This window comes from Arachis hypogaea, chromosome 17 (assembly GCF_003086295.3).
Source record: "Arachis hypogaea cultivar Tifrunner chromosome 17, arahy.Tifrunner.gnm2.J5K5, whole genome shotgun sequence".
Taxonomy (NCBI): Eukaryota; Viridiplantae; Streptophyta; class Magnoliopsida; order Fabales; family Fabaceae; genus Arachis; species Arachis hypogaea.
Genome location: NC_092052.1, coordinates 8,342,634 through 8,486,812, shown reverse-complemented (window position 1 = coordinate 8,486,812; position 144,179 = coordinate 8,342,634). Strand labels below are relative to the sequence as shown.

General features: G+C 33.1%; 6 protein-coding genes, 3 long non-coding RNA genes, 2 other non-coding genes and 1 pseudogene across 23 annotated transcripts; 4 read left to right on the top strand and 8 right to left on the bottom strand.

Annotated features, from left to right (window-relative positions):
* Positions 1-8,245: 8,245 nt before the first annotated feature.
* Positions 8,246-11,359, bottom strand: LOC112765154 (uncharacterized). Its single transcript, XM_072223503.1, has 9 exons — positions 11,196-11,359; positions 11,023-11,055; positions 10,886-10,936; positions 10,734-10,769; positions 10,524-10,614; positions 9,002-9,239; positions 8,831-8,921; positions 8,702-8,749; positions 8,246-8,589 (listed from the first exon to the last, which is right to left on the bottom strand). Exons 1-6 carry the CDS (start codon positions 11,306-11,308, stop codon positions 9,006-9,008), a joined length of 558 nt encoding a protein of 185 aa, XP_072079604.1. The 5' UTR covers positions 11,309-11,359; the 3' UTR covers positions 8,246-8,589; positions 8,702-8,749; positions 8,831-8,921; positions 9,002-9,005.
* A 15,491-nt stretch (positions 11,360-26,850) lies between these two features.
* LOC112765153 (uncharacterized) lies at positions 26,851-32,799 on the top strand. 7 transcript variants are annotated; one of them, XM_072222278.1, is made up of 8 exons: positions 26,851-27,210; positions 28,360-28,576; positions 28,672-28,705; positions 28,786-29,076; positions 29,862-30,755; positions 31,494-31,607; positions 32,129-32,308; positions 32,438-32,799. In XM_072222278.1, exons 5-7 carry the CDS (start codon positions 29,914-29,916, stop codon positions 32,301-32,303), a joined length of 1,131 nt encoding a protein of 376 aa, XP_072078379.1. In that variant the 5' UTR covers positions 26,851-27,210; positions 28,360-28,576; positions 28,672-28,705; positions 28,786-29,076; positions 29,862-29,913; the 3' UTR covers positions 32,304-32,308; positions 32,438-32,799. The 7 variants fall into 7 exon arrangements, with proteins under 7 accessions (XP_072078379.1, XP_072078382.1, XP_025666819.1 ...); XM_072222281.1 differs by having other exon boundaries at positions 28,355-28,525; XM_072222279.1 differs by having other exon boundaries at positions 26,854-27,210; positions 28,355-28,576.
* Positions 32,800-41,157: 8,358 nt separating this feature from the next.
* On the bottom strand, positions 41,158-46,351 carry LOC112764164 (uncharacterized). Of its 4 annotated transcripts, XM_025809702.2 has the most exons (12): positions 45,996-46,351; positions 44,657-44,788; positions 44,449-44,475; positions 44,080-44,212; positions 43,905-43,937; positions 43,760-43,810; positions 43,606-43,641; positions 43,397-43,487; positions 41,892-42,129; positions 41,718-41,808; positions 41,587-41,634; positions 41,158-41,475 (listed from the first exon to the last, which is right to left on the bottom strand). In XM_025809702.2, the coding sequence occupies exons 4-12, from the start codon at positions 44,205-44,207 to the stop codon at positions 41,403-41,405; spliced, it is 789 nt and encodes a 262-aa protein (XP_025665487.1). In that variant the 5' UTR covers positions 44,208-44,212; positions 44,449-44,475; positions 44,657-44,788; positions 45,996-46,351; the 3' UTR covers positions 41,158-41,402. The 4 variants fall into 4 exon arrangements, with proteins under 4 accessions (XP_025665487.1, XP_025665489.1, XP_072079603.1 ...); XM_025809704.2 differs by lacking the exon at positions 45,996-46,351 and having other exon boundaries at positions 44,449-44,509; positions 44,657-44,792; XM_072223502.1 differs by lacking the exon at positions 44,449-44,475 and having other exon boundaries at positions 43,905-44,212; positions 45,996-46,349.
* LOC112762724 (L-type lectin-domain containing receptor kinase VII.1-like) lies at positions 46,102-49,422 on the top strand. The gene is made up of 3 exons (XM_072221663.1): positions 46,102-46,219; positions 47,349-47,760; positions 48,293-49,422. Exons 1-3 carry the CDS (start codon positions 46,102-46,104, stop codon positions 49,296-49,298), a joined length of 1,536 nt encoding a protein of 511 aa, XP_072077764.1. The 3' UTR covers positions 49,299-49,422.
* A 14,376-nt stretch (positions 49,423-63,798) lies between these two features.
* On the bottom strand, positions 63,799-68,463 carry LOC112764163 (uncharacterized). Of its 4 annotated transcripts, XM_029294410.2 has the most exons (11): positions 68,282-68,463; positions 67,974-68,045; positions 66,662-66,806; positions 66,489-66,521; positions 66,351-66,401; positions 66,201-66,236; positions 65,990-66,080; positions 64,484-64,721; positions 64,295-64,385; positions 64,164-64,213; positions 63,799-64,071 (listed from the first exon to the last, which is right to left on the bottom strand). In XM_029294410.2, the coding sequence occupies exons 1-11, from the start codon at positions 68,370-68,372 to the stop codon at positions 64,028-64,030; spliced, it is 942 nt and encodes a 313-aa protein (XP_029150243.1). In that variant the 5' UTR covers positions 68,373-68,463; the 3' UTR covers positions 63,799-64,027. The 4 variants fall into 4 exon arrangements, with proteins under 4 accessions (XP_029150243.1, XP_029150244.1, XP_072079600.1 ...); XM_029294411.2 differs by lacking the exon at positions 67,974-68,045 and having other exon boundaries at positions 68,282-68,462; XM_072223499.1 differs by lacking the exon at positions 64,164-64,213 and having other exon boundaries at positions 68,282-68,461.
* Positions 68,464-87,390: 18,927 nt separating this feature from the next.
* Positions 87,391-88,195, top strand: LOC140181092 (uncharacterized). The gene is made up of 2 exons (XR_011875750.1): positions 87,391-87,806; positions 88,024-88,195. It is a non-coding gene; the product is annotated as an uncharacterized lncRNA (long non-coding RNA).
* A 1,367-nt stretch (positions 88,196-89,562) lies between these two features.
* On the bottom strand, positions 89,563-94,840 carry LOC140180860 (uncharacterized). The gene is made up of 3 exons (XR_011874910.1): positions 94,341-94,840; positions 90,322-90,544; positions 89,563-90,232 (listed from the first exon to the last, which is right to left on the bottom strand). It is a non-coding gene; the product is annotated as an uncharacterized lncRNA (long non-coding RNA).
* Positions 94,841-99,751: 4,911 nt separating this feature from the next.
* Positions 99,752-100,120, bottom strand: LOC112762429 (uncharacterized). The gene has a single exon (XM_025808264.3). The coding sequence runs from the start codon at positions 100,118-100,120 to the stop codon at positions 99,752-99,754; it is 369 nt and encodes a 122-aa protein (XP_025664049.1).
* A 9,535-nt stretch (positions 100,121-109,655) lies between these two features.
* LOC140180859 (uncharacterized) lies at positions 109,656-110,895 on the bottom strand. Its single transcript, XR_011874909.1, has 2 exons — positions 110,663-110,895; positions 109,656-110,036 (listed from the first exon to the last, which is right to left on the bottom strand). It is a non-coding gene; the product is annotated as an uncharacterized lncRNA (long non-coding RNA).
* Positions 110,896-112,608: 1,713 nt separating this feature from the next.
* On the top strand, positions 112,609-123,276 carry LOC112762721 (probable pectinesterase 55; annotated as a pseudogene).
* Positions 123,277-130,705: 7,429 nt separating this feature from the next.
* Positions 130,706-131,884, bottom strand: LOC112767326 (uncharacterized). Its single transcript, XR_011874908.1, has 2 exons — positions 131,583-131,884; positions 130,706-131,020 (listed from the first exon to the last, which is right to left on the bottom strand). It is a non-coding gene; the product is annotated as an uncharacterized protein (transcript).
* Positions 131,885-143,080: 11,196 nt separating this feature from the next.
* On the bottom strand, positions 143,081-144,042 carry LOC112767325 (uncharacterized). Its single transcript, XR_011874907.1, has 2 exons — positions 143,903-144,042; positions 143,081-143,455 (listed from the first exon to the last, which is right to left on the bottom strand). It is a non-coding gene; the product is annotated as an uncharacterized protein (transcript).
* Positions 144,043-144,179: the final 137 nt, after the last annotated feature.

The following is a 144,179-nucleotide window of genomic DNA, read 5'->3' as shown; positions in this document are numbered from 1 at the left end:
CCTGGCTGGAAGCACCGGAAGCAGACATTTTGTCCGGCCAGGCACCTGCCCCTATGTTGCTTTCCACACGAGGCACATTCCTTGAGTTCGGTGGGAGGTTTCTGGCGGTTTGTGCCCTGTTGAGATTGCCTTCCTGTAGGTCTTCCAAGAAAGGCCTTCTTCTGCGACAGCTGCTGAGAAGATCCTTGATTTAGCTGCCTTTTCTTGAAAGCCTCGCTTCTTTCTGACGCTAGTTTCTTGGTGCATTCTTCGATCACCTGGCACTTGCTAACAAGGGAGGAGAACTCCCGGATTTCCAGTGGGGCTATTGCGGGTAGGATCTCTGCCCTGAGCCCTCCTTGATACTTCATACATTTCCACTTTTCATCTGGATTAGCCTTATACATTGCGGAAAATTTGCAGAGCCTCTCGAACCTCTCTGTGTATTCGGCAATACTCATCCTATCTTGCTTCAGCTGAAGGAACTCCATCTCCTTGGACTCTCGAACAGAAAGGGGGAAGTACTTCTTGTAGAAAGCTTCCTTGAAGGTGGCCCAGCTGATATCTGTTCCCGCATCCTCCAACAATCGTCTTGCTCCTTCCCACCAGAATTCGGCATCAGCTTTGAGCATGAAGGTAGCGTAATTCACTTGCTGCACCTCCGTGCATGGAAAAATTGTGAATACTTTCTCCATTTCTGTCAGCCATTCCTCTGCCTTATCAGGGTCGAGGGCCCCACGAAATTCAGGCGGACCAATCTTCTTGAAGTCAGCAAAAGTCGTACGGGTTTGTCCTTCCTCCAGTCTGGGAGTATTGGGGTCCCTGTCCCCAGTGGACAGTTGTTGAGCCATCAGAGTAGTGGCTTGGGCCTGCTCCTTCATTGCCTTGGCCATCTCCTTCATGTGCTTTGCTAGGGTTGAGGAGCTCGAGCTCGTTCCACGCGGGCGTCCACGACTTGCCATAGGTCCCCTGTTTATGGATAACCATAGGAAGAGGTTTCATTAGTCATACCTCCTAGGATCGACTTTGCTCTGATACCAATAATGTAACACCCTAAGTTCTTATACTATCGTGGGGGTTTTCAGAATAAGGGGCCACACTTGAATCAAAAAGGAATGACTTAATCGTTATGCAAGGAAGGAAGGAAGTACGCGTGAAGAGGAAAACAAGCAGTACTAAAACGGTAATAAACAATAAACTTATCCATGAGTATGGTTTAAAATAAAATGCTTAGAGGTAATTAAACAAAGGAAAGAAACTAATACGTCCTAACTAATTTCGTTGAAGAGGCTCCCCTACTTGCATCATATCCTATCCTCGGCCAGGAGTCTTTAGTTATTCGTGAATCGAGGTACCAGGGGTCTCCCTCCAACCCCCTTTCGCGCAGTGATGACCCGGTTTCGTTGCGTGGGATGGACCAAAACTCGACGGGGTGCCGAAGTGGGGGAATAGGGTACGTATTCCACCCTTGGACTTCCGCAAGGGTTCAACTCCTCCTCTGGATCCTCCTCCATGGTGTCTTCCTTCTGGCCAGGGTCGTCGGATTTCTCTTCCTCGGCTTCGGAGTCGGACTCGAGGTGTACCACCTTAGGTGACCGCTTTCTAGATGTTGAAGCATTCCTGTCTAGGAAGGTTATGACGGGCAGCTGGGATTCTTCTTCCACGGGATCTCGACCTAAGTAGATAGTCTGGAGCACGGTAGTAGTGGTCGCAACTACCCACGCGTGCTTTGAGGGGTCATACTCAGAAGTTACCCTCGGGGGGCACTGCGTCGTCTCTATCCGCTGTGCCATGTTCCTCTGGAGACAGTATGGGAAAAGAAAGGGAGTGAGAACCTAGCGTCTCAGTAGGAGTGCTATGCAACACCTCCATATCCATCTCCAGCCCACGTGCGGGATTTTAAAAAAAAAAAGCGTATAACATGGCATGTAATATGCATCTTCTTTTTTTTTTTGTAAAACATGTGTTTAAAAGAAAGGGAAAACATATAGGAAAATAGAAGGATAATCATCAACGTAATCATAATTAAATCTAAGGAAAACATGGAACTTAAGCTTTCATTCGTGTCTTCTTTCTTTCTTAATTTATAACTTATCTGGAGGGTATTGAGCTCAAACCGTTATAAGTGGGAGTCCCCTTCCCTTACCGAAGGTTCTTATCCCAAACGTTTTGGCGATCACCTTCCCTTACCGAAGGATCATCTCGATCGATCACCTTCCCTTACCGAAGGATCATATCGATATCTTGTCTTTGGGGGTCACCTTCCCTTACCGAAGGATCATTCCCTCAGTTTAATTTACACTCAAGGTTATTTAGACATACACAAGAAGAGAATCATATAAAAAGATATATTATTATATAAAATTGATGGGATAGTCCCCTTCCCTTACCGAAGGTTCTTATCCCAAATGTTTTTCGATCACCTTCCCTTACCGAAGGATCATATCGATATCTTGTCTTTGGGGGTCACCTTCCCTTACCGAAGGATCATTCCCTCAGTTCAATTTACATTTAGGTTGTTTTAAGCGCACACAAGGAAAAAATCATATAAGTGCACGTAATAGGAATATTAAATATTTTAAAGGAAAACATGTACTCTTGACTTTAAAGGGATAATGATAGAAAAGATCACATAGATGCACTTAGGATTAAATCCTTGAATAAAATATTTGGGAAAACATGTACTCTTGACTTTAAAGGAATAATGATAGAAAAGATTACATAGATGCACATAGGATTAAATCGTTAATTAAAATATTTGGGAAACCATGTACTCTTGACTTTAAAGGAATAATGATAGAAAAGATCACATAGATGCACATGGGATTAAATCTTTAATTAAAATATTTTGGGAAAGCATGTACTCTTGACTTTAAAGGAATAATGATGACATAATGGTATAATAGATTACATGGATGCATACGATGGAATAGGGTAATTTAAATAATTGAATTAAAATATTATAAATAATAATATAACCATGTAATAGATCACACATATACCTATATGTTGAACAAGACATAGAAAGCATATACTCTTGGCCCTAAGGGAATATCAATTTAATAGTATAGGATATTGAATAAGCATCTTAAGAGGGCATGTAATCTCGAAGGGAATATTAACAACGTAATTATATGAAAGAGCACAAAATAGGTAAAGTAAATAACATCATACGGAGACATATAATAACGATTCAAGAAGATGTGAATGGCATGGTGGGGAGACATGATCATCATGAATGAAAGGTGAGTGAGAAGGCATTAATGTCATGATAACATGGAAGAAAATAATAATAAGATAACGGTATCAAAGGTCATATAAGGGCACATAGTAAAATTAGGGAATGTTAAATGATTTAATAAAATATTATAAAGGGGCATGTACTCTCAACCTAAAATGAGTAGTAATTAAAGGGTCATGTAAATACACATAGAAAAGATATGGGATACATATTAATGGATTTCAAGAGGGTATAATTGACAAAATAGATAATCATGCTCAATGTAGATGCAAAGAATAATTCATGCCATAAAATACATGAAAGGTAATAGCCATGCATGGATGGAAGAAAACAAAGTAAAACATACTACATGCCAACATAAGTAAGAAAGGCATAATTCCCTACTCTTTTTTCTTAACGCTTCTTCGAGCCTGCCTCTTGTGTTTGCACACAGAATACTATTTCTTTGTAGAGAGAGAGAGAAGGGAGAGGATTGATATTGAGAGGAGTGATTTTCTACCTATGGGTGCTCCCCTATTTATATACGTCTGGGGATGGGGTGGTTGGGATATTTCAAATTTCAAACTAAGGGCGGTTACTAGGTTCCTATCCAAAATTTCAAAATTTTAATCTTATCTCCTAACCGATTTTCAAACTTTGAAATTTAAATTTTGTTTCTAGAAGGGGTGGTTGTTACAGATATATCCGATATCCGATCCGATCCTATCCACAAATATGCGGATCGGATCGGATCGGATCTAGCACTAAAAAGCGCGGATATCATATCCGATTCGATCCGATGAAAATTATGCGGATTGGATCGAATTTTCGGTCATATCTGATCCGATCCGATTCGCGGACACCCGACTAAAACCAAGCCTACTTATTTTCTCCGGTTAACAGTCAAAAAAGAAAAACCCAACAGACATAGGTCCACTACCATTCCCCTAAACCTCAATTAGATTTGGAAATGTTGCTACTCTTTCCAAGCATACTCACTTGCTACCATCTTACCTTAACTAACCCATCTAAATCTCAACTAGATTTCGGAATGTTACTGATCTTCCCTATCATACTCACTTGCCACAACAAAAGAGCATACGCTGCATTATTGTCTTCTACACCGAGAAGTATTAAAACTATGATTCATAATTAATATTTCCACATCGCAACCAAATATTAATAATTTTTTTTAGATTTTTATTTTAGAAGATACTTAACTTAGAATAATTAAAATTTTGATTCTTTCAGACTAATTTACCACTATTTGTCTCTTTTTTATCAAAGAAAAAATGTCTTGATTTTTTTTTCATTCTTGAATAAGTGATAATTTAGCAATTCTTATGCAAGAAATTTTTGGACATCAAAAGTTTTTTTTTTTTGAATCATTGTGGTTCTGGTATGATCGTATGAATGAGGTTTTCATTAATTGTTAACGGAGTCTTAAAAGAGAATTCTCAATATTAAAAATAAAGAAGACCACACTAAAAAAAGTCGAATGCTACATAAAAAAAAAATAAAGTAAAATAGAATATTCAAGAAGTCTAAGGCCGGTAGAGATCCAGATAAAAATGAGTGTGCCGTATTGAGATTTTGGCATTGTAACCCTGAAGTGCTGTCAAGATCGGACATTGGTCCTTAAAGTCTTCTAAGATAGGTTCAACGCCTTCTCCAAAATTCTGCTAATGCTTCTTTGATTTCTTTTTTAGGGGCATTAGGGTCCGAGTAACCACTACATAAAACATACAAAGACAAGCAACATAGTAAATCAAACACCATCCACCACATATTATATGCATAGGATAGATATGATAAAAAAGAATGAAACCATAAAATGATTCTCACTCCCAATAGTCTGAATCCAAATCTGATTCATATTTTCCATTAGCTTTAGCTTGCTTGCTTTAATGTCAAAATAAATAGAGAGCAGTCATTATAATGTCACACACGCACACATATTCACACGATTTAAAAGATAGTAATAAAATAAGACCTCAATTCTGATGATCTTGACTTGATAGCACGCCCATTTGCAAGACCACAAAATTTACAGCACAAGGAAACGACTCGGGTAATATAAAGAACTACAACATACTCCAAAAAAGTGAAAGTCAGAGGGTTTGATAATATCTGGAGGTAAAGTAAAAAAATTAGAAAAGATACCTTTCCATGGAGGTCCTTCTCCTTCAAAAGGCTCACAGTAATCTACATGAGTATTCTTTTTGGGTGCTTGATGGATTCGGGCATGTATTCAAAAGATTTTGGCACCCCCAAAAAGTGCAGTAGATGAAAATCACCAACTTTTTTGAAAGACGTCATAATCCCATCGCTAGTATCATAAACTTTGTAGTGTTCTTCCTGAAAAACAAATAATAGCAACGGAATATTTTAAAAATCAAAGTAACAACCAAAACTAAAGGAAATATTGTAATACACAGCATTGGAAAACTCCATTTTATCCCTTGTTTCTTTTAAATTTGCCTACGTGTCCTGTCTCTCCCTGCTCTCAATCCCAAATTAGTGAATGAATTACAGTATCAAACATCCATAATGATTATTTGCTTACTTCTCTGTGAACCATCGGTTTAAGAAGAGTAAAATTCTAGGATTATATAAAGCACATTTTGACCATTTCATATTGCATTTTGCATTCTGCAATTTTTAGCACGTCAATTTTTTTCGTTGGGTTTAACGGAGGCATTTGAATAGAGGGACTGATTCGTCCAAATTTTGTAAAGGTCAGAAATTTAAAAGTATTTTTCAATAGTTAGAGACGAAAATGTCCGACAAAAGATCAAGGACCTATTTATCTTTTTCTCTTAAATCAATTCTCACAAATACACAAGATCAACTCAATCCTTAAATAAAACAAAAGAAAATTTTCACTTTAGAGATATTTTCATGAGCTTCGTGACAATGTTAGAAAGCAAAGTAATCTCCTTCGTCAACCTCTTCTATATATAATAAGTAAAATATATAAAATTTAAAAACTAAGCATGGTTAGATCGAATTGAATTGGATTTAGTAAATTTCAAGAATATTTAACTTCAATCATTATTGTTCTAAGCAAATAATAATGACATAAAAACTATTTCTATTATATGTGAATTACAAAAAGTAATTGCCTCGAATTACAAAAAATCATACACGTGATACTTAGAATTTTAACAACTTTATTTTATCATAGTGCTAAGCAAATTTTATTAAATTGTAGAAATTTAATACTTTGAATAGCTAAAGCTTGGAAATCACTGTTTAAAATTTTAGCAAATACGAAATATAAGAATAGAACACAAGAAATAATGTTTCAGCTTCTTAGTTTTTTCTTGAATTATTGTTAGTTAAAAATACAGCTATCAAGGGCATTTTTTGTTGTGGGAAAGATGAAAGGGCATCTATTCCTAGTATTTTCTCGGTGGTAATAAAAATTTCATGCAAATTCAAATGGTGAAGCAACTTGACAACTGACAAGTGTGAGAAGTGAATCGAGTTTCTTATTTTGTGATAATAAAAAATATTATTTAGATTATTATGTTCTTTATATTTATTTTTGTATTAGAGCAAACCTCTTTATTTTTATTGAATATTCTTTGAAATAATAAACAATTTACTGTGAATATTAGAGATTGTATTTTCAAAAATTAAAATAAATTTCAAATCTAATAAATAATATTTTCTCTATTTTTAAATAATTATTATCAATTGTTAAAACTTTATTTTTTCACAAATAAGTTTCGTAAGTAAATTAATATGACAGATTACTTTTTTCACTATTATATATTTATTTTTATTAATTAATACTATTTTAATCATATTTGGAATAAGTGAGGAGAGAGAATAAATAAATTAATTAATTAGAAGAAAATTATTAGTATATTATATAGGGCTTGTTTAAGAAAAGATCTTTTTTCGAGTTATCTTTTTTTAAAAGATCTTATAGAGAAGTAAAAGTAATTTTATGTTTGGATATCTCATGTAAAAAAGTCTTTTTATCAATCAATTATGTTTGGGTATAACAATATAAAAGTACTTTTTTGTTTATTTATTACATGAAAAACATCTTTTTTTTAAGGAAAAAAGATCTTTTAAAATAAGATGTAAATTACAGCTTCTCAAAAAAAGATCTTTTTTTATTTTACTAGTGCTTTTACTTTTACTATTAGAAATTTGCCAAACACGTTAAAAAATAAAAAAAGATCTTTTTTTCATTGAAAAAAGATTTTTTTTTAACAAAATAATAACGCTCAAACATACACATAGGATGTTAGTCTTGGATTACTTTCTAGATGTATTTTTAATTTTGATAACTCCAATATATTTTAATCATTTTCTTAATACAAGCATATAACTTGAAGGTCTCACCGTCTCTAGTGGGATATGATTCCCATTATATAAATTTGTTTTGTTTCGTCTCATTATACCAAAAATAATTAGGTCAATTGAGTAAATTAATTAAATTAAACGGTTTTTGGGGGACATATATACCAAGATTTCATGCAATACCATATTGTTGTAAAGACGCAAAGTCCCTATAACTAAGCCTAATTGTTTTCTCCTGTTAATAATCAGAAAAGAAAAACGTAACAGACATAGGCCCACTACCATCTCCGCTTATTTACCTCCAAAACCTCAATTAGATTTGAAAATGATGCTAATCTTTCCTAACATACTCACTTGCTACCACCTTACTTTAGCTAACCCATCTAAATCTCAACTAAATTTCGGAATGTTACTAATCTTCCCTAGCATACTTACTTGGCACAATAAAAGAGCATACACTGCATTTCTGCAGATATTGTCTTCTACACCGACAAATATTAAAATTATGATTCATAATTAATATTTTCACATCGAAATCAAATATTAATAAATTTTTATTTTAGAAAATACACAAGTTAAAATAATTAAAAATTTGATACTTTCGGCCTAAATTACCACTATTTGTCTCTTTTTTATCAAAGAAAAAAATGTCTTGATTTCTTCTTTCATTCTTGAATAAGTGATAATTTAGTAATTCTTATGCAGAAAATTTTTGGACATCAAAAGTTTTTTTTTTGAATCATTGTGGTTCTGGTATGAATATGAAGGTTTTCATTAATTGTTCATGGAGTCTTAAAAGAGAATTCTCAATACTAAAAATAAAGAAGACCGCACTAAAAAAAGTCGAATTCTACATAAAAGAAAAAATATAATAGAATATTCAAGAAGTCTAAGGCCTGTAAAGATAAAGATGAGTGTGCCGACTTGAGATTTTGGCATTATAACCTGAAGTGCTTTCAAGATCGGACGTTGGTCCTTAAAGTCTTCTAAGGTAGGTTCAACGCCTTCTCCTAGATTCTGCTAATGCTCCTCTGATTTCTTTTTTAGGGGGATCAGGGTCCAAATAACCACTACACAAAACATACAAAGACAAGCAACATAGTAAATCAAACACCATCCACCACATATTATATGCATGGGATAGACATGATAAAAAAAAGGAAACCATAAAATGATTCTCACTCCGAGTAGTCTGAATCCGAATCTTCTCCATTAGCTTTAGCTTGCTCGCTTCAATGTCAAAATAAAAAGAGAGCAGTCATTATAATGTTACACACACACACGATTTAAAAGATAATAATAAAATAAGACCTCAATTCTAATGATCTTGACTTGATAGCACGCCCATTTGCAAGACCACAAAATTTACAGCACAAGGGAACGACTCGGGTAATATCAAGACCTACAATATACCCCCAAAAAGTGAAAGTCAGAGGGTTTGATAATTTCTATAGGTAAAGTAAAAAATATCAGAAAAAATACCTTTTCATGGAGGTCCTTCTCCTTCAAAAGGCTCACAGTAATCTACATGAGTATTCCTTTTGGGTGCTTGATGGATCCGGGCATAAAAGTGCTTAACAGGAACATCATCATCCAATGAGTTCTGCATGTATTCAAAAGATTTTGGCACCCCCAAAATGTGCAGTTGATGAAAAACACCAACTTTTTTGTAAGCCGACATAATCCCATCTCCACGATCATAAACTTTGTACTGTTCTTCCTGAAAAACAAATAATTGCAACAGAATTTTTAAAAATCAAAGTAACAAACAAAACTAAAGGAAATCTTGTAATAAACAGCATTGGAAAACTCCATTTTATCCCTTGTTTCTTTTAAATTTGCCTACGTCCCTGTCTCTCCCTACTCTCAATCCCAAATCAGTGAATGAATTACAGTATCAAACATTCATAATGATTATTTGCTTACTTCTGCGAACCATCGGTTCAAGAAGTGTAAAATTCTAGGATTATATAAAGCACATTTTGATGGCTTCATATTGCATATTGCATTCTGCAATTTTTAGCAATAGCAATAAACCCATAGTTGAAAACTTGCAAGGCCATAGAAACACTTTAAAACTATTAATATTACAATGACGATTATATACCTACTCTCTAAATTAGCCCTAATAACAACTTCAATCACCATTACTATTTGTTCATTCAGTTTTCCATTTTCATTACTCTTCGTTGCCTCTACTGCAATCACCGCCTTCTTCCTCAAAGGCACCTTCCCAGCATTGTCCTCAAGATCCACAATTCCCTCTATCTCCACAGTCCACAGCACTCTCCCGTTCATGTACCTCCTCAAAATCATAAACCTCACACTCCCCGTTACTATTAACCTCATTTTCCAAAACCTCACCTTTCAAAACCCCAACAACCTTCTTACACCAATCAAAATCAAATTCCAATTCCAATTCACCACCATCAACATCACCTTCAGGCAAACCCTCACTCCTACCCAAATCCCTAATTTTCTTCACAAAACCACACATGAATTTAACTCACAAAACCCTTACTAGAGCAACTACGTTGCAGATTTTCATACAGGTTCAACAACGAAAGTTCATGCAGATACACTTTCAGTTGACAGAGGAAAAAGGACAACAGATCCAACACAAATAATAGTGAGAGCTTAAAAAGATAAATCAGAAGTGGTGAACATGCAGTGGTGTAAGGCAGGGTTTTCGGGTAAGTGATGGTATTGTTCGGTGGGAGAGGGCAGAAGGGATGGGGGAGAACTGGGTTCGTGAAAGAAGAGATGAAAAAGGTTGACAACTGAAAAATTTAATATCACATTGAATAAGGATATATAGATATTTTAATCATTTTGAAAAGTTTTTATGGACTATTGGAAGTCCAAAACATCCTTGGACAAACGTAACATTAACCAACTTAGTATTGTTCTCCCTAAATAACAAATAACAGCAACGAATTTTTTCTGACATAAAAGTAACATAACTAAAGAAAACCAACAGACAATGACAGAGAAGTTAATTAACCTCTTTTAGCATTCTGTTGTAGTGTTGCATTGCCACAAATGGATAAGGCCGATACTTCTCCATAAAACGTAATCTACTTTGTCTCCGTTGTCTGTAGGAGTTCCGAATTTTTAGGAAAAAAAAATGAGGGGTAAATAACAAATTGTTATACTGCAAAACATATCATTTGTGAAACAAAAATAAATAAAAAGAGAGTTCAAGTGCACTTACTCTTTTCTAATCTTACAATGATGTGGCCTTTGATTTCTTCAAACAAAATAGATTTGCCAGGGACAAATTTATAAATGGATTTGTGAGAGAGAGAAATACATATAAACTGATATAAATTATTATTACAAAAAAAGAATTTAAGTTTGACTCACCCTAGTTCCTCATCAGTGCCTCTAAGTATTGAGGGTCCACAAGGCTTTTGTCTTTGGTGAATAAACAAGATTTATTTGCAAGAAAAAGTATTAATATTATCATAATTGGAAGAAAAAAGAGTTTCAAGTTTACTCACACTTTTTTAACGGAGGGCCTATAAGGCTTTTGACTTTGATTGCAAGCAAGATTGATTTGTAAAGGAAAAACATAAAGAAAAAAAACAATATATCACTAATTTGGCAGGAATGATAATTAAGTAAAGAAATAATAATTAGAAGAGAAAGCATGAAGCTTGTAATAAGTAACAACCATGAGTGGTGATGATTATAGACTGGAACTCCTTGGCGTAACCTCAAAAGGCGGTTGCCGATTATACGACCACGAGATCGCAGATTGTATTGCATTGATGGTGATGGTTCCATGCCACCTTCGAACTCCAATTTTTCTAGGGTTTCTGAAAACACAAAAGCTAAGAGTCTGATGTTAATCTACAAAAGCACTATAGCAACTACATCTAAATCTAAATCCTAAAAGAGAGAGGAGAGAACCTCTCCCTCAAAACTACATCTAAATCATAAATAGTAACTAATTGGAGAGTCTGATTATGAATGAATGGATTCTCCCACTTTATAGCCTCTAATCTGTATTTTTTGGGCCGCAAACTGGATCGAAAACAGCCCAGAAATCGCTGGAGAAGAAATCTGCCACGCTGATTTTTGTCACTGCGACGCGTCCGCGTGGAGCACGCATTCGCGTTGCCTAGCGTTAGGGCAACTATGGCATATTATATATCAAATCGAAGCCCCAGACGTTAGCTTTCCAACGCAACTAAAACCGCATTGTTTGGACCTCTGTAGCTAAAGTTATAGCCGTTTGAGTGCGAAGAGGTCAGGCTGGACAGCTTAGCAATTTCTCCAACTTCTTCTATTCCTTCCACTTTTGCATGCTTCCTTTCCCTCCTCTGAGCCATTCCTGCCCTGTAAACTCTGAAATCACTTAACACACATATCAAGGCATCTAATGGTAATAAGAGAGGATTAAACATAGGGAACTTAAGGTCAAAGAAGCATGTTTTTAATCAAAGCACATAATTAGGAAGGCAAATGTAAAACCATGCAAATAGTATGAATAAGTGGGTAAGAGTTGATAAAATCCACTCAATTGGGCACAAGATAAACCATAAAATAGTGGTTTATCAACCTCCCCACACTTAAACAGTAGCATGTCCTCATGCTAAGCTCAAGAGAAGCTATAAATGAGTGAAGAGGAATGGTAGAATGTACGAAATGCAACCTATCTTATATGAATGCAACTATATGCAGAATGTTTCTACCTACATGGTTAAAAGTAAATAAGCTCTTCAAGATAAACATAAATCAGATTTCAATAATTCAAATCATACAATAAAAAGCAAGTAAACTTGTAAGAAGATAGCTCATGAAAGCAGGAAACATAGAATTAAGCATTGAACCCTTACTGGTAGTGCATATCACTCTAATCCCTCAAGTATCTAGGGTTAATCACTCTACTCTTCCCTGATCCTGCTTTCTAAACTTTGTTCTTCATCTAACCAATCAACAAATATTTAGTACACCAATGCAAATATCATGAGGTCTTTTCAGGGTTGTAATGGGGCTGAGGTGAAGGTAAGGGTATGTGTATGGCCAAGTGAGCTTTATAAATTGAATCTTTAATTAACCTAAGCTTTTACCTAACATACATATACTCTATATAACTTTAGAATCATTCCTAGCTACCCATAATTCCCACTTTTATATGATTCCCATACTCATGTACCAAAATTTTGATATTTCTTTACTTTTATCACATGTGCATTGATCTTTTTATTAACTTAGCATTGGGGTAATTTTGTCCCCTTATTTATTTACTTATTTATTGAATATTTTTGGATTTTTCTCTTTTTTTTTTTTGTAGAGAAATAAACATAACTTATCAATGCACATGGATTTTCTATTATTTTTTCTATTTTGGTTTTTCATGAGTAGGTTCCCAAATTCTCAATATTCAAATAAATTAGAAACATAATACATTCCCTTATTAACCTATGTTCCCACAATTTTCCCACACTTAGTTGATGCACAATCTCTATCTTAAGCTAACCAAAGATTCAATTGGGGTTTTTAATTTGTTTTTCTGGTTAAGGCTAGTGATGTTGTAAAATATAGAATAAATGGAATTAAAAAGGCTCAAGGTGGCAAACAAAGGTAATTGAAAGGGTAGGCTTATTTGGGATAAGTGAGTAAAAATTAAATAATGGCCTCAATCATATGCAAGCATGTAAATACACTAAATATTGGACATATAGAATAGAACAAAGCAAAGGTTGCAATTATAGTAAAGAAAATACACAAGAATAAAAATTTATGGTTAAATAATGTAACCATGTAAATAAGCTCAAAATCTCACAGGTTGTGTGTTCTTTGGCTCAAAAACCATGTTCCAAATACAACTTCAAACAAGTTTTAACACAAAAAATTTTTCAATTTAAATTACTGAAATTTTTCAAAGATAGGGTCTTAAAAGAATTTTATTACTTTAACCAAGTAGTAACTAGATGCATAAAATCAAACAAATATGCAAATGCAACAACTAATTTAACAAAGAAAATTAAACATTGGTGCTAAAATATGAAGTGACTAACCCATGGAAGTTGGTATCGACCTCCCCACACTTAAAGATTGCACCGTCCTTGGTGCATGCTAAGATGTGCAGGTGGACGGGCTATTCCAACTGGCGCTTTTCTCCGAAGATTTTGTAGATGGACTTGTCTGTCTCCCCATGTAAACGTCTTCCGGTTCTCTTCCTAGTGGTCATCTTGAAAGAAAAAGGGAAGAAAGGTAACCCAATAATAAAGATAAGAAAATAAATGAAGTATGGTTGGGTTAATGCCAAATGATAAGGGTCTCATTTACATGGAAGCTTCAACATGTACGTGAGAAAATAATATAAGCACATGGCATACTAGTGGTGCAAAATTTGCAACAAAAGAGAGGAAAATGTGGGTAATGCAAGATAGTATAAGTTCATATCAATGCAAGAGAAGTACAAGTATCATAAAAGATTGGCATTGATTTAAATAATGTTACCCAATCAGAATAAAACAAGTCATAAGCACGAAGATAATACCAGAAAAGATATAACAGTTGAATAAGAATATTTGAACACCAATGGTAAAATAATAAATTTAGAAAATTAAAATATACAAAATTAAAATGCAATGAATGAAAGTATACAAATAAATAAAATAAAATAAAAGATAAGAAGAATGAGAAGGGAAAGAAATAAAGTAAGAAAGAAAGAAGAAAGAAGAAAAGATAGAAGAAATTAGGATTGGGGAAGAAAAGATAAGATAATTGGCTGATCTGGATAAGCTGTGCGGCGCAAGCGACGCGGACGCGTGGGGGACGCGGTCGCGCGACTTGCGCTTAAATTAATCGACGCGGACGCGTGACGCATTTTGTGCTACTGGCGCGAGGGTAGCCTCGCGCTCGCACAACTCTCTGTTCAAAATGCATTATTGCCAAATATCAGGGTGACGCGGTCGAGTGGTTGACGCGATCGCGTGAGTGGTCATGACAGGGATGTGACGCGGACGCGTAAGCCATGCGTCCGTGTGGTAAAGCTGGGCGTTCAGCACCAGTCCAGCACCACTCCAGCATAACTTTCGGCTATGCACCCTTTTCACGTCGATTTTCATGTCACGCGGCCGCGTGGGTGACGCGGTCGCGTGGGAGGCCAAAGTTTCCACATGACGCGGACGCGTCAGCGATGCAGTCGCATGGATCAATTTGTGCCAAAGGCACGCCTCCAGCCACGCTATCGCGTGACTCTCTGTTCGATTTTTTTCTTCCCAGTGCACTGGCGACGCGGACGCGTCAGTGACGCTGCCGCGTCGCGTGCGTGCTTCTTTTTTTTTTTAATAATGCAGTATGCAGAATGCAATGCTAATATGAATGTTATGCAAAACTCCAGGTTCAATACAATAAAATAAAATAAAACTCGAGAACAAATAAAACTAAATAAAAATGAAAAAGGAACGATCATACCACGGTCGGTTGTCTCCCACCTAGCACTTTTAGTTAAAGTCCTTAAGTTGGACATTTGGTGAGCTTCCTGTTATGGTGGCTTGTGCTTGAACTCATCCAGGAATCTCCACCAATGTTTGCAATTCCAATGGCCTCCGGGATCCCAAATCTTGTTTCTACACCCGTCTTCAAGTTGATTATCATAATTCCATACGGGTGGTTCAGCTTTAGAATTCTCAGTGAAGCGTCCAAACAACTTCCTAGACCCATTCAATTGAGCTCTATACCAACCTTTGCGTTTAAACTTAAAGCTTCCAACCATAATTAATCTTGCAGGACAATTCTTACCACTGACCGTCTTCCTCTTACTCTTAATGCCACAAAGAGCTCTAAGTTGACCATCCGTCTCCAGTAGCCCATATTCAAGTGGAATTAGAAAGCTAAGGGATATGAATTTTACCCACTTGAATGTTGTGAAGGATGATGGCAACTTAGGGGGAGGGGTTTCTAATGATCTTGCAAGCTCCACTCCTTTGTGTTCTTCTTTGACCACTTCCACCTCTTTGCAAACTTCTTTAATTTCAACCTCTTCCTCTTGGTAGCTTTCTTCCAATTCAATGTCTTCTTGATTACTTACCAAGGGCATGGGAAGTAGTTCTTTTTCTTCTTTAATCTCCATCTCCTGACCAATCTCTTCTAAGTCTTCAACTATGATATGCTTTGGAGGTTGTACACCCTCCTCAACATCAATTTCAATCGCCTTGGAAGGAGGTTCTATAACCTGACTTTCCCATGGAGGTTCAGCATCTCCTAAGTCTGCAACCACTTCTTCCTCTTCAATAATTATAGCTTCCTCCACTTGTTCCAGTACAAAGTCATGCTCCGTATTGTCCACTGGAGTTTCTAATGTCTTCTTCATGCTACGTTCTTTATTAGATTGTCCACATGAAGCCATGGGGGTTCCTTGAGTGTCCGAACATCGGGAAGGTAATCGATTTATCGCTTGATCCAGTTGGCGAAGGGTTGCTTGAAGTTTTGTACATGTTTCCGTGAGACGATCCCTTGATTCTTGTTGCGCTCGGCTATCATAAGTAGGATCATAGTGCTCTTGGATTGATGGATATGGAGATGGCAAATATTGAGGTGGTGGTTCTTGGGAGTAATTGGGTTGGAATTGGGGTGGTTCTATATATGGTTCATATGGCTCATAAGGTGGTTGGTGTGGTGGATACGGATTAGGGTTATATGGTGGTAAGGGACTTGTGAGTATGGTGGTCCAGAGTTGTGTTGAGGAGGTGGGTCATAGGTATATGATGGGGGTCCACCATATCTATTGTTTTGGCATGCATTGTAGGATGGTCTTTGTCTGTGGTATTGTGGAAGGTGTTGCTGCCGGAAGGGTTGATCAGATCCTCGTGGCTCCTTCCATCTCTGATTATTTTGACCTTGATGCATGTTCCTGTTATAATTTTCATTCCTTGCAACAACATTGGAACCAAACTCAAAGCGAGAGGGGTGAGAACTCATAATAGTGAATAAAAATTAAAAACGAAAATAAAAACAATTTTTAAATTAAAAGGTTATTTAAATTTTGAATTTGAAAATTAAATTTGAAAATTTGAAATTTGAAATTTGATTTTTGAAATAAGATAAGATAAGATAAAAATTTTAAAATAAAAATCTGAAAATTTTTTTAATAAAAACAAATAAACAAGCAAAAAGTAAATATTTACAATAACCAATAATAAGGTACACGTTTGCAATTCTCCGGCAACGGCGCCATTTTGAAAGAACTGAAGATTGATGGTTTAGAAGTTATAGTAAACTCAGGTTGCAAGTATAGTTACTAAACCAAGCAATCAACCTTTCTTACAAATGTTTTGGTTGTCACAAGTAACAAACCCCTTTAAAATTGATAACCGAGTATTTAAACATCGGGTCGTCTTCTCAAAGAATTGCAGGGAGGTATGTTCTTATTATTGGTTATGAGTTTTGTAAATTGGGGGTTTTGAAAGTAAGGAACTAGTATGTTAAATGACAAATAAAATAAATAAATAACTATAAAATAAACTTTTGGCAAGGTATGAGAAATTAGAAGTCCTATCCTAGTTATCCTTATCAATGATGATGAGATTGAATCTTAATTCCACTCAGTTAGTCTTTACTTAAAGTAAAGAAAAGTCAAGTGACTAATTAGTTAGATCCTCAAATCCTAGTTAATCCCTAAGGAAAGATTGGGATTATTGAAGTTCAATTCAATTAGCAAAGATAACAATTATCAATCATGTTTGAGTTTGATAACTCCTAAGTTACTGATTTCTTAACCAAGACCAAAAGGGAAAAGTAAATCTACCGGAATAAAAATGTCTTCAGATGGAAAGCAACAGCGATATAAATAAAAGAAATAATTGTAAACTGAAATACCTCAAATAACATTAATTCAAAAGAGTAATCTGTAACATAGAAGAATTCATAAATTAAATTGAAAAGATAAATAAAAAGGAATGTTGAACCTGATAGAAAGAGATAATCCTGAAAGCGAATAAAATCCTAAATCTAAATCCTAAAAGAGAGAGGAGAGAACCTCTCCCTCAAAACTACATCTAAATCATGAATAGTAACTAATTGGAGAGTCTGATTATGAATGAATGGATTCTCCCACTTTATAGCCTCTAATCTGTGTTTTCTGGGCCGCAAACTAGGTCGAAAACAGCCCAGAAATCGCTGGAGAAGAAATCTGCCACGCTAATTTTTGCCATTGCAATGTGTCCGCGTGGAGCACGTGTTCGCGTCGCCTAGCGTCAGGGAAACTATGGCATATTATATATCAAATCGAAACCCCGGATGTTAGCTTTCCAACGCAACTGAAACCGCGTCGTTTGGACCTCTGTAGCTAAAGTTATAGCTGTTTGAGTGCGAAGAGGTCAGGCTGGACAGCTTAGCAATTTCTCCAACTTCTTGTATTTCTTCCACTTTTGCATGCTTCCTTTCCCTCCTCTGAGCCATTCCTGCCCTGTAAACTCTGAAATCACTTAACACACATATCAAGTCATCTAATGGTAATAAGAGAGGATTAAACATAGGGAACTTAAGGTCAAAGAAGCATGTTTTCAATCAAAGCACATAATTAGGAAGGTAAATGTAAAACCATGCAAATAGTATGAATAAGTGGGTAAGAGTTGATAAAATCCACTCAATTGGGCACAAGATAAACCATAAAATAGTGGTTTATCAACTACCTTGTGTTTAAGGCTCAAGGATCTTCTTCTGTAACCATGGAGAGGAAGCATGAAAAGCTTCTCTCAATACAGAGTCAAGCAGAGCCCCCACATTCAAACTCTAAGTTTGGTGTTGGGAGGCCACCATCACGCTCTGAGTGTCTGTGAAGCTCTCTAAGAGCTCACTATCAAGCTATTGACATTAAAGAAGCGCTTATTGGGAGGCAATCTAATGTTATTTAATTATATTTATTTTTTATAGACATTTGTTTTTCATTGCCATGTTATGTTTTCTTTAGGTTGATGATCATGTGGAGTCACAAAAACAGCTGCAGAATTAAAACGGAATCAAACAAAAAAAAAACAGCATAAAAAATAGCACACCCTGGAGGATAGGCTTACTGTCGTTTGAACGCCAGTAAGGATAGCAGAATGGGCGTTTAACGCCCAGTCTGGCAGCATTATGTGCGTTAAACGCCAGAATTGGCAGACAGACTGGCGTTTAATGCTAAAAAAGGGTGTCTGGCTGGCGTTAAACGCCAAAAAGGGGCATCAGCCTGGCGTTTAACGCCAGAAAAGGCAGCAGAGCTGGCGTTAAATGCCAGAAAGGGCTATCCAGGGGCGGTTAAACGCCAGAAAAGTGCAGGGACCAGAATTCCTTGACACCTCAGGATCTGTGGACCCCACAGGATCCCCACCTACCCCAACTCACTCTCTCTCCTCTTCACACCTTTCCATAACACTCTTCCCCAATTACCCTTGACCAATCACATTAACACCTATTCCCCAAACACCATTCACCTATCAAGTCCTACCCTCTTCCCCATAATCTCTTCACCACTCACATCCATCTACTATTCCCCAAAAACCCATCATAAAACCCCACCTACCTCACCATTCAAATTCAAAACATTTCCCTCCCAAACCCAACCCCTTCTTACATGAATTCCCTCTCTCTCTTACACTATAAATACCCCTCCCTTGGCCGAATTTAAAACACCCATCTATCTCCTCCATTTCTTTTTCTTCTCCTCCTTTCTTTCTTCTTTTGCTCGAGGACGAGCAACCCTTTTAAGTTTGGTGTGGGAAAAAGCTCTGCTTTTTTTTCCATAACCATTAATGGCACCTAAGGCCAGAGAAACCTCTAGGAAGAGGAAAGGGAAGGCAGTTGCTTTCAACTCTGAGACATGGGAGATGGAGAGATTCATCTCAAAAGCCCATCACTAGAAAGAGGATGGAGCAAACAAGAGAGCCCACTCATGGACCTCAACAAGAGCATGAGGAAGTCCCTCATCAAGAAATCCCTGAGATGCCTCAAGGGATGCATTTCCCTCCACACAACTATTGGGAGCAACTCAACACCTCTTTAGGAGAATTGAGTTCCAACATGGAGCAACTAAGAGTGGAGCACCAAGAGCACTCCATCATCCTCCATGAAATCAGAGAGGACCAAAAGGCCATGAGAGAGGAGCAACAAAGGCAAGGAAGAGACATAGAGGAGCTCAAGAACTCCATTGGTTCTTCAAGAGGAAGAAGAAGCCACCATCACTAACGTGGACCCGTTCTTTAATCTCCTTGTTTATTTTCTTTTCTGTTTTTGGTTTTTATGCTTTATGTTTTGACTATGTTTGTGTCTTCATTACATGATCATTAGTGTTTAGTGTTTATGTCTTAAAGTTATGAATGTTCCATGAATCTTTCACCTTTCTTAAATAAAAAATATTTTCTGAAAAAGAAAAAGAAGTACATGAATTTTGAATTCTATCTTGAAAATAGTTTAATTATTTTGATGTGGTGGCAATACTTTTTGTTTTTGGAATGAATGCTTGAACAGTGCATATTTTTTATAGTAAAGTTTATGAATGTTAAAATTGTTGGCTCTTGAAAGAATAATGAAAAAAGAGAAATGTTATTGATAATCTGAAAAATCATAAAATTGATTCTTGAAGCAAGAAAAAGCAGTGAAAAACACAAAGCTTGCGAAAAAAAATGTCAAAAAATAAAGAAAAAGAAAAAGCAAGGAGAAAAAGCCAATAGCTCTTTAAACCAAAAGGCAAGAGCAAAAAGCCAATAACCCTTTAAACTAAAAGGCAAGGGTAAAAAGGATCGAAGGCTTTGAGCATTAATGGATAGGAGGACCCAAAGGAATAAAATCCTGGCCTAAGCGGCTAAATCAAGCTGTCCCTAACCATGTGCTTGTGTCATGAAGGTCCAAGTGAAAAGCTTGAGACTGAGTGGTAAAAGTCGTGATCCAAAGTAAAAAGAGTGTGCTTAAGAACTCTGGGCACCTCTAACTGGGGACTCTAGCAAAGCTGAGTCACAATCTGAAAAGGTTCACCCAGTTATGTGTCTGTGATATTTATGTATCTGGTGGTAATACTGGAAAACAAAATGCTAAGGGTCACAACCAAGACTCATAAAGTAGTTGTGTTCAAGAATCAACATACTAAACTAGGAGAATCAATAACACTATCTGAATTCTGAGTTCCTATGGATGCCAATCATTCTGAACTTCAAAGGATAAAGTGAGATGCCAAAACTGTTCAGAAGCAAAAAGCTACTAGTCCCGCTCATCTAATTGGAACTAATCTTCATTGATATTTTGAAATTTATTGTATTTTCTCTTCTTTTTATCCTATTTTATTTTTAGTTGCTTGGGGACAAGCAACAATTTAAGTTTGGAGTTGTGATGAGCGGATAATTTATACGCTTTTTTGCATTGTTTTTACATAGTTTTTAATATGTTTTAGTTACTTTTTAGTATATTTTTATATTTTTTATGCAAAAATCACATTTCTGAACTTTACTATAAGTTTGTGTATTTTTCTATAATTTCAGGTATTTTCTGACTGAAATTGAGGGACCTAAGCGAAAATCTGATTCAGAGGCTGAGAAAGGACTGCAGATGCCGTTGGATTCTGACCTCCCTACACTCAAACGCGTTTTTCTGGAGCTACAGAAGTCCAATTGGTGCATTCTCAATTGGGATGGAAAGCTAACATCTTGGGCTTTCCAGCAATGTATAATTATCCATACTTTGCCCGAGATTTAATGGCCCAAACTGGCGTTAAACGCCAGTCAGAGACCCTTTTCTGGCGTAAAACACCGGAGTTGGCACCAAAACTGGAGTTAAACGCCCAAACTGGCATCCAAGCTGGCATTTAACTCTAGAAAAGGCCTATGCACGTGTAAAGCTCAATGCTCATCCCAAGCACACACCAAGTGGGCCCCGGAAGTGGATTTTTGCACTATCTGCACTTAGTTACTTATTTTCTGTAATCCTTAGTAACTAGTTTAGTATAAATAGCACTTTTTACTATTGTAAAGGAGGGGGGTGAACCTCTTTTCACTTTTATGTTACATTTGGGAGGCTGGCCATTCGGCCATGCCTAGACCTTTTTCTCTTATGTATTTACTACGGTGGAGTTTCTACACCTTATAGATTAAGGTACAGAGCTCTGCTGTTCTTCATGAATTAATGCAAGTACTATTGTTTCTCTTTCAATTCACGCTTACTTCTTCTCCAAGATATACTCTCGTACTTAATTCAGTTAAGTCAGAATGAAGGGGTGACCTATGACAATCACCCACTATCTTCGTTACTCGCTTAGCTAAGATCCGTGTGCCTGACAATCACAAGCGGTCTACATGATGTTCAACGTAGTCATTGGACGACAGCCAGAGTATAATCTCATGGGTCTCTGATCCACGGATTTGACTTGCCTCTCCTGACAACAGAGCATTCGAATCCGTAAGATTAGAACTTTCGTGGTACAGGCTAGAACCAATTGGCAACATTCCTGAGATATGAAAAGTCTAAACCTTGTCTGTGGTATTCCGAGTAGGATCTGGGATGGGATGACTGTGACGAGCTTCAAACTCACGAATGTTGGGCGTAGTGACAGTGTGCAAAAGGATAGAGAGATCCTATTATGACACAAGTGAGAACCGACAGATGATTAGCCGTGCGGTAGCTGTGCCTGGTATTTTTCATCCGAGACGAGAGATCCGACAGTTGATTAGCCGTACAGAAACCGTACCTGGACCATTTTCACTGAGAGGACGGATGGTAGCCATTGACAACGTTGATCCACCAACATACAGCTTGCCATGGAAGGGAGCACGCATGATTGGATGAAGACAATAGGAAAGCAGAGGTTCAGAAGCAACAAAGCATCTCCAAACGCTTATCTGAAATTTCCACCAATGAATTACATAAGTATCTTTATTTTAATTTACGTTTTATTTATCTTTCAATTATCAAAACTCATAACCAATTGAATCCGCCTGACTAAGATTTACAAGATGACCATAGCTTTCTTCAAGCCAACAATCTCCGTGAGATCGACCCTTACTCGCGTAAGGTTTTATTACTTGGATGACCCAGTACACTTGCTGGTTAGTTGTACCGGAGTTGTGAAAAGTGTGATCATAATTCCGTGCACCAGCGACCAATTTTCTAGATCAGCAACATAATAAGCGTAAAAGTGTATCAAGCAATTAAACCTGCAAGAGAATCCAAGCATGCAGCTGTTACAAGGCACCCTTCCAAGTTTAGTAAGGAAAGCTTTTGCAACCCTGAAATGAACCAGGACATCATCGAAAATTAATGAAGCATAAATAATTATGAAATACTGAAACTCAAGAATTCTGTTCAAACAGGCAAGCTGAGATGCTAGTATTGTATATCGGTACTGTTTATAATTCAAACTGTAACATGTCTACTGACTAACATAAGCAATATCAACTACAGAAATTACAAGGACAAATGGAAAAACAAAGAGACTTTTCCAAGAATGATTTATACAACTGAAGTCTACATCAAAGAAATGAAGCCCAAGGAAGATTGGATATATAACTGAAATTTTTCCACAGAAAAGACAAACTAATTGGTTGATAGCTGCATTCAGAATTATAACCATATATTCACATAAAAAACAGAAAACAAAGAAAAATCCATGGAAGAAGATGAAAATGCTAGGTTGAACCTATAAAATAAAAAATCCTGATTGTTCTGAAACACCACAAAAATACAAGGAAACGGAAAGTACCTTTTAGAAAGTTGATGCTAAAATTAGTGACTTTACTCCAAGAAATCTCAAGACCCTCCAAACACGCCAACTCTAGAAGCAAATTGAATAAAATACATTGTTCTGTTAATCATTGAACCATGTGTTGACTAAGACAACAATGACTATACTTCCATATGTACACATCACACTGACAATTATACAGTAGTTAAGCACAATTGCAATGTGTTCTTTCTTAGAGAAATAAAAGTATTCACACACTTGAACTCATTAGCCTTCAGGAGCAAAGGTTTTGGTATCTTCAATGCCATACAAGATAACCATAAAACAGACCCTGGTTTATCTAATTTCTAAACCAGCCGACCTTGTAACCATTGAAACAGCACCACTAATTACTGATATTAGAGAAATTCTTAAATATTTTGGCAGCACCGCACCCGACCAGTAAAAGCATAACATACGGCAGACAACATGGTTACATACCATCAGATTAAATTCATAATATTATATTTAAAATGTTTAAACATGATTTGGATCTCAGAAGTGTTAATCTTTCTAACTACCTATCCTAAACATCGTAGTTTCTAGCCATTGAGATCAAGGTTCTCGCACCCTAAACATGACAAAACCTTATTGATCTTAGAATCTAGATCAATTATGTGAACCTACTTATTTAAAAAAATGTGACCAGCCATAAGTAACTAATTCAACTGAGTTAGCATTTCGATCAAACCAGTTTTGCTCAGCTTTCACCTAAAATAGCAAAGAGAAATAGAATTTGAAAACACAATTATCCATATCCACTCAGCACAATTATCCATATCCACTCGTTGTTTTGTTGACTTTTAATTCCACTTTCTACTTTTAATTCTACAATAGGGTTATTGACTTATTGGCCATAGACCGGGACAATAACCCTATGAAATAAAGGCAGAAAAATTCTACAATAGTTTCAATCAACCAAAACAGCAAAGACAAAAAGAAAAGCTGGTTTCACACATCTTACCAAACTTTATAGAAAACAACTAAAATGCTTCACATTAAAGATAAAAGACCAAGATGAACTGCAACATGTCTACTCACACACTAACCCATTATAAAACCTTAAACACCAAGCAAAATTCCAAGCCAAACACCACAAACAACATAAATCAAGCTCACCAAAAAAAAAAAGAATTTTTTTTCAAAATAATAATAATAATAATTTAAAGGGCTAGTTAATTACTTCAAGTCATTGTCATGGAATAATTGACAAAATCCAGTTTTAAAATTAAAGCAAACAGCAAAAAATGCCACTCAGAGAAAACATAGCAGCTCAGAGAATCACAGAGAAAGTTACAAACTTTGGTGAATTAACACACACCCGAAATACTGAAAACAAAATAAAATAAAGATTGAGGATCAAACCTGAAAAGGGTCACAAGACAGGGTTTGAGTGACTGTATGAAGAAGAGCAAGCTTAGTGTTGCAACGGTTTCATGGAGCAAAATTAAAGAGCGATGACAGAAGCAGCAGAGAGGAAAGTGTGTGTAAAAGTGAAGTGAGTGAGTGAAAACACAGAAACAGGGAAACAAAGACATTAACTACATAAGAAGATGAGTGAGAAGAAATGCAAAATTTAGAAATATATTATTATTATTATTATTATTATTATTATTATTATTATTATTATTATTATTATTATTATTATGAAGTCATGAAATAAAAATAAAAATAAAAATAAAAATAAAAAATAAGTGAAACATAGACGAGGACAAGAATCTAGCCCTTAAAATTGGCCAAATCCCTTAAACATATTTAGTACTATGATAGTGACTTCACTAGTTTTTTAAGGCACAAAAAATAACATTAGTTCTGTGCCATTAAAGAAATATTAAACCAAATAAAAGATTGATAATGACAATCAACAAAGAATTAAATAGCAAGTATTTCCTTCTTTTATCGCTGTCTTAGTTCCTTAAAACTCTCTGGTTTGCTCATCAATTTTACAGTGATAAACTAAAAGTCATTAAGAGAGATAAAAATATGTTTAGTCAAGAAGGTAAAAACAATACATATTTAAGCTAGATAAGTAACAAGAATCAAATTTTTTGTAACATTACATGCATATTTAAACCAAATGCCTATTTCTGCTATTGACTACTAGGAAAGAGTTAAAACAGTACTATTAATTTGGTTTCAACTTTCAATAGGCATGCAGCTTTTCAATTTTTTTCTGAGTTTTATAAAAATGATTTGTAGCATGCTCTATGAATTATAATTAGCCAAACTTCAAAGATTTAGAGTTGTATTACTAATTATGATATAAATGAAACACTTGTATATGAAATAACATCAAATAGCGTGCTATGGTGAATCATAATAGATGCAGTGAAAAATCAAGAATAAAAAATCAAAGAACAGAATCAACTCAAGTACAGAACAGAAAAAAATAGAAGCATTAAAAAATCATAACAAAAATCAAGAATCAAGAATAGCAACCAAGAGAATACTAGAGAACTGCAGAAAATATGCCAACCAAGAATCAAGAAATTTAAAAATCATAACTAAAATCAAGTACTAAAATACTTAGGAACAAACCAGAATTAACTCAAGAACAGAACAGAAAAATAAATAGAAGCAGTGAAAAATCAGACAAAAAAAAAATCAAGAACCAACCTGAGTCAAAAGCTCCATTCTTGATGATGCAGATAGAGAGTGGCAGAGTGCAGGGAGGAGTGGAGGAAGACACGGTGGCTACCAGAAAGGGAGAGGTGTTGGACGACGACGGCTGGATGGGGCTCGACGATGGAGGGCGAAGGGGCTCGATGATGGAGGACGAATGGGCATTCAAAGAACTTCCATAGAGGAGAAAGACGCAGCCTTTGCCCAGTTGAGTGGTTTAGCCTTCCTTCTCTTTTATGTTCTTTAAATTCCGTGGCTAGCTAGCTACTGAGATCAATGCAGTCAATTATTGCTAGGATTTTGCCGTTTTGGTGTGCTTCAGAGGGGAGGGGGCACGAATGATATTAGGAGAAGATGTAGAACAAATTGATTTTTTATTTTTTTTTATATGTTTTGCTTTGCTTTAGAGGAGGACACTAATGATTAGGAGAATTGGAGAAGATGAAGAAAGATTAATTTTTGGTTTTTTTTTAATATGTTTTTGTTTTGTTATTTAAATTATTTGAAACTATAAAATTAGGATTAATTGAATTCTAAAATTTGATTAATTTACAAGAGTATTTTTGTCTAATCAAATAAAGTAAAGATGTTTAAGACTTTTTATAAAATTAAATAAAAAATATTTTTTTTATTTAATTAAATGGGTATATTAGTAAAAATGATGATATAATATATATTTAAAAAAAAAATTAAATGCTTATGTGAAAAAAAAAATGTCACATGATTTATTATTATTTGTCCATATTTTAAACGTATCGATACTTATAAATTTATCATCGTACCGTAGCAATCACCAACAATTTAACATTTTCTTTCTTTTCAATTTTTTTTAATTTTTATTTTATGAAGTAATTAATATTTTGATTGGGTCAAAAAATTAAAAGTAAAATAATTATATAAATTTTAAAATTTGAAAACTCTGATATTTTGGGGCTTTGAAAGCAAGGAAATAAGGGGTGGGCCCCAGCAACAACGTTTTCTTCTTGTGCTTTCTTATTCCTTCTTCATAATCTCATTGACATTTTACACTCTGTCAGCTTTTTCCTTCTTCTTGTTGTTATTATTCTTTTTATTTTCTTCTTTCTTTTCTGTGTTCATTCATTGAACCTCTTTCAACAATTCTTCTATTCTTCGGATATCGCCTTTCTGATGCTTACCCATTTTAGTTTCCTCCGAAAAGTTTCGAACTTTTTATAGTTGGGCTGGTTTTGTGCAACTCTTCGTACACCGAATTCTTTGCTTATTTGAGAAAACAGTGGACTTTTTTTTTTTCCTTTTCCTGAAGAGGGTTTTTACCCGTTTTGCTTGGGAGCTGAGATTGATTTGGGGTCACATCCATGTATTTGTTCTTGGTTTTGCTTTGACGGTAAGGTCTACATTTCTTGTCATTTTTTCTTCTTTTTGTAAATTTCAAGTTATGGTTTATTGTTTTAAACCTTTATTGGAGCTGAAAATGGCACTTTTCTGGATGAATATTGGTCTAAGATGGAAAGATGTTGAAGGTCTTATTTGATTTTCTACCTGGAAAACTGAAGACTTGATTGGGTGCTTCATCTGATTTTTGTGGATCAGTTTTGTGCGGGTTTATCAATTTATTTTTTCTTTCTTTGTTAATGTATAATTTCTGGAATTTCTTTCCCCTCTTCGTTCAGCTCTGATCCATGTCAAGAGCTGTTGAGAGTGTTTGCTGTTTCATAGTTCTAATTCAAAATCACGGATTCTGAATTCTGATGTTGCCTGCATGACAGAATGTGCATCTGAAGTCACTTTTCCACTTTGGTTTTGGCCTTTTTGTTACATAATACTTGAATCTGCAGTTGTAGCACTTGGTCTAATATTTGATTTAGTCCTGTTATTTGTACTCATTCTTTTGATCTTGTATCTCTTGTTGGATTTTTGTTTGGAGATTGACAACCCCCAAGAAATTACCCATTGGTGGAGACTAAGTTTTCTGTTCCCCTAGCTTTGTTTGATTCAACTTGATGCAGATTTGTTCTGTATCTTTTCTATATCTGTTGCATCAATCTACTAAATAATACCAAATAAAAGCCTTTTCATTTTGTTTGGAGCTCCTCTTGATTGAATGTTTCTTTTGTGTTTGGTCTATGAAAGGTATCATATTATATTTCTTGTATCCCCTTCTCTCGTTGTAAAAATGTTGTTAAACCTTGAAAAAGCACAGCACTGGTAGCACTTGTTATTTTTGTATTCTATGAAAGAATTAGCATGATAAAGCAATTGTTTGATTCTATTATTATTCTTGATTAATGAGCATCTGTGTTTTACTATTTCATTCTTTATACGAACTCTTTTATGCCGACATTTTAATAGATAGTATTTGATAAGTATTAAATTACTCAGAAGGGAAGCAAACTGGAATTGAACTTAGGACATTTTAATGAAATAGGAATAGATGAATTTTATTGGTTCTTTTCATGAATTAGTTGAATGAAGGATATTTAGTATTGAAAGTAATTCAATACTAAGACATAGTTTATTTCTTGTGTCAGAGCAGGAATCAAGCTTTTCGCTTTATTATTGAATGTGTAGTATGTGCCATTATTGTGGTGCTGGTTTGATGGGATCAAATGTGGATGAGAAGAAACAGGATGATGAGAGTAGTTTGAAGTTGAATAGTAAAGTTCCCACAAAGCTAGAGCGCGAAAATATGAAATTGAATGGTACAAGTCCTTTTGCGACTCCACACATTAGTCCAACTTCATCCTTGTCAAGTAAATTTCTATGCTGCTGTCTTTATTTTTTTGAATCTTATATTTCCAAGAGATATTTGTGTAACCCAGTCTTTCTTCAATATGTGATCTTTCAGGTGATTTTTCTGTTGATATGAACTCATTCGACAGGTATAAAAAGTGCACACAGTGGTGTGAGTATAATGCTTAACTTAACTATTCTCAAACACTTATTTTGTTTTTTCTATTAGGATGAGTCGAATGGGGAATTGCAAAAAGGGATGGAAAACAATTCCCAAGAAAGCAGTAATGACAATGAGGACGCATCCTCTGCTGAAGAGATGGAATATTCTCTTCCTAATGATGAAGATGAAGATGAAGACGAGGATAACTGGGGTGATCCAGTTCCAAGGATGAAGTAAGTGGATGCAATAGGTTCAAAGAGGAAAAACAGAGAGCAATGGAAGAAGTAATGAATGGAAAATTCAACGCACTTGTGGGCCAGCTTCTTAAATCTGTTGGAGTTCCCTCTTCTGATGAAGGTGATAAGAGTTGGGTGGAAAATTCAAGGCAGGATTTAAATTAAAAAAAATATTTTTTTCATAATAATAAATAACACAATCAGAAATTCCATTACTAAAAAAAATCAATCCGCTTCTGTTTTTAAAATATTTTTAAAAAAGTCTCTAATATTTAATTTATTTTTGATGTTTTAATTATATTTTAAATATATTTTTTATTAATTTTTTAATAACAAACTATTAGTCACTATTATTTATTTTAATCCTGATCTTAAATTAAAAATTCCAATGAACCTATGAATTTTTCAATTTAGAATAAAAATTACGGTTAAAATTAAAAAAAAGGTTAAAAGTGAAAAAAAATATACTATTAAAAGAGTAACAAAAGAGTAGTTATTGTTGGGAATCAAATCCTAACAGTTATTTTTATTTTTTCCCTCTACATTTACACCACTTTCCATATACAATGAGTTTAAAGTTTAAACGGTTGGATTAATGATACATGGTTATTTAAAATAAAAGTTTAGTCTATTTAAACAAATTTTGTCGAGTCAACTCTTTTGTTTTTAATTTTTAATTTTGAAAACCAGTTTGTTTATAAATACTCTGTTTCTTTTATTGTTTATAGATAACTTTCAGAATCTTCATTATGTCGGTCCATCCATCCTAGAATAGGATTTGGAAAATAAAATAGAATTCAAAAATGAAACAGGATTTGAAAACGAAAACTTTCTATTTTTTCCATAATCTAATTTAAAGTGACACACTCTATCCGAAGCTTATATAAATGCTATATCTAAAAATAGGAAACCAAGCAAGAAGCTAATAAGAAGAAGAAGAAGAAGCAAGAAGCCAAGAATGAGTGAAGAGGAACTAGGTACTTTCTCAATGATGGATCCTTTGGATATGATAGATCCTTGGGATATGATAGACTTGGATGCGGATAGAAGGAATATGGTAGAGCAGTGTGCCATTGACGTGGGTGGCAATCAACCACCTCAGCTACAGCCTCCGCCTCAGTCTCAGCCCCAGCCCAAGCCGCAGCCGGATGTAGGGGAGATTACAGTAGCTCAGTTTTTCAGTGACACGTGTGGTTATCAACCACATCAGTCTCACCCTCAGTTCGATATGGTTGTTGCTGAGTGTTTGCCAGAAGCTCAGCCTCAGCCTCAGCCTCAGCCTCAGCCTCAGCCTCAGCCTCAGCCTCAGCAGTTTCTCACTGACATGTGTGGTTATCAACCACCTTGGTCTCAGCCTCAGCCTCAGCCTCAGTCCCACCCTCATCCTCAGCAGTTTCAGCAGTTTCTTGCTGACGTGTGTGGTTATCAACGACCTGAGTCTCAGCTTCAGCTCCAACCTATGCAACCTCAGGTCTGGACTTGGGAGGAGAACAAAGCCTTTGAGTCAGTTATTGCCAATTGTTTTCAGTATGCTCAACACAACATCGCTGCTCGTCTCCCTGGAAAGACCCCGGCGCAACTGCAAGAACGCTTCAAGAAGCTGATGAAGGACATCAATGTCATCCATAACGGTTATACTGCAAACACTCCTCTGAATGCTGCTGCATCTGAGAACATGACTATGACAATGGCTGCTCCTGCCACCACATTGGAACACAACCCTGTCTCCATCCCCATCATCAATGCAACAACAACAACCCCACCACCACCGCCTTATAACACTGATCATCATCATCACGGGTATGTACTCTACATATTTTTATTCTCTTTTTGTTTCTTTATTTATTTTTAGCCGATACATATTTTCATTCTCTCCTCCTCTTTCTTTCTTTTTTTCTTTTTAATTACTTATTCTATATTTCTTTTTTCTTACAAGTTTTAGGATAATTTACTTTAATAAACCAATTCTAATATAAAAGGCTACGTGAAAGTCCCAAATTGCATTTTATATAAATCGAATCGATAAAATTTGATTTAAGCTATTACGCACTAAATCGGATTCGAATTACATACATGCATGAATCAGCTACTAAAGACACGATTTCGTACCAGCTGACCACACTCATGGTAAAATGGTTTTGATAAATCGAATCCCATATCTTCGATTTACATGCAACATGGTTTTTTAAATTTTTAATACTTTTGAATTTTTATTATTATAAATTTTTGGTATATTTTGTACTCCTTGTTTTAGATATTTTTGATATTCTTATACTATTAATATTCATATTTTTAGTAAAAATATTATATATATATATAAAAAATTAAATACAAAATAATCTTATATCAAGAAAAGAAAAAATTAAACTGACAAATTTTGGGTACTTGTTAGTCAAATTATTTTATCGTTAAATAATTTGCAAGGTGTTAATAAATGACACAACATTTGTATCGTTCTTTTTTGGAAGAGAAAAAAAAAATATTGTTTATATGAAATTCATTGATTATCAAATATTTTGTTTATTTCTATCATGGCAGGGCGGAGCTAGTCGCGGCCGCAGCACCAATGGAGGCAGCAACAAGGGAACAAAACCAATCTGTCAACACCAACAATACAAAGAAATATTCTCGGTGGACTGAAGATGAGCATAGGTATTTATTATTATTATATGTTTCTTTTTTCCTCTTATTTATTTATTTATTTGTTTATCTATTATCTAGTTGAATATTGGTGTTTACACAAAAGAAGAAAGTGAAGCAACTAGTATTAGCATATAGGAGCACTTCTCCTGTTTTAGATATATCTCTACCTTGTTGTACATTGTCTACAATATATAAGTCTAACATTCCTCTTTTGTAAGACCGACTCTGCTTCACTTCATTGCTTTCTTCTTAATCCAAGCTTTCATATTAACTTGTGCATCAATAACTAGCAATTTGAAAGAGCTCTAAAGTAATTGCAAATGAGGCAATTGCAAATGAGGCATAGTTTTGTTGATTGCTAAATTTGTTTTGTTTTGACAATGGTTGAGTGGTTGACATAATAACATTTCTGGTTGGATTGAAAACCAAAAAAGAAAAAAATTGTTACTAATTAAATAGTTTATGTTTTTGTTTAAAAATTTTTTGTGTAAAATTTGTTAATACTTATTTCAAAAATCATGTTTTGGTAGATTATTTGTTAGAGGATATCAAGCAGAAGGTACAAATTGGTCAAGAATTTCAAAATATTATGTCAAAACAAAAACTTATCATCAAATTACCAGTCATGCTCAGAAATATTTTATACATAAAAAGGGATTAGCTAGAGGAGAAAAGTTAAGAAAAAGCATTTATGATGTAATTTGATCATTGTAAGTCATTTCTTTACTCTCAATTAGTTAATCTAATTCAATTTCTACTATTATAAAAAATATTGAATTGGCTATTTTAAACTCTATTATCCATGATAGTTACACTATTTTAATTGTTTTCCAATGTAGGAATTGTACCCTAATCCAAAGTTTTTAATAGATGGAGGATTTGCTTAAAGGAGGAAGAACATGTAAATGTACTAAAGATTTTTATTTAAGTTGAAAAATGAAAATATAGGAACAATGAGGTAGGAATACAAGACTTGTCTGTAAACAGGAACATTCTAGATATAATTGTAATTTATAATTTTTCTTATTAATAATATTTGATTCCTAGCTCTCCAGCCTTGATGGCAATGCCGAAGGGGACGGTGAGCTAGTTTCTATCCAGAGTCTCGATGGCTACGCCGAAAGGGCTTTGGATGGGGGATGTATCTTTTCAAAAAGTTATTAGTTTAAAATATATTAATTATAAGAACTTTTTGAAAGCATTTGATCCATAGAAACTAGTTACAAAATATTTTTATGTAATTTTTATACTATTATTAATGATTACTTTTTCATATTTTATTTGGTTGCCATTGGAAAGAGTTGAGAGTTAGTATAAAAAGAGCTTGACACAAATTAGATTATAAACGAAGGATTTGACACTAATTAACTTGTTAAGTATTTATACAATTAGTGAATTACTGTAATGTATTTACATGGTGTCACTAATAAAATTTTGTTTTATAAATGTTATTATTGCTTTTTTTCATGAATCAAAATAGTTTGTAATCATATTTTTGTTCTTACTTATCGTGAACTCTTGAATCATATGTAACCATGACAGCCTTAAATAGAAAAATGAAAGCAAGATGTAATAGAATGATCTCTTGCTCATAGAAGAAGAAAATGATTTTCATTCCACAAAAGAGAAAAGAAAAGACATTCATAGCACAAAAGTTATACTACTAGGTCACCCGGGCATTTGCATGGCCTTAATCATATTATTTTCTATTAAATTCAATCCTAATAGTTGTAAATGAAGCGGATAGAATGACTAAATTAGTGTTATGATTGATAATAATAATAATAAATATTTGCTTCATAAGGGTAGTCCTATATTAGGATACAAACCTTCTTTCAAAGCATTTGTTGAATCAAAAACCATATCTTTAATTAAAAAAAAAAAAACACACACACACACACAAAATATCCCTTTTAAAATAAAAGTAGATTTTGTAGTTGACTTTATAAGACAATAACTTGTACATTTTATTTCTATGTGAATTAAAAAATAATTTAATAAATCAATTTTAAGATAAAATTAATATAAATTCTAACCAAAAGGTTTTATCTTTTTAGTTTAATTTATTATGATTATCTTATCATATCTTTATTTTTTGTTGCATGTTTGTACCATTTAAAGATAAGAATTTTTATATATATACATACCACAAGAAAATTTATAATTTGCAACTATTTATCTTCTTTTTCTTCTGTCTCCTTCTTTAACAATACAAGTGACTCAGTTTTTTCTACATCTTTTTTTTTTAAACTATGGAATGCAATCAATGCATGGAGAATCAAGAAAATAGTGAAAATTATTTACCACAACTTCCTAGGTGATACGAAGAATTTTATAAATCATTCTATTAGAACAAGTTGATACTTTTTATGATGATGTGTCTCATGAACTAATCTTTACAAGTGAAAAGTTATTTGAAGATAATCAATATCCAATACTAGACGACTTTTATATTCCTCAAAGTATTACTGAATTTTTTCATTTATATCCACTGTATGCAAAAGCTTTTTTACCTTATTATATGTTTCAAGAACTATTTTCGAAAAGAATTTCATCAAAAGAGCTTAGTAATGTTCCTAATGATCCATCAACCAATGTTACTCCAAATAATAAAGTTTATACAATGCATAATTTATTTTATTATTTTTCACATAATCTGATCTATTTATTTTATTTTATTTTAAATCTCCCGAATTTCTTTCTTAAAATGCAATTTTTGTTTTATTAATAATTGAAATATTCATATTGAAACAAGCGGTGATGAACAAGTTAAAAGATACCAGCTTGGCCTAGTGGAACTTGAATTTCATAATTGCTTAGCTTGCTTTTTAGTTAAAAATTGTTTTTCTATTAGTGATAATAAATACGATTTTTTTAATGCAAAAATTAAAAAAAAAAGAAGTAAATTAATGGGCAAATTACTTAAATAAAATAAATGATAACTAAAATTATCTATATACAACTTTTATAAAAAAGTTACTCATATACACTTATTTTTTATAATTCTATGTAAACCGCTGTAGGGTGTAGTTGTTTCCGAAGAAGGTAAAGCAAGCATGAACTGCTCGAGGCAGCAGTTAATGTGTCTCTTTTGTATTGTTCTGGGCTTTTGGTTATATAAAATTTGTTTTGGTTTTTTATCTATCTTTAGTTTGGGTAAGCCAAGAACTAATCCATTGCAATATTCAATGAACTAACAACTAGACCAACCTAAATTAATTTGTGACATGAATTAAAATTAAGTTGTTTTATTGAATTTTTTTATAATTGACCTACTATTTTAAATAAAAATAAATGAGTACGAACTCGAATCCAAATAGTAAAAATTGTTATTCCACCTTCAATCCTTCATTTTACAGTCAAGTGTATGTATAATTATTAATTAGGGATGGTTTTAATATTTTTAGTCTAAATAAATAAATATATTATCCAATTCAATAGATAGATTTTTTTTATTTTTATTTTTTTTAACCCTCTTAATGTGCTTCTAGTTTTTTCACATTATTTATGAGATTGAGGATGAAAAAAAAAATTTAGTAATCAATAATAAAATAAAAAAAATTAATTTAATCTACAAAATAAATTATTTTATCTCTATATTATTTATTTAGTTTGTACTTTTTTTATTTTTTATTTAATTTAATTGTTAGGATTAATTTTTTTAATCCATATAGAAGATAAGAATTTTATTAATAGCATTGTCATATTTTTTAAGACTTTTTATTATAAAAAAAATTAATTAAACAACTTCATTTTAAGAGTTATTCTACGTGTATACTAAAATCAGCGACCAGTATAAAATGTTGGAATACAAATACACATTTTTTTTTACCAAAAATAGGAGACTCAAACCCGCAATCTCTTAATTGAGTATAGGGAGATTATGTCATTTGAGCTATAACTCATTGGCGAATACAAATACACATTGAAAATAAATTAAATCACACATGTATTTATACACAAATACAGGAAATGGATCCTCTCCAGTTTTTTTAATACTTGACAGAATACAGTGTGATCTCTCACCTTTGATTCTATAAGTGGAACTAGAAATAAATAAAAAAGAGAATAATGAATGGTTAGATTAAACACTGGACACCATCCAGTTTTTTTTCAATGGAGAGGATCTACTCCTCACAAATACATTAGTGGCTGATTTTAGTGTACCAATAACATTTTTGTAATTTTTAATTCATATCACAAATTAATTAAGTTAGATTGATTTAGTTGTTAGTTCATTAGTCATGGCGATGAATTATTTCTTGGTTTACTCGAATGAAAGATATAGTGAAAAACCAAAACAAATTCTATATACCTACAACAATACAAAAGTGTATGAAACTACTCTATTTTGTAGTGATTTCTAATAATTCAATCTTTCCATCTCCATCCCAATACCTCAAAATAAACGCTGGAATACTTTCACTAACATAGAAAGCTCAAAATAAACGCTAATGTTCGAGAAATATTTTCACTACCATAGAAAACTCCTTGTTTTAACACATGTACTTGAATCAAACTTTAGTTAGAAAGCTCAAAATAAACGCTAATGTCCTAGAAATACTTTCACTACCATAGAAAACTCCTTGTTTTAACACATGTACTTGAATCAAACTTTAGTTTGTGTAACTGAGAATTACTATAATGTTTGATTTTGTGTATGTTTGAGTACCATTATCTTAAAAAAAAGATATTTTTCAATAAAAAAAAAAGATATTTTTTTATCTTTTAACGTATTTGACAAATTCCTAATAGTAAAAATAAAAGTACTAAAAAAATAAAAAATATCTTTTGTCGAGAAGTTACAATTTACATCTTTTTAAAAAAATCTTTTTTTCTTAAAAAAAGATATTTTTATGTAATAAATAAATAAATAAATAAATACTTTTATATTATTATACCTAAATATAATTGATAAATAAAAAAATCTTTTTATCTGAAATATCCAAACATAAAATTACTTTTACTTTTCTATAAAATCTTTAAAAAAAAATAACTAAAAAAATCTGTTTTTAAAAACTCATCCAAGCTCTTTGTTCTTAGTTGAACTATAATTTTGGCACTCAAGTCATAAGTTCACTAACAATTCAGTCCTCCCTCACTTTAAGTATAGTTTAGTCATGCTCACGCGAAACTAATCTTCTAAGTACCCACAAACGGATTTTATCAAATATGTAACGGACCATTTGTCTATCAAATTGAACTTTCAGCTTCAGAACGTGAAAACAAAAAAGCAGAACACTAATGTTACAGGTAAATCAATCAACTATTTTCCTCTCATCAGTGCTAAATTAAACGGTGCCAACTCTAACACATGTAAAAAAATGTTAAATTCAAATTAAAACTGTAATGTTCCCAAAGATATGAAGGATGGAAAAACAAAAAGTGATATACAGCAGAACTATGATTAACAAAAAGTTGATGTGGGAACAACTCCTGCTACCATTTGCTTGAAAACTCTCTTTGTGTGATTGTGGCTCTCATCATCCTGCAGATATCATAAAAAATTGTTTAGAACATAAGTTGACACTATCTGTAGTGACTAGTGATTATAGACCTATTCTATTCATTTCAGCATAAGCAAAAGCAACACAAAAGAGTGAAGAACATACAAGTTACAATAAAGTTCACTGGTATAGTCAAAGACATTGCACCCTCTCTAGTATCTAGAAAGAAGAAAATTGATTTGTAAATCTACCACCCCCTCTCAATAATGAACTATGCACAGAACAATAACTCTGAAAGAACTTTATCTAAAGTAAATTTGCATAATTTCAAACCCTAATCTCAAGTAACAGTAAGAAAGCACAAAACCAACCACATTCTGAATACAATAAAACAACATTACAATTTCCCCTTTTTAAACTCCATTAGCTTTAGCTTGCTTGCTTCAATGTCAAAATAAATAGAGAGCAGTCATTATAATGTCACATACACACACAATTTAAAAGATAGTAATAAAATAAGACCTCAATTCTGATGATCTTGAATTGATAGCACGTCCATTTGCAAGACCACAAAATTTACAGCACAAGGAAACGACTCAAGTAATATCAAGACCTACAACATACTCCAAAAAGTGAAAGTCAGAGGGTTTGATAATTTCTGGAGGTAAAGTAAAAAAAATTAGAAAAGCTACCTTTCCATGGAGGTCCTTCTCCTTCAAAAGGCTCACAGTAATCTACATGAGTATTCTTTTTGGGTGCTTGACATCATCATCCGAAGAGTTCTGCATGTATTCAAAAGATTTTGGCACTCCCAAAAAGTGCAGTAGATGAAAATCACTAACTTTTTTGAAAGATGTCATAATTCCATCGCTAGTATCATAAACTTTATACTGTTCTTCCTGAAAAACAAATAATAGCAACAGAATTTTTTAAAAATCAAAGTAACAACCAAAACTAAAGGAAATCTTGTAATACACAGCATTGGAAAACTCCATTTTATCCCTTATTTCTTTTAAATTTGCCTACATGCCCTGTCTCTCCCTGCTCTCAATCCCAAATCAGTCAATGAATTACAGTATCAAACATCCATAATGATTATTTGCTTACTTCTCTGCGAACCATCGGTTTAAGAAGAGTAAAATTCTAGGATTATATAAAGCACATTTTGACGGTTTCATATTGCATTTTTGCATTCTGCAATTTTTAGCAATAGCAATAAACCCATAGTTGAAAACTTGCAATGCCATAGAAATGCTTTAAAACTATTAATATTACAATGATGATTATATACCTACTCTCTAAATTAGCCCTAATAACAACTTCAGTCACCATTACAGTTTGTTCATTCAGTTTTCATTTCCATTACTCTTTGTTGCCTCTACTGCAATCACCGCCTTCTTCATCAAAGGCACCTTCCCAGCATTGTCCTCAAGATCCACAATTCCCTCTATCTCCACAGCACTCTCCCGTTCATGTACCCAACAGACATAGGCCCACTACCATTCCCCTTAAACCTCAAAATGTTGCTAATCTTTCCTAGCATACTCACTTGCTACCATCTTACTTCTTACCTTAACAAACCCATCTAAATCTCAACTAAATTTTGGAATGTTACTAATCTTCCCTAGCATACTCACTTGGCACAATAAAAGAGCATACACTGCATTTCTACATATATTATCTTTCTACACCGACAAGTATTAAAAGTTAAAACTATGATTCGTGATTAATATTTCAACATCGCAACCAAATATTAAATTTTTAGAGTTAATAGTCAAAATCGTTCTCAGATACCCACATTTTTATTTTGGTCATCAAAAGATAAAATTAATCGAAATCGTCCTCGAAAGATACACGACTTGGTCACGTGAGTCCTTCCATCAGTTGGATGATGACGTGTCACGTTAAGTGCCACGTGGTATAATGACGTGGTGGGTTAATGCCATGTGTCACAAGATGATTGGTTGACGTGTCAGATCAGTGACACCTGGCACGCCACGTGTCAGATCAGTGACACGTGGCGACATGTAAAAAAATTATTTATAATCAAAATAGTCCTTAAAAGTTCAGATATAAGTCATTTTTATCCCTAAAATTTTTAAAATTAATCAAATTAGTCCTTATATAATTTTTTTTTATTTTTTCTTGATAGTATTAAATTTGAAATATTTTTTGATACTACTAATTTTAATAGAAATGTAATTGACAAACAAAAAATTAGTAATTATATCTTTTCTTCTCAAAAATTTTTCAATAAAATTATCTCTCTTCTTTAATTCTTCTCAAAATCTCTCTTATTCTTTTCTATTCTAAAACATTTTTCTTACATTATTACATTTTGCTAGAATATATATATATATATATATATATATATATATATATATATATATATATATATATATATATATATACTCAAATTTGAAATATATGTATTTGTTAACCTAAACAAAGTTATATGCTCAAAATCAAAATTTATGTATGTTAACCTAAACAAAGTTATACCACTATTTTTTTTACTACATTTTTTTTATTACGGTATTACTTACATATAGGATGTAATGGTAGTGATATTAAAAGTCAAAATTCAAGAAGATCCACAAATTTTGCTTCAATTTCAAACTTTACAAAATATTAAAAATTTGTTGCTTAATTATTATTATTATTATTATATATGCTAAACGAATTGCTTCTTAAGCATACTACATGCAAAGATCATAATAAATTTTTGTGTATTTCATATGTTTGAGATAGATTATATAATTTTTTTTAATATCACTACCATTACATCCTATATATAAGTAATACCGTGGCTAATTTTTTTTGTTATGGAAGTAAAAGTGGTGATATACTTTAACATGGTAATTTTTGGTGTTTTTCAAAACTGTGGAAGTACACAAATCCCTGGCACCGGTTTCTGTACTTAAAATTTTTTAATTTTTTTTAACACAAATCGGTGGCACCGATTTGTGTACCCTCCACAAATCGGTGGCACCGATTTGTGTACCCTACACAAATCCCTGGCACCGATTTGTCTACCTACACAAATTCCTGGCACCGATTTCTGTTTCTCTAGTTAAACGATCCCACATTTAAGTATAACACCCCAACAATCCACATTTAAGAAAAACACCACTACTATTCCAATATTAAAAATAAAAAATTCTAATACCGTAATGAAAAAAAAAAAAAAGATGTAATAGCAAAAAAATAGTAATATAATTTTGTTTAGGTTAACATACATAAATTTTGATTTTGAGCATATAACTTTGTTTAGGTTAACAAATACATACATTTTAATTTTGAGTATATATATATATATAATATTCCAGCAAAATGTAATAATGTAAGAAAAATGTTTTAGAATAGAAAAGAATAAGAGAGCTTTTGAGAAGAATTAAAGGAGAGAGAGAATTTTATTGAAAAATTTTTAAGAAGAAAAGATACAATTACTAATTTTTTGTTTGTCGATTACATTTCTATTAAAATTAGTAGCATAAAAAAATATTTCAAATTTAATATTATCAAGAAAAAATTTTAAAAAAATTATATAAGGACTAATTTGATTAATTTTTAAAATTTTAGGGATGAAAATGACTGACGTCTGAACTTTCAAGGTCTATTTTGATTATAAATAACTTTTTTACATGTCAAGTGACACATGGCACTAACACGTGACGTGCCATGTGTCACTGATCTGACACGTCAACCAATCATCTTGTGATATGTGGTATTAACTCACCACGTCATCATCCAATTAATGGAAAGATTAACGTGACCAAATCATGTATCTTTTCGAAGACGATTTCAATTAATTTTGTCTTTTGAAGGCCAAAATTGAGATCGGATAATCTTTCAGAGACAATTTTGATTATTAACTCTAAATTTGACTATTAACTCCAAATTTTTATTTAGAAGACACGTAAGTTAGAATAATTAAAATTTTGATTTTTTCGGACTAAATTACCACTATTTGTCTCCTTTTTTATCAAAGAAAAAACTGTCTTGATTTCTTTTTTTATTCTTAAACAAGTGATAATTTAGCAATTCTTATGCAGAAAATTTTTGGACATCAAGTTTTTTTTTTTTTTTTTTGAATCATTGTGGTTCTGGTATGAATAAAAGAGGTTTTCATTAATTGTTTATGGAGTCTTAACAGAAAATTCTCAATACTAAAAATAAAGAAGACCGCACTATAAAAAGTCGAATTCTACATAAAAAAAAAATTAAAGTAGAATATTCAAGAAGTGTAAGGCCGGTAAAGATCGAGACAAAGATGAGTGTGCCGACTTGAGATTTTGGTTAACCCTGAAGTGCTTTCAAGATCGGACATTGGTCCTTAAAGTCTTCTAAGATAGGTTCAACGCCTTCTCCTAAATTCTGCTAATGCTGATCTGATTTCTTTTTTAGGGGCATTAGGGTCCGAGTAACCACTACATAAAACATACAAAGACAAGCAACATAGTAAATCAAACACCATCCACCACATATTATATGCATGGGATAGATATGATAAAAAAAGGAAACCATAAAATGATTCTCACTCCCAGTAGTCTGAATCCGAATCTTCTCCATCAGCTTTAGCTTGCTTGCTTCAATGTCAAAATAAAAAGAGAGCAGTCATTATAATGTCACACACACACACACGATTTAAAAGATAGTAATAAAATAATACCTCAATTCTAATGATCTTGACTTGATAGCATTCCCATTTGCAAGACCACAAGATTTACAGCACAAGGGAACAATTCGGCTAGTATCCAAACCTACAACATACTCCAAAAAGTGAAAGTCAGAGGGTTTGATAAATTCTGGAGGTAAAGTAAAAAAAAAAAATCAGAAAAGATACCTCTCAATGGAGGTCCTTCTCCTTCAAAAGGCTCACAGTAATCTACATGAGTATTCTTTTTGGGTGCTTCATGGATCCGGGCATAAAAGTGCTTAACAGGAACATCATCATCCGATGAGTTCTGCATGTATTCAAAAGATTTTGGCACACCCAAAATGTGCAGTTGATGAAAAACACCAACTTTTTTGTAAGCTGTCATAATCCCATCTCCACGATCATAAACTTTGTACTGTTCTTCCTGAAAAACAAATAATAGCAACAGAATTTTTTAAAAATCAAAGTAACAAACAAAACTAAAGGGAATCTTGTAATACACAGCATTGGAAAACTCCATTTTATCCCTTGTTTCTTTTAAATTTGCCTACGTCCCTGTCTCTCCCTGCTCTCAATCCCAAATCAGTGAATGAATTACAGTATCAAACATTCATAATGATTATTTTTGCTTACTTCTCTGCGAACCATCGGTTCAAGAAGAGTAAAATTCTAGGATTATATAAAGCACATTTTGATGGCTTCATATTGCATATTGCATTCTGCAATTTTTAGCAATAGCAATAAACCCATAGTTGAAAACTTGCAAGGCCATAGAAACACTTTAAAACTATTAATATTACAATGACGATTATATACCTACTCTCTAAATTAGCCCTAATAACAACTTCAGTCACCATTACTATTTGTTCATTCAGTTTTCCATTTCCATTACTCTTCGTTGCCTCTACGGCAATCACCGCCTTCTTCATCAAAGGCACCTTCCCAGCATTGTCCTCAAGATCCACAATTCCCTCTATCTCCACAGCACTCTCCCGTTCATGTACCTCCTCAAAATCATAAACCTCACACTCCCCGTTACTATTAACCTCATTTTCCAAAACCTCACCTTTCAAAACCCCAACAACCTTCTTACACCAATCAAAATCAAATTCCAATTCACCACCATCAACATCACCTTTAGGCAAACCCTCACTCCTACCCAAATCCCTAATTTTCTTCACAAAACCACACATGAATTTAACTTGCAAAACCCTTACTAGAGCAACTACGTTGCGGATTTTCACGCAGGTTCAACAACGAAAGTTCATGCAGATATACTTTCAGTTGGCAGAGGAAAAAGGACAACAGATCCAACACAAATAATAGTGAGAGCTTAATCAGAAGTGGCAAACATGGAGTGGTGTAAGGCAGGGTTTTCGGGTAAGTGATTGTATGGTCCGGTGGGAGAGGGCTGATGGGATGGGGAAGAACCGAGTTCGTGAAAGAAGAGATGAAAAAGGTTGACAATTGAGAAATTTAATATCACATTGAATAAGGATATATAGATATTTTAATCATTTTGAAAAGTTTTTATGGACCATTGGAAGTCCAAAACATCCTTGGACAAACGTAACATTAACCAACTTAGTCTTGTTCTCCCTAAATAACAAATAACAGCAACGAATTTTTTCTGACATAAAAGTAACATAACTAAAGAAAACCAACAGACAATGACAGTGAAGTTAATTAACCTCTTTTAGCATTCTGTTGTAGTGTTGCATTGCCACAAATGGATAAGGTCGATACTTCTCCATAAAACATAATCTACTTTGTCTCCGTTTTCTGTAGGAGTTCCGAATTTTTAGAAAAAAAAATGAGGGGTAAATAACAAATTGTTATACTGCAAAACATATCATTTGTGAAACAAAAATAAATAAAAAGAGAGTTCAAGTGCACTTACTCTTTTCTAATCTTACAATGATGTGGCCTTTGATTTCTTCAAACAAAATGGATTTGCCAGGGACAAATATATAAATGGATTTGTGAGAGAGAGAGAAATATATATAAACTGATATAAATTATTATTACAAAAAACGAATTTAAGTTTGACTAACCCTAGTTCGTCATCAGTGCCTCTAAGTATTGAGGGTCCACAAGGCTTTCGTCTTTGGTTTCAAACAAGATTTATTTGCAACAAAAAGTATTAATATATATATCAAATCATAATTGGAGGGAAAAAAGGGACTCAAGTTTACTAACACTTTATTAACGGAGGGATTACAAGGCTTTTGACTTTGATTGCAAGCAAAATTGATTTGTGAAGGAAAAACATAAAGGAAAAAAAATATATATGTCACTAATTTGCCAGGAATCATAATTAAGTAAACAAATAATAATTAGAAGAGAAAGCATGAAGCTTGTAATAAGTAACAACCAAGACTGGTGATGATGTTTTGCGGAGCTATTATAGACTGGAACTCCTCGGCGTAACCTCAAGAGGCGGTTGCCGATTATACGACCACGAGATCGCAGATTGTATCGCATTGATGGTGATGGTTCCATGACACCTGATAAAATTGTGAAAAAATAACAAAAGAAGAGAAGAAGAATATTATATTTTGTATTTTTTAATTAGATTGAATTGAATTATATTATGAAAGTAAAACTAAATATATATTAATATTCAGAGTATTTGGTCTAAAAAAGATAAAAATAAATAAAGATAAAATAAAAATAACTAAAAATAAGATAAGATAAAATATAATTAAATTTATATATTTGTTGGGTTGAATTTATGGGTCACCTTTGAACTCCAATTCTTCTAGGGTTACTGAAAACACACAATTTAAGAATCTGATGTTAATCTACAAAAGCACTATAACAACCTTTAAGAATTAAGAGAATCAAAGCAATAGACAAAGAAATCATTAATCGACAGCGTGAATGAGAAGAAGAATCAAACAAAGAAACCAAAACGAAGAAAAGGAACGAATTGAGAGGAAGAAAATTACCTGGTTGGAGAGGAAGGTTACTTTACAACGTCGGGTAAGAAGTGAAAAGGGATGATGCTCTAATCCAGGCCTAGCTAGCTGGACAGCCCATGTGGAGGCCCGTTGTCAATTTTGAAACGTGGTTTTCTTTTTCTGGCAAAGTATTGGTATTGGATGAGCATTGTACAAAAAGGAAGAGAAAAACACAAAATTGTTGGATCATGTTATCAATGGGAGCATAGTTATAAAAACTAAATCCGCAATTGACTTGGTTAAGTCATTATTAGGTTAATCATTCAACCCGTATCTAACTAATCAAATTATTTGATTTGATAATAATTAAATAAATAGATAAAATTATAATAGAATTAATTTTTAAATAATCAAATTGAGTAAATACAATATTATTGTAAAATATATATATTTATAATTTAACAAATATTTTTAGATAATATATAATTATTAGTACCAAATATCATAGTTGTAAGAACCGAACCAGTAATCAAACCGATTAGACTACTGATTTACTGGTTTACTGATTCAACCGATAAATTACTGGTTAAACCGATAAAACTAGTCCCACATAAATAAAAAATATAAAATAGTCAAAAATTTGAAAAATTTAAAATACATATCATCAATAGAATCTTAATTTGACATAATAAAAATAATAATCTTTAAAATTAGTTGTACTACTATAATTGAATTAATGTTCTCGGACAATATTCAATCACTCCTGAATTCACCATCATGGCATGTTCATCCAACTTATAGCAGGTAATAATAATAATAATCCTATCCTTGTCATATAGTTTTAGTTCATATATATGGTCACATTATTCAAATTAAAGTCTTAAAAGCCTTTCAAAATCACATTATACTATTGATTCTTTTTTCTAATTTCAAAACTAACGATAAATTTTCCAACACTATGCAGCAACATTATTATTAAAGGCATCACCATCAACAAAAAAATCAACAATCTACCATTAACTAGTTCAACAATATAACAAGTTATAACTCAACAATATATACATGATCAACAATCTGCCATTAACCTATCAGTTATTCACTCCCTTCAACAAATTAAAATCTAGTTTGCAGACCAATCTGGATGAGACAGATTCTGGCACAGCAATGTTACATCAACAAAAAAAATTATACCCACTAGGAATCAGAAAAAAAAATCAACAATCTGCCATTAACTAGTTCAACAATATAACAAGTATGACTCAACAATATATACATAATCAACAATCTGCCATTAACCTATCAGTTATTCACTCCCTTCATCAAATTAAAATCCAACTAAATAACTAAAAAAAAAACAGAGAACATATTTCACAGTTTGGAGACCAACCTGGATGAGGCAGATTCCGGCGACGGAGAGACAGCACCGCAGCAGCGACGGAGGAGACGCGACGGAGAGGTAGCACCACAGCAGCGACGCAGGAGACGCGACGACAATGACGAGAGACGCGGAGCCACGAACCCGACGTACTCGGACACACTGTGAAGCCGGCGAGACGAAGCAGAGGAAGAGAGTCTTCGAGACTAAGAGAGACTGCGAGGAAGAGAGTGTTGGTGTGATGAGGGGAGGAAGAGACTCGAGAAGTTGAGACTCGAGATTGTTGGTGTGATGAGGTGAGGAAGAGAGGCTTCTAGAGCTCCAGCCTCCAGGTCCAGGGGTCACTGGGGATTGGGGTAGCCGTTTAGGCAGGGTTAGGGCTTTTTCTCTATTTTTTTTTTAAAGAAACAAACGACAGCGTTTTCGGTAAGAAAAGAAAAAAAAAAGGAGAGATTTCCGAACCAGCCGGGTTTCACAAAATCGCCGGTTTGCTGGTTTTAATCCAAACCGGGCGGTTCAAACGGTTCTCTCCGGTTTTGTTTCTTATGCGATCGATTTATTCAACTGGACCGGTCAAATAACTGATTCATCAATTTTTTGGTCGAACCAGCTGGTCTAATCCGGTTCTTACAACTATGCCAAATATGACAGAAACAACTCTGACCCGGGGAAGAGTTGGATAAATCCTAGTTTGAATCCTGATTTTTGAATTATTTCATAAAGAAAGTTTGCTGCGATTCAATACACCGGTACTTTATAAATGCATCGATTTATTTATTTGAATCAATTCATATCAAACCTTCTTGTTTTCAACGAATTTGACTGTTGTTTGACCGAATTAATTATGGTCCGGCCTAAATGCTAAACCCAACCAGTTGGATCACTGGTTTATTGAATTTTGGATTAAATTAACCAATTTGATCCAATTCTTATAGGAGACCACTTACATAAAGTCACAAAAAATGTCTTTTTTTAAAGACATTCATACGTGGCAAAATATGATTGGACATTTTTATTAAACCGGTTAATAAGTTATTTTTTAATAATTCAGAATAAAATCGGTTTATTAAAAAAATAATAAACATAATTGTCTGTATTATAATTATTAGATTCGGTTTATTCTGATCAATTTACACAATATAAATCGAATTATATTTAAATTTTTTATAAAAAGACAAATATATCCTTAATTTTTTATTTTACAAATATTTAAATCTCTAATAATTTAAAAATACAATTAAATCCTTATTAAAAAAAAAGTCACCAAAAAAAAAATTCTTATTAAAAAAAAATTCTAACCCTAACCCTTTATCCTGCCCAAGCCCAAATTCAAGCCTAACGGTGAAATGGTGAAATAATTTGCAGCGTCCTGGGATTCTCCCAAACTCACTCGATCATGCTCAAACGTGGAAAGAAGGGATGTTCTCGGTAATACAATTCATCAATTCCCAGATTCAAAGTCGCAATCTTTCGAGAATTTACAGGAACTTACAGCAGGTAAAGTGGCTGCTAATCTTGAAAGCCCCAGGTCTGTGATGACTCACTGCAGTGCTGATAGAGTTATGTTGAGAAGGCATTTCTCAAGCCATGTTCTTCCTTCTGGAAGTAAGAGACTCTGGTGGAAGATGTTTCTCTGGAGCCATAGGAACATACATAGACCTATTTCAAGCAAATCAACACAGGTGAATCCTGGTGTGGCTGTAACGCACAATCCATACGGATACTCTTCCGACACCCTTGAACCGAAGCACAAGCAGTCACCAGGAAATGTGGAATGGTAAGTATTGTATTCCATTCATTACGATTAATCACACAAAACCTTACCAGTTACCAATTACGAACGTGAGTGTGATTCAGAAGAGAGACGAGAGGATATTTCGGTTGAGTAAGAACAAGGCTTCTTCGAAATCTGCAGCTGATACAAGATTTGAGTTCTGATTCTCTCATTTTAAGGCTCTTCAGGTAATTTAATTTAATTTTTATTTTTTCCTTATTCTTCCATTTACGTTGATAAATGCTAAATGCAATAGTGTGTGAAGTAGAGTTCTGTTTTTGTTTTTTTTTTTTTTTCATGTTAGCTTAATACGCTTCGTATGTTCGTAATTGTTGATTCGCGGTGATGAACTGATTATGCGTTTGGTGCGGAATTTGCAATGCAAGCCTCAGAATCTTAGATCCTACTATTGTAATTTAGAAACAGCGAAAACTAGTGCTTTATTTGTTGAATTTTATCAAAGAAGATGAAATTTATTATGTGAAGAAGTTTAGTATTTTGGAAATGGATGATAATTAATTAAGGTGAACTAAAGTGAAGTTGTTCTGTTTAGCTATAATATAGAATCCTTGAGACTTGAATGTCTTATCAAATGCAAGGGTGTTCTAAGAGGCGGCGCAGAGGTGGCAGTGAAGCGAATATCACAAGAGAATGACGGCGTGAGAGAGTTCCTAGCAGAAATTTCAAGCCTTGGAAGATTGAAGCAGAGAAACTTGGTTGCTCTGAGAGGATGGTGCAAGAAAGACATGGGAAATTTCTTGTTAGTTTATGAATACATGGATAAGAGAGTGTTTTGTGATGAGAGCATGATGCTGAACTGTGAAGAGAGAATAAGAATCATCAAAGGTGTGGCCTTTGCTGTGTTGTATTTGCATGAAGGTTGGGAAGAACAAGTTCTGCATAGGGACATCAAAGCCAGCAATGTGTTACTTGATAAGGATATGAATGGAAAGCTTGGAGACTTTGGATTAGCAAGAATGAATAGCCATGGCCAAGTTGCTAGCACAACAAAGTTGGTTGGAACAGTTGGTTACATGGCTCCAGAAGTGATCAAGACCGGACAAGCCTCGACTCGCACGGATGTGTACATGTTTGGAATCTTGATTTTAGAGGTCATGTGTGGAAGGAGGCCTATGGATGAAGGTAAGCCACCTCTTGTGGAGTTTGTGTGGGGACTAATGGTTAAAGGGGAACTAATGAATGCACTTGATGAGAGGTTAAGTGCTAAAGGAGACTTCAATCTGCAACAAGTTGAGAAGGTTCTTCAGTTGGGATTGTTGTGTGCATACCCTGAACCAAAATCAAGACCAAACATGAGACAAGTTGTGAGTATTTTAGAAGGGAACAATGAGGGAGGAGAAGAATCAGAGAATGAGAATGCGGATACTTGTTTGCTTCTAAAGTTGAAATCTGGGGATATTTTTTCTGAGTATTGTAATTATTTTAGCTATTCAACACACCCAACATTTGAAGATATTCGCCAGTCTAATACTTCTTCAATGTCTCTTACTTGGTCTAAATCTGTAGTTGAGGGTAGATGAATCTTTTCCCATCAATGCAATTATGGAGATGATGTGTTTAGGTGATGAATTTTTTGATCCATTTTATCACATTATATGATTGATGTAAATAATGTATCAGAGCATAAATGAATTGATGAACATATGATTGTGATCTAGTAATTCTTTTTAAACTCCTTGATTATATTATTGAGGACATTTTCATAGAAGAAATCCGACTGTCAATTTTTTTCATATTACATGATGAGGAATGTTTAGCCTTTCTTTGGTTAACGTAAAGAAGCAAAATAAGAACAATGTTTTATTTATTTATTTATTTATTTTTATGCTGTCTTAAGATTGCTGTTAGGTGAAAATTTTTGCTTAGTCTGCACCTAATAAGCTAAAGAAAAGAAAGATACACATTACATAACCAAGAAAAAGAAAACGTGATCATTCATCATTCATTCAACTTGAGATTTGTCAACAAACTACTCATATATAAACCTTAGACAAGTATTATATCAATTTCTAGTTTTTCTATGTTCTTCATTGTATTTTGTTTTCTCTTGAATGACAATACGTATATGAATTAGTTTTTTTTTTTTTTTTTAAAAAGTCTTATTATCTAGTCCATGTCAAATGGTTTAAATATCAGAAGGCCACATTCCATAATATTGAATGACTACAGTGACATATTAAAAGTAAGCAAAGATGATTTATCTTTAAGTTCTAAAGTAGTTGTAATCAAGAAAAAAGATGTTTAAATCACCAAAATTATACTCTTTTTATCCAAATTTTGCTGCTAAAAAAGTTGTATGTTGATTTTAGAATTGTTTTCAATAGTAATTCAGTGTGCGGGGAAATAAAGGAAATAGATGGTTCTATTAATAATAACAAATGCTGATTCTCTTGTTTGTAGGTACCCAAGGAATGGGAAGCTCTTTGTTTCTGTTGTTTCGGTAGAAAGTGGTAAAGCTATTGCAAATCAAGCAAGGTGCTGTTGCAAAATGGGAGTTGTCAGTGGTCAGATAAACACATTGAAATTATAAACACATAATAAAGTCGTAAAAAAGTTAATTACAATTAAAGACTTTGTTGGCATTATCCATTGAAGCTGTACTCTCTGATTTTTTACAATGAAGCAAAGCTACAGATTTGTACTTGATTGATTCTCCTATACATATCTCTAAATGTATTTACACAGCATGACTCAAAACCACGACGAACAAAGCCTCCTTCTAAGCAATGGGTTTGTCAAAAAGCTTAACATCCATGTTCACATTCTAATACTTCTTTCCTCCTATTTGCTATCATAAACCAGGTTCATGAGCCCAAAAAGCATCTGAATCCGGACAAAAGAGAGAAAAATCTTGGATTTCTCTATTTGCTATGTGCCAATTGACAAAGCGAGCTTGTATCGACTTGAACAGAAAAAGGATGACCGGAAAAAGACAGCATTTATCATCTTCCTTGCAAGATCATATCCAAACTTGAAAACAAGGACCAACATAAAATATACTAGAAGCAAAGCAGAAAGCCCATCTAAATACAGTTTCTCAAAGGAATAAATAAATGGAGTTATTAAAATTTTTCTTTTTTCATCACAAAGACAGTGCTTTATCTGTGATAACTCAACTCCAGGAACAAAAAATTATGAGGGGCATCCAGCAGTTATTGGCAAGTGGTGGGCTACTGGAAAGAAATAGATAGAAGCTACAAACCCAAATTACCTAAAGTGGATGGGACCTTGGAAATTTGGCATCTCAAGTATTGCTCTATGTTAAAATGTCTATAGTGGACAAAATGAAGATGGCACCAATTTACTCAGACCATGCTTACATCAGTACTGTCATAAGCTTACATCTTAGGATTATGATTTATCTATTAGAACATGTTATTCATTCGAACCTATATAGATTTTGAAATACCATCCTTCTTTTCCAGAACAAAAAATAAAGCATACTCAAAGTTGTTGGCTATTTTTATTTTTTTAGTAGATAACATTCTCTCGGTGAAGGTTCTTTACTTGTAGAAAACAACAAATTAAATGCACACAAATTGAGGATTCACCCAAAATTCAAGAATTATGAACATAGAAATCCTATAGGTGTTGACAAAACAAAACAAAATCAGTAACAAGTAATCCCTAATCACACTAAACCTGAAATCAATAAAGCTAAACAAAAATTTCAGTAATGATTTGATTTCTATTTTTAGCAGCAGCAAGAAAATTTCAACAAAAGCTTCAAGAATTAAAAAAAGAGCAACAACACAAAATCAATTATTTGATTTTCCATTAACCCAGTCACAGTTTCACATTCAAAAATCAACAAGGTCACATTCAAAAATCAACAACAAGGCATAAAAGGAAGAGAAGAACCGAAGTGAAGGCAGTGCCGCTAACCTTCGACGACGACATGGACGGCGCCCGGCGAGACGACAGCGAGTGGCAACACAGCAGTGAGCTGCTCCAAGTTCGAGAGAATCCAGGGAGGACGGGGACAGGGGGAAGGAGGATGCCGAACTACGAGAGAGGAAGCAGAGGCGCCGACAGCACGGACGGCGGCGGCACCGCGGCAGAACAGTTGCAGGGAGAACTTAGGGTTTTGGTAGGGTGAGTTTGGAAGGTGCTATGGGTTCAGACTTCAGGTGATAGTGATATATGATTCACGTATTGGGGAAATGGGTGGGTGCTAGGGGAAATGGGCGGGTGTTACTTGTTAGGGGGAAGGGGTGGGTTTGGAAAGTGGACCAGATTATTTTTCAAGTCGGTTTTTGATTGAATCGGTTAGACTGGTCGGTCTGGCCGAATTTTAGAATATTAAAATTGGTTTTAATTTGGTTAATTAAAAAATTTTTAAAAAATCGGTTCACTAAAAACGTCCAATAATATAACGACACGTAGGCGTCTTTATAAAAAGACATTTTGTGTAACTTTATGGGAGCATCCCCCATTCTTATAACTATGACCAAGAGTCTTATTCGATGAAATTTTTTATTTAAGTGTTACGATAAGCAAGGAAAAGAGAGAGAAAGACCTACCAGAATAGAAATGAACCAGAGGTCTCTTAATAAGAACAAAGACTTCTATTGGTCTAGAGGAAGTGTGCTTGAAAGACTCAGCTTGCCTACTGGCTGTGAGAGCTCACTTCCTTTAGTCCAACTGGCTAGCGGAAAGGGACTTCACCTCTTTCTCTTTCAAAAAGTTGGCTGGCCCAGAGAAAATAGCTTTGAAGAATGATAGAAAAAAATAGCTATTTAAGGAAATAGAAAAAGATAATAGCAGGCTGGACGCTAATTTTAGGCCATCTTCAAAAAAACTTCAAAAAAAGGTGTGGAAGGATGGACTGCTATCCAAGATATTAAAGATATGATATTATTAAATCAATTCTCACAAAGATACGCAAGATTAACCCGATCCCTAAATAAAACAAAGAAAATTTATACTTTAGAGATATTTTTATTGAATTTCTTGACAATATTAGAAAGCAAAGCAATCTCTTTAATCTACATCTTATAACAATGACCAAGAGTCTTATTAGATGAATTTTTTATTTAAGTGTTACGATACCTTCATTCTAATTTTCTCAATTTGTAAAGGGTAAAGATACGATATTATTAAATCAATTCTCACAAAGTTACGCAAGATCAACCCAATCCCTAAATAAAACAAAGAAAATTTATACTTTAAAGACATTTTTATTGAACTTCTTGACAATATTAGAAAGCAAAGCAATCTCTTTAATCTACCTTTTCTATATTTTATATATAGAAGAGGTAGATTAAAGAGATTGCATGGTAACCAAAGAAAATCAGTTAAAAACAGCTATAACTTGCCTTATTTGGTATTCATTAATTATTGCGACAATTAATGAATGTTAAACAAGGTAAATTCTGGCTGTTTTTTTTTTTTTTTTGTCTCCTAGTATTACCCTAAGTAAAATATATAAAATTTAAAAACTAAGCATGGTTAGATTGAATCGAATTGGATGTAGTAAATTTCAAGAATATTTAGCTTCAATCATCATTGTCCTAAGCAAATAATAATGACGAGTAAATAGTCAAATTGGTCCCGAAAGATAGCCCATTCTTCAAATGAGTCCCCGTAAGAAAAAGATAATAAAATTTGTCCCCGAAAAATTTAAAATTGGTAACGTTAGTCCTTCCGTCAGTTGGATGATGACGTGTCACGTTAAGTGCCATGTGGCATATGATGACGTGGAGGGCTAATGCCATGTGTCACAATATGATTGGTTGACATGTCAGATCGGTGACACGTGACATGCCACATGTCAGGTTAGTGACACGTGGCATGCCACGTGGCACTTGACATGTAAAAAAGTTATTTATAATCAAAATAGTCCTTAAAAGTTCAGACGTAAGTCATTTTCATCCCTAAAATTTTAAAAATTAATCAAATTAGTCTTTATATAATTTTTTTATTTTTTCTTGATAATATTAAATTTAAATATTTTTTGATACTACTAATTTTAATAGAAATGTAATTGACAATCAAAAAATTAGTAATTGTATCTTTTCTTCTTAAAAATTTGTTCAATAAAATTATATCTCTCCTTTAATTCTTGTCAAAATCTCTCTATTCTTTTCTATTATAAAACCTTTTTCTTACATTATTACATTTTGTTGGAATATATATATATATAACCTAAACAAAGTTATATGCTCAAAATCAAAATTTATGTATGTTAATCTAAATGAAAATAATAACGTAATGAAAAAAAAGATGTATAAATTTTTATTAAATTTGTTTAGGTTAACATACATAAATTTTTATTTTGAGCATATAACTTTATTTAGGGTAACAAATACATACATTTCAATTTTGAGTATATATATATATATATATATATATTCCAGCAAAATGTAATAATGTAAGAAAAAGGTTTTAGAATAGAAAAGAATAAGAGAGATTTTGACAAGAATTAGAGGAGAGAGATAATTTTATTGAACAAATTTTTAAGAAGAAAAGATACAATTACTAATTTTTTTTATTGTCAATTACATTTCTATTAAAATTAGTAGTATCAAAAAATATTTTAAATTTAATATTATCAAGAAAAAATAAAAAAATTATATAAGGACTAATTTGATTAATTTTTAAAATTTTAGGAATGAAAATGACTTACGTCTTAACTTTCAAGGACTATTTTGATTATAAATAACTTTTTTACATGTGAAGTGCCACGTGGCATGCCACGTGTCACCGATCTGACATGTCAACCAATCATATTGTGACACGTGGCATTAGCCCTCCACGTCATCATCCAACTGACGGAAGGACTAACGTTACCAATTTTAAATTTTTCGGGGACAAATTTTATTATCTTTTTTTTTACGGGAACTCGTTTGAAGAATGAGCTATTTTTCGGGACCAATTTGACTATTTACTCTAATAATGACATAAAACTATTTCTATCATATGTGAATTACAAAAAGTAATCGCCTCGGATTACAAAAAATCATACACGTGATACTTAGAACTTTAACAACTTTATTTTATCATAGTGCTAAGCAAATTTTATTAAATTGTAGAAATTTAATACTTTGAATAGCTAAAGCTTGGAAATAACTGTTTAAAACTTTAGCAAATACGAAATATAAGAATGAATATAAGAAATAATGTTTCAGCTTCTTAGTTTTTTCTTGAATTATAGTTAGTTAAAATTACCCCTATCAAGGGCATTTTTTGTTGTGGGAAAGATGAAAGGGCATCTATTCCTAGTACTTTTTCGGTAATAATAAAAATTTCATGCAAATTCAAATGGTGAAGCAGCTTGACAACTGACAAGTGTGAGAAGTGAATCGAACTTTTTATTTTGTGATAATAAAAAATATTATTTAGATTATTATATTCTTTATATTTATTTTTGTATTAGAGCAAACCTCTTTATTTTTATTGAATATGTTGATTTCTAATATTCTTTGAAATAATAAACAATTTACTGTGAATATTAGAGATTGTATTTTCAAAAATTAAAATAAATTTCAAATCCAGTAAATAATATTTTTTTTTATTTTTAAATAATTATTATCAATTATTAAAACTTTATTTTTTCACAAATAAGTTTCGTAAATAAATTAATATGACATATTACTTTTTTCACTATTATATATTTATTTTAATTAATTAATATTATTTTAATCATATTTGGAATAAGTGATGAGAGAGAATGAATAAATAAATAAAGTAATTAGAAGAAAATTATTAGTATATTTGTACAAGATGTCTCTGATACGGGTTGAGAGATAGATCGAGAACTTGCGGGTTGAGGCAGATACCGGATCACTTGCCTGGAGCAATGGGGGGTGGTACCTGCAAAGACACTCCGACGCTCAAGTCAGAATGGATCTAAGAGGTAGAAGGTGTGAGAAATGAATGAATACCTGGAGGGACTTGGGTCATCTATTTATAGGTGATGGTGAATATCTTATCTTATCTTATTTGGCTAAGATAAGGGAGACGTTTGAATTATCTTATCTTATCTTATCTTATTTGGCTAAGATAAGGGAGACGTTTGAATTCGAAAGTTGATTAGGAGCTCTAGTGGGCTGGTTCCGGGCCTTCTGGAAGGGCGAAGGGGGTCGGACCCTGGTAACCGGGTTCGGGGAACGTTCTGGGTGTAGGATCCGTGAGCCGGATCCGTAACAGTTGCCCCCGGAGTGAGAGAGTGATGGTGCTCGGTCTCATCGCTGGAGAAACATTTTCCTCGCCATTGTGGTTTGGCAAGGAGATCGTTGTTTGGTTTTTCCGATCGAGGTCGAGGATTTGGGGAGTTCCTAGCCATTTCATGGTCAGGCCAGGAGCGCGTTGTTTGGGGGTCTCATCACATGCCGGGTTTGATGACCGTTCCAGAGAAGGGCCCGGAGATCGGGTCTGGAACAGTTGCCCCCGGAGCATGAGAGTATGTTTTCTTGGTCTCAATGCTAAGTCATTGGAGAGTCCGATTCTCTGTAGTTCGGGAGACTGTGAGGGGCCTGAAAAAGGCGTGACGTCATCATGCACCAATTGGTAGAATGTTGGTCAGTATGGCTTTTCGCGAGTTGGAAGACCGTCAGCTCATGCTTGTTTTGTGTGGCCTTTTTTGGGCCGTTATTGTGAACTTATTTTAGGCCTCTTGGTGGGCCGATTTCAAGACTTTGTTTATTTAGCTTATTTGGATTCCCGTTTTGTTGGTTTTGCGGGTGATCGATTCACGAGTCACTATTTTTGTTATTTGGATATCCGTTTTGTTATTTGGATATCCGTTTTATTGGCCTCGGGTGATCGATTCCCGGATAGCTGTTTACTTATTTGGATATCCGTTTTATTATTTGGATATCTGTTTTATTGGCTTCGGGGTGATCGATTCCCGGGTAGCCGTTTACTTATTTGGATATCCGTTTTATTATTTGGATATCTGTTTTATTGGCTTCGGGGTGATCGATTCCCGGGTAGCCGTTTGCTTATTTGGATATCTGTTTTATTATTTGAATATCCATTTTGTTGGCCTCGGGGTGATCGATTCCTGGGTAGCCGTTTACTTATTTGGATATCCGTTTTATTGGCTTCGGGGTGATCGATTCCCGGGTAGCCGTTTACTTATTTGGATATCCGTTTTATTGGCTTCGGGGTGATCGATTCCCGGGTAGCCGTTTGCTTATTTGGATATCCGGTTTATTATTTGGATATCCGTTTTATTATTTGGATATCCGTTTTGTTGGCCTCGGGGTGATCGATTCCCGGGTAGCCGTTTACTTATTTGGATATCCGTTTTATTATTTGGATATCCGTTTTATTGGCTTCGGGGTGATCGATTCCCGGGTAGTCGTTTGCTTATTTGGATATTCGGTTTATTATTTGGATATCTGTTTTGTTGGCCTCGGGGTGATCGATTCCCGGGTAGCCGTTTACTTATTTGGATATCCGTTTTATTGGCTTCGGGGTGATCGATCCCGGGTAGTCGTTTACTTATTTGGATATCCGTTTTATTATTTGGATATCCGTTTTATTGCTTATTTGGATATCCGATTTATTATTTGGATATCCGTTTTGTTGGCCTCGAGGTGATCGATTCTCGGGTAGCCGTTTACTTATTTGGATATCCGTTTTATTATTTGGATATCCGTTTTATTGCTTATTTGGATATCCGGTTTATTATTTGGATATCCGTTTTGTTGGCCTCGGGGTGATCGATTCTCGGGCAGCCGTTTACTTATTTGGATATCCGTTTTATTATTTGGGTATCCATTTTATTGGCTTCGGGGTGATCGATTCCCGGGTAGCCGTTTGCTTATTTGGATATCCGGTTTATTATTTGGATATCCGTTTTGTTGGCCTCGGGGTGATCGATTCCCGGGTAGCTGTTTACTTATTTGGATATCCGTTTTATTATTTGGATATCCGTTTTATTGGCTTCGGGGTGATCGATTCCCAGGTAGCCGTTTACTTATTTGGATATCCGTTTTATTATTTGGATATCCGTTTTGTTGGCCTCAGAGTGATCGATCCCCGGGCCGCTATTTTTGTTATTTGGATACCCGTTTTGTTATTTGGATATTCGTTTTATTGGGAGTGGGTAGACCGATGTTGTTTTGTCATAAGACGAGGTCTCCTGGTCCGAAGTCTCGTCGTACCGTGCTGCCATTGTACCTTAGGCTTATTCTCTATTTTAGGGCAAGCTCACGTAGGTGTGCTATACTCCTGACCTTGTCTGCAAGGCCCTACTTTGCTTCTTTGTCGTTTCCTCCCATGGTTCTGCGTGGATTCTGGTGTGCATCGAGATCGGAAAGGAAGATTCCTGCCGCGTCTCGGGATCTCTTGCGTAAGGCTAGGCTGATGTAGTCGTATTCTACCGCGGTTTCCCGGTCTCCGTGGATGGTTCCGACGGAGCCATCTTCTGCCGTGAACTTCATTAGAAGATATTTGGTAAAGATGACGGCGGGGAGGTCGTTGATTGTTTTCCTTCCGAGGATGACGTTATAAGCGGTGGAGTTCTTGAGGACCACGAACTCGGACAGGATTGTCTTCCTCTGGCTTCCCGTCCCAATGGTAAGGGGAAGAATGATGGAACCGTCTGGCTTGAGGAAGTTGCCTCCGAGTCCCGTGGCACCGTTGCGATGTGTTTGGAGATTTTCGTTGCTTGTCGAAGGCACCTCGGAAGAGGATGTTGGAGTCTGCGCCGGTGTCTACCAGTATTCTCCGAATTAGTCCTGTTCCGATTCTCGCCGAGATGACGAAAGGTGCGTCTTCGGCCGAGGTGATGTGCTAGCAATCCTCGGGCAAGAAAGTTATCGTTTTGTCGGCTGTGGTAGCTGGGGCTTGATCTCTGACGGCCAAGACTTTGAGGTCTTTTTTTAGTGTTGATCTTGACTTGCCTGACACATCCTTGCCCGTGATGACATTTACTACTATGGCCGGGTCATCTTCTGGACTTTCCCTGGGAGGTTGTTTTTGTGTTCTCAGGTTGCGTCCTTCCCTCTCAGGCGACCTGTCTTTTTCCGCGCGTTTTGGTTCTCTGATGATTTTGGCGAACTCTGGGGGTTTGCCGTCTCTTATAGCTTGTTTGAGGGCGTCTTTAAGGTCGAAACAGTCTTGTGTCCTGTGCCCGTTACCTCGGTGATAGTCGCAGTAAAGGTAGTTGTCGGGCTTTCGGGATAATACCCCGATCCGCTATCTGGTGGTATATCTCGGTAATCGGGGCTGTCAGGGGGTGTAGTTCGAGAATTTCCCGATCCTGGGTGGTCGGTTTGTGTTGGTTTGTTTGGGTTGGTCTCTTTGACTTTCTCTGGGCATCAGATTATGGCGGGAAGTCGGGTTGCCGTGTGGGGTGTTGCCGTTTATTGGCGGCGACGACCTGGCTGACCTCCTCGTCGTTTATGTAGTCTCTGACGACGTTTTGGATCTCGTGCATGGTCCATACTGGCTTGGTGGTGAGGTGTTTGCGGAAGTCTTCGTTCATGAGCCCGTTGGTTAAACAGAGGCTTGCGACAGAATCCGTGAGTCCATCAATCGTTAGGCATTTATCGTTGAAGCGGTCCAGGTATTTTTATGTGGATTCATCTTATTTCTGTGTGACCCCTAATAAGCTGATGTGGTGTTTAGCTTTGGTGATTCTGGTGGTGAATTGGGCCATGAACTTCCGTGAGATATCGTGGAAGCCAGTTATGGATCCGTTGGGGAGGGCGTTGAACCATTTGATCGCAGGGCCAGCTAAGGTTATCGAGAAGGCCTTACACCGGATCATGTTGGCGGCTCCTTCCAGGTTCATCCTGGCCTCGAAGGCCGTTAGGTGTTCCCGGGGATCGTTGGTCCCGTCCTATTTCATGTCAGTGGGCTTGTTGAAGTCCTTCAGGAGTTTGGCTCTCAAGGATTTTTCTGTGAACGGGATGGCTTCCAATATCACGTGCATGTTTCCTGCTCGTTTGGCCTCCCGATGGTGCCGTCGGTCGTCTTCTCCGCGTCGGTGTTTCGGGTCTAGGGAAACACTGTGATCGTGCTGTTTGCAATGTTGTTGCTCAGGGGGCCTGGTGTTCCTGGTATCGCGATGAGATTAGGTCCTGGAGGTCGCTTGGCTTGTATGCTCCGGGTGGTACCGTTCTTTGGGTGTGACTTGGCCTTTGAGGTTTTGCACCCTGAGGCACAACTCTTGGATTATCTGGACCGCCTTCTCTCCCAGGCCATCGGGTGGCCGGGCTTCAGTGGGAGGACGGTTGTTCTCTCTTGGTTGTTGCTAGGTTGGGGTTGGTTGGCGATGTGCCGCGTATATTATCCTCCCGTAGGTGGGAGGAGTGTTATCTTGGAGTTCGGGAGTTGGGCTTTGTGAGTTTGAGTTGGGGTGTCGGGTGGAGGATTGCTCCTCGAGGTTCTCCGTCATGCCGCCACGATTTGGCTGTCTCCCGTATCTGTGCAAGAACCTTGAGAACTTTCTTGATCTATTGGCTCTTGAGAGGTCTGAGCTTGGCCACGGTGGTAGCATTTAAGGAGGTCGTTCATGATGTCATGGCGACAGAGTTCTCACAGGTGAGGCGGCGGATGACAGAGGTTTGGAACCTAGTGTTGAAAGAGGTGACCTCGTGGGTTTGGAGGAAGAGCTTGAAGAGTTCAAAAGAAGAAGCAACCTTGGTGGGCATGGAGCCGAATTAGAGCGAGAAGATGGGGCCATGGCACTTGGAGAGACGGATGAGGGAGTGGTGAATGAGAGGGTCCAAGAGATGGAGGTGTCCCACTAAAGGGAGGCGAGACTTTGGGCTCAGAGGATTTGAAATTTCACCGTTGGAGTAGGGCGAGGGTGCATAAAGAGTGTTATCACTAAGAAGGTAATTGCAAGTAACATTGTTCCTTTGGGATTTCGCCGTTGGAATAGGGCGAAGGTGTGTTATCACTGCAAAGGTGATGTAAGTTAAGGAAACATTATTCCTTTGGGATTTTGCCGTTGGAGTAGGGCGAAAGGGTGCATAAACATGATGCAAGTTAAGGAAACATTATTCCTTTCGGATTTCGCCGTTGGAGTAGGGCGAAAGGGTGCATAAACCTGCAAAGGTGATGCAAGTTAAGGAAACATTATTCCTTTGGGATTTCGCCGTTGGAGTAGGGCAAAAGGATGCATAAACATGCAAAGGTGATGCAAGTTAAGGAAACATTATTCCTTTTTGCTCTCAGTTACACGCAAGAAATCTGAGTTTGATGATTGCTCTTCTGGGTTATCCGCCATGCCGCCACAACGTTGCAAAGTCTCCACAGACGACGCCAATATACAAGATGTCTCTGGTACGGGTTGAGAGATGGATCGAGAACTTGCGGGTTGAGGCAGATGCCGGATCACTTGCCTGGAGCAATGGGGGTGGTACCTGCAAAGACACTCCGACGCTCAAGTCAGAATGGATCTAAGAGGTAGAAGGTGTGAGGAATGAATGAATACCTGGAGGGACCTGGGTCCTCTATTTATAGGTGATGGTGAATATCTTATCTTATCTTATTTGGCTAAGATAAGGGAGACGTTTGAATTATCTTATCTTATCTTATCTTATCTTATCTTATCTTATTTGGCTAAGATAAGGGAGATGTTTGAATTCGAAAGTTGATTAGGAGCTCTAGTGGGCTGGTTCCGGGCCTTCTAAAAGGGCGAAGGGGGTCGGACCCTGGTAATCGGGTTCGGAGACCGTTCTGGGTGTAAGATCCGTGGGCCGGATCCGTAACAATATTATATAGTATGCTAGTCTTGGATTACTTTCTAGATGTATTTTTAATTTTGATAACTCCAATATATTTTAATTATTTTCTTAATACAAGCATACACTTGAAGGTCTCGTCGTCTGGTGGGATATCATTCCATTATATAAATTTGTTTTGTTTCGTCTCATTATACTAAAAATAATTAGGTCAGTTGAGTAAATTAATTAAATTAAACGGTTTTCACGGGACATACATAGCAAGATTTCATGCAATACCATATTGTTGCAAAGACGCAAAGTCCCTATAACCAAGCCTACTTGTTTTCTCCTGTTAATAATCAAAAAAGAAAAACCCAACAGACATAGGCCCACTACCATCTCCGCTTATTTACCTCCCAAACCTCAATTAGATTTGAAAATGTTGCTAATCTTTGCTAGTATACTCACTTGCTACTATCTTACCTTAACTAACCCATCTAAATCTCAACTGAATTTTGGAATGTTACTAATCTTTCTTAGCATACTCACTTGGCACAATAAAAGAGCATACATTTGCTACCATCTTACCTTAACTAACCCATTTAAACTTCAACTAAATTTCGGAATGTTACTAATCTTCCCTAGCATACTCGGCACAATAAAAGAGCATACACTGCATTTTTACAGATATTATCTTCTACACCGACAAATATTAAAACTATGATTCATAATTAATATTTCAACATCGCAACCAAATATTAAGAAAAATTTTTATTTTAGAAAACACGTAAGTTGGAATAATTAAAATTTTGATTCTTTCAGACTAAATTACCACTATTTGTCTCTTTTTTTTATCAAAGATAAAACCGTCTTGATTTCGTTTTTCATTCTTGAATAAGTAATAATTTAGCAATTCTTATGCAGGAAATTTTTGGACATTAAATTTTTTTTTAATCATTGTAGTTTTGATATGAATAAAAGAGGTTTTCATTAATTGTTCATAGAGTCTTAAAAGAGAATTCTCAATACTAGAAATAAAGAAAGTCTAAGGCCTGTAAAGATCCAGCCAGATAAAGATGAGTGTGCCGACTTGAGATTTTGGCATTATAATCCTGAAGGGTGTGTGTGGTTGGGGGAATTAAAGAACATTCCCAGGAATTTTAAAATGGGAATATGAAATTCCTATGTGTGGTTCAAACTTTAAAAAAACATTCCAAGGTAACTTTTATTCCTTGGAATTGAATTACCACAAATTCAATTCCCATCTCCCCCCTGGTTATCCTTCATTCCAATGGAAATGGAATGCAAATAATAAAATAAAAAGACTAAATTACTCCTATTATTTAATACTTGGTTTCACCTTTTTCTTCATTTTTCTTTGAAGATTGAAACCCTAGCAGAGCTATTTCTTCCACAACTTAGTGAGTTTCACCATCGCCACCGCCATCGGAGCCGGCACCGGCGCCGCCGTTACTCTAAACAGAAGATTCGTCTCCTTCTCTTCTCCGATTCATGTTCGCAGTGCTTTTCTCTGTGAATTTTCTTCGAATCTCATATTAAGGTTTGAGGTTTTTCCCAAATCAGTGGAGGCTTCACCAACGCCACCGTCATCGGAGCTATGCCGACGCCACCGTTACCCTAAACGGAAGACTGATTTCCTTCTCTTCTTCGAGTTCATATTCGCATTGCTTCTCTCTGCGAATTCTCTTTGAATTTGTCATTAAGGTTTGGGTTCTTTTTATGCTTTCTACATCATATTACACTAATTTCCTGCAATAGACTACTAATTTGATTAGTTATTTTTTATTATAATTTTTTTAAGTTTTAAACACTGTTTTACCAAACACAAATATAATGCTGATACTTATTAAAAATTATTTTTAATTTAATTTTACCAAATGCAAGTGCTGCAGCTCTTAAAAAGCTGTTTTTTAAAAGACAGCTTTTATAAGCTATTTTCAAAAATTAAAAACTTTATACCAAACCAAGTCTCACTTGCTACCATCTTACCTTAACTAACCCATCTAAATCTCAACTAAATTTCGGAATGTTACTAATCTTTCCTAGCATACTCACTTGGCATAATAAAAAAGTATACACTGCATTTCTCCAAATATTATCTTTTACACCGACAAGTATAAAAATTATGAATTATAATTAATATTTCAACATCGCAACCAAATATTAATAAATTTTTATTTAGAAGATAAGTAAGTTAGAATAATTAAAATTTTGATTTTTCCAAACTAAATTATCATTGTTTGTCTCCTTTTTTTAATCGAAGAAAATCCATCTTGATTTCTTTTTTCATTATTGAACAAGTGATAATTTAGCAATTCTTATGCAGGAAATTTTTGGACATCAAATTTTTTTTTTTGAATCATTGTGGTTCTATTATGAATAAAAGAGGTTTTATTAATTGTTTATGGAGTCTTAACAGAGAATTCTCAATACTAAAAATAAAGACCGCGTTAAAAAAGTCGAATTCTACATAAAAGAAAAGATAATGTAGATATTCAAGAAGTCTAAAGCCTGTAAAGATGCAGATAAAGATGAGTGTGCCGACTTTGAGATTTTGGCATTATAACCCGTAAGTGCTTAAAGTCTTCTCAGATAGCTTACACGCCTTCTTTTTTAGGGGGCATCAGGGTCCGCGTAACCACTACATAAAACATACAAAGACAAGCAACATAGTAAATCAAACACCATCCACCACATTATATGCATGGGATAGATATGATAAAAAAAAGAAACCATAAAATGATTCTGAATCCAAATCTTCTCCATCAGCTTTAGCTTGCTTGCTTCAATGTCAAATTAAAAAGAGAGCAGTCATTATAATGTCACACACACACACAATTTAAAAGATAGTAATAAAATAAGACCTCAATTCTGATGATCTTGACTTGATAGCACGCCTATTTGCAAGACCACAAATTTTACAGCACAAGGGAACAACTCGGGTAATATCAAGACCTACAATATACTCCAAAAAGTGAAAAGTCAGATAGTTTCTGTAGGTAAAGTAAAAAACATCAGAAAATAGGTAAAGTAAAAAACATCAGAAAAGACACCTTTCCATGAAGGTCCTTCTCCTTCAAAAGGCTCACAGTGATCTACATAAGTTTTACTGTTGGGTGCTTCATGGATCCGGGCATAAAAGTGCTTAACAGGAACATCATCATCTGATGAGTTCTGCATGTATTCAAAAGATTTTGGCACACCCAAAATGTGCAGTTGATGAAAAACACCAACTTTTTTGTAAGCCGTCATAATCCCATCTCCACGATCATAAACTTTGTACTGTTCTTCCTGAAAAACAAATAATAGCAATAGAATTTTTTAAAAATCAAAGTAACAAACAAAACTAAAGGGAATCTTGTAATACACAGCATTGGAAAACTCCATTTCATCCCTTGATTCTTTTAAATTTGCCTACGTCCCTGTCTCTTCCTGCTCTCAATCCCAAATCAGTGTGAATGAATTACAGTATCAAACGTTCATAATGATTATTTGCTTACTTCTCTGCGAACCATCGGTTCAAGAAGAGTAAAATTCTAGGATTATATAAAGCACATTTTGATGGCTTCATATTGCATATTGCATTCTGCAATTTTTAGCAATAGCAATAAACCCATAGTTGAAAACTTGCAAGGCCATAGAAACACTTTAAAACTATTAATATTACAATGACAATTACATACCTACTCTCTAAATTAGCCCTAATAACAACTTCAGTCACCATTACTATTTGTTCATTCAGTTTTCCATTTCCATTACTCTTCGTTGCCTCTACTGCAATCATCGCCTTCTTCCTCAAAAGGCACCTTCCCAGCATTGTCCTCAAGATCCACAATTCCCTCTATCTCCACAGCACTCTCCCGTTCATGTACTTCCTCAAAATCATAAACCTCACACTCCCCGTTACTATTAACCACATTTTCCAAAACCTCACCTTTCAAAACCCCAACAACCTTCTTACACCAATCAAAATCAAATTCCAATTCACCACCATCAACATCACCTTCAGGCAAACCCTCACTCCTACCCAAATCCCTAAATTTCTTCCCAAAACCACACATGAATTTAACTCACAAAACCCTTACTAGAGCAACTACGTTGCGGATTTTCACGCAGGTTCAACAACGAAAGTTCATGCAGATACACTTTTAGTTGGCAGAGGAAAAAGGAACAGATCCAACACAAATAATAGTGAGAGCTTAATCAGAAGTGGTGAACATGGAGTGGTGTAAGGCAGGGTTTTCGGGTAAGTGATGGTATGGTCCGGTGGGAGAGGGCTGAAGGGATGGGGGAGAACTGGGTTCGTGAAAGAAGAGATGAAAAAGGTTGACAATTGAGAATTTTAATATCACATTGAATAAGGATATATAGATATTTTAATCATTTTGAAAAGTTTTTATGGACCATTGGAAGTCCAAAACATCCTTGGACAAACGTAACATTAACCAACTTAGTCTCGTTCGCCCTAAATAATAAATAACAGCAACAAATTTTTTCTGACATAAAAGTAACATAACTAAAGAAAACCAACAGACAATGACAGAGAAGTTAATATTAACCTCTTTTAGCATTATGTTGTAGTGTTGCATTGCCACAAATGGATAAGGTCGATACTTCTCCATAAAACGTAATCTACTTTGTCTCCGTTGTCTGTAGGAGTTCGGAATTTTTAGGAAAAAAAAATGAGGGGTAAATAACAAATTGTTATACTGCAAAACATATCATTTTGTGAAACAAAAATAAATAAAAAGAGAGTTCAAGTGCACTTACTCTTTTCTAATCTTACAATGATGTGGCCTTTGATTTCTTCAAACAAAATAGATTTGCCAGGGACAAATATATAAATGGATTTGTGAGAGAGAAATACATATAAACTGATATAAATTATTATTACAAAAAAAGAATTTAAGTTTGACTCACCCTAGTTCCTCATCAGTGCCTCTAAGTATTGAGGGTCCACAAGGCTTTTGTCTTTGGTGAATAAACAAGATTTATTTGCAAGAAAAAGTATTAATATTATCATAATTGGAGGGAAAAAAGGGATTCAAGTTTACTCACACTTTTTTAACGGAGGGCCTATAAGGCTTTTGACTTTGATTGCAAGCAAGATTGATTTGTAAAGGAAAAACATAAAGAAAAAAAACAATATATCACTAATTTGGCAGGAATGATAATTAAGTAAAGAAATAATAATTAGAAGAGAAAGCATGAAGCTTGTAATAAGTAACAACCATGAGTGGTGATGATTATAGACTGGAACTCCTCGTCGTAACCTCAAAAGGCGGTTGCCGATTATACGACCACGAGATCGCAGATTGTATCGCATTGATGGTGATGGTTCCATGCCACCTTCGAACTCCAATTCTTCTAGGGTTTCTGAAAACACAAAAGCTAAGAATCTGATGTTAATCTACAAAAGCACTATAGCAACCTTCAAGAATTAAGAGAATCAAGGAGCACGAGCTTAATTGTAGCAAGATGAAACCCTAGATATTATTCTTCATTAAGTTTTACTTCGCATGTTGATTAGCTTCTTCTAGTTCATGATCGTGATCAAGGTTATAAATATTAATTATGTCGATGAAACCCACCTGTCACCTGTCCCAATCAAACTTTCGAGCTCTTTATGTTCTAGGTTTAGATTAGATGCTAAAAGCTTCGAAACTAAATTAAATATGGCAAATCAAAGCAATAGACAAATAAATTATTAATCGACAGTGTGAACGAGAAGAAGAATCAAATAAAGAAACCAAAAAGAAGAAAAGAGAGGAAGAAAATTACCTGGTTGGACAGGAAGGTTACTTTGCAGCGTCGGGTAAGAAGTGAAAAAGAAAAATAAAAAATTGGCAGGTGTTCAAAGGAAAGATAAGATAACCCTTTGCCAATTGTCAAGAGAAGTTGATAATAATTGACAATTAACACGGTTATGTTATCTTTTCTTAAATACATACGAATTTTTTATGTTTTAAATTTAAATTAATTTAATTAGACTATAATTTAATTTAAAATTTTTATGTATCTTTTTTTAGTATTAATTGATTAAATATATTTATTTTAATTTTTTTTATCAATTTTTTTATGTATTAATTATATGTTAAAAATTTGGATTATTGATATTATTAATATTTTTTAGAGTTAAGTATTTTTTTCATCTCTAAGGTCTAAGGTAAAAATTAAAATCGTCCCGACCTTTTTTTGCTATTAAAATCATCCCAACGTTACAAAACTTTATAAAATCGTCATTTTTTACTTCAATTATATTTTTTTGACTAAATTACCCTTAACTATTAATAAAAATAATATTAAAAAAAATCCCACCCCACTCCACTCCACTCCCCAGCATCTCTTCTTCGCTATCTTCCCTCCCACCCCCAATCCCCTTCCCCTACCATAGCCATTCTCAAATTGAAGAACACTCCCATCTGAAAAGGAAAAGGAATAATAACAACAACAAATTACACTTACATTTACATACTAAACCATAGAATTGATGTACCACACAAATCACGAAGCTATTATTATTATCATCACTGCACAATGAACCTGAATTTGGCGCCTTGGAGGCACTAGACCTTGTCCATTTGAGAAGTGAAGAAAGATGGTTAATCAATGCTCCTGATTTACCAACATTAATTAAATTATTTATCAAGCTAAAAAACGAAAAAAGAAAGAAAAGCATACCCACTTTTGAAAAAAACATGCAAAGTAAGAAGGGAATCAATTAGCACTCATCAACATAAAGCAAAATGATTCAAAATTTAGCAAAGTCCATTAAAGAAATTGGAAAATCGAACTAATTAAAGAAACCGGGACACTGAAATTTTCCTTGGTTTTTTATATTTTGGGGCTACCTGCAGGAGCAGCTTGAGCTTGAAATCGGAGAGAGAAGTAAGCGGCAAGCGCAATGAGAGAATACAATAATAGAACATTGTTCCTCCTCATAGTAACTCACCCAATGATCAAAGGAGAGGGTGGGAAAGAAGAAGAAGTAGTAGGTTGTTCTATGATTTCTGTTGTGTTTGTGTGTTTGTGTAAACTTGTTATTTTGAGTTGAGAAGAAGCTATAGATAGGGACGGATCCAGAAATGATATTATGGGGGCCAATAACACATATAATATTAAAAATTATGTAAAAAAATTATATAATATAAGATGTATTATAAAAATATACGGATAGAAAATATATTTTAAAATAAAAAAAATATGTGTATACTTTTTACTAACGAAGTGGTCGATTCTTCGTATCATAAAATTCACCGAAAATAAAATTTGTGTCAAAATTTTCAACAATTTTCTTTTCAATATAATTAAAAGACAATTAGCAAGAAATTTATCTTTTATTTTGTTTCTAAGTTATTTTTCACAATATTCATAGTTAAAAAAGATCTCTTAATTGTAGCAGTTGAAACAGAGAGAATTAATACCAAACGAATAAAAAAACGGCCACAAGAAGAAAAAAAATTCACTTTATGAGATTTAAAAATTTTATTTAATTAAAAAATATTAGTAATAATATATTTTTCATATCTTTTTAATATTGTTACTTATTTTTTAGATATTAAAAATTATTAATATTTAAATTAGACTGAACTTTTATTTATATTAGACTAAATACTAAATATTTTTTTAAAAAAATTAAATTATACATAATAACTTATTACTATTAAAAAAGTTGGGGGGGGGGGCGAGGCCGCCACTCGCCCCCCTTATGTCCGTCCCTGGCTATAGAGGAAGGGGATTAGGGGTGGGAGCGAAGAGAGCGAAGAAGAGATGCTCCGGAGTGGGGTGAGGGTGAGGTGGGATTTTTTTTTAAATATTATTTTTATTAATAGTTAAGAGTAATTTCGTTAAAAAATATAGTTGAAGTAGAAAAAGACGATTTTATAACGTTTTGTAACGTTGGGGATGATTTTAATAACAAAAAAAGGTCGGGGACGATTTTGATTTTCACTTCAAACTTTAAGGACAAAAAAAGTACTTAAGCCTATTTTTTATTATTTAAAACAAATATTTTTTTAAAAAATACATGTATCTCGTTTACACTATAAACGAGATATATACGTGTTGTGTCCATCTATCTTATCTCGTTTATATTGTAAACAAAATACTTACAAAACTATCTCGTGTAAACGAAATAAGAAAGAGATATTTATTTCGGTAAATATTTTTTAAATTATTTATTTTGATAATTATTACATTTATTTAATTTATAAAAATAAAAAATCCTTTACAAAAGATAAAAGATGACTATTAAACAGATCTTGAGTACCTCTAATATTTTCTTAAAAAACGAGGTAGTAGTCCAGGCCTTGCTAGCTGGACAGCCCATTTTATTTTCTAGCTAAAGTATTGGTATTGGATGAGCATTGTACCTAGGGGTGGCAAAGCGGACTGCCCCGCTCCGCCAAAGCCCGCTTAAATATGGACGGGCTGGCCCGCCCCGTCAAACTAATATGGGCTCAACTTGCTATTCCTTCCCGCCAAAAGGCGAATTGGCGGGTTAGTGGGTCGGTTCGTTTTTTTTTTTTACCAATTTTTTTTTTTATGATAAAATTTAATAAAATTCAATTTAATATACTAAGTAGTAAGTACTAATAATTATTTTATTTTATAATAAAATTATTCCATCAAATTTATTTTTTAATATATAGAATAATATCTCAAATTAATTATTAATCTATAAAAAAAATTATAATTAACTATAATAACTTTTTTGATTGAAATTAACAATAATAAAAATAACATAACGAATAATAAGTCTCAAAGTCTCAAATATAAGTGCATAATAATAACAAAACAAACACATAATTCACACATAAATTCTCCCATAATTAAAACAAAACACAACATAATTCATAAATCAACAAGACATCCAAAAAAATCCTTAAATCAACACACATAAATTAATTATCAACTTTTAAATCAATAAAATTTAAATCTGATCCAGAAGTTGAAACACCGCCTCTCCTAACACCTTGAGGATTCACATCTTCACCTTCGCCTTCACCTGCAATTAGAAGAATACCCAAATTTAGAACAAGATATAAATACTTAAATGTTATATAAATATTAAATTAGTAATTAACAATGTAATTACCATCAACAAAGCCTTTATTCCAATTGTGAGTACAAATCACAGCCTCAACATTTTCTGGTAACATTCGACTTCTATATTTGTTAATGACATGTGCTCCAATACTAAAGGTAGATTCTGATGCAACCGTAGTAATTGGAATACTCAATAAGTCACGTGCCATGATTGATAACTTCGGATAACGACTCTCATATAATTTCCACCATTCCAAAACATCTAAATCTTCAAAGCAATCCTTTGACAAAAGTGGCTCCTCCAAGTATGTATCAAGTGGATTCTTTCCACTAGAGACCTCAGCTTGATGGTTACGTTTCATCAATTTCTATCAAAATAGAAATAATCACATCTTGTTAGTATAGAATAATGACAATTAATAAGAGAATTTAAATATGTTAAATATTACTTACACCAACAATTGCGAGTCGCTTCTTGCTTGCACTTTTAGGAGTATGGGCCATGGATGAAGATTGAATACTAGGTCCTTGTGCTTGAACAGTTGGAAGAGAATTCTTGTCATATTTTTTAAAAAGTTTGTATAATTTTTTTTTCACATGTTCCACCTTCTCTTTTGCAGTCTCAGCATCAATCTCTTCATACATAAGCTCTAAAGTAGAAATCTTAAGTCTAGGATCAAGAATAGCACCAAATGCAAGAATGACACTATATTTTTCTCAATACTTCTTAAATTTGTTCATCATCTTTCCTCCCATGCTCCTTAAAAGCTCATCTTCACTTCTCAAACTTCTCATCAAAATACATTGAATATGATGATAGACTTGTAGAAAATACAAATTCGAAGTAGGGTAAGATATGCCAGAAATCAAATTAGTAGTTTCATAAAAGGGGTATAAAAATTCACATATTTTTTCAGCTCTCCCCCATTCATCAACTGAAAGACAATACTTATAAGCATGATCGGTTGTCTTCAAATACTCAAAGGCCTTCCGATACTTGATAGCACTTTCGAGCATAATGTACGTAGAATTCCATCGAGTAGTAACATCTAGATGCAACCCACTTATAAAATTCAAACCCTGAATCGCTGAAACACATTCTTTAAACCTTATCATTCTACTTTTCGATCCCCTTACATATTTCACACTTTTCCTAATCTTATCCAATGCATCATGAGCAATTTTTAATTCATCTTGCATAATAAGATTCAAGATATGAGCAGAACAACGAATATGAAAGAACTCTCCATCACACAACAACTAATCATGCATATTTAATGTACTTTTCAAATGATATTGGCATGTATCATTAGTAGATGCGTTATCTAGTGTAAGAGTCATAATCTTCTTTTCAATTCCCTATTCATTTAAAAGCTCAAAAATCTTGGAAGACAATTCAAATCCCGTGTGAGGAGGAGGCATATGACAAAAACTCAAAATTTTACTTTGCAATTTCCAATTCAGATCAACAAAGTGAGCAGTTAGGCATAAATAACCCTCTGTAGTGATGGATGTCCACAAATAAGAAGTCAAACAAACTCTATTAGGAATGGCTAATAAAGTACTTTTAAGCTTTTCTTTTTCCCTTGAGTAAATTTTCACCGTAAAAAAGGAGGATGGGCGGACGAGTTAGTCTCAGTCCTCTGGTCCTACCGCACAACTCAACAATCGTCTACCGGGGAGACCCCCTTCCATCTAACCTACGGGGTAGACGCAATAATACCCGTAGAGATCGGCGAGCCGAGCCGGGGGCTGCTTTTGGGGGGAGTCGAGAAGGATATAGAAAAAGACCTAGTAGACGAGGTTAGGGAGATGGCCCACTTGATGGAAATAGGATTGAAACAAAGGATGGCCCTACGCTATAACACCAAAGTACTCAAGAGAGAGTTCGAGCAGAATGACTTGGTCTTATGGCGTAACGACATTGGGCTCCCGGCCCTAGGGGAAGGAAAGCTGGCAACAAACTGGGAAGGCCCATACAGGGTGAAGGAGGTGATCAGCAATGGTGCCTACAAGTTGGAACGACTGGACGGCAAAGAAGTTCTGAGAACATGGAACACGGGCAATCTAAGAAGATTCTATTCCTAGGCCAAGCACGCCGATCGTAAGGTCTGCCATTCTAACTGGCTTAGTAAGATCCATGTTATCATCCATGTTACATTATCTTGCATTATTTACCTTTGTCATATATTTGTTATCACTTTGTGTTTGACCAGTCACCGCTTAGTGTTCACTTATGTTAAATCATTTCCTTCCTCTCTATACGTTGTCATTAATCAAACTACCATGCCAAGTAATCAACGCTATGGCAACACGGTATTCCGGGACTGATCACCTCGGGAACCACCAAAATAATACACCACAATGAACGGCTACAAAAGCAATAAAAGCCACGGCCTGGCTTCGTTAATTACCAGCGAAACGGTAAACAAGTATAAAATAGTCATTGCCAACAAAACGGTAAGAGAATATAATATAAGAAGATTACCGACTAAGCAGGGAATGCACAGTATATTACAAGCCGACCAAGCGGCAAACAGTTTCAACAAAAGCAGTTCAAAAGCTTACAAAGTTCACGTTACAAGAGTACAAGTTACATCTTCGGCATGTCGACGATCTTGCCATCCCTAATAGTCTTGAAGACGCCAACTGCCGAGGTGTCGAAATCGGGAGCCAACAGCTTCACTTGAGCCTTGAGGGCCTCCTCGGTCATCAGGATGGCATTCTTGCCCTGCTTCACGGTCTCTTTGTACTTCTTTTTAAACTCAGCAATTTCACCCTGAGCCGTCTTGACCGACGAGAGCGCCTCATCACGCTCCTTCTCCAGCTCATCCACCCGACCTTGAGAAGAGTTAAGCTGACCCTCCAGGGTGAGCTCCCGCTCAGTAAAGCAGGCCACGACAGTGTCAGAGGACTTGTCTTTTTCCTCGGCGGTCTTTACCTTCTCGTCAGCAACCTTGACCTTCTCTTCGACAGCAGCGAGCTGCTCCCGAAGCAACTTCACATCATCTCTATACTTGGCGTTAGCCTTGACAGAGGATTCAAGCTTCACCTCCAGAGACCGCGTCCCTGCCAAGGCAGATTCTGCCTTTCTCGCTATAACGGCCCCTCGGAGCAAAGTGCGGTACATCCACCTTGCTTGTGAAGAGAAGTCCCCACCATAGAAGAAGTTCTCTGTGCCGGGAAGCAGTTGGGAATCGATAAAGTTCCCGGCATCAAAGTTCTTCTCCATGACGGTGAGAACCCTCTCAGGACTGGAAGATGGCTTCCTTTTCCTAGGGTTGTCAACGACAACCACCTCCTCCTCCAGTTCCGCCTCTGCTCGGGGCTCCGGATCAACTTCCACCTCTGGCTGGGGACCAGAGTCAGCGCTGGTGCCGGCCACCTCCCCCTGGGAAGGTTGGGACTGAACCTCAGGATTGACGGTATCCTCGGGTGGCACCTCCTGAGCGGGGGTAGCAGAGTCATCATCGCTGCCAGCTAAGAAAGTGTTGAACAAAGCATCAAGTCCTGTTACCTCGGCAGACATTGACACTGCAACAAAACACAGAAGCCAGTTAGTCGTCAAATCGGGCAGATAAATGAGAACAATAGTAAGCACAAGTAAATCGCTAGACGGCCACTCACATATATAATTCCTATCCATGTCCCGATCACCCATAAGAAGATGAGGGTTAACGAGATTCTTCCCAAAAACAGCCAACAATACGTCGGCAACCCTCTTGTTTTCAGGGGATAACCCTTTATACGTTATTTTGGTGAAGGCATTAGCTCCCGCCCCGAAACTCCAGTAAGTCGGTATGCGACGTTCCCCTTCTAACGTCAGCCAAACGGATGCCGACCTTCGGCCGAGCGGACCTTAAAATACTTATCCTTAAAACCATGATAAGAATCTTTGAATACACCGAAGATCCTTCGGCCTTGGGCCACTCGGAAGGACATGAAGCCATTTTTAGCCCTCCCCTCCTTTGAAGGATTTGTTAAAGTGAAAAGAAAGAGAAACTGTTCAACGGAGACCGGCAGCTCCAAGTGCTCGCAAACCATCTCAAAACAGCGGATAGAAGCCCAACTGTTCGGATGCAGTTGGGATGGCGCCACATCACAACGGTTAAATAGCACCATCTGAAAGGGGGAGAAGGGGAGGCGAACTCCCAGGCGAGTAAACATGGCCTTATACAACCACATCCAATCGGGGACCTGGGGAGAGTGCAAGTTTAGCTGGAATATTCGTTCGTTGTCGGCAGGAACGAAAACTTCATAATTAACCTCCTCGTCAGTTCCTCCGCAAAGATAATCGGCCCGTCGGAACTCGGTAAGTTCCTCCAGGGACATTTGATTGGGGGTTTCCTTCACATCTGAAGTCACCCATGCATATCAGTCATAGGGCACCGGTCTCACGACCTTCATGACAGGATGCTGGGCCATACCTAGAGTGGGGGCACCACCCAATATCAGTCTAAGAGGCCGGGAAGCCGGTACTAATACCAGGAAACTATAATTCACCTATTCAACAACTATAATAAGGCAGGGTGTAAATCTACAACCAAGAGCAAGGCCAGAAAAGCAAAATCCTAAAATGGTAACCGCCCTACAGTATCTACCTAATGCTAAAATGCAAGCAAGTATGCAGTTCATATCAATAGTGCAACGCACATGCAAAATCAGGCAGATGAACAACGAAAATAAACAACACCACAACAATACCAGGGAAAAGAATCGGAAGCTTACCAGGATAGTGATGATGATCGAAGGGGATCGAAGAATTGATAAGGATCCGGGTAAAGCAGAGGCTCGCAGTGGAGATTTTGGAAAGAAAGAGGAGAAAGCAAAGAAGACGCAGTTGCAGCACAATAAAACTGAAGTGAAACCAAATAAAAACTGAAAAAGAAACCAACTCTGAGAAGCGCGAAGGGCAGGGGCAAAATAGTCTTTTCCCGCAGGGTTTTGAATTACCCATTAAGAGCATTAAATGCTCGGCGCGAGGAACGAGGCGACAAAGGATGCTCCCCAGTAGCGAACAGGCCTACACGCACGCAGAAGGCGCGTCCTCACCATGGACGACCGATAAGGCGACGACACGCGAAGGAGAAAACAGAATGCGCCACCAATGGCGCTCACGGCCATAGCTGGCGCGTTAGGGGCACTGTTACGGCCCAGCCCAGCTGACACGTTGGCCGACCCGGCCCGCGAGGCAACCCGATCTGCGCGACCGGGTTAACGCGCATAACCCGTCCGGTCTGTGACCCGGACACACACCCCTGCTACCAGCTGCATGACAACTGTGGAGAAGGAAGCTTCCAGGAAGAAGGCCTCCCCTATGGGGCCCGCCCTACTGACAGGGTATATAAGGGGAGGGTCCTACCCCTCCCCCAAGGTACGTCACATTATTCCTTTCTCTCACACCACCTGCACATTGTCTGACTTGAGTGTCGGAGTGTCCTTGTAGGTGGCACCCCCTTTCACCTTGCGAAGAGCTCGGGAAGTCGGCAGCTTCAGCATCTCGCGCCCCAGACCCAGATCAAGGCTGGACCCACCTTCACACCCAGAAGTTACACCCGAACCGTCCAAAATTCGACCCACCGAACAATTTTTAACTAAATTTATCAAACTAAGCTTTAGTGTTTATAGTTGTATTTTATACTTTTAATTCAAATTAGTTTATATTCTCTACCTTCTATTCTCCGTCTTTCTTATATTTTAAGAAATCTTTTAAAATTTCTTTAACATTTATTATAATTAAAATCAAATTTTTTTTCTCTAATATTAAAGAGTTTTCTTCTCCTCCTACTCTCTTTCTTTCTCTATCTCTCTTATTCTATAGTTTATATATATTTATCAATGTCTAATTACAAATTTGACAATCAAAATGTATAACATAATATTCTCTAATTGCAATCAAAATTAAATTAAAATATTAAAATTAAAATATATCAATGACACTCTCTCATTAAAATTAAAATAAAATATTTTCTCTAAAATTAATAAATTTTCTTTCCCTATCCTCTTATCTATCTCTCTTCTTTTCTATCTCTTTCTACTCTTCTCGTTTTATATATAACTTATAATTTATATTTTATATTACTAATTAGTAAACTAAAATGTGTCATGAAGCATTCTTTCGTTACAGTTATAATAAAATCTTTTCTTCCAAAATTAGCAAATTCTTTCTCTTCTTTTCCTTTATCTTTCTCTTTCTTTTCTCTCTCATTTTCTATCTCTTTCTACATTTCAGTTCTACAAAAAAATTAATAAAATAACATATTTTAAATAAATTCATAAAATTATAAAAAAATACACTAAATTTATAATATAATTAAAAAATAATTCCATAATATTATTCACATAAATATTTTATTGTTATTGTTCTATGCATATACTTTATTAGTTTTAAATTTTCACCACTTATCTTTTGTTCATATCCTGGGTCAAGATGTTCGACCCGTGATGTTTAGCGACAAGTCGACTGACCTCTTCAGGTCAGACTATCCGACCTCTTCTCAAAGAGCTCGGCCAAATCGTCGTAAGAGGTCCAAGCAGGCCCAAACGAAGGAACACAGCCCAATTTAAAGGCAGTCAAAGCCTAGAAAGATAAAGGCGGTTCCCCAGAAGATAAGATGACCTCACTCAAAGATAAGATAAGATAAGATAACTAACTTATCTTATCTAAGAAGGTCACTCTACACCTCTATAAATACACTGGAGCACCCAGGTATAACTCATACTCTAATTCTACAATAAACCTGTTTAATACCCATGCTAACTTAAGCATCGGAGTCTCTTGCAGGTACCCCCACCCTCCGGTGACCAAGGATCAGAGGTACAGCCAGTCCAACAAGTCGGACACAACAGCTCCGGCCGCAACCAACCAGCCGGACACGTCATCTCCGACCAGTACAAAAGATCTCATCCGAGATCGACCTACAGTTTCAGGTAACCCTCAGAACATCTTTCTAATTTATATTTTCGTTCACTTCTCTTTCTTCAAATATTTATTACATATAATTCAACTGATAGAAAAAATTTTCATATGATCTTTTTATAAAAGTAATTTGGTTCTATAAATATTTAATTTCATCTCATAACTCATCATCTATAATATCAAGACAAAATCAATATGATTTCTAAAGATTTATATTCTCGTAATATTATTACGGGCAGAAACACAAGTTATGGTCTAAAATTATATGAATATAATTTTAAAAAATATTAGGAATTATCAGAATTTATTGTTTTTGGTCATCACTTGACAATTAACTCAATTCCTTTAGTCTAGTAATCCAACAACATATTTTATTCCATATTTTTAAATATTGATGGCTAATTAATGAACAAAAATACTTTTTATTTTTGATATTGGAGTGGCAATTGTGTTTTTCTTAAAATGTAGACTGTTGAAGTGTTATTCTCAAATGTGAAATCGTTTAATTAGAAAAATAAAAATCGGACAGTCCAATTTATTAGAGGTATAGAAATTAAACTATTTGATTTGTGAAAAATACAGAAATCGAACCTTTCGACTTGTGTACCTTTCACAATTTTACAAAATACCAAAAATTATAATATTAGATATATCACTATTTTTACTTCTATACAAAAAAAAAATCTAAATTTTGACAACTTTTTAACATTTTTCTGTATTCTTAAGAGAAAATTTCTTCTTTTATTATTTTTTTATTCAAACAAAGTATAAATCCGAATTGATTAACTCATCTTCTATGCTAATATCACCAAAATATGTATAATTGATTTGGCTTGTTTGAACTTTGAATGAGTCAAATATGCTGTCAAACAAATTAAACGGGGTAGGTATCCAAGAAACCCTGAATTTGGATTCCAAATTAATAAAGTCAATTACCTCTGAATTCAAGAAAGAAGCATACACGTGCACAAGGAAAGTGAGACATAGAGAGACAAAATTGTTAAATCCATGTGAGAAAGTGATGGAACACAATGCCAAAATTAAACAAAACCCAATTTAAACAAAGCAAGCATTAATCGAGTACAAAATTCCAGGCATTTCTGTCGTTCAATGTCTAAAGTCTTATTTCCCAATCCCAAAAAACCTTAGATATGTTAAAAAACAAAAACAAAAACAACGAGCTTCACAAGTTGCGTGTACTTGAAGATATGTTACTATATGAACAAATTAATTAAGTAGCCTAGAATCGTATAAAATAATTCGGAAAAAATGTCCAATCAAGTAAGCTAATTATGCGAAAAATAGAACATTTTTCTGAGCAATTTTTATTAGTAGTTATAATTAAAAAGTAGTGGGTGATTGTTTAGGTTAAGGAATATATTCCAAATAATCATATTTAGTCCGAAAATATTATACTCGAGTATTATTAAAAAAAAAAAACTTGTCTGTTTAATGTACAATAAATGGTTATTATATATTTTTATAATTATATTAAATATATAACAAAATCAACCATCAAAATCAGTTATTAATATAAAATATACATTAAAAATAAATTAAATTATACATATATCTATATAAAAATACAAAATAATTAATTTTAGTAATTAATTTTGATGTATAAATAATATTTTTATTATTTTTAATATTTTCATGAATAAATTATAGAATACGTTTATTTTATTATATATATTTATGGAAAAAAATTCTTAATTTCTGAAATAATCCTAATATCAATAAAAGAATGAGCTCTTTGACAAGAAAGTGAAGAAACATAATATAATTGAGAGATATAATAAAAATAAAAAAAATTATATCATTACTTTTATTCCCTTGACATAAAAATATCAAATACCTGCATTTTTTCATATTAATAAAATTTCATTTTTTTAAATAATTAGTTTTAGAATTAGATTATAAAAATTTCAAATAAATATAAAAATAATATATTATATGAAAAACTTTTGAAAAAAAATTTTATAAATAAATTGAAATTCCTAAAAATAAAGGTCCGCTGAAATAAAAAAAAATAAAAAAATAGTGCCTTTTAATAAGAGACAACTTATCAAGTATCAAGAGAGAAAATGAAAGTCAACAACTATTTTCCTCGGGCGTAATGTGTGCCGTATAATTTTGAAAAGGGTTACCTTCTTCCACACTTTCCACCAAGAACAAGAACTTAACTACTATATATATGTGTGCATTAAATATCTAAAACTTAACACAAAGACTATTAACTACCCAATATATATTAAGAACATAAAAAATATAAAATCATGTAAAACTAATAATATAAAAACACAATCTTTGCATGTTTCTCACTAAATTGTACTACTGTATATACACAGTACTTTCAAGTTTCAATATGCTTTAGCATTAAGATGGTAAGGTATATATATATATATATATATATATATATATATATATATATATATATATATATATATATATATATATATATATATATATATATATATATATATATATATACCTTACCATCTTAATGCTAATGCATATTGAAACTTATATATATATATATATATATATATATATATATATATTATAAAATTTATAAAAAAATACGTCGAAGTTATATTTATATAACGGTATATGTATATATCATAGTAAATTTATAATCATTTTCATTCTTTGTTTATTTTATTAGAGTGGAGTAAAAAAAAATCAATTTAGATTAATTTAGATGAATAAAAATATTTTCAACAAATATATTGAAAATGGAATCCCACATCTAGAAGTCTATTTATTCCGAAATTTAGACAAAAATAAAATTGTTACCCTCAGATCTTGGGTAGAGACGGGTAATATTTTAGTGGAGAAATTAACGCCTCAAATGGTACAAGAATCCTCGTATATCTCAAAAGATAGATTATTACGAGCTATACTTGGAATTCAGGTATCCTCCTCAAAGAAAATTTGTCTAAAACTACCTAGCTATAGGCGGTAGAGGTCGAGTTGATGTAAGATGAATTTTTAAAAAAAAAAAAGAGGTTCAAATTATAATCTAGAAACTATTAGAATATATATATAGGTGAATGCTACCAAATCCCCTCTAAAATAACATGTAAGTTGCCCTTCATTATGTATCACATTGTAATTGATCCTTATCTTAACCATAGTTGGGGCGCCAACGTCATCGCCATCTACTGCCCTCCCACACAACCTCTCTTCTCAGTATAGCCAGTGCCTCTTTTTGCCATGGATCACTTCTTACCCACATAATTAATGGTTTTTTTTTTTGTAACTGAAATAAATTAAACAAAGAAAAACAAAACAAATAAATCAAGGAACTGCCTAAATAGAGGGACAGTCCCGTTCAAGACTACTCTTAAACTCCTCCCAAGGTGAAAGAAGCTCCACATGCGAAAGTTGTAACTTCATCGCCATCTTTGCCATAGTATCTGCCACCGTGTTTGCATCTCTCATAATCAAACGAAAGTCAACCCGCCAATTCCAATGCATGATATCTCTTATTTTAAGCACCAGTGGATCAATAAACCCAAAACCATCTTGAGTAACAAGATTAAATGCTTCCACACAATCCGTCTCACAAACAACATCTCGTTGACTCACATCCAAGCTAAGAGATATTCTCTCCAAATAGCAAATAATTCTCCTTGAAGAATACTATTACTCTCAATCATTCCCAAACACCCCCTTTGCCAGCTCCTATTACAATCTCTAATAACACAAGCAAAACCAACACTATCACCCGAACCAAAATAACTAGCATCACAATTAATCTTAAAAGTACCAATAGATGGGGGATTCCAAAAACTATTTAGAGTAGAGGGAAGGGACATACGTTGTAATTCAAAAATATTCCTAAGCTCCTTTTCTGAAGTTAATGCCAGACAAATCACTTTTTCCGGAGGCCAAGTTTCATGGGATTAAAGATGTCATTATTCCTTACTCGCCATATCCACCAAAGTCCCGAAAAGAACTTGAACGGATGCTCTCTGCTATGATACAAGAACCAGTTCTTCAAATCCAAAGGATGACAAGAAATATCCAACCTATGCCAGACAAGCTGAGCTTTTGGACAATCCCGAATACAATGTAAAACTGATTCTTGGCTAGAAAGACATCTTGGACACCTATCCGATGACGACATCCCTCTTCTAAAGCGAAAACTTGCAGTAGGAAGAGTCTCCTTAAGACACAACCAAGCCAAAAACTTATGCTTTTCCGGAACAAGCTGACGCCAAAGCCAAAGCCAATTCTCCCGCTCCTCCCAACCAAACAGCTGCTTACACAACCACAAGTAACCATTACGTGAGTCATAGACTTTGGCAGCAGACCCACTCCAATACCAACTCACTTCCGAACCTGCTTGTTCATCTGGATTGTAAGAGCACATAATTAATGGTTAATTTGGTTATTAAATTTTTTTATTAAAAAAATATATCTTTATTTAATTACGTGATGGAACATATATTTATATGTAAAATATAATATAATAAAATAAATCTATTCAAAGTATTTAAAAGTATAATTAAAATCATGAACAAATATAATAATAAAATTTGTACTCCAAACAAATAAACATATTTTTTTATCATACATATATTATTTAAAAAATAAATATATTATTAAAATTAATAACAGAAATTTAAAATGATAAAATTCAATTTTTTTACCGTATTTCTTATAGTATTTTTATTTTTTTAATTTTTAATTTATTAATACTTTATTATTTAATTAATAATTAAATAAATTATTTTTATGAAAATTTATTTTTTGTAATATTAGAGAAGAGACCAATATAACAGTTTAAAAAATAAATTGTATAAATATTTAAGAGATAAATATAAAATACATACCTAAGTAATGTTTAGTTTGGTTATTAAATTTTTTTATTAAAACAAATCTTTATTTAATTACACGATAGAACATGTATTTATATGTAAAATATAATATAATAACTCTATTTAGAGTACTTAAAAGTATAATTAAAATAAGAAAAAACATATTTTTTATCGTACATAAATTATTTTAAAAAAAATAAATTGTTAAAATTAATAACACAAGTTTAAAATGATAAAATTTAACTTTCTTACAAGTATTTTTTATAGTATTTTTATTCTTTTAATTTTTAATTTATTCGTACTTTATTATTTAATTATATTTTACATATAAATATATGTTCCATCACGTAATTAAATAAAGATATGTTTTTTTAATAAAAAAATTTAATAACCAAATTAACCATTAATTATGTGGGTAAGAAGTGATACATGGTAAAAAGAGGCGCTGGCTATATTGGGAAGAGAGGTTGTGTGGGAGGGCAGTAGATGACGATGACGTTGGCACCCCAACTATGGTTAAGATAAGGACTAATTACAATGTGACACATAATGAAAGATAACTTACATGTTATTTTTGAGAGGGTTGAGTAGCATTCACCACATATATATATATATATATATATAATGTTAAAAATTGAAGGTTAATTGTTTGGTGACAGGACGAATGTAGTAGTTCCAATGTCAAATATCAGGTAGTACGAAATTTTTGTCTTTAATTAGAGCACTAATATACAAATAATAATAATAATTTCATTTTAAAGTATTTTGGCATCGAATTCCCTTGTCAAATTCACGGGTTTAAATATTTAATCATTCTACCTAATGTGGAACAAAACAAAAAGGTAGTATTATATTAGACCTATCAGTTATATTGGGAAAAAAAAAAAAAGAAATTTACTAATAACTACTCTCTGCATAGAAACTATAAAAACTAAAAAGCTTATTTATGTTTTGCAGTTTGAATGTAATAGTCTACTCGTCAATTGAGGATAAATTTTGCTTCGGGCTATTTTTTTTTTCCTTGTTGTAAAAAGGAAAAAAAAAATGAAATAACTAACTTATTGTTTTGATCTACTCTAAAGTAGTCAATTTTAAAGTGCATTCTATTTAATTTTGTTCCCTTAATGTGAGAACCAATTAAGTCTAATAACTGAATCCCAAAAAAGCAGTCAGAAACTCAGAATGTTTAAGATATAACTATTTATATTCTTTTCTTATTAGTTTAAGTAATTTTTGAAAAAAAATAATTTCATAATATACTATATATCAAAAGTTCTATAATCTAGCTACAGATTTAAAATTCGATTTCTGTTAATAAAAAGGCTTAAGTAAGAACTATTCAATACTTATAAAACACTCATCATAATCACATAACACTTTATATATACTACCATACATTAGTATTCTCCTATCATGTTTATAATTGAATATCTTTTGCAAGTGAAATTCACAAGATGAACATTAATATGTTCAAATAAAATAATAAAAAATCTAACTCAAGCGTAAAAACTGTTAGCTAAATTGGTGAGAATTATTAGTACCAATAATATATGTTTAATTTACAAAGATTATTTTCATAAATTCATAATAATATATCCTAATTATAAGTGTAATGCATGGCTTCTAAATTCTTCTAAGTGTCGGTCCATGAATCAAATGGATAATCAATACAAATTAGTAATACATCCCAATACCTGGCCCTTAATTAGAAGAGTCTCGTTCTTAATTAATAATACACATGGAAACTAGTTAGGTGGGAACTGGTGTATTCAAGGCTAATAATAATGTTAGATTAACAATTAATTAATAATAATGAAAACATGACGAGAAATTGTTTATGGCGTCAACTGAATTGCCGTGTTACCTAGAAACTATGATGCAGGCAAATTGGGTAGCACGTCACCAAAATGAAGTTTAGGCTTTTAGCACAAACGGGCATGTTTTCCACTTCCCAATAATTATATTCAATTTTTCCTCAACCACACTTTTTCCTTTCTTTTTTTTTTTTTTTTTTGAATTTTTGTATTTTTTTTTAGACTGGTCAATGTGTCATCAGAAATGTATTATTCAATGAAAAAAAAAAGAGTAAAATTTAATTTCCAAACAAGCTAAGACAAATTCATATATATATATATTAAGAAAAAATCTATGGGCCAGCAACTTTGTTAAATTCTAGCCAGCATATAACCAGTAAAAAAAAGTAAGTCATTGGATGAAATCTCACACCAATCTCATACCATTAAAACCATTATTGATGGCTATTTGATGGCTACAAATCACAAAAGTTACTGGCCCATAGCATTCCTCATATATTAATTTCAACCTATGTGAGTAAAATTCTTTTATATTAACACTTAATTAGGAGGTAAAAGTACTTAGTTTTCTATTCACACTATCTTAAAGAAATACTATTTTTTGCATAATCAATACACTTAATTAGATATCAATATAAAAAAATTGTAGTGACATGCATTATACAAAAGTTAAAACTTTTTTTTTTAAATAATATAATTAACTAGCAAAATTTTCATTATCACCAATCTGCAGAAACATATAGTAGGAGTTATGCATAATAATCTCTAATAAGTTTATATATAAATATACATGATATTATAATTGAGAGAGAAAGGGAGAGAGAGAGGAGTGACTAGCTAGCTAGCTAGGAAAACCAGCAACAAAATTTATTTCACTTTATAAATTTTTTGTGACCATTGATGAAGTTTTAAGGCTAAGAACCGTTTACAAATAATTGCCTAATAACCCGATATAATTGAATCAACAATAATATTATAGGAGTATAGGTGTGAATAATAATAAATCACAACAAAAATAAAATAAGCTTAACCAAAAAAAAAAAAAAGAAGAAGAACAAAATTTATAAAGTTCATGAAGGTGAAGAAAAAAATGCCTGGCTTTCCCATGTACGCCGCTAAATCAATCTTCTTCCACCGGTGAATTCTCCACCATCGATCATAACCCTATCATCTTCTTCTTCTTCTTCTTGTAGCACAAAACATCATCATCACCACATGATTGAAAATAATAATGATAATAATAATAATAATAACAATAATGAACATCTTCATCATCCTCATCATAAGGGTCCATATGATGAATGATTGCAACGGCATTATTATGATTGTTGTCATCCATAAATAATAGTTTCTTCTTCTTCTTGTTATTATTGTTCATGATTATGATGAAAGTATCATATCATGGTACTTTTTTTTTTTCCTTCTCTTTGGTTCCGAAAAGACACAAAGTAGGGTGGAGTTTCTGAATTTACTTTGAAGGGAAAAGGAACAGTGTTATTGAAAAAGGGTGTCACTTTGTGTTTTTGTGTTTATAACTAAGTCAGAGAGAGAGAGAGAGAGAGAGAGAAAAGGGAAGAGGTAGAATTGTATGTAGATGGAGGAAGGGTGTTCCCAAGAAGAAGACGAGCGTTTCAAATACTAGTGTCCTTAATTATTTTTTCTTTTCTTATTAATAATGCATGTTATTTAACAAAAACCAAATTGTTAGAATAATCCTTAATTATTATAGCCTTTTTCCCGTTTGAAACTGAATCTATTAAAACATAAGACACTTAAATTGCTGTTTAACAAACTTTAGATATTTTGATTTTCAATACATTTTTATTTTTTTTTAAATTTTATTCTTATTAAATAGATTGTTTTTTTTGTTATTTTAATTAAAAAATTAATTTATTTTATAATAATATTTTTTAATTTAATTGCTTTATAACAAAATTTATTAGACTTTATTGTCCAAGAAACATATTAAAAATTTGCTGATCGAAAATAATATATCAAAAGTCATTTTTAAAAAATAAAATTTGTTTAATATTAAAATGTTTGATCTAAAATTTTTTAAGAATTAATTTAGATATTATTTTAGAATTAATTTATTTAAGAATTAATATATATTGATTTTGTCATTAGATTAGAAAAACTATTAACATTATACAAGTTTAATATGAAAGGGAATGATGAAAATAATAAAAATATAAATCTTTGTTTTTTTCAACTTTTACAGATTACGTACAATACATCAAGTCCATACTTTTATTTATTACCATAAAATATTGTCATCAAATTTTTTCAACAAATCTTGAACTATTAAAATAGCATTACTCTTCATTTATCTCCTATGGAGGTGGGCCATGAAAAAGAAGGCATTTTTGTTTCACACGTTGGGGTGGTTCTCTTTGTCTTCCACTCTTCCCCCTCAAACAACAGTCAATGGTTTTAATTAGCTATAACCTATAAGGCTATAACCCTTCATGACTTCATCAATGAGCAATCACCAAACCCACTTAATATATTCATAAATTACTATGTATTTTATTTTTAGGTTGAGTTTGTTATCCTACTTTTTCTTTTTGGAATTTTGGCTCCTCTATAGAGTGAGTGTATACTCTGGTAAAATGAAAAAAAAAAAAAAAAAACACTATAGTTATATTATTATTTGTATATTACTGATAGTGTATAAATCTATCTAATTAAGTACAAGGAGATTAATCTTAATCTAAATTGCTTCATTACTTTCTTTTCTTTTATAGTTGTTGCGACGACCTGTCCGGTTAAGAGATACCGTTTGTATAAAAAAAATTAATTCTATTTAATTATTAAATTATTTTTTTTTTACAAATTGAATTGATCAAATAATTAGTTTATTTATCATCTGCTTAAATAAATATCAAATATTTTCGAATTTTTGTCTGTTATATATAATAATTCTGTTAAATTAAAAGATATCATAAAAAATCTAAAAATTTTTCTAAAAACAAGTTATTTATTTCTATATTATCTTACATTTCTTTCCAATTTTTGTCTAGGCGGGAACAATGTAACTTCAGAAAAAGATTACAAAATAAATATTTTTTTTTTTTAAGAAAAAAATCAGGAATATGAAAAGTGGTTGATGTATGTAGTTAATAGGGGTGTTCAAAATCAATCCAATCCAAACAAAACCGATAAATCGAACAAAAAAACCGATAATTGAACAAACCGAAAACAAAAAAACCGAAAAAGTGAGATTTTGCAATTTTTTTACGGTTCGATTTGTTTTTTGATTCTGGTAGAAAAAACCGAACCGGTGTTATTAAAAACCCTACTATAAAAGCAGCCTCCCTCCACAAATTCCTCCTAAACAAACCGTAGCCACCCCTAGCAGAAACCCTAACTCCCTCGAGCCCTCTTTCAGTCTCTCTAGCGAATCGCAGTGGAACCTCCTCCTTCTTTTTCTCTGCCATCGACGCCGCCGGACAGCACCATCGCAACGGCGCAACCCTTTTCTCTTTCTCTCTCTTCCCCGTAGGCTCGTAGCGCTTTTCTTTCTCCCTCAGTCTCGACAGCTCCACACACCACCTCTCCAGCAGCCGTCTCCTCCACGAACCAACAGCCGCTGTCGTTTTCGACGAACCGCAACAGCACGCACCAGACGCAATCGAAGCCGCTGCCATTCGTCGTCCTTCTCTTGTTCGTCATTGATCTGTCTAGTCTCTCTGGTCTTTGGTTCATCGCCCCGCCGTCTCACCATCCTGCACCTCCGTCGTCCTCTGCAATGGAGCCTAAGTCTCAGGTTATTTTTTTTGTTCTGATTCTATTTTTATTAATTCTGGTTTAGTCTTCTTATTGATTTTAATTTGTAATGAACACTTGGTTGGCTTGTTCTTGATTTTAGAGTTGAGTTGATTCTGATTTTATTTTTAATTTTAAAATTTTTGTTCTGTTTTGATTTAGGAAAATTCTTGTTTAGGGTTGATTCTGAACTTTTTGTTTATTTAATGTTAATGCAGGAAAGGGGAAGGTGAAAGATGAAGAATTTGTGGAATTGGTACACCACATGAATATTTTTGAAATTAGTTTGGTTGTATTTTTTATTTAGTTTGATTCTATTTCTTGATTCAGTTTGGAATTGGTGCACTGTTCTTGCAAAATTTTTGAAATTAGTTTGATTGTATTTCTTGATTTTCTTGATTCAATTCAGGTTGATTATTATTCTATCTGTTTCTGCTGTTTTTGTAACAAAATTGTTAATGATTTTGATTTGTTGTGCTTCTACTAATTTGTTAGTGATTTATGAGTCAAGTTGATCATTGTTTTGCGAAATTGTTAATTATTTTAGTACCCTATATATAATTTGATGATTAGAATAGAATAGATTTTCAAAACAATTTAAAAATCGAACAAATCGAATTGAACCAAACCAAATTTAATTAATTTGATTTGGTTCAGATGATCTTAATAAAAGTCGAACCAAACCGAATCGCACTATTAATATAACATTGAATCGAATGACTCGAATCAAACCACACTACGATCTGATCCGCTGATGAGATATTGGAATTAACAAATATAATTAGATTAATAAACCTACCGGCGGTTTATATAAATATTTGACAGTGTAGTATGTGACATTGTCTATCTGCTAACGTTTTATTAAAACCTTGCACTGATTCATGTTCCTCCATTGCCGGATATGCAACAACTTCACTTGAAACGTATAAACAATATTGACTTAATTATTAATAAATTTGGAGTAGTATGTACTATGTAGTAGATTACTGGTTTTTTTATGCAGCTAGTATATACTTGGTGCTGGGTTTAAATATATAATATGCTCTTTTGAACGGACCAGATTCGATCTTATCGTCTTGATTGAAGCATATAAAGAATATCAATAATTATTGAACAACATAATTAGTGTTGTGTGGTGTGTGACTGCTGCTCGATCACTCCATGTGAATATGTGATATCCTTAGTAGTAGTGTCATAGATTATATAGTTATTATATTCAAGCTCCGTTTTTCTTGTATGAAATAGTTGAACTTTATTAATCAAAGTTATTAATACAATAGATAAGAAATTCAGCCAGTTTAACCAGCTAAAAAAGATGAATTAGACATTAAATTTGAGTTCGGGAAAAAAAAATCCACTTTCAAGTTATACAAAAAAAATCTCTCTTTTTTTCTTAATTGTAACCTGCTAAATTGAATATGTTAACTATAACATTTTTAAATAAAAAAATATAAAAATAAATTTTTAGTTACTAATTTTAGAATAAAAAATTTATAATTTAAAAATTTAGATTTTAAAATAAATAAAATAATTATAAAAAAAGTTAACTGATATTAAAAAAAAATTAATTATCTATTATTATTTTTTTAAATTATAAATTTTTATATTTAACATATTATCTTAAATCCAAACTCAAATTTAATTTACAAACTTTCTAACTCATCTTATCTTATTGAACTATTAACAAGTGAAATTCGAAATAATTAATAAAATAACATAACTTACTATTTATATGCCACTTAAAGTAGCCACATCTATTGAATTTTTTTGTACCATCTCACCTATATAGTATATATAGCACCTCACTTTTTCTCCACCAACATCTAAATATCCTCTCACCATATACTTGTTTACATCATTCCTATACACAACACACAATTATCAAATGAATGTATTATCAATTTGATAGTTCTAACCCAAATATTGATAGCTTTAACTTAAATGAATATAAAAATGTTCCTACAGCAGCAGTAAAGAAATTGGAGGTTGGGTCAACGAAAGCTGAACCCATTACTCCCAAGACCAGAAATAAACTCACTTGGATGAAGGATTTTGTGCTCAATTGATGAGAGGAGAAGGACGTGAAAATAGCATCACTGTGACACCTTGGCAAGTTAGTTAGAGAGAAATATATTAGAAAGAATGTGATGATAGTTCAGTAGAAAATTTAGTGGATTCGGTTGTAAATTGGAGTGAGCACCCAACTCGAATAGGGACATATTCTCTTTATTGTTCTTCATTCGTTTATCTTTTCTCATTTATCAATACAAATCATCTCTAATCCCATTACACTATTTTTACAATTCTTAATCTAACAACTGGTGCTTTCATTGAGAGGGGAATGGCCAATCCTGATGAACTTAACCGCCTGGCAAAAATTGCTGCATTGCAACGTGATCACGTAGAAGTGGCTAGGCAGCTTGGAACCTGCAGTGCACGTATGGAAGAGTTAGAAAATTCAATGCGTGACATTCAAACTATGTTAAAGGAATCGCTAAAAATGAAACGGGCTGAACCTGAACTTGATGAAGAAGTAATTTCTCGTAGTTCCTATACACGCGGGAGTCCAAGCTCTCATCTACCATTGAATCGGGCATACAAACCTGAACTACCATTGTTTGATGGAGATCGGGTGGAGTAATGGGTGTTCAAAGCTCGAGAGTACTTCGAGTGGTACTCGGTAACCAGTGATATGAGGGTACGTATGCTTTCCTTTCACCTCAGTGGATCTGCTTATTCCTGGTATAGATGCGTAATTAACAATAATATTCAATACACTTGGGAGAATTTTTTGGATGCTTTGTTGATAAGATTTGGCCAGAATCAATTTTATGACCCTAAGGCAACTCTTAAGGAGCTAAAACAAACTTCTACGGTGGCTGAATATCAGAATCAATTTGAAGAATTGTCCAATCAAGTGACTGGATTGAGTGAAGAATGGTTAATTTCGCTATTTGTGGCTGAGTTGCATGATCATCTAAAGTGTGAGTTACTCTTAGCCAAACCAACTTCATATGTCACCGCAACTTTGTTGGCACGACTGCATGAGCAGAAACTTGCAGCTGCTGCACCCCTTTATCATAAATCACCCACAACCCATACCTCTCAACCTTTACACCTTACACCAAACATTGTCACCCAACCACACACCATTCGCAATTCTGCCCAAAAAAATAATTCACCATCTACCATGCCTCCCTCATCAAACACCACCACACAAACACCTAACTTACCAAATCCTAACCCACCCTTTAGGAAACTCACGGCATCCGAAATTAAACTGAAAAGAGAAAAGGGCCTTTGTTATCATTGTGAAGAGAAGTGGTCTCCGGGGCACCGTTGTAAGACCTCTTGCTACCGTTTAATAGGAGAAGAGGAGTGGCAAGAAATATTGAAAGAACCTGAACCAGAGGTAATCCAGTCACCCAAGATTGACAGTCCCATTGTTGTTGAACCTATGAGACTCGAGATTAGCTTTAATACTATGGTCGGCCAACACCAACCGACTACTTTTCGACTGAAAGGAACATACAAAGGGCAAACGGTTATGGTTCTTATCGATGGCGGTAACACTCATAATTTTGTTAAGGCGAGAGTGGCTGAGAAATTAGAGTTTCCGATCAAGCAAACAGTACCTCTACAGGTACTAGTGGGTAATGGTGATATTATAGGGTGCAGGGCCTTGTGTGAAGATGTTCCGCTGGTCATGAAAGGGTACCAATTTAATGTGAGCACTTTTGTTTTGGAATTACAAGGAGCTGATGTAGTTCTCGAAGTCCAATGGCTAATGTATTTAGGGTATGTTACTACCCATTATGGACTACTAACAATGGAATTCATTGTCAACAATACAGCTGTTAAGCTACAGGGTGAACGGCTACTACAATTTGAAGCCATCAGCAATAAGATGTTGCAAAAAATGGTCTTTTCGGAGGTGGTGACTACACTTTATCATATGAAAATGGTGACTAACCAAGAAGACACAGTGGCTGCCCAGGTCACTGACGAGGTGCAACAGATTTTAAACACCCATGAAGAGGTTTTTGCCGAGCCCTCCCGACTGCCGCCATATCGAGAGATTGATCATAAAATCCACCTAGTACCAGGGTCACAACCGGTTAGTGTTCAACCATACAAGTACCCTCATTTTCAGAAAGAACAGATGGAACGATTAGTGGCTGAAATGCTAGAAACAGGGGTTATTAGGGAAAGTCAGAGCGCCTACTCGAGCCTGGTGTTGTTGGTTCGCAAGAAGGATGGTAGTTGGAGATTTTGTGTAGACTACCGGGCCCTAAATGCAATCACCATCAAAGAAAAGTTTCATATTCCCACTATTGAAGAGATACTAGATGAGTTGTTTGGTGCAGAATTTTTTTCCAAAATTGACCTAAGAACAAGATGCCACCAGATTCGTATGAGCGAAGATACTATTCCTATGATGGCTTTTTAGACCCACCAAGGGCATTATGAGTTCGTGGTCATGCCATTTGGACTAACTAATGCCCCGTCGACATTCCAAGCCACTATGAACAAGATATTTCAGCCATATCTCTGAAAGTTCATCGCTGTTTTTTTTTACGACATCCTAGTGTACATCAAGACGTGGGAGGAACATTTACAACACCTAGAGCTAACTCTGAATGTCCTTGCTCAACATCGTCTATTTGCTAAACGCTCAAAGTGTACGTTTAGATAGCAACAAGTCGATTATTTGGGACACATTGTATGTGCGGCCGGTGTAAAGGTTGATCCGGCAAAGATTGAGGTCATTCAAGCGTGGCCCTTACCGAACACACTCAAACAACTAAGAGGATTCCTCATCTTGACAGGATATTATAGGAAATTTGTGGCTGGCTATGCTACTATTGCTCACCCTCTTACAGAATTGTTAAAGAAGAATAACTTCTCTTGGGGTGTGGAGGCTGAACAGGCCTTCCATGACCTCAAGTTGCCATGGTTCACACCCCGGTGCTGGTCCTACCAGATTTTAGTAAATAATTTACTGTGGAGAGTGATGCATCCCACACAAGAATTGGGGTGGTACTTACCCAAAATGGCCACCCCTTTGAATATTTTAGCAAGAAGATAAACTGCAAGATGATGCTAGCCTCAGCTTATGTCCGGGAGCTCTATGCAATTACCCAGGCAGTTGCAAAATGGTGACACTACCTTTTAGGGAGACAATTTACTATTAAGACAGATCATCAAGTCTTGAAGGAGTTGCTAACTCAAGTCATCCTGACTCCAGATCAGCAATATTACCTAGCTAAGTTGCTTGGCTATGATTTTGTGATTGAGTATAGACCTGGAAAACTAAATCAGGTGGCAGATGCCCTTTCGCGCCACCCAAACTCAGTTCTCCAACCGGAATTCGAAGCCTTGTCTATGGTACAGAACTCGTTGTTGCAATCCTTAAGGGACGCTAACCAGCAGTGCGAAGAGCTGCTTGGGATGCACTAGCAACTGCGATAGGGGAAACTTGAGCCGGATTATGTTGTGACAGAGGGAGTGCTACAATACCAAGGTCGCATTTAGGTTCCAGATTTTCAAGGGCTACGAGAATTGCTCCTAAGTGAATTCCACGCATCTTTGCAGGGGGACATGGAGGAGTGCTTAAGACTTACAAGGGTCTTAGTGATACTTTTTTCTGGCCAGGGATGCATGCCGATGTGCATAAGTTCATTGCGCAGTGTTTAGATTGTCAAGTTACTAAGTACGTGCTAGCTAAGACTCAAGGCTTACTACAGCCTCTCCCTATCCTTACCAGATCCTGAGAGGCAGTTTCTTTGGACTTCATTATCCAATTACCCAGATCAGTGGGGCACAGTGCCATTATAGTCGTGGTTGATCATTTCAGTAAAATGGGTCATTTCTCAGCGTTGAAGCCGGGCTTTACTGCAAAGGACGCAGCCATAGCCTTCATTCATACAATTGTGCGTTTCCATGGGTTCTTTACTACTATGGTTTCTGATCGCGATCCTATTTTTCTAAGCAAGTTTTGGCGAAACCTATTTGAGTTTAGCGGCACCAAATTGCATTACAGTATCGCTTATCACCCTCAGAGTAACGGTCAAACTGAGGTGGTGAACAGGACAGTGGAACAGTATTTGCGGGTTTTCACTCACTCCTTTCCGCACAAGTAGGTCTCCTACCTTGTTTGGGTTGAATTTTGTTATAATGGATCTTTTCATTCAGCAATCAATATGCCCCCCATGAGGCCTTGTATGGCTTCCCTATGCCCACTATACCTGGCTATACCCCTGGCTCTACTACTGTATGGGAGGTTGATGACATGTTGTGTCTGAGAGCCGCTTTTGATCGCTAGTTACGCTACTCGCTGCAACAGGCTCAGAACAAGATGCAAAACCAGGCTAATAAACATAGAAGGGAGAAACAATTTGAGGTGGGACAATGGGTTTTGTTAAAAATTAGAGCCTACAAACAACGTTCTGTCACAAGGGGAAAATTCAACAAATTCCATCAATGCTATTATGGTCCATATCAGATAGTTCAAAAGGTTGGATTAGTGGCTTACCGTTTGAAGCTACCTGATGCGTGTGCCTTGCATCCCGTGTTTCATGTGTCTGTGTTGAAGGAGTACCACGGCGACCCGACTACGGCGGTGTCTTCGACTGCCGACTTGCCCTCCTCTCTTCGGCCCCACCCGCTTGCGATTTTGGCCCGCCGCACTGCCAATAGCCCAGATGGACCACGATCTTAGGTTCTTGTGGATTGGGAAGGTCTTCCACGTGAGGAGACAACCTGGGAGGATGAAGCCACGATTTGCATGTTGTTTTCCGACATTGACCTTGAGGACAAGGTCCTTATGGAGGGCAGGATTATTGATAGCTCTAACCCAAATATTGATAGCTCTAGCCCAAATGAATATGAACATGTTCCTGCAGCAGTAAAGGAATTGGAGGTTGGGCCAACGGAAGCTGAACCCATTGCTCTCAAGACCAGAAACAAGCCTACTTGGATAAAGGATTTTGTGCTCAACTGATGAGAGGAGAAGGGGCATGAAAATGGCATCATTGTGACACCTTGGCAAGTTATTTAGAGAGGAATATATTAGAAAGAATGTGATGAGAGTTCAGTAAAAAATTTAGTGGATTCGGTTGTAAATTGGAGTGAGCACCCAACTCGAATAGGGGCACATTCTCTTTACCGTTCTTCATTCGTTTATCTTTTCTCATTTATCAATACAAATCATCTCTAATCTCATTACACTATTTTTACAATTCTTAATCTAACACAATTACTCCTATTGTCATCTCCACTCCCAAACTTTTTTTTTACTTTTCTTCTAACACATCATTGATTAACCAACTCGTTAATCTGTTCCCAAACATTTTTTCAATAAATTATTTTGTTCCGAAAAATAGTCCTATTTCTATATATTTTCAATTTGGACATATAGTAGGCAAGAAAAAAATAGATCACTTTTTTTTTGTCATGTTATACACTTCTCTTGATTTTCTTAATTTTTGAACCATGTTATTCTGTCTTTGGCACCTATCCAACTTACTCTATCACTACACAAAATCAGCTACCTTAATTTTGAAAGAAATTTACAGTGTATCAATAAATGATTTACTGTTTTCCGTGCTTCATTACACAACACGCACCTATCTTCACTTTGAGGTATGATATTCCTCTTCACAAGCTTGTCAATTGTATTCAGTTTGTCTATCATCACCATCCAAATAAGTATTTTCATCATCGGAAAAACAAGTCCACTCCACATCTAGTAATATATGTGCTTTACATTTGGAGCTCTTAGAATTCTTCCGGTTGCTGTATTGATAAACGACTTCACGTTATATGTCCCTTTCGAGCCAAATATCCACACTACTCTATTCCTATAACCTGCACATAAAGTAACACTTTCCAAAATATTATTAAACTCGCCTATTTGTGCCATTTTTCTGTCAAGGAATTTCTTCCTTCGTTGGAAGTTTTAGATTCAAATTGACCCACTCCACTTGTCACAGTCACTAATCATACTTTTTTTTTCTGACATGAGACGTTACAAAGGAATGAGCATTTTTTCGAGCGTTCTTATCCCGGACCACTCGTCTTTTCAAAGTCTAGTTTGGGTTCCATCGCCAATACATATCCTCCACCCCTTATTGCACTTCTCTTTAAATACATTGTTGCTATCCGCAATAGTAACTATCTCTTTTTACGGCCTGTTCGCTCTCTTACATATATATTTCTCTACCGGCAAACCCACATCCACATCATAGCACAATGTTACCTTTTTTTCCATAACACATCACTTTCATTTGAGAATTGTCACTACCATTTAAACAATATGGCTATATTCTTCAACTTACTTCTAGCATTCCAAAGGAAGTAAGGTCATAAATTCATAATACAGGAGCCTTTGTCCTCATTTTGAGTAGATATAGATACGCTCCTCATTCATGATCTAATGATTATAATAATTGACTTATTAACCTCCAAATTAATAACTCTTCCAACAATCTTGATGAAGCTTTTAAGAGAACCATTATGAGACAAGTCATTCTTCATAGATTAACTTCGTTCAATTTCTTATAAGAAAAATGTTTAGAAGGCATTAAAATTTAGAGAAAAGGACAAATAGGTCCCTAACCTTTTGCCCCGCGGATATTTTTGTCTCTGACTATTAAAAAATAATTTGAAGTCCCTAACCTTCACAAAAGTTGGACGGATCAGTCCCTCCATCCAAATGCTTGTCACGCATATGCGTCGCCTGGCAGACTTCCCTCTCACGAGTACGCGTGGGTCACGTGTACGCGTCGCCATGAATTCAGCAAATCCTCATTTTTTCCTGAATTCTCCACTTTGCATCTTTTTTTTTTCATTTCTTTCAAGCTATTATTGCCTTTAAAACTTTCAATCACTCAAACAAACATATCAAGGCATCGAATGGGAGAAAAGTAAATTAAATTTAGCCCTAACCCCATTATAACCATTGAAAAGACCTCTTGATATGTGTATCCATGTATTGAATATATGTTGATTGGTAGAAGAAGAGCAAGCTTTAGAAAGCTAGATTAGTAGAGAATTGAGAAGATCGATCCTCAAACACTATAGAGATTAGAGTGCAAACACTTCCGATGAGGGTTCGATACTCAATCCCTTGTTCCTTGCTTTCACGAATTTTCTTCTTGCAAGTATATTTATACTTCATTTTGAGATTTGAATTAGTGGAATTCATAAATCATCATACTATATTAGCCCTACTTGTTCATATATGTTCTTGGAGATTAATTCATTTTTAACCAAGTAGGTAGACGCATTTTGCATATTAGTTGATGAACCACAAGAGTTTAGCATGAGGACATGCTAATGTTTAAGTATGAAAAAGTTGATGAACCACAATTTTATAGTTTATATTGTATTGAATTTGGTGGATTTTATCAATTTTTTCCATATTTATTTTCTAAAATAGCATGGTTTTGTGAATTTCTCCTAAGTGTGCTTAATAATTGAAAACATGCTTTCTAGGCTATTAAATTGCTAGATTTAATTTACTTTTCTCCCATTCGATGCCTTGATATGTTTGTTTGAGTGATTTAAAGTTTTGAAGGCAAGAATGGCTTGAAAGAAATGGAAAAAAACATGCAAAGTGGAGAATTCATGAAGAAATGAGGATTTGTTGAATTCATGGCGACGCGTACGCGTAAGAGGGAAGTCTGCCAGGCGACTCGTACGCGTGACAAGCATTACAAGAGCTACGTCAGACTTCCGTTGGGTCTGACGGAGGTATTTGGATGGAGGGACTGATCCGTCTAACTTTTGTGAAGGTCAGAGATTTAAAAATATTTTTCAATGGTTAGGGACGAAAATGTCCACGAGACAAAAGGTCAGAAACCTATTTGTCTTTTTTCTCTAAAATTTATTATTTTTAGCCATTACTTAATCATTAATTCAGTTTCTTTAGTCTAATAATTTAACAACATATTTTATTTTATATTTTTAAATACTTTATTGAATACCTCCTGATGGCCCACTAAACATTTTTCTCCTTATAAATACCTTATGATATGAACCATTTTCCCGAACTCATTCACACTAACTCCTTAACTTAGCCATGAAAGTCTTTGCAAGTACATTGCCTATCCACTCAAAATCTAAAACTTCACGTAGAGCTCACAAATTTGCTTGCTATTCAAAGTCTCATTTACGAAAATTTTCTAGTCCTTCTGATGTAACTTGTAACAATATAATTACTAATATATTCTTTAAAAGAAATGCATGCTATCAAATAAAATCTTAGAATTAAATCAATTTTCATGTTTAATTCTTAAACAAAACATTCCTGTAAAAATGAAATATTAATCATATTTATTAGAGATATAACTATTTATGTATCTTCTCTTATCAATTTAAATTTAAAAAAAATAATTTTACGATGATATTTAAAAAAATTTGTAAAAAATTTTAAATTAACGAAGAGGAATTAAAAATATGTTAAATTTAACCACGCTAAACAAAATAAAAAATAACCACACCTACTTGATAAGTTGGGCCATATATATATTCAAGCGTTTGAAAACTAATTTCTGCCAAATAAAAAATAATAATTAGATTTTGGACTATGCCACAAGATATGTTTTTTTTTTGAGGGACCACAAGATTCACGCCCACGCCCATTTAAAACAGTCTATCTGTTTTACAAGCCTGGTCCTGAAATCTGAACTAGCCCATGAAATGAATATATATATATAACTCCACAATTTCTCGAACGCAATTGTGAGTCCAATAGTGTAAAACAAACTACATAGTACATACAAAGCAACAGGAATAAAATTATATTATGGCTATCCCAAAAAAAAAGACTATGGAAAATCCTAAAGTACTAATACTTTTAGACATTTCCTAGAAAAAATAAAAAATTAATTAATGTTAATTCCAATGTAAAATAAATACAAAAAATATAATTATCTATTTTTTTCGTAATATCTAAAAAAAAGGCTTATATAACGGGTTCTTCATCGATTAGATATATATGATATGATACGGTATCACTTGTAATCTTGTATATATGTTATGGTTCATAGAATCTAAAATACTGGATAGAGGTGCATTATTTATAGAAAATCATACTTTAATAATGGCCCCCTAAAGCCTCGTCGCAATCAAAACATTGCAGATTGCAGCTATATATATGTATCAATGTATGCCTTTAATAATTTACCTAATTATTAGTAGTCTCTTTCAGTAAGCAATAATAATAATTGTTGCACAAAAAATACACTCAAACTCTTTACTACAAATCAAATATAGCAATAAACTAATCGACTATCTTATGTATGTGTATATAAAAATTAGTTATTAAAATTAAGTTATCAGTATAAAATATATGTTAAAATATAAATATATATTAAAAATAAATTAATATATATATATATATATATTGATGACGAATTTTCGTCTAGGAATATCATTTTTGTTAACCAATATATAAAGTCGTGCATATAAGCTTCACTTAAGAATTGCTATATATATATATATATAACTTAAGCATGGTCATTGATCGGCCTCTAACCAAGTTATAATATAACACGATAACATCAAAATTAGTGATGATATTGATAAGTATAATTATACATCGACGACTCACAAACTCTATTATATATTACATCAAAAAAGTTTGTTCTTCTCTCTGTATGATGTCCACTAAGACCTTCTACTTTCTACTACTTTTATATATATATATATATATATAAAACATTATTTTTCTTTTTAAATACTAAAATAAAACTAACTTCACTCTCTCTATATAATTGCCTCTTCTCAAAATAAAAACAAAAGTATATTGACTTTTTTCGTTAATAATGAATTAATTTATTCTCCCTTGTTATAAAATAAAGTACGAGGCTTATTTCATAATAAGAAAGAATAAATCAATTCAATATTAAAAAATAAAAAAGTTGACCCACGCAACTTAAATCATCTAGTAACCAAGGGGAACCATCGTTCATGAAAAGAAGATTGGTAAGCCATCATGAAGAAGAGAAACACAAGCAAGAGTGCCACTCCCCACGGTGACCCTCCGGCACGGTGCAACGACTCCCTCTCCTCCGGCAAAGGAATCGGAAACGACTCGGAGGAGAGGCAGTGTACAATAAGCAACAAGATTAGCGGAACAAGTGCTAGCAAGATCTTGACCTGAACAAGCAAATCCTCAAACTTGGACTCATAGTTTATGTACCAAGAAAATACCAACACAAAGAAGAGTATGAACATGAAGAAGCATAGGTGAAGTGGGAAAGAGAAATATTCCCAGAAGTAGTATTGATCATTATAGTATCTAGCCATGAATGTTATTTTTCTTATTATTATTGTTATGAGTGAGTAGCTAGCTAGGGTTAAAAGAAGTAATATGTTTGCTCTTTGTTTGTGAAGTTGTTGGGACTTGGGAGTGAGTTTTATTGTGTTGTTGAAGATCTTTCGGGTGTTGTTTGGAGCTTTCTAGGAGGTTTGGTTTTGTAGGAGTGGATTGCATTGTGTATTGTTTGGTCAAAAAGGTTTTTATAGGGAGTTTGGGTCATGTTCATGATTGTTATTTTCCAAGTGTACATTTAGGAAAGGGTGATCCGCTGATGTGAATGTTGATTTCTTTATTTTGTGGATTGCCTTTTTATGTATCCCAATCCCATAATTGGTTTTTTGAAAATGTCATAATTATTTATTTTAATAAGAAGAAATAAAAATAATAAAATAAGTTGTCAACAATCAACTTAAATAGATTCTTTAAGTACAATATTTAAATTTTAATTATATAAATTTTGTGAAACAGGTTAAAGTGCAGATTTATATCATCCATATATAATAACGGAGTGAAATTTTTATAAAATAAAGTAGGACAGAATAAATTCAAATGAGTTAAGCTTTAAAGTGATTTTTGAGATTTGTATGTGCACTAAAATTTTAAATAAGGTTAAATTTATATAGAATTTTTTTTTTCTGGAGATTCTATATCATTTTTTCATAATTGTAGGTTACTATGTACATCGAGATTTGGCCAGTAATATGAGAACAAATTCATGGTTGAGGTTGAAAATGGTGTTATCCAATAGTTGAAAGCCACATACCACCGACATTGGACAAGAAGGTGTGGAGGTGAGAAGATCAAGGAAGAGAAATTTTTAAACCATGAGCTGTAGTTTGTGATAAAGCATTCATGGCTAAAGTGGGGTCATATCAAAGGGTGGCCCGTATAAACATTTCTATTTCATATATCTACTATCTTATTCTTATGATCTTAGCTAACAAAATTAGGTTAATTCGCACCTGTTGGTCTAATGATTATAGTTGTTAATTAATTCGTTTAAATAAGTATTAGAAATTTAAATTTTATTTTATGTATACAGTAATAATTTATTGGTTAATGATAAATCTTTAAATAAAATTTATATTTATGACGAATTAATTTTTAACTTCTCAAACTGAAAAATACTGCAAAAAAATGTTAATTTATATATTCTATTGAATTCTCATCTTAATACTTATAATACTAATGTTTTTGTTTTTAATAATATTACGAGAATATAAGAAGAAAGTTTATTAATTTAAAAAAAATATTTTATCTTAATTTTAATAAGAGAATATCATATGATATATTTTAGTTGTTAATTAGTAATATAATAATATAGTTATATTCAATTTTAATTTTAATTACAATTAACAAATATCATATTATATATTTTAATTATTAAATTTATAATTATAATAAAAAATAATATACAACAAATTTTAGTTATAAAATTAATAATATATAGTAGATTAAGAATAAATTTGCTCTCAACTAAAAGTTAATGACTAACTCGTAATTGTATCAAAGTTCACCTTGATAAATAAGAAACTGGCCATGAAATCTTATATATATCGCTACATTTTTTGGGCGCGATATCACTATCATTTTTTATTTTTCGTGTGTGAGAGAGGTGTATCACAAGATGCTGTAAGGAGAGAAGTATTTTATATTGTTATGGGTTACATAAATCGGAGGCACCAATTTATTTGTATTATTTTATTTTTTAAATAAACAATCACAAATTGGACCATCCAATTTGTGTCTTTGAAAATTAAAATAAATTTAATATTAAAATCGGACCGTCTGATTTTTATTTCAATAAATAAAAAAATTAAAAAGTATAAATCGGACCTTTTAATTTGTAATTTATTTCTTTCTTCAAATAAATCGGACCGTCCAATTTGAATATTATCAATTAAAAAAAAATTGGATCCTCTAAAGTTTGAATTTCACTTTAGAGAATAAATGGTGAACATTTTATAAGTGGGACCAAAAATAAATATGAAAGAGAAACTATTCAAGGGTAGATCACACTTTATTCTCTAAAATAAAATTTAAACTCTAGAGGATCCAAATCCAAAAAAAATGTCATATAAAAAAAAATACCTAATCTTCTAATAATAATATTGTTCCGGGGCTTACCTAGAATCGGACGGTGGTTGGGCTTGTTTGTGAGGCCCAAGCGCTGGAGGAGTGTGGTCTCCGACTTGGTTTACGTCTGGGAGCCGCCTCCGAGTTGTGTGTTCCAAGAGATGGGGGGTGGTACCTGCAAAGACACTCCGATGTCTAAGTCAGCATGGGGTTAAGCAGGTTTAGAATGAATTGGAACTTAGAGATACCTGAGAGGTGTCAGTGTATTTATAGTGGTGATCCAATAACCACCGTTGGAGTAGTGCCACCTTTTTAGGTGGATAACCGTCCCTTTATTTAGGGATTGTTGGGATATGGCTTCTAGAAGTGGGTTGAGAGATTTTAGGGGCAGTTACATATTTTAATAAGCATTATCTGCCAGCTATCTCTTGAGCCTGACTTCTTTAGAAAGAAGTCTGTGTTGAGTCCGACCTCTTCTAAAGAGGTCGGTGAATAACGAAGGCCAATCTTTGGATTAGGCCTTTTGGTGTATTTGGACCTGGGCCTTAGTGTTGGGCCAGCGTATGAACAGTGCCCCTACTCGAGTTCAATCTCTTTTTCTTAAGAGTTGGATTCGAGTATTTGAACTCGGGCTTGTAGGTTCTGTATGATTGGTTTTAGCATATCTTTGCTTAACCAAAGAATATTTCTTGTCCTAGTTTCATACAACTCGTTCAATTCGAGTTGTTTTGAAGATACATGACTTGTTTTAATACAAATCACCTTTCTAAAACTTATTCTGATTTCTTACGACTTGTTTTGATACAAATCGTTTATTTCAAAACTCGTAATTATTTTTTAGTATAACCTCATCTAGCTCGTTCGATGCGAGTAGTTTTAAGGTCTTACGATTTGTTTCATTTCAAATTGTTTAATTAAAATGTGGCTATTTCTTGATCTAATTTCATACAACTCATTTAAATTCGAGCTGTTTTTTAGGACTTCACAACTTGTTTCAAGTACAAATTGTTTATTTTGAGTCCTTTTAAAGTATCAGATCATCTTTATAACCATCGGACTTCGTTGCTTTATCCATTATGCCCCTGCTCGAGGTCGAGCAATTAAGCAGAAAAGATTTTCGAATGAAGCCTTTTTTTGTTGAACTCATTCAGTCTGAGTTTATAGATGACTTGTTTTTTGTATCAGTCACTTTTTTGAAGCACAACTTGTTATATATCAAGTTGTTTTGCGCAATTTGTTTTAATACAAATTGCTTAGATCATATGGTTATTTTTTACTCAATTTTGTTCAACTCATGGGCTTGAGTTGTTTTAAATCATCAAGCCGTATTATAACCATTGGACACTAATTTGAACCTCGTCGCTTTATCTGAGCGACCATTGAAAAGGTCGGCTCGCGATTTTTGCGCTTTGTCGAGCATAAATTGGCACCTTAAGTGAAGGGATTATATGTTTATTCCCTTCCCTTTTTAGTTTCTACAAGAGTTTTATCCTTGTGTATGATACAACTCATTTTATCCAAGTTGTTTTGGGAGGATAGTTTTTACGTTTCGATTTTGTTCAAAAACGTTTACAATCCTTCCTTTTTAACTCGTTTCTATACGAGTCATTTGGTTGAAGTGATTCATTTTGATACAAATCACTTTTTAATGCTTTACTTTAATGATTTGTTTTGATACAAATTATTTTTAAAGCTTTGTTTTTAGATAGACACGACTTGTGCTTGACACAATTTCGTTGAAAATATGGTTGACTGGCACAACTCGTTTAGTCCGAGTTGTCCTTATGTTGTTGTGAATGCTAGAACAAGTTTTCTTGGAACAATTTGTTTTTGTGAAATTGTTTCATTTTATACGACTAGGTCGTTTATTTTTAGAACTTGTAGAGATGAGATCGTGGGCTTGAGATTTTGTACGATCCATTTGTTATCCGTGTGGATCGAGTTGTTAGATCGTATTTATGCCTCGAGTGGCATTTTTAGTTAAGTTACTTTTATGACTTGTTCTAAACACAACTTTTCCAACCCGTTTAACCCGAGCTGTTTCGAGGTGTTTTCTTTCCAATTCGCATATGTAACTTCTTTCCACCAATTGGTTCCTCGTCGCTTCATCCAGGCGATTTCTATATGATCGGCCTGTGATTTTTGCGGTTTATCGAGCTTCAATTGGTGTGTATTAATTGTAGAAAATCAATTTCCATAAGAAATTGTGGTATCTCCTTATATTGGAGGTGTGTCGCAACCTTGGCAGTTTTTCACCCTTGAAGTTAGACACTTTGTAGTAGCCCTTTTCTAAGATTTCAGTAATCTTAGAAAAAACATTTTTTATCTTTGTTTTGAAAAACCTTTTTCTTGGCTGACTGTCCCTTTCTTTAAGTTAAGTTTTCCTTAACAACTCGGGACAGCCTTTTGCCTTAGTGCTTTCAATAGGTTTCCTAATCTCTTTTTGGTATTCCTTATACTCAATTTTTGATTTATTGAGCTCTTATGATTTAGGTTATTTTTGCGATGCGTTTCCTTGTTTCTCGGTTTTTCCGACTTGTAAGTCAGATAATTTCCGAGTTTATTACGATCGACTTTTATAACCTCTTTACACCGACTTGTACCTCGTCGTTTTATCCTGACGACCATCTAGGTCGGTTCATGGGATTTTCACGCTTTGTCGAGCTTAAGTCGGCGCGTTTCGTAGAAAGAAAGAAAAACGAGAAGGAATTTATAAGAGATAAAAGATCTTTATTTATTTGCGAAGGTACTTTTACTGCTACTAAGGGTTTTTCACTATCTATGATCCCTTAGTCTCTACTGTGATGCCTCGTTAAAAATCCCCCTTCAGAAAAAATCCTTTCCTTTTGGGAAAAAATCATGAAGTTGGGAAAAGAGTACATCAGGGAGTAGAGTTCGCTTTTAACTATAGTACCTTTTCATGTTACAAGCATGCCACGACCTTGGTAACTCGGTGCCGTTTAAGTCGGTCACCTTATAATAACCTTTTCCTAAGATCTCAGTAATCTTGTAGGGTCCTATCCTTTTTGTTGTCAGCTTTCATTTGCCCGAACTCAGTAGCCTGATATTTTTTCTTATCAAGATGAGGTCTTTTGCGGCGAATCTCGTAGCCATCCTTTGTCTCAAGAGCTCTTTCCTTATCTGAGTTTGCTCTCAGATTTCTGGAAGGGGGTCACGTTCTTCTTTCGTGCTCTAGCATCATTGTAGAATGTTGTCTTTGGTTAATAATTTTGGACTTGGCTTTCATAATAAGCCAGTGCCCCTACTCGAGGTCGAGCTTCATAAAGTCGGACTCAAGTATTCAGTCATACCATTCTTGAATCTTACTATTTGTTGCTATGTGACTTTTACAAGTTATTTTGGACTCTCTTTTTGGGAGGTCGAATAACTTGTTTTATACTTGTTGTGTTAACTTAGTAAGGTCGAATACTTATCTCTTGGCTTGAGGAGGCATTCTTATAAATCGCCATCCTTTTTCAATTTGTTTTAAACAAATTGTTGTGAGGTCAGGTTTACATCCTCTTGATGTTTGATTATGATCACGCTGTCCTTAAGTTATTTGTGCAATTCGTTTTAGGTTTGCCCCTTGCCAGCTTGATTTAGTACAAGTGGCTTAATGAGGTCGGACCACGATTTGCATTTATAACTTCTTACACCACTTTAGATCTCGTCACTTCAAGTCAGAAAAAGTGTGCATTAGGGAGTAAAGTGCGCTTTCTAGTTGTAGTATCCCTTGGCACAATCTAGGTAGATTGTTTTCGAGTAAGTCGAGTAGGTTGTAGTAGTTCTTTTTCAAGTCTTAAGTGACTTTGTTAGAATCTTTTCATTTTGGTGTTGGCTTTTCTTCGTCCGATTTTGGCCCGATGTCATTTTGGGTCAAGATGAGGTTGTCAGTTGAGAAATTTCTTCGTATGACCTTCTCATGGCCATTTATGCCTGGGATCTGGTTCTCGAAGTCGTACCTCAAGAAAGAGGTCGGACTTTTCTTTGTAAGCTCTAAGCCTATCCGATCTTGTTGTAAAGTCGGACCTTTAAAAGAGGTCGGACTTTTCTTTGTGAGCTCTAAAAGAGGTCGGATTTTCCTTTATAAATTCAGAGATTTTGACCTCATTGTGGTCTGACCTTTAAAAGAGGTCGGAATAAGCTCTAAAAGAAGTCGGATTTTTATTTGTAGACTTGAATCCTCAGAAGAGGTCAAATTATCTTCATAAGCTTGGATCCTTAGAAGAGGTCGGATTTTTCTTTCTAAGCTTGGAAAGAGGTCGGACTTTCTTTCTAAGCTTGGAGGTTTTCGACCTCATTGTAGACTCTGATCTTTAAAAGAAGTTGGAATCTCTTTCTGATATTCTTCGAGGTTTTCGACCTCATTGTAGAGTTGATCGTGAAAGAGGTCAGATTTTTTACAAACTCCAAAAAGAGGTCGGATTCTTCTGAGCAATGAGGTTTTAGACCTCATTGTAGAGTCTAACCTTTAAAAGAGGTCGGACTTTCTTCGTGGGATCTAAAAGAAGTCGGATTTTTTTTTATTAGTCTGGAGGTTTTTGGCCTTATTGTAGAGTTTGACCTTTAAAAGAGGTCGGACTTTTCCTTCATGAACTTTGCAAGAGGTCGGATTTTCTTTTTGAGCTCCAAGCTTATCCAACCTCGTTGTAAAGTCTGACCTTTAAAAGAGGTCGGACTTTTCTTCATGAGCTCTCTAAAAGAGGTCGGATTTTCTTTGTGAGCTCCCAGCTCATCCGACTTTGTTGTAAAGTTTGACTTTTAAAAGAGGTCGGATTTTCTTTTTGAGCTCCCGGCTCATCCAACCTTGTTGTAAAGTCTGACCTTAAAAAGAGGTTGGACCTTTTTTCATGAGCTCTCTAAAAGAGGTCGGATTTTCTTTGTGAGCTCCCACCTCATCCAATCTTTGAAGAAAAGTCTGACCATCATCCCCTCCAATGAAGACTGGCCTTTATCACTCCGACTTTCTTTTTTCTTTGGATCGGATTCCAGTTTTCTTCCTGGAAGACATCCATCTTTATTGGTGTGCAAACAACATCAAATTCTACCACAGGAATATTTCTTTCCATATTCATTGACAGTGATGTAATTTGTGAGCAACCAACGAAAGATGTACCATGAGAATTTTTTGTGTTATTCACTGTTGTAATTGACATGTGAATCCACTGAAGAAAAAGCTGGATTCATCACTCTGTTGTCGGATTGGGTTGCATTCAAATTGGCTGATGTTGTGTATTTGGAACATGCAACTGTTCCATTTCATGAGTGGGTATCATGGATTTTTCCGAGATTGTAAGTTGGCACAGATGTCATTGTCCATCCTATTTCACGAAGAGGTTGGGATTAATCATGTTCCCTTTTCCTCTTTTTTTTTTTTCACGTAACTTCTTTTGCCAATTGAATTTTCTGAATTGAAAATTCTTTTATTCAATTAGCTTTCGAGTTCATTTTTTTTCACGTAACTTCTTTTGCCAATTGAATTTTCTGAATTGAAAATTCTTTTATTCAATTGGCTTTCGAGTTCGTCTTGGTTTGCTTTCCTACAATGGCCTTGGGACGGTGTTTTCTTCTCTTTTAATCCAATTTAACTGTAGAAGTAGAATCATCATCCCTATTTGATACCCTCTTCCTATTGGGAGAAGTTTTTACGGGTTTTTTGGTATCCATAGAAACTGTATTCCAGCTTCTTTTTAACATGCTTGCATCTTATTCATGTCGAGTGGTTGTCTGACTATGTTGTTGACCATCCGCCATTATCAAGAGTTGAGCTCCAGGTCCCCGGCAACGGCGCCAATGTTCCAGGGCTTACCTAGAACCGGACGGTGGTTGGGCTTGTTTGTGAGGCCCAAGCGTTGGAGGAGTGTGGTCTCCGACTTAGTTTACGTCTGGGAGCCGCCTCCGAGTTGTGTGTTCCAAGAGATGGGGGGTGGTACCTGCAAAGACACTCCGATGCCTAAGTCAGCATGGGGTTAAGCAGGTTTAGAATAAATTGGAACTTAGAGATACCTGAGAGGTGTCAGTGTATTTATAGTGGTGATCCAATAACCACCGTTGGAGTAGTGCCACCTTTTTAGGTGGATAACCGTCCCTTTATTTAGGGATTGTTGGGATATGGCTTCTAGAGGTGGGTTGAGAGATTTTAGGGGCAGTTACTTATTTTAATAAGCGTTATCTGCCAGCTATCTCTTGAGCCCGACTTCTTTAGAAAGAAGTCTGTGTTGAGTCCGACCTCTTCTAAAGAGGTCGGTGAATAACAAAGGTCAATCTTTGAATTGGGCCTTTTGGTATATTTGGACCTGGGTCTTAGTGTTGGGCCAGTATATGAACAAATATAAAAAAAATTAGCGTATAACTATTTGTTTATGCCACCTTTTATTATAGATGCTGAAAATAAGCTGTAATAATACAACTTAGAATCTTGAGTTTGGGCCAGCAAAGGGATATATTCCAAAATTTTAAAGGCGGCAAGATGTACGGCCCACACTTAGTGTCCAAGTGGCACATAGAAGTCGCAAAGTGGGTTATTCTCCGTCCTCTCGATAAGGCCCACAAAAATAGACAGGTTGGACCAATCTATAAAATACAAGGACTTAAAATAAACTAATTTGACAGTTGAGACTTGAGACTTAACTCAGATGGTAAATCATGTACGGGTTTAAACTTTGGTATATGTACCAAGTTGAAAAGGAATTCTTTAATATTGTATAAACCCTTTAATATTGTATGGATGAATGTGTAGTGATACCTAAAATTGAGAGTTGTCTAATCTTTTCGAAAAAAAAAATTGTATTTCAAAAATAAATAAATAAATAAACTAATTTAAATTAATTAAATAATTATCATAAAAAAATTAATTAAATAATTAACTCACTTATTAATTTAAATTAACTTAAATAAACATTTGAAATTCGAGTTAGCTCCAGTCTTATTAACTGATTATAAACTCTTCAATAATCGGTCAAATAAAAATATCATAAAAAATCTAAAATAAAAAACTTAAAATAATACTAAAATGTTAATTGTTTTATTTTATAGCAGATTGATCGACTAACGAGTTAGCGAGTTAGCAGTTAGCACCCCCGTAACCCTTTATTTTTCATTTAAAATAATAATATTAATTAAAATTAATTTATTAAAGAAAACAAATAAAAATCTAATCATAATTCAAACGCACACATCAATAATACCACTTAAGTTCTTAAGTATAGTTGACACTAGTATTATTGTGCCTGGTAAATATGGTATATATTAGAGTCATTATTATTTAAGTGTTCTCTCCTCCTTTTACCTATCAGGATAACATATGTAATTAATGTGTGTAAAACTTTTCATAGCCATGCTGATCTTCGATCACTAGCGATTAATTGCTGTTGCCGATGACGATGATCATTTACAACTCAAAAAGGCGGAATGAAATAATGTAAAACATGTATATGAAATAAGATAAACTGCAAATATATAATTATATTCTTATCATTCCTTATGACGTATATAAGTGTAAGCTACATTGATCTATGAAAGAAAGAGAACTCTAACTAGCTGAACCTCCTCCGATATAAATGACTAATGAGGTTTATTCAATCCTAAACTAAACATATTAAATTATCTAATAGCCTTAATTATTATCTCAAACGAAAAGATGATGAAGTAATTTATTTCTTGGGGATTATTATAGTTGTACATATATCTACGGGGTTTGGTTGCAACATGTGTAGCCAATTCGTGGGTGAAGGCATTTGCGGCGGCATTGAGCATCCACCACATTTGCTTCTTCCACGCCGTTCATTTCAGGCTTGTTTCCTTCGGATTCTTCTGATCTTGCTTCTCCTACACAGATCATACAATTAGTTATAAACTTAATTAAAAATCAATATTTTTAAAGTGAAAACTCAGGTGCAGTCGACTTCACATGTGAAGTGGATAACTGAAAGTTGTCAGATAATTTGACTGTTTTGACTAAATTTTCATCTAACAGCTCTCAACTATCAACTTCACGTAAAGTCGACTGCCTGAGTTTCCACATATTTTTAATTTATATTGACCAATATTTTTAATTAGTAATTTAAATTTTTTAATTTAATATTTAAAACCATATTTTTAATTAATATTTTTTAAATATTATTGATTAATTGCTAGTTAAAAATATTATTATGTTGATTTTGTAACAACTGAAAAATATACAGTAGTATCATTTTTACTTTCTCAATTCTATTGTACCCTTTAACAAAAATTAATCAGATGTAATATAATAAGGATGATTTTTCACATATGCATACATATATATTGGACGACTGGCATCCTGTATACCCTCTTCAATTTCATAATAATAATAATAATAATAATAATAATAATAATAATTTCTTGACGAATAAAAAGAAACAAGTGAAATTAATTCCTTATAAATATGAAGTCAGCAAAAAAAATTCCTTATAAATATGAGCATATATAAATACCTCGTGTCCCATCTTTGAATGCTTGGTCAGTTGCCATGGCAGAGACGAGAAACAGTGTAAGAAGCAAGCACAACAAAGAAAAGGCCTTGTTATTCATTTTAGTGCTGAGGTTTAACAATTAAGATGTGATTGTACCAAGCATACACATATATATAGTGTATGTGTGTGTATGTGTGGTTTTTTTTTTCTAGTGAATTAGGTTGTTGTTTTGTTTGTCTTTATGCGTGTCGAGATGCATGCATCTTATCCCCAAACTATTTACACGTCATCCATATATAGATATTGCGAGTCAAATTAACTATCTGCTCTCTCATCTAGTTATAGCTCTTATTAGGTAGAGATTAAGTTCTTTTAAAATAATAAAAATTATAAAATGTTAAAATAATATTTTAATTACTTTGAAGTAAAGGTAGTAAAATTTTATACGTAATCAAAATTATAAATTTAAAAATAATTAATTTATTATTTCACTATTTTATCAATTTTTTTATTTTAAAAGATATTTTTTTCACAAAAAATACTAAAAATCATCAAAATTTATTATTTTTTATTATCATTTAGTTATTAATTTAATTTTTTAATTTGATTTTTAATCTAATAATTTAATTATGATAAATACTATTTTACTCTTTTTAAAATAATATATAAGTTATCCTCTTTATGTCATATTTTAATGGATGTTTATTTATTTTAAATTTTTAGCAAAATTTGTTGGATGATTAATTTATCTAATAAAATAAAAAAATAAAAAATTGATTTCGAGTCATTAAAATTTGTAATTGTATTGTAACTTTTTCTTAAAGATATATCCTTTTATTAATATATATACTATTGTTAGTTTTATCGTTTAACATAAAATAAATCAGTAAATTCTCTTTATTTTATACACGTACGAAGTTATAATTTTTTATATTATTCACTCATTTTGTCTTTAATTTGGTACTTTTAATTCAATTTTTTTGTTTAATTAGATGTTATTGTATTCTTGAATAGAAAAAAAACTTATATTATGGTCAAAAATAGACAGAAGTGACCAGTACATTCTGATTAATCTTCATAATTTGCAGTATATAAAATTTTAATATGAATATTTTTTTTGGTAATAATTATGTGTTGTGGTGCAATTTTTTTCTTTATGTATTACTACTTACTCTCTTAATTCTTGCTTTCATTTAAAAATGAGAAAAAATAAGATGTACACTATAAGATCAATTTATAATCCAATTACTTGATCATCTATGTGATCACCAAGCAATCGAATACATAATTTATTCTCTAATTTATAAAATTTAACAAAGACATTGATAAACATATTGGTTTCACATTTATTTATTTGTGTTATATTTGTAATTATATTATATCTATTTTTATCAATATATTTAAAAAAAAACGGTTAGTATTAACACATGGTATATTAAATAAATTAAATGATAAAAACATGTAACTATTTTCTTTTTCAGTCAATATTCAATAAAATACTGAAATTTAGACTTGCAATATCAATATATTAATAATAAAATGGAGAAAAAAATATAATATTATATCAAAAAAATTTTTTAAATCATAATTATAATTTATGATTAAAGTTATAATTGTAATTTATGATTAAAATCATAATTTAAATATTTTAAACAGGATAATTTCATTTAAAAAATTTATAATTTAAACATAATTTTTATACACTTAATAGCTATATTTGAGTTAATATATTTAATATTATATTTAAAAAAATGAACAATACACATTGTATTATTTATTTATTTATTAAATTATTACAATTTAAATTAATTTTAATAAAATAATTTAAAATTTTAATTTTAATTTTATTATGTGTATGGCACGGATTATTATATTTGTTAAAATAAGCTAAAATTATACCTAATGCAACAATTTCGGTAAAGTACCATAATTTTTAGTAAATTAAATACGGAATATCATCATATGTCATGGTCTACAATACTAAAATTGGTAAAATACCATAATATTATCTTATTGTGCCATCCTCTCTCCCATCTCTTAATTATTTTAACCAACTAAAATACAAATATCTTTTGACTTTTCCTAAATCTTAACACTTCCTACTAAAAACAAGAAAATTTTGACTAAAGCGACAAATACTTCTTTTTTTAAGTTAAAAAATTATGGTTAAGATATAAGTTTATTATTAATTTTTGAAATAGTTAAGTCTATATTTTAGTTTGTTTTGTTTTTAAAGATTTGTTAAAAGATTTAATTTAATTTTGATTTGTTTAATAATATTTTTAAAAATTTTAAATTTAAATCAAATATGATCTAATCTAATGAGATTAAATTTGATTTTAAATTAGTTATCATATCTTTAAAATTTTAATATTTAAATCAAATATAATTCAATCCAATAAGATCATATATGATTTAAATTAGTTATTTTATCTTTAGAAGAGTTAAATTAAATTATCTTATCTTATCTTTAGAAGAGTTAAATTAAGTTATTTTATCTTATCTTTTAGTTAATTTTTTATGTGACTATTTAAACACTTTTAGTTCAGTTGTTTTATGCACGTTTTCTTAGTGTAAAAAAGTATTCTTAGTGTGAAAAAGTGAGGTAAGTGATTCTAATCTTTTTCAAATTTCATCCATTTGATTTATGTTGGCAAGAACAAATTCTTTAAAGGTATAGTCTTTTTGTGTCATTATTTTTCTTATTTCCTTTCTACCCTTTCATTAAAACTTTAATGCTTTAAATTTATTAAACCCGCTCAACTTTCAATAACTTTTTTTTACCATACCTCCTATAAAATCTCATACACTCGAAATAAAATTGTTTCTAATACGAAAAACTTAGATGTTAAATTGAAAAATAAAAAGTTCCCTCCAAAATCCATAAATATTAAATACACGATCATCAATTCATTCCTTAATTCCACTGCCAAATATATTTGCGTGTAGTATTACTTTTTTTGCTTCTTATATCTATATACAAAAAACTTGAATTTGATCCCAACTATTAACACAGGTGTCGAATTCATTGAAGATGTTGCTATTTCTTGTTCGTTGGTGGATTTGTGTGTTTGTGCTGTTAAATTCAGGAGCTGTTAATGGTCAGTATTACTGAACTGTTGGAGACAAAATTCTTCCATTCAACAAAATTGTTGTGGATTTTTTGGGACATGGCAACTTCTCTACAATTCAATCTGCTATTGATTTTGTCCCTTCCAACAATAAGTATTGGATTTTAGTCAATGTCAAGACTGGTATTTATAGATAATAAATTCAATATTCAACTCTAGATGTACTTTGGATACAATCTCCGGAGAAGCTATAGGCACATCTGACTTTCCATATATGAACCTTTATTGCCTTCATTCAGCGGGTTGCAAAATAAGAAAAGTGTCTCATTTTTAATTTATGCTTTCATATTGGCTTATTATTGATATATCATACAACTACTGTATTACAAATAAGCAGTTCCATTTGAAACGATAATTAGTTGACACATAGGCGGCAGAAAAAGGCATACCTTTGTGAAGAATAGATGTTGTAGCTTGCCTTGCATCCTGGAAAAACTGTCCAACAGAATAGTCTGATAAATAATAATTAAAAAAAATATGAGATGAACTAATATGCAATGATCATGATCATAATGAAATTTACTACCTAATTCACTATTTACTATTATTTTGAGTTGTGGCATGTAACTCCTTGTTGGGAAAAACTCAACACAGGTTTAAAACAAGAACCTGTCTAACAGCGGAAGCACCAAAAATAATTTTCACAACCTGTGCGATTAAATAGGCAATACCAAAGATACTCCAAGTAGCAAATATAATGATAAAAATTAAATAATCAGACACCAGAATTTTAATGTGGGAAAACCCCCAAAACAAGGATAAAAAAACTCACGGAACCTAGTCCAATAAAATCTTCCACTATCAGAATAATGGGTACACAAACAGTCTTCCTAGTGACACTAGGGTATCTCAACAATCAACAAAATACATCATCAAAACTGATGGAATCAACATAAACCCTCCACAAAGTGGGTATCTCAAATCAGGCAAAAGAGAAGGCAATACAACTAGCAAGTTATATCCTAATGTTCATCTCTACACCAGGAATAACATACTAAAATTTCATAAGAAATGGAGCAAGTTTACCAAGTCAATGTGATCAAGATTGGCATGCCCTTTTCCCCCCAAATTTCCTCTTCTCTCGACGCCGAAGCACTTTTCTTTCAAAGAATGAAGCTTCAGTGCTTCTTCTTTCTCTCCCGTGGCCTTTTTAGACACTTTCTTCATTTTATTTGTTTTTCTTTTTTTTCTTTTAAAACTTGTGGGTCCCACTTGGTTGGAGACCCAGCAACAAATCTCCCCCTCACCAACTCAAGTGGGGATAGGCTGCTCTACCAAACCCGCCTTCTCTTTGCAGGAATCAAACTTCACTGCAGGTAAAGTCTTAGTCATCATATATGAACCATTATCATCAGTATGGATCTTTTCAAGTGCATATGACTTCATCTCAAGCGCTTGACGTATCCAATGATACCTCACCTCTATGTGCTTCGATCTGGAATGAAACGTCGGATTCTTGCTGAGATGGATAGCACTTTGACTGTTACAAAATAACACAAACTTCTCTTGATTGATGCCTAACTCTTGAAGAAATTTCGTCATCCACAAGAGTTCCTTTGAAGCTTCAACAACAGCAATGTATTCTGCCTCTGTAGTAGACAAAGCAACACATTTCTGAAGTCGAGATTGCCACGACACAGCTCCCCCTGCAAAAGTCATCATATAACCAGAAGTAGACTTCCTTGAATCAAGATCCCCAGCCATATCTGTATTTGTGTAACCATCCAACACAGGTTGGCCACTCCCAAAGCATAAACAAACTCTGGAAGTACCATTAAGGTATCTGAGAATCCACTTCACTGCTTGCCAGTGTTCCTTGCCAGGATTAGAGAGAAACCGACTAACAATTCCAACGGCATGAGCAATATCCGGCCTAGTACAAACCATAGCATACATCAAACTGCCAACTGCAAATGCATATGAAATCTTCTTCATTTCTGCTTTCTCTTTCTCACTTGTAGAACATTGCTGCGAACTCAGCTCGAAATGACTAGCAAGTGGAGTACTAACAGGTTTGAAATTACTCATGCTAAACCTCTCTAAAACCTTCTCAATATACTTCTGCTGCGACAACCACAGTTTCCCATTCTTCCTGTCACGAATGATACTCATGACAAGGATTTTCTTTGCAGGACCCAAATCCTTCATAGCAAATGATCTATTCAAGTCTTTCTTGAGACTTTCAATCTTCTTAGTATCATGACCAACAATCAACATGTCATCAACATAAAGCAAGAGAATTATAAAATCACCATCAGAGAATTTCTTAACATACACACAATGATCAGAAGAAGTCTTACTATACCCATGACCTTCCATGAAGGAATCAAACTTCGTGTACCACTGCCTTGGCGCTTGCTTCAGCCCATATAAGCTCTTCTTCAACTTGCATACAAGGTGCTCCTTTCCTTTAACCTCGAAACTCTCTGGTTGCTCCATATAGATTTCCTTATCTATGTCACCGTGAAGGAATGCAGTCTTCACATCAAGCTGATCAACCTCTAAATTCAAGCTAGCCGCCAATCCAAGCACAACTCGAATAGAGGATATCTTCACAACTGGAGAGAAAATCTCCTCAAAATTAATACCTTTCTTTTGCTCAAAGCCTTTCACAACCAATCGATCTTTGTACCTTGGCCGTGAGACATTTTCATCTGCTTTCTACTTGAATACCCATTTATTCTTGAATGCTCTCTTACCCTTCGGTAACTTCACTAATTCAAAAGTATGATTCTCATGCAAGAATTTTATTTCTTCTTGCATGGTCTTCAACCAATCTTCCTTATGCTCATCAGACATAGCCTCCTGGTAGCTCTCTGGCTCCCTAGTCTCAGTGTTCATCACATACTCATGAGGAGAGTATTTCTGAGAAGGATGACGCTCTCTAGTAGATCTTCTCAATTCAGGCTCAACTGGTGGTTCAGGTGGAACTTCAACATCTGGCACCTCAGGTTGAGGTGTAGGTTCATCATGCAAATCATCACCAACATTATCAACTTGTACATCTCCCCCATCAACAGGAGGTCTAGTGGAAGGACCAGGTTCATTACTAGCAGAACATCTAACAGTTATTGGCTTATCTGTCTTCTCAAAATCTTCAATAGTTTGGTCTTCAAGAAAAATCACATCTCGGCTTCTAATTATCTTCTTGCTCACCGGATCCCATAATCTGTAACCAAAATCTTCGTGACCATAACCCATGAAGATACACTGCTTTGACTTTCCATCAAGTTTAGACCTTTCATCTCTTGGAATGTGAACAAAAGCCCTGTAGTTAAACACTCGCAAGTGACTATAGGAGACATCTTTCCCTCTCCAAACTTTCTCTGAAACATCACCATTAAGTAGAACTGAAGGAGAAAGGTTGATCAGATCTACTGCAGTCCTTATTGCTTCACCCCAAAAGGATTTAGGCAACTTTGCATGAGAGAGCATACACCTGACTCTATCATTGATAGTACGATTCATTCTCTCAGCAACTCCATTGTGTTGAGGAGTCTTAGGAACCGTCTTCTCAAGCTTGATCCCATGTCCTGTACAATACTCTTCAAATGGACCCCTGTATTCACCACCATTATATGCTCGAACACATTTTAATTTCCTTCCTGTTTCTCTTTCAACACTTGCATGAAAGTGTTTGAAGATACCGAGCACCTGGTCTTTAGATTTCAAAACAAAAGCCCCCACTTTTTGAGAATAATCATCAATTAAAGTAACAAAATATGATGCATCACCTAGTGTCTTAGCATCCATAGTGCAAACATCAGTGTGAACTAAATCTAAAACATGTGATCTCCTATGAGGTCCAGAATTATGAAATAATACTCTAGCATGCTTTCCAATAAAACAATGAGTGCAAGTATTTAAAGTTGTACCTTTCACTGGAAGTGAGTGCTTCTTGGCCAAGACCCTTAGTCCTTTCTCGCTCAAGTGACCAAGACGTATATGCCACAAATCAGAAGAGGAATCATCAGCTACATTCAACTCTTCTTTGCACAACTTTGCTTGCAACCGGTAGAGAGTAGTGAGACTATTGTCTTCTCTAGCAACAATGAGAGCCCCTTTGGTAATCTTACATTTTCCACTACCAAAGGAAGTGCAATACCCTTCTTGATCCAATGCCTTTACAGAAATAAGATTGAACCGCATATCTGGCGCATGCCTAACATTCTTCAACTGCAACTTGCATCCCATGTTAGTTTCAAGCCACATATCACCCATACCAATGATATCACACACTCCTTTATCTCCCAATTTGATCTTGCCAAAATTTTCAGCAGTATAAGAAGTAAAAAATTCACGTTTCGGAGTGACATGACATGAGGCACCAGAGTCCATAATTCAAGTGAAATCATCACAGACAAGATTCATATAATTTTCATCATATGTGATAAGAACATCTTCATAAACAATAACAGCAGTTTCTTTATCACTATCTTTACCTTTGTCTTTGCTTCTTCCCCTTAATTCACTACAAAAAAAAGAGTTTAAAATGGCATTGACATTACGGCGGTTTTCAAGAACCGCCGTAATACCCGGTTATTATGGTATTTTTGGTTGCTGCCATAATTAACTTTGTGTTTGCTGGCGGTCTGGGTGATTATGGCGGTTTTGAACCGCCGTTTTCATACATATATAAAACAAAAGAATTGCAACCCTAGCCTTAAAACGAAACACACTATAACGGTGCTCTCGATCTCCTTTCTCTCTCCCTTCGCTCTCGATCTCCGACAACGCCGTTCTTCCCTCTCGGCTTCTCTTCTCTCCACCGGTTACGACTTCTCTAGGTACTTCTCCCTCTCCGCCAGTTACTGATTTGTTTCTCTGCAGCTCCCTCTCAAGTTCTCTAGGTACCTCTCCCTCTCCGCCAGTTACTGATTTCTTTGTTTTTAGGGGGGGTTTGTTTCTCTGCAGCTCCACGATCGGAGCTTGTGTTGAAGTATTCCATTGACGTTTGTGTAGGGGTGATTGACGCCGATCGGGTCTTGTGTTCAACTAGTCGATGATATCAGATCTTGGATTGATGGTAACTTCACTTTCTCTTTCCTTATGTATTTACTTCGATGCATGTGTCAATGGTTCAATTGCTGCCACTTTTATTATTGTTTTGGATTTTGCTAGTTAATTCATCCTGCTATTTCTTAATATAGTGAATTGATGAATGAGTTCAGACTGCATAAGCTTAGTGAAGTAGGGCTCTGTTCTGTATTCATTGATTTCTGGCCGTTTGATTGTGCTTGTGCCTGTAGCATTCTGTTCATGGAGTTTAATTGCGTTCTTATTGCTTGAGATTATCCTGAAAAAATAGATCATTAACTCTTCTTCTTGAATGATGTTGGGGCTGGAGTTTTTCTTTATTTGGTTTTTGGTTTCCTCTGCTCCTATACTTTGTTCCTGGCATTTTGCTTGGGGAACATCATCTACAAGGATTAGTTAAATGAATTTAGGTTCTTCAAATGATGTTGGAACATCATCTACTTGTGGTCCAAATGTGCAAGAAGAGTTGGATACCGTTAAAGTGCAATTGCAAGCGCTAGTCTCCTATATTGCTTCTAAGGAAGGAGGTAAAATTCCAATACAATTGCCTGGAATGTTCCCTACTCAACAAGTTTCACAGGTACAAATACAATTATCCTTTTTTTTTTCCTTTTGATGTGAAATAATTGTAAACAGTGGATTAATCTCTGCTTGATTAGTAGTGTTGCTGAGTTTGTTATAGCATTCAAGCTCTCGTGTATTTGTTGACAATCCATGTTGAAAGAAGTCATTACTGTAGTCTGATTGAGATAATAATAGACCAGTAGGGTTTGATTGTGATCCATATTCTTCACTTTTCAAGCCAAAAGGTTCTACAGTTTGAAGGATGTTTGACCCGTTAAGATAAAAATTATTGAAGCTGGGGTTTCCTAAGGGGAAATTAGGGTTATTCCCCATGTTAAGAAATGTGTTGCCGTTCATGATTTGCAACAGATTTTGCAACAGTTGTAGTTGGGTTAATTGAGAAGTAGCATCTCCTTGTAGAGCAATATTAGGGTTTCTCCCCCAAGTAGTAGTGTTCATATTCATCATAGAATTCCCTCTTTTTTTTCCTTTTGATGTGAAATAATTGTAAATTGTTCATGAATACTTTTGATCTCCAAAACAAGTTAAGATTCGGTCATGGTCACTGTTGGCTATTTGAATGTACTTTTGAGTGAAATAATTGTAAACTGTTCATGAATACAGATTTTGACTTCCCGTTCTAATTTTCTTCTAAATTATAATTGATTAACAAAAAGTGAAAAAAAAAATTTATCAATGTTTGTGGTATATAGGCATAAGTAGGAAGCAGCTAATGGTAATAGGTGAGCATGAGCATGTGTTATTGCTGGTTGTTGACTAAGGGTTGTTATTGCTGTTACTGCTTTGTTTGAAAATGATTCTATACATCAGTGAATAGAAAGATCTTAAGGCTTCATTCTTTGTCGCTGCTATGGTTAACAAGCACATGGGAAAGCTAATTAACAACTAGCACTAGTAGTATTATTAGTAACATTTTATATGTATTTTTTAGATGAATTCAAATTCATAATTATCCACTTATTATTAATATATGCATTTTTCTTGTATTTCTTGTGCTCATAATAATTATATTTTTGTTGTAGAGATTGGATCAGGAGAGTGAGATTCCATCACCAAAAGAGTTAGGAAGTAGGTCTTCTGGAGCAAGCAACAAGGAAGCTTGATATGTTAAGACGTATATTAAGGATTATATGTTAAGACAATTATAAGTCAAAATTAGTCAATACTTGTTAAGGATTATTTTGATACTTTATTTTTTGGATTATGACATTTCAATTATGACTTGGATTATGACTTTTGGATCATGTATGAATTAAAAATCATCTTATGATGTTTGATTTATGGCTATACCTTTTGGTTATTATGAGATTTTTAAGTGAGTTTCGAAAATATCACTTTAAATTAGTGGTTTCAATCTTATTTTAAAAAGCATAAAATTGTCATCATAATTAGGTACAAACGGCGGTTAGAAACCCCCGTTTTTATTTAAAACGATGCCATTATACGCTGGTAGAAACGGCGGTTAAAAACTACCATTTTAAACGAAAATGATGCCATTATATTTTGGTAAAAACGGCATTAGAAACTGCTATTTTAAACGCAAAAGATGCCATTATAACATGGAAAAAATGGCAGTTATCATGGAAAAAATGGCGGTTTCTAATCGCCATTTTAAACGGAAGAGGTGCCACAACATCCTGGTAAAAACGACGGCTGTTCAAAAACCGCCATTTTATGCGGAAATAATGGCGGTTACAAACCGCCATTTTAACCCTCAAAAACCGCCGTATTATCCACAGGTTATTATGGTAGTTTTCTGAAAACCGCCGTAATAACCAGAATGGCGCCCAGAATAATGGCGTTTCTTAGAGGTGCCAGTTTTGGTCATAATGGCGGTTATAACCGCCGTAATTACCCAAAATAACCGCCGTAATAACCTTTTTTTTGTAGTGATTGTTCTCTTTTCAAGAACCTACAATACCTCTTGATATGCCCTGACTTGCCACAATGGTGACAAATGAACTCCTTTTTTGGCTTGTACTTTCCTCTTGACTTGTTTCGACTCTCTAACCTGTCAGAACTGTGAGGTTTTTTACTTTGACTTCTCCCCCATGACTCTGAAACAAGTGCTTCTGACTGGGAGGAGGCATTAGTCAAACATCGCTCTCTTCTTCTGGCTTCTTCATTCAACATGCTCTTTTTAACCATTGCTAACGTCAACTTCCCATTTGGAGCTGAGTTAGTCAGTATCACAACCAGAACTTTCCAACTATCAGACAAAGAGCTCAACAACAACAAGGCTTGCAACTCATCATTCAAAGTGATTTCATTATTTGTCAGTTGGTTCACCGTCTCCTGAAAAATGCTCAAGTGCTCTGGCATTGATTTACCTTCAGTATACTTCATATTAACAAGCTTCCTAATCAAGAATGTTTTGTTTTGCACATTCTTCCTCTCATATAACTCCTTTAATTTGTTCCACATATTCTCAGCATTCGTTTCGGTGTCAACATGTGGATACACGCTAAGATCAAACCATTGCCTAATCGAAGCAACTGCCTTCCGATTCAGCTTCTTCCATTCAGCATCGGATTTAGTACTTTTGGATTATCCCCCTCCACAGGATCATACAAGTCCTTGCTATACAGCATATCTTCCATGAGGGTCTTCCAAATTGAATAATTTTGGGAATTCAATTTGACCATATTTGGTCCATGAGTATTTTCCTCCATTTAGTCAGCACAGAGACAAATGACCAAAGCTCTAGATACCACTTTGTTAGGAAAAACTTAACACATGTTTAAAACAAGAACCTGTCTAACAGCGGAAGCACCAAAAATAATTTTTTCACAACTTGTGCGATTAAATAGGCAATACCAAAGATACTCCAATTAGCAAATATAATGACAGAAATTAAATAATCAGACACCAGAATTTTAACGTGGGAAAACCCCCAAAAGAGGGACAAAAAACCCACGGGACCTAGTCCAGTAAAATCTTCCACTATCAGAATAATGGGTACACAAACCGTCTTCCTAGTGACACTAGGGTATCTCAACAATAAAAAAAATGCATCATCAAAACTGATGGAATCAACATAAACCCTCCACAAAGTGGGTATCTCAGATCAGGCAAAAGAGAAGGCAATACAACTAGCAAGTTATATCCTAATGTTCATCTCTACACCAGGAATAACATACTAAAATTTCATAAGAAATGGAGCAAGTTTACCAAGTTAATGTGATCAAGATTGGCATGCCCTTTTTCCCCAAATTTTCTCTTCTCTCAACGCCGAACCACTTTTCTTTCAAAGAATGAAGCTTCAGTGCTTCTTCTCTCTCCTGGCCTTTTTAGCCACTTTCTTCATTTTATTTTTTTTTTCTTTTAAAACTTGTGGGTTTCACTTGGTTAGGGACCCACCAACACTCTTTTATTTAATTTAACTTGAGAAATTTGGTGTTACAGAGAGAAAGTAACGATTCCAAGTAATAAACCATACATAATATTGAAGGGAAATGGAAAGATGAAAATGTGGGTTGAATGGGATGACCATAATACAACTGCTTAGAGCCCCACCTTCCAATTCAATGCTGATAATATTGTTGTCAAATCTATCTCTTTTAGGGTAACTAATCATAATTAATTAATCAATTAATTAATTATTATATCATTCTCTGCCTATTTTAATTAATCCATTTATTTTTTTTTTTGGAACAGAATGCATACAACAATCCAATAAATACGGATACCAGAGTTCTTGCAGTAGTTGCAATGATAAGTGGAGACAAGTCTTACTTTTATAGAGTTGTATTTTTCGGATTTCAAGATATTTTGTGGGATAATCATGAAAGACATTACTATAAACTTTGTATTATTCAATGTGCTGTTGATTTTATCTTCGGTGTTGGTCAGTCATTATTTGAGATAATTAAATTTCATTAAAATATAAAAGGTGCATGCTATCGTATTTATTATTATCGTTAAAATAACATTTTTTTAGTAATAGTAAGAGCATCTTTAATACTTAATTTTAGTTTAATTTTATTTTAAGTCTTATAAATGCTACATAAATATTTATAGAATTATATATCATAAAAATTAATTTGAGATTTAATGTGAAATTTATATATATATATATATATATATATATATATATATATATATATATATATATATATATATATATATATATATATATATATATATATATATATATATATGAATCTAATTTTAATAATATTTTTTAAATAATGTTTAAATTATTTAGTCACAGTAACATAAAAATGGATTGAATGAGAATTGATTATTAATTAAATGTATATTGTGCAGGTAATGGCAGAGGTGTGGCATAAATGTGATTGGAAGAACATTAAGATTAGGAGAAGGATTTGGAGGATATATAACAGCACAAGGAAGAGAAAATCCAGGAAATTCAAATGGATTTGTGTTCAAAAATTGCAATATTTTTTGAAATGGTTCTACTTTTTTGAGAAGGCCCTAGACACTTTATACTAGAATTCTTTTCTACAATACAACTATGGCCAACATTATTCAACCCACTAGTTGGGATCCATGGGATTCCTCTCAACATGAGTAAGACTCTATCATTATGCTAATCATTTTATTAACAACATTATTAATTCATGTTAAATACAAAGCAAAAATATCAATGTGACTTAATTCATAGTATTTTAAGAATTATAGTTATGTATTAAATATTATGTAAATACATGATTTTGATTGGACCATCATGTAAAATATTATTTTTTTGTAGGAATAACATTATGTTTGCAGATTATGGCAATTTTGGACCAAGTTCTGATACCTCCAAATAAGTAAATTGGATTACAAAGTTGGATTTAGAGACGATTAATATGATGACAAGTATAACTTTCATAGACTTTGAAGGATGGCTTCATCAGAACCAACGATTTTAAAAAAAACAACATTATCAATATTTTTAACACTATTTTAAATAGAATATAACTCTTTATTATTTTATTATTTAATTGAATTATTATTATTTTATTATTTAATTAGATTATTAGAAAATTAAAGTTAGAAATACTTTTTTATTGAGAATTGAGATTATTCATTTTTAAAAAATTATTAACTTTAGCAATTAATTCTATAAATATTTATTCATATGTTCTCAGTCTTAATATTATTCTGGTTTCATTTAAATTTTTAATTATTTTATTTCTTAAACGATTATGTATCTTGTGTATTTAATTATATTTTTTATTTTTATATTTTAAATAAAAAATGTCTCGTTAGAAAATGTTTCCTAATGAATTTTTTCTTCGTTGAGAGATGAGAGTTGACCTTCTTCTTTATCCTTAATCTTGCAAAACTCTTTCCCTTTCCCTTCCTCCCTTCTGATTCTCTGAAATCACCCTGATGCTTCTAAAGAGTAAAAACCCTTTTTCCCTTTTAATTCTCTTAAAACCCGCGGAAAAGAGGTGCGAATAAGAGGCGGAGAAGGGAGTTGAATCGATGCTGCTGCACCAGCTAAGCCAACAAGAATCAGAAGCCTCATCGCGACTCCAATCTATACGAACACTTCATCCTCTGAGGCATCTGCGTTGACCGAGTCCAATCCGGTCTCGTTTCTTGTTCCTTCAAAGTCCCCCCTCGTCTCACTGTAACTAACTTTCACACTCTTAATCATCACTTTTTTTTTTATTGTTGTTATTATTATTATTTTCTTTCTTGCTTGATCGTACTTTTTTTATTAAATATAAGCTAGAATTATTTAAAAAGGCGAAAACCTCAAGTAGTGAATGAAGAAATTCAGACCAAATCAGATGAAATTGGTTGAAGTTGTTATCAAATTAAATATTTAAATTTTAATATGTGATATTATTTAAATTTTTATTATTGCAAATACGATATTATAAAAACATATGGTCAATTAGAATAAGAAATTACTTTTATAAATCAAAACTATTTATATATATAAAAGGTAATAAATTATATCACTATCAAACATTGAAGAGATTAGGGATTTATTTTTGTTAACAATAAAACTATTAAGCCAGAAATCAGCTCCAAGATTGAAAATAAGAATAAAAAATAGTTTAGAGTTAGTTATCTTAGTATAACAGAATTTGATGACTTGCATAACTGCTTTATACTTTTGACAGCTAATATATATTTTGGGGTAGAATTTTTTTGGTGTTACACACTCTCATTTAATTGTAATTGAGATGATTTGAAGTAATATTCATTCAATAGAATGCTCTTTCATTGATTTTTTGTTTAGCAAGTTACTATTGTAAATAAAATTATCTCTATTTTTTTTTGTTCTTTTTCTTTTTTCTTCATTTCTAATGTTCTAATATATAGAACCTTTAAATGGTATCAAAAATTCACGGTTATTTCAATTATAAATAATTTTATAGAATATACAAATTTTGATAATTTTACGAATTTTGACAACTCTAAAAATTTAAAAGTAAATTAAAATGTTATTATTTTGAACAACTTTTTTTTCCACCATAATTCTTCAACTCTCAGTTCTTTCAATCTAATTACTAACAAACTTGATGAATAAAACCATAAAATATGGCAACAACAAGCAATTGAATTCATTCGAGATCAAGATTTGGAAGATCATCTCTATAAAAATGGGTTTTTCCTTAATATTCTTGAGTCTTTAAAATTGACTCAATGTTTAGGAATCTCAATACTACAAATAATGGCTACATGATGATTATAATTTGCAATCATGGTTCTTGACATCTATGGACTCATATTTGAAGAACAAAATAGTAGGCATTTTCTTTAGTAATGAAATCTATAGTAAGATAGAGGAATATTTTGCAGAATTAACTAAATATCGAGTGAAGCAACTCAAGGTACGAATCAAAACGATTAAGAAGCATGAATTAATAGCATCTGATTACATTACAAATATCAAAAGTATAATTGATTCTTTAGCATCTAATTACATTACAACTCAAGATACAACTCAAGTTTTGAATTATTTCTAAACCCAATTTGAGCTTGAGGGGGTATTAAGGTAGAAGTCAACTCCAAAATTGAGAATGAAAGTAGAGAATAGTTCAAGTAGAGCTAGTTATGACTAATGTAATAGAATTTGATAGCTTACATAACTGTTTTACACCTTTGACAGCTAGTATATATTAAAGTCTTTTTAGTATTACACACTCTCATTTAATTGTAATTGAGATGATTTGAAGTAATATTCATTCAATAGAATGCTCTTTCACTGATTTCTTGTTTAGCAAGTTATTGTTGTAAACAAAACTACTCCTCTACCCTTAATCTTTTATTAGTTTTTATGAAGTGAGTTTTTTTATAATTTAGATTATAAAATATATTGTTGTTACTTGATAATTGTTAATAGTGTTCAATCCTTAATGTCTATGCAATAATCACATATGAAGAGTACCTGATTGTGCATTCTACCGTAAGATTACGAGTATCGAAAATTGTTGATGCTATCTATCTTCACATTTTTTTTTCCCATTCATTGTTATATTTTTACTGAGTATCTGCTTGATATGATTTGAGCAGGGTCACCTTGGCTGTGTCAATGCTGTAGCTTGGAATTTCGGAGGCTCATTATTGATACACGGGTATCGCAACTTTAATCTTAAAAAAACTGTAATCTATATTAGGAGTTAAGTGGTAGTTCTGATGCAAAAACCTATGAAAGAACACTCAATATTATTATAAAGCATGTTTCTATACCAAGTGTAGAAACTCTTCTCATGTGAAGCAACATGTTCCAAATTTTTCAGCTTCCTTCTTTTGTGTGCTTGAAACACTTCCAAAACTCACAATAGCTACACCATTATTATAATTAATTCACCAACTGAACGAAAAAAAATTCTTAATAATCTTACTAGAAATCATTAAGGTTTAATATAGAAATATGTTTTACCTACTTTTGAGATTTGAACAACACCTTTTAAGACAAGACAAAATCTGCACAAACATTAAATCAAAATTGACAATATTTCCAGTTTCTACTCCAAATAAATTATTGTGCTAGTTAGGGAAAAAAAAATCTTACCGATGGAATCTTGTTTTCTTGTTAATTTTTAAAAAACAAGATATAAAGTATTTCAATTGTTGGGAATAAAGAGTATGACCACAATCCAATCAATCATGTGTCAAATAATTTGTTATTATTATATTAAAATGTAAATATAATAAGGTCCTTGATTAAATTTAGAGATTTATCATTGTGATAGTGATCATAATATTGAGAGATAAATCTTTTATAATTTAATCTAAATTGTTCTTGGTCATAGAATTATTAAAAAGGATATTAATAATCCGGAAAGATCAATATATATATAATGGTCTTCATTGGATGAAGATTAATAGTTCTCATTTATTAAATTATATATATAAATGGTGCATATAGAGATATGACCATTGAACTGACTCATTTTGAGAATTCCTAATGGTTATAATTACCGCATATTTGTCAATAGGATATTCTCAAGATTAACATAGTAATAGAGTTTCCTTTGACCTGCGACTGTCATAGTAATTAACAATGTATTTATTATACTTTGATTCCGGACACCTAATACATACCCTAGGGTGCTAGTTGAATGGATATCGGGTATGATTTAAATACTTATACAATTAATGATTAGTCAATAAGGAATCCGTCAACTCTCGGTAAAGAGTTTGAGCTCTATGATTATAATGACTGAGATGAATAAAACCTTGGCCAAGGGGATTGAGTGAATGAAGAAATGAGTTTCTTAGGTCATTCACATACAGTTCATTATAATAATGGTACCAAGTTAGAGTTTGACAATTAAACCATACTCTAAGGGTTAACCAATAACTGAAAAGATGGAAGGAATTATACTTTATTCTTCTGAGGTTCTTAGTAAAAATATATTACTTCATACTATCGAGTTGTTGAGGAGTGTTGCTAGACGTCAACCTTGATTAGTAAATTTAGTATGACTAATTTACTACCCGCTTAGTATTAAACCTATGGGGTCACACACTAATGAGTGTTCTAATATTTGTTGTAGAATTATTTAGTTATTATTTTGATTTGATCAAATAAATAATTATATTAATTCAAATGGAATATTATTGTATTCTTTGTCAGCACTAAGAATATAATAATATAATAATTGAGAATATTAAATGAGATTTGAGAATAATTAGTTTTTCTATTTTTAAATTTGATCAAGAACCTTATTATATTAACATTTTAATATAATAATAATAACAAATTATTTGACACATGATTGATTGGATTGTAGTCATACTCCTTATTCCCAACAATCTCCCACTTGCACGAGAGTCAATCATGATAGATTGGATTTTGGGCATACTATTATCTCAATATCAATTTCTTCCTTTTTTTCATATAATTCAAAACCAAATTGTATAGAATAAATTTCTAAATTTAAAGATCTATTTAACATGATAAACTTTTTAAATTAAAAATTTTCACAGTAACACTAATTTGTGTTTTTATTTTTAATTTGTCACATCAATATTTTAGTTTATAATTTAGTCCATATAAAAAAATTTTAAATTAATATTTTAATAAATATATGACAAATGTATTAAAATAAACATCAAATTAAAATATGACATATCAAAGAGAATAATTTACATATTACTTTAAAGAGGATAAAATAGCATTCACTTTAATTATATATTTTATTCTATATTTTTAGATATTAATAATTAACCAATAATTAAAAATAATAAATTTTAATAATCTTCTAACATTTCTCATTTTTAACGAAAGTAATTTTAGTGACAGTGGAAATGAAAATCAGAGAGGATCTATCTTTTCGTTCTATAGCATTTGAGAACAGGGATTTTCTAACAAAGTCCAAAATAAATTCGTAATATAATTTTTTGAGAGAAGAGAACTAACAACACAGAAAAGCTCTAAAAATATAAGGAATTTCAAGGGATTAAAAGCACGGAACCAACCAAACTATATATATAATATATCTACATATTTATTTAATTTACTACTCTAGTTTTGGGCTGAATTTTTGTTGACTACTTCTAGTTTCATTTATGTAGTTAGAGAGTTAAATGAAAGAGAGGTCCAAAATGCTGAAGAGAACACTTCTAACGGTAGTGAGAGAAGGGCTAATAAGATTGCAACATAGAGAGACTCATTACTGATAGAAGGAGCAGTTAAGAGTAGTTCATGACAGTTACATAATGGTGAGGCAGTTAGAGAATCTTTTCTGTTATAGCTGAGCTGGCAGGTAGTTAGGAGTAAGAGTCTAACTGCCACAAGTTAGTTACTATGCTTAGTTTATAATTTTATATATCATGTGCATAGAATACAGAGGTATTCTTTACAAAAGAAAAAAGAAAAAGAAACAAAGAAAGAAGAGGGACCCATCATAATGATTCTAAAGTGAACAAAGCGACTGAAATTAATTAAAAACCAAGAACTCTTGGAGTGGGAGAGCAAGATGATCAGTTTCTGATTTCGTAGTTCTTTGCTTTAATTAATCCTATGTTTACCAGTCAATTAGGTAGCAGGTTGTGATTATGCATGTGAAATCTGGTGCAAATTGGAAGAGTACTTTGCCGAGAGAATAAAATTCGAAATTGAAACAACTCAAAGCTCATATCAAAACCATAAAACTACAAGACTACTATTTTATATTGGGAAAATTTAGTGCCAGCAGATTTATTAAAATTTGTCCAACACTTAGCCAGTAAAAGAAAAATGAGTGATTCTCTACCATTAGATGAAATTTCACACCATTAAATATACTATTGATGGCTAATTGATAGCTACAACTCACAAAATTTGCTGACCCCTAGCACTCCTCTTTTATATTTTCTTAAAAATTATAAAAAATAAAAAACAAATTACTCAAAATTTGTGCGTTAAATTTTAAACGGCTGAACTTGTCCTGGTAAATAGATATTGTTGATCAATTGTGCTAATTATTAACTGAAAATTAGAATGATTCATAAAATTAAGAGCAAATATTTATTTTATTCTTTAAAAAAATTTAAATTAAATATTTTAGTTTCTAATAAATTTTTATTCTTTAAAAATGCATGAATTGATCTCTAAATTACTTTGAATCAATTTCTCTGTATTTATATTCGACAAAAATATTCCTAAAAAATTTTACTATAAGATAATTAAATTTTAAAAAAATATATTTTAAGACAAATTAATCTCCTTTAAAATAAAGTAAGGAATAATCTATCTAACAAAAATAATTTTTGAGAATAATTTGAAAATAGTTTTTTTGTTCAAAATTAAAGTATCTTATCTAAAATTTTGTTAGGAATCAATAATTTAAGTATTTATTCTAAAATTAATAAACAAAAATTTAAGGTAATTTCAAACTATGAATATGTATGGTAATATTAAAGATATAACATATATAATTAACGATATATAGTACAAGAGCATGGTGATTATACTTTATTTCTTAGTTCCTAGATGCTACAGTTAGTACATGGTGCATCTAGGTTTTTATTTCTTTTTTAACATTTTTACATCAATAGTAACAGATAACCGCCGCAATGTCTTATCAGCGATCTTGTCCTCCGGCATGTCCTCCACCTCCTCCCCTGCCTCCACCACGACCACCTCCTTTCCCGCCTCCACCGCGTCCACGACCACCTCCTTTCCAGCCTCCACCATGACCACTTCCTCCCCGGCGATCAGGGTATACTGAATAAAATTAATAGCAACATTTAGGGTAATGTAAATTGTTTTATTCCTAGGATTTTAATTTTTTTTTAATTCGATCCTAACATTTAAATTATAAAAACAATAATACTAGGAATGCAAAATAATTTAAATTTGTATTATTTAATATTTATTAATTATAAAGATAATTAATAAATATTAAATATATAAAATAAATTTAAATTGTTTTAGTTATTAACACGTTAATTTATAGATTATAAATGTAAAAAGAAAGGGAAAGAGGACAAAATAACATTTTTGGTGGTTAAAGTTAAAATAGCATTTATGTACTTCATGATGAACTTAAAATAGTAGTTTTGACTTTTGACTTTTAACTTTTAAGTTAATAGTTGTTAAAGAAAAATTTATACAAATATATTACGTTTGTGTTAAAAATTAATTATTTGATATAAAATATATATTAAAATATAAAGTATATATTAAAAATAAATTATATAATATATATAAATATATAATAATTAATTTTTAGTATAAATATAGTATTTTTAAAATTTATTTGCGAATTATTATTTTACATATATACCTTGTTCCTCATCTTTGGATGGTTGATCAATTGCTACCTCAGCAGAGATGAGCAACAATGTGCAAAACAAGCAGAAAAAGAAAAAGGGCTTGGTATTCATACTTGCCATTGTGATTAATTAAAAGATATGTAGTGAAAGTACATGAACTATGCGTTTCTCCGTCACACTATTTATAGTGATAAATGAAAAAAAATGATAAAACAAAGGTGATGAAAAATTAAATGAGAGAAGTCATATTGATGAATGATATGATCGTGTTCATTTGTCTTTTCCTCTCCTTGGGGCTTAGAGTGACGCTAAGGCCCTATCTAGTAACCCTTTGATGCTAAAAATAGACGTGTATTGTATTTTAGGATATAAAGTTATTTGAAAAATAAAATAAAATAAATAGATAAATTGATTTAAGGTTAAATTACACTGTTAGTCTCTATATTTTTAATAAAATTACAAATTAATTCCTACACATTAAAAGTTTATAATTAGATTTTTAAAGATAATTAAAATTTACAATTTAGTCCTCATCATTCAAAAAGTGTTTGATTTAACAAAATATTCTCAGTATATCTTTATTTTAACAGAATATTTTTAGTATATTCTGAGAATATTCTATTAAATCAATATTTTTTGACCGATGAAGACTAAATTGTAAATTTTAATTTTTTTAAAGATTTAATTACAAATTTTTAAAATATAAAGATCAATTTATAATTTCACTATAATAGTATAATTTAACCTTGATTTAATTAGGATAAAGTCTTTGTATGATTTTAGACCATGATTTTATGTCCATCTATCTAAACTCTTAAAACCACAAGGATAAGATAAAATTATAACTTATTTATTTAATTTGAATATTTTCGATTTTGATACCCTTAAATACAACCGATCGAAAACATTATTATTTGGATTATTGCATGAAATTAAGGGTCAACAAAGCTTATCAACACCGATTGAGACATTCTCGACTTTAGAGCATAAAATGTGAATAATAGGACGTGTGGAAAAAAGTTAGGTAAGCAAGTTCATGTAACCATGGCAACTGGCAAGTGGCCTTGCCGCTTGGGAATATATATGCCAAATGGTATTGCATCATGCATATATAATGCAAGCAACCGAGGACGAACGTAGACAATATTTAAAACAGGCTAATATTTTTTTTAGTTTTTTATTTTAACAAAAAAAAGTTAAAAATAATTATATATAATTTTAATTAAAAATAATAACTAAAACTTAAAATTTATTTTTTATAAAATAATTGAATATATTGTATATTAAAATAATTAAACACAAATATTTTAAAATTAATTTCAAATATTATAAATATAAGTTGTTATATACTTGTTTTTAGAATCTTTAAATACTATTCAATTTTTTTTAGACGTTTCCTGTAAAATTATTAAAAAATGTATTATGCTTCAACCTTTATGCAAATAATTTAAATCACAACCATAACTTATGCAATAAAAAAATTAGTAACAATATTATTAGAGCTGAAATAAATTAAAATTTGCAACTTACATAGACAATTGAATTCGACGTTTTTTTCTTGATTCAAAGTCATCTATTATTGAATCTGTACTGAAAGTAGCTGCAATTTCTTTCTCAATGTAATGACTAAATTATCTGTAAGAAATTCGTCTGCCATTTTACTCCAAAGCCTTGTTTTAACAATTTTCATTATCGAGAAAGCTCTTTCTGTTGTTGTTGTAGATACTGGAAGAGTCAAGACATTGTGAATCAGTCTATCAACCAAATGATAAGTTTTTGATTTTTCCGTTTCTTTCAATCTTTGACATAACTCAGAAAGTGTCCCAACATCTTTTAGATGATTCGGTATATCAAATGCATAATGTTGCAATTGAGCATTCAAAAGAATCCTTTCATAATCAGAAAAATCTGAAGGATAAAACTTTTCAGCTAACTTGCATATATTTTGAATATTAAACAACTTAAAATTATCTTTAGGGTCCAAAACAGTACTTAAAGTCAAAAGCTCCATGGAAATAATCTACTATTTAACTCTTGAATTTGAGAGTCAATTGCTGCCAAAAACACATCTACTCGATAATGATGCTCGATTGTTATCTTTGGTTAACGAGATCGACCTCTTCCAACCGTCTATTGTGTACTCATATCAGAGATGTCAATTTCATGTTTCTCACAAAACTTCTTAACAATCTCAAGTAAATTGCACCAACCATTATCCCTCAATTTTTGAAAAAGTAGTTTTGATGTGGAAACAACATGCTTTGTATTCAAAATATCTTGAGATTATTGTTGTAATGCTTGGCACAAAATATTAGTAATCCCATAATTTCCTTCATCAAATGTAACAAAAAAACAAATTCAAACGAGGATAGCACTTTATTGACACCATAAGCCTCAGCTCTTTGAGCAGAAGTTGTACCATCATCATAATGTTATTTAGAATGCTATGAGTAGTTGCAAACATTCTTATCAAGCTACAAACAGAATGAAAGTGAGAACTCCATCTTATATCTCTAGCTCTTTGTAAAGTGCCCATTTGATTTGCACATTGACCTGTTTCTAGCTCATCATTGGCAATCAATTTTGTATTTTCAATTTCTTGAGTTTCTTGTAGTTCATCATGTCGTTTGCAAGATGCACCAACAATATTGACAATAGAAGTCAATTGTGTGAAAAATTAATGAATTTGAAGTACTTCCCTTGAAGCAGCCACCAGTGCTAACTGCAATCTATGAGCAAAATAATGGACATAATATATATGCTTGTCGGCAATCATTGAGAAATAAAGCTTGTAAACCATTCCATTCCCCTCTCATATTGCTAGCACCATCATACCCCTGACCTCGAATATTTTCAATTTGGAGATTATAAATAGAAAGCACAGACACCAACTCGATCTTTTTTCAAAGTCAAGGCACAAGTATCACTAATTTAACACCCTCACTATCAGAATGTCACGCTTCCGGCTGTGCTACTCTGATAACAAGAAGTATTACAACGACTTCATATACTTAATAATAAAATAGGAGCCTTTGACTCGAAATCGTGTCAATGTTCTTTTTGAAAACCGAAAAAAGAATACTTTTTAAATAAAACAAGACAAGCATATACATGTACAAAACTTCTTACTCAAGTAACTTATACATATTATATACATACGAATCATACAACTCCTATCCCTCTTACAAAAATTTATAAAAATAAAGGTAAGGGAAAAATAAAAACTGAGGTAATACAAATTAATGTCGAATAAACAGAAAACGAATATAGCTCTTCTGAGGCTTTGTCGCCCGTATCCTGAAAAAGTAAAGTTGTAGGAGATGAGAACCTAACCACACGGTCTCACCACAGGGTTTCAGAATTGTCATAATAAGATATTTAAAGAGAAATCTATTTCTAAGCTCAGTGATTGTTGTTCGTCCGTTGAATCTTTTAAAAATCAATAGCTAGTAATCCAAAAAACCCTTTTTGAAAATCAATATTTAAATATCCAGAAATCCAAAAACTTTCTTTTCTTATAAGAAAGTCTTAATCAGAAACCAACAACGCAATCAATCAACACAATCATCAATTCAGCACCAAAGCTCATTCTCAAAAGTAGCACACCAGGACAAACACAGGTAAAACAGGCAAGAAAATTACAGGTTTAGATAGTAGTTACAGCAAATAGCTCAAGTAGCAGTTAATAACAGTAACAATTAGGCAAACCAAAACAAATTCAAAACCCAAGCAAAGCATACAAATGCATATGATGCATGCCTGTCCTATGGCTAATGAGTTCATCTGTCGGTTATACAGCCAACCCGACAAGTCCGGTTTGCTAGACCATTGGACTGTCCCTCGACGCGCATCCCCATGAGTATATGCATAGCTTTTTCTCATATATATATATATCAAATCGCTCAATGGGGGTACCATTCCCGGGAATTTATAAGTGTCCAGTCACCCTTGCGTCATAGGGTCAACAGAGTATCAAGTCTCAACCTGAAGCAAGTGGTGGCAAGCCACTGCGTCTACCCAGGAAAACTCGTGTCTCAGATAATTCAAATTCATAAGCCATATGAACAATTCATCCATCATTCATCAATATCTAAGTCATTCTCAATATCATCATCATTCGTCAATCCTTATCTCATTTCCAAATTCATTCAAAAATCATATTTCAAAGTCAATTCTCATCATCCTTCTTTCCATTCCGTTCATCAACAATCCCAATTCATAATATAATTCTTTCTTTTCTAAATAAATCAATCTTAAAACATATAATGTTTAAACCAAATCCTTTCAAATAATTACTTCAAACGAAACTTCCAATTTTATAAAGTTTCGACAGCATCTCCTCTAAAACTCGGACTCTGCCACCCTTTTCGGGTCCCATCCAAACATCCCTCAAACCTTTCTCAATCATTTCCAAATCTTAATTATTTTTCTAAAATTCAACCAGTTCTAATATCAAATTATTTTCAGATCGAACCAATGCCAATAATAAATCTTTATCAAAATCAAACCAGCTCCAATATTAAATCATTTATAAAATCAAACTAATTCAAAACTAAACCACTTTCAAAATCAATTCATTCTCATATCTCAAATCATTTCCAAAGCCAATACATTTACATTATCAAATTAACTTCATTATCAAATTAATTCCGTAACCAAGAAAAACCATTTTTCATAATAATCAACTCAATAACATTACAAACCAATTTCTTATTAATAACCGCACACCACCCAGGCAATCAGTAATTCAATCTAGCAAACAACCACAAGACAAACATAATCACAAAAGTATATTTCTCACCTCAATATCTATTTATAACAATCCTGTACTATAAAATAAATTTAAGAAAAACCCCTACCTCAGTTAGCTGAGTCCGCGTAACTTATCGTGATAATTCCCTTTCCTTTTAATTAATGGCAACAGTGACAACAATAACCCCATGGGAACAGCAACAGCCCCGACGCCTCTTATAATAGCCGTGTCAATAAAAATTGCAATTACAGTGACTGAAACAGTTTCAAGAAACCCAAGACAAGGACATATATCAAAAATCGAATCAGAATAGGCATATAACAACAATAATGATAAGGGTTCTAGATCGAAAACTCACTGCAGCTATAGAAAAACAGAATGGTGGAGCCGCAAGAAGTAGAAATCAGACAAGAAAATCTGTTCTGGCGGAAGTAGCATTAATCCGAGTGATTAAGACAGCAGAGACACCAACAATAATTAGAACAGTGGAACAGAATAGAAGTGGAACAGATTTCAAGAAAGCAAGAAGCAGAGTTACTGGTGAATCTGTCCCAGTTTCGCAACAGCGTAGGCAAGGCTTCCCCTCGGAGATGAGACGCGGCGGTGGCAACTTTGGCGACGACAAGGCGTGGCGGTGGCTGCGCAGCAACGAACAGCGGCGCAACACCTTCCTCTCTCACCTGCGAACTCTCTTTCTCTCACTTGTGAGCTCGACGGCAACAGCCATAGAAACTTCTCGGACGGTGATAGAGACACGAATGGTGGCGATGGGCTTCTGCTCGGTGGGCTCAACGGCGACTGGTACAGTGGCGGCATCTCCCCTTTCTCCATCGTGAGCTCTCTCATTCATCTCTCACTCTCCCTCAGCTGGCCCAGTCGACAGTGTCGGCGACGCGGATTCAAAACGGCAACGCTTCTCCTTCTTCGACACGGCTGGACGGCGACGCGACACGGCGCGGCGAGCGGCGACGAGGCAGCAGCGCGGTCTTCTCTCTCTTCTTCTTCCTCGGCTCTCCCTCTCTCTTCTCTGTGCGACCTGACGGCACGGTGGCAGTGACACCCGCCGGTGCCGCCCTCACCCTCCCCTCCCCTTCTTCCCGCGGATCCCTCTCCTCTCTTCCCTTTCTGTTTCAGCTGAAGCTACATGTGTTGGGGTGTGTGTTATTTTTTTTTTTTTTCTGTTTGCTAATGGAAAGGGGAGGCGGCTTAGGGTTTCATTAGGGTAAAGGAAAAGTGGTATAATTAGGGTTAGGGTTTGCATATGGAATTGGCGATTTTGGGTTTAATTTGAGTAAAATAATTTTAATAAAATTGGAGTATAAAGTATTAATATTTGAAAAACTAATTTAATCTCTAAAGTTACTTTAAAATATTATTTGTGGTATAAAAATACTAATTGATTCTCAATAAATTACTCTAATTGAAAATACATGGTAATATAATTAATTTTCTCTATCTTGAACTTAAAAGTATTAAATGATATAAATAGAAAATATCTAAAATCAAATCATATAAAATTCTTATTATTTCATAACTAGTAACTTTATAATTTAAATATAGAAAATAATTCAATAATTATAAAATTAGACAAAATTCTAATTTAAATAGTCAAACCTCATTATTTTTTGAATTTGTAGAACTTTAATCATGAATAGAAAAATAATCCATAAGTATAGAGTTTGGATAAAAACCTTAATTTATTTCAAATCCAATTAATTACCTTTACTTATTTTCAATAAAAATAATTTCTGAAATTAAAACTATAAATAAATATATGATTTGATATTAGTTTAAAATAGGACTTTTCAAAAGTCTTGGGTCTTACAATTAACATATACAAGATCAAAGAAGCGTTCACAAACAAAACCATCCACATCAACAAATCTCAAAACTATGGCCATTTGCTCTTTTTTAGATTCATCACGAGTTTCATCAATGATAATACAAAATTTAGCATCTCCAATATCCTTTCTAATTGAGTTTCTTACCATTGTAGCAAGAACATATGTAGAATTTCTTTCTGAACATCACTTGAAGTATATTTAGCAAATCTAGGAGCATTTTCCAAAACAAGCTTCTGAACACTACTATTGTAAGAACCAAAAAACTTTAACAATTCAATAAGGCTACCTCGATTATCTGAACTCGAACTTTCATCATGGCCTCTATAAGCACAATCTTGAAAAGTCAACCATCTAATACAATCAATTATGCTCCAAGTCTACGTCGATTATTCTCAATTTCCTCTGATGTTTGTCGTTTCATAAGTGTATCAACATGTTGTAATTGCTTCATCAAATCATCACATGATTTTGTTGCCCTATGATGGAACGAATTGGGGCCTTTGCCAATGTGATTCAAAAGAGGACAATCTTTTTCACTATTTACCTTCTTCCAATTCCTGAAGCCGTTTTCAATGAAAGCATTTGAACCTGTATTGATTGAAGATTTTATAGCAAATAGGTAGCATGATAAACAATATACAGCATCATCTTCAATAGAATACTCTAACCATGAAGGATATAATTCAAAGTAAGAAGCTTGAAAATGACGACGATGACTTGGGTCGCTCGAGAATGGATACTTATCAAGTATTGGTTGATTTGGTCCAGCTTTAAGATAAGCTCGACGAATTTCATCTCTTTTACTTGGATGAAACTTCCAAATCATTATTGGTCGAATTCCTGGATCTTTTACCAAATGACATACTTCCATTTGTTCAGGATTAAGTCGTGGGCGCTTTGTCTTTGAACTATCTTGTTGAGGAGCTAAAGTATTCATGTTTGATGCCTCAAGTATTGAAGAGGTTGGTGTTGATGTAACAACATTAGAAACATTTTCACTCTTCTGGCTAGTCTTTTTGAAAAAAGTATCTATTGTTTTCATCTTGCTCATGATTCAACTAAATTCCTACAATTAAGAATTTACATAGATAATAAGATAAACATTATGCAACTTAACTAAACTCAATTTATTTTATTTTTTGCAAATCAATAATATCAATGTCACAAACAATTAATAATGAGAAAAAATTAAAAACAATACAAGGATAACATTATAATTATATGATTATCATCTTCAATTTTTTTCAAAAACCTAAATTATTATTATAATATTATAAACTAGATAAATAAATAAATAAATATATAAATTATTCATAAAAACAAATAAAATAAATAACTTACAAAAGAAAGAAGAATGAAAGATGATAATAGAAGACCAAAGACTACTTGCTATCCTCTAAGTTGTAATGATAATAGAAATATGGAGTAAGTTTTCTTATTGAAAGAAGAGGAAGAATGGAAGAAGTGACTTGTTGACTTCTTGTTATTGCCTTTTCAGATTATTCACTTTTAAAATGGATTAGGACTTTTTGTTTAACTAAACATATGACCCACTATTTATAACCCAAATAACACACTACTTTCTAATTCATTTCTTAAATGAAATTACGGACAACATATATTTTTCAAAGGGAAGAGGCCTACTTTTTTTTTTTAGGAAAAGCACTCTTTGATTTTTTATTATTCTTGTAAACAAATTTTTTTGGGAGGGGGCCACTGCCTCCCCTGCAACATACGAAGTTTTGCCCCTGCAACGTACAGGACTGAGAAGGGTAACAACTAATATATTTTTTATTTATTAAAATAATTTTTATTATATATAATTTATAAAAAATATATTTTTGCTTTTTTATTAATTAAACAAAAAGATTTCTTAATAAAAATATAAAATATTTACTGTCAAAATCCAAAACACAAAGTTTAAAATCTATTCTTTCTATTATATAAAATTCAGATTTTTACATTTAATAATAAAATTAACATAATATATATTTCTAAAAGTATTTTTTGATTTATTTTTTTAATTTATTAAATATAATTTATTATAATAAATTAATTATATTAATTAATTTAATTAAATATTTAAATATCACACAATTTATTATAATTTATATTAATAATTAATTATAATTTATTATATAACTATTTTGATTTATTAACTTATAAGATGCATAATAAAATAGATAATTTGTTATTTGTTCTAATTAAATACAATAAATATAGATTAATTTGGTTAAAAATTATTGTCTCCTGTATAAAACAATAAATTTATATTGGTATTAATTATGAAATAATGGTTTTTAATTATTGTTATTATATTGTTATTGTATTATAGTAGTATTAGATATTATATCATGTATAAATAAATTTATTTGCGATAAAAAAATTATAAAATTCATCTATTGAGCCAAAATCAAATCATATAAATTTAAGGATTAAATTAAAATAAAATAATTTATTATTTATTTAAATTGAATAAAATATAAATTAATTTAATTATAAATTTATTATTCTTTTATTTTTTATATATAAAAATGACAGAATAAAATTATAAGAATTATTTTTTTATTATTTTTGTTATTTTAAATTTTTTTTATTTTTTACGTAGTTTTACTTTAAATTTATTTATCTAATAATAAAATATATTTATGTTAATTTTGTTATATAATAATCTAATTTTCTCTTATGTATTTTGATTACATAGCATCACTGTTTTCATTTTTTTGAATTATTTTTAAATTTTTTTGATGACTTGACAATTAAAAAAAAAAAAAAGAAAGCAAAGAGAGGAAAAAAAAAAGACTATGGCCACTGGCCAGAAGCCAAAGTTAAGAGGTTAAAATCATTATCTCCTTTACTATTTAACATTTCTTTTATTTTTTTAGATGATTATTCGTTTGTTTTCTTTTAATCTCTAGAATATTTAAATAATATTTTATGTTTTATTTATTTATTTATATTTTATAACTTTTGTATATTCTAACATTATTCTTTAAGATTTTATATGATTTTATTTTCTTATCTTTGTAATCAATTTTTGATATTTTGTTCCTACAAAAAAGATTGAGATTCTATAAATAAAAAAGAATTCTATCTGTATAAAGTTGTTTGAAGTATTTTATTTAATTTTTTGGACTAATTTTAATTTTTATTCATTATATTAACTTATATCTGGTACTTTTATTTTGTAAGCTTTGCAAGTCTTTCATTCCTTTTGATTAAAAGATAATAATAATAAATTTTTTTCTATATGTTGTATTTTTTTTTATTTTATTTTATATTATTTTTATTTTTCATATTCTTCGTACAGTTTATAAAATATTTATTTTATTCTATTATATATAAAATTTTTATTTTTCTTTTGTCTGAATTAAATTTATAACTTATTTTTTAAGTGCTATTGTGATTAAAATTTATTTATTTTTATTTTTCATTCTTTATGTTATTGACTTTATTTATATAGATAATTTGAAAAAATTTGGTGATATAAAAAAAAAGTTTATGTGGTATAAAAGTTATCTATCATAATTGAAGATTACACAATTACAATTCTAAGCACTATCACAAATTCTAAGCACTCAAACTTCAATGAACACCATGTCTTTCAAATTAAATGAAGACAGTTTTGTTTTATGAAAATACCAAGTTCTTGCATTTATCAAGTCTAATGATCTCTCAGAAGATCACTTCAATCACAAAAGATTTCAAAAAATATGACTCTAAAGAGCAAGATGATCAGTTTCTAATTTCCTAGTTCTTTACTTCAATTAATTCTATGTTTACAAGTCAATTAGCTAGTAGATTGTGATTATGCATGTGAAATCTGGTGCAAATTAAATTAGAAGAGTAATTTGCCAAGAGAATGAAATTCGAAATTGAAACAACTTAAAACTCATATTAAAACCATAAATAAACAAGACTACTATTTTATATTTTCTTAAAAATTATAAAAAATAAAAAGCAAAAAACAAAGATCTATGATTCTATGTAGTTTACTCAAAATTTGTCCGTTAAGTTTTAAAGTGTTGAATTGTTAAGACAGGTTAAGAAATTGTTAAAAGCTGATAATAATTAGTTATATTATGTGTATTGCTGTTATAAAATGACTTTAATCATTTTATATAAATTTTTTAGAAGTGAAACGTAATAGGATATTAGTATATAAAAGAGTAAAAAAAAAGTAAAAATTAAATGTTTCATAAACGTAATAGGATATTAGTATATAAATTTTTATTAAATGTTTTTCAATAAATTACTAAAAGTAAGTTTGATACTCTTCCATTCCTAAAAAATTTATTTAGAATGGTTAAAATTTTTTCATAACAACAATACGCACAATACAATTAGTTATCATCTTTTAACAATTTTTTTGCCTTTCTTGATCAATTCCCGACCTTGTGTGCTTCTTTATTTTCCTTAACAAATATATCCTGGTAAATAGATATTGTTGATCAATTGTACTAATTATTAACTGAAAATTAAAAGAGTGATTCATAAAATTTAGAGTAAATATTTATTTTATTTTATAAAATTTTTTTAATTGAATACTTTAGTTTTTAATAATTTTTATCTTTTAAAAAATTCATGAGAATTATTATATTCTCATCGATTAGACTGGTCCTAAGTCACTTTAAATCATTTTTTTTATATTTATATTGGACAAATTTTTTTATTAAATTTTATTATAAAATAATTAAATCTCAAAAAATATATTTTAAAATAAATTAATCCCTTTTAAAATAAAGCAAAGAACAATCTGTTTGTCAAAAATAAATTTTGATGATATTTTAAAATATTTTTCTTTTTCAAAATGAAAGTGTTTGATCTAAAAGTTTTTAGAGATTAATTTAGATATTTATCCTAAAATTAATAAACAAGAATTAAAGGTAATTTGAAACTATGAATATATATGTGAGGTAATATTAAAGATATAACATATATAATTGACGGTATATAGTACAAGAGCATGGTGCATAATGTATACAATCATAGTAGCCCGTGCTTTATTTCTTAGTTCATAGATGCTACCGTTAGTATATGGAATGCATCTAGGTTTTTATTTTTATTTTTTCAATATTTTTACATCAATAGCGATCTTGTCCTCCGCCATGTCCTCCACCATGTCCTCCGCCATGTCCTCCACCATGTCCTCCATGACCACCTCCTCCCCAGCCTCCACCGTGTCCTCCGCCGTGACCACCTCCTCCCCCATGACCACCACCTCCCCAGCCTCCGCCGTGACCACCTCCTCCGCCGTGACCACCTCCTCCCCCGCGGTTAGGGTGTACTGAATAAAATTAATAGCAACAATTTTGTTAGGGTAATGTAAATTGTTTATTACTAGGATTTTACAAAATTTTCAATTTAATCTTAGCAATTAAATTATAGAAGTAACTTTTTTATAACTTCTAAGATATAGGTCAACAACAAAAGCTAACATGCATGGGAATTAAATCATAGAGGTACATTTAAAAATACTTAAAAAAATTTGTACATAATTAAAACAATTTAAATATTTAAATATATAAATTAAAAATTATGAGCAAATTAAAGTCTGCTTTACCCTTTAGTTTAGATAGAATGAATAAAATATATATTAAAATATAAATTATCATTAGAAATAAATTATAGAATATACATAAATATATATAAAATAACTAATTTAGTGATTAATTTTTAGTATATATATAATATTTTTAAAATTTATTTGCGAATTATTATTTTACATATATACCTTGTTCCTCATCTTTGGATGGTTGATCAATTGCTAACACAGCAGAGATCAGCAACAATGTACAAAACACGCAGAAAAAGAAAAAGGGCTTAGTATTCATATTTGCCATTGTGATTAATTAAAAGATATGCAGTGAAAGTACATGAACTATGCATTTGTCCACACTATTTATAGTGATAAATGAAAAAAATGATAAATCAAAGGTGATGAAAAATTAAATGAGAGAAGTCATATTGATGAATAATATGAACGTGTTCATTTGTCTTTTCCTCTCCTT

Coding starts and splice junctions, on each gene's coding strand:
- LOC112765154 (XM_072223503.1), bottom strand. CDS start 11,308: ATGGAACCATCACCATCAATGCAATACAATCTGCGATCTCGTGGTCGT. Junction 10,937..11,022: donor AGGCCCTCCGTTAAAAAAGT/GTGAGTAAACTT, acceptor TATTCACCAAAG/ACAAAAGCCTTGTGGACCCT. Junction 10,615..10,733: donor CATTGTAAGATTAGAAAAGA/GTAAGTGCACTT, acceptor GAACTCCTACAG/ACAACGGAGACAAAGTAGAT.
- LOC112765153 (XM_072222278.1), top strand. CDS start 29,914: ATGAGTGAAGAGGAACTAGGTACTTTCTCAATGATGGATCCTTTGGAT. Junction 30,756..31,493: donor ACTGATCATCATCATCACGG/GTATGTACTCTA, acceptor CTATCATGGCAG/GGCGGAGCTAGTCGCGGCCG. Junction 31,608..32,128: donor TGGACTGAAGATGAGCATAG/GTATTTATTATT, acceptor ATGTTTTGGTAG/ATTATTTGTTAGAGGATATC.
- LOC112764164 (XM_025809702.2), bottom strand. CDS start 44,207: ATGGAACCATCACCATCAATGCGATACAATCTGCGATCTCGTGGTCGT. Junction 43,488..43,605: donor CATTGTAAGATTAGAAAAGA/GTAAGTGCACTT, acceptor GAACTCCTACAG/AAAACGGAGACAAAGTAGAT. Junction 41,635..41,717: donor TCAAGATCATTAGAATTGAG/GTATTATTTTAT, acceptor TTGACATTGAAG/CAAGCAAGCTAAAGCTGATG.
- LOC112762724 (XM_072221663.1), top strand. CDS start 46,102: ATGACGAGAGACGCGGAGCCACGAACCCGACGTACTCGGACACACTGT. Junction 46,220..47,348: donor CTGCGAGGAAGAGAGTGTTG/GTGTGATGAGGG, acceptor AATAATTTGCAG/CGTCCTGGGATTCTCCCAAA. Junction 47,761..48,292: donor TCACCAGGAAATGTGGAATG/GTAAGTATTGTA, acceptor GGTGAACTAAAG/TGAAGTTGTTCTGTTTAGCT.
- LOC112764163 (XM_029294410.2), bottom strand. CDS start 68,372: ATGAGGAGGAACAATGTTCTATTATTGTATTCTCTCATTGCGCTTGCC. Junction 66,807..67,973: donor CTCCAAGGCGCCAAATTCAG/GTTCATTGTGCA, acceptor TTGTGTTTTCAG/AAACCCTAGAAGAATTGGAG. Junction 66,237..66,350: donor GGCACTGATGAGGAACTAGG/GTGAGTCAAACT, acceptor TTTTGTTTGAAG/AAATCAAAGGCCACATCATT.
- LOC112762429 (XM_025808264.3), bottom strand. CDS start 100,120: ATGGCTAGATACTATAATGATCAATACTACTTCTGGGAATATTTCTCT.